Raw genomic sequence first — 144,179 nt, 5'->3', positions numbered from 1 at the left:
GATATATAAAAATCGCTAACTAAATGCGCTACAACATGCTTGTTGTATCAGATTTGCTGCCGCTACGGGTGTAAGCTTCCCCCATTTATTTAAAAAAATAAAAATAAAAATTCAGGTCATTCAGGTAACTGCATTTTGAGGAAAAATGGCATTCAGATTTTCGCACTCAGTTTGTGTTGGGGGATATCAGCATATGGTTTGTTTTGGGGGTTTATTGCTGCTCTCCCTGCTCTTATCCATGCTAGGCTGCATGGATGCGCAGGGAGTTATTGCCCAGAACAGAACCATACCGCCAATACAAACTCTATGCATTATCTATCATATTTGACGATAGTGGTCCTGACCGAAATCTAGCGTAGCGTCAGTTCTGGCAGGTCATGTCAGTCAAGCTTGCATCAGCTGACTCCCAGGTGACTTGCGTCTACCTATAGGAATACGACGCCTATTACGGCATCTATATATAAGCTCCTCCGTATTATCAGCAGCTATTGCATTTCTCAGGAGCAAATTACCCTCCTCCATCCCCAGCTCCTCCTCTCTTCAGTCAGGATTGGCCTTATTATTTCCCCTGAATCAGACTAATTCTCGAAAAATGTGTATGTTAAATCATGACATTTAATGATATCTGCATGTTGGTCCTGTTCTGTTTACCCTGGGGGGTTTATTGCTGCTCTCCCTGCTCTTATCCATGCTAGGCTGCATGGATGTGCAGGGAGTTCTTGCCCAGAACAGAACCATACCGCCAATACAAACTCTATGCATTATCTATCATATTTGACGATAGTGGTCCTGACCGAATTGGTGTTTCCCGAAATCATAGTTCAAATGAACATTCGCAAACTTGTGTGGTTGGAACGACAGCTCTCGTGGCCATATGTGTTATAGTTGTCAGAGTATTTTAAAACCAACCAATCTTGGTCTCCCCTGTGTGTTTGTACAGTATTGCTCCACGAGAAGAGATCTGTGAAGGTTATGTTGAGTTTTGCATTCATAGAATATTTAAAATCTTTTCTGCGCAGCTGTTTTTAGTTCTCTGAAACCAGAAGATTCAATTACCTCAAGACCTGGTAACTGGGGCAGCATCATATTTTAAATTTACATGCAAAGACATGCACAGAAGACATACTGGAATGCAGCATACAGGGTCTCTTTGAATCAGATGCTTGGAGCAATGCCAAGGACAGCAAACACTTCAGTACATCGCTTATGTAAAGATCTCTCCTTGGTATGTCCATGTTATGTACATATATTTACACCAACTGCTATTAATACTTTTACTCTGGGATGTTTACCACACTCTTATATGGGCTCAAAGCCTCTATAAAGAAACCTCATACAATACATTCTAAACTCTAAAGCGTCTCAATCAATATTTTAACATGACAATGTCATATTCATCTTCTTAAATGCCTACATGCATTACAATATTCATGAGTCTGAATTAAGTGTCCATACTGTATACATTTTGAACCCACTGTAGATGGAAAGCTTCATTAGATAACACAAAATTAAGTATGCTAAAAAAAAAACATCATGCCATATTTATCTATGACAGACAGAGAAAATTGAGTTAAAAGGAATTAATGTGTTCTAGGTGATTTTATAGGTAAAGTTGCCAAAACAGTCCATATGGCATATGAGCACTTTTTATTATATTTTATCAAATAATAATAATAATAAAAAATGTATATTATATACAGATAATGTTTTATTATTATATATTATATTATAATATATAAGAATTCTGTGCTGTGAAATTACCCAGCGAGCTAAGCTGTAGCCAATTATTGCCATAAAGCGCACCTAATGAACAAGAGCTTCCATGCCTGGGGTATGAGGTCCACAGTTCAATACCCTTTGTATACTTACTTGCATTACTGTCCTGGGGCAGAGTTAGCTAGGGAGATCGCCGTTTTCTCTGCATCCTTCCACAACTCCCAAAAATGGAGTGGACCCTTGGCCCTTGGCCATTAGCTATAAGGGGCAACCTAACCAAAGCGAGCATAAAAAAATTCTAGCATCTTACCCTTGTGAACTGCTGGGTAAATGAATTAACATAGTTCCATCACTATGCCCCCACTATCACCTCCAGGGCTATGCTGGAGGGGGAACAGAAAAGGGAATGAGATGCCAGCGGCAGTCAAGCCCAATTTCCTCTTCTGTATAGCCCAATCATATGCAATCACATGGGGAAGCACACTAATGAAACCTCTGTATCATGCCAGATGGGGCAACAGATAGAAGAGTAGGACGCTACTACCGTCCTAGTCTGTAAGCAACCCCTTTTCCACATAAGGGAGTGCACTAATGTTGTTTCTATACTTTCCATGAATCCAGAGAAGGCAACACATAAGGAAGTGGGACTTGAGCGGAAGTTTTGCCCACTCTACTCCTCTGCACCATTCATATACTTCTACAGAGGGAGCACATTGCTACCACCTTTGGACTGCCAGTACTGGAGGGGGCGACTGATAAGGAAATGGGACCTGAGTGGTGGTCTTGCCCACTCTCCTTTTCAATATTAGCCTATTACAGAGGGAACGCATCACTAACACCTATGAACTGCCAGTACTGGAAGAGGTGACAGATGAAGAAATGGAATGGTGGAATGGTGGAGGTCCACTTTCTTGGTCCTCAAATGGAAATACAGAAGGAGCATTGCACTACTACCTCTGCATATTACCTCCAACTACCATTCATATACTTCAACAGAGAGAGCACATCGCTACCACCTCTGGATGGGAGTGGTGGTGGTTTTTACTCTTAACAGAATTGAGTACAGCATAAGTGCATGAAACTAACCCTCAACCGAGCATACTCTCAAGCGCTGGAAGGGCAAAAAAATGGATGTTAGGGAGAGTGCAGGCACTCAACCTCATCCAACACTATCCCAGTTCATGCACTACTCTTACATATACTGCAGGAACATATTCCTGTCCTGCACAGGAGCGCAGATGGAAGAAAACAAAACTAGACGTTTTTCACATTTCGTGAAAAGAGAGAATGATTGAGTACAGAAAGGCCTTAAAAACTGCTATATCTGCCTATTTTTCAAATCTTTTAGAAGAAAATTTGGTACAGTGGCTAAATTAACAAGAAATAAAGCTTCCACTTCTGATGTTTCCAAACAGCACAGCCGTAATGACTTTATGAACTTCTTTACTTGCAAGATTGACAATATTAGTGAGAAATTATAACCATGTATCCGTCTACTACAGTATCACGTCAGATAGTGCATTGTAGTGTCCCTGAGGGAAAAAAAATCCATTCATTTACTGCTTTAGGAGAGGAAGAATTGTCTAAACTTGTTAAATCATCAAAATCAACAACATGTATGTTAGACCCTATACCGACTAAGCTATTGAAAGAGATGCTTCCAGAGTCAAGTCAAGTCAAGTCAAATTTATTTATATAGCAATTGGTAATTGTTTCAAAGCAGCTTTACATATTAGAAGCACAGAAAAAAGGGAAGTGGTTAAAAATGAGCTGTACAAACAAGCGTGGTAATATGTAACATATACAAGATGGTGCTACATTAAGCCAATGTCGGCTGACTCCCAGGGGTGGAAAAAAACCCCTAGGAGAAAAACCCAGCGTGCTAACACTGGGAAAAAAGTCCTAGGAGGGAAAAAACCCCTTGGAAGATATATATAATATATGTAAATGGATATGGAGATCAAAATCTGAATTATACATTTTTATTATAGAGATTAAAAATAGATTATATATAAATATATGTAAGCGGATACGGGGATTAAAAATCTGAATTATAGATGCAGCCAGAACTGGATCTGTAGGCCCATTGTCTCCTGGGCTACGTTGTAGTCAGGTCCAGACACAGGTTCTCCATCTGATCTGGATACGGCCTGGATCCAGCACCCGGAAAACCTCAGGATAAGCAGAGAGACAGATATTAGCGTAGATGCCATTCTTATTCTGATGTACAGGTATATCTAGTGTTATAGGAAATGTTCTCGGTTCCGGCCGACCTAATTATTGCAGCGTAACAATCCTTTAACGGATTTGAAAAATGTAAATGTATTGATAATGTGTTATGTGTATGCAAGAGCAAAGAGATGTGTTTTTAGTCTAGATTTAAACTGACAGAGTGTGTCTGCTTCCCGAACAATGCTAGGAAGATTGTTCCAGAGTTTAGGTGCTAAACAGGAAAAGGATCTGCCGCCTTCAGTTGATTTTGATATTCTGGGTATTATCAACTGGCCTGAATTCTGAGATCGCAATAGACGTGAAGGACTATAATGCATTAAGAGCTCACTTAGGTACTGGGGAGCTAAACCATTTAGAGCTTTATAAGTAAGTAGCAAGATTTTAAAATCTATACGATGTTTAATAGGGAGCCAATGTAATGTTGACAGAACTGGGCTAATATGGTCATACTTTCTGGTTCTAGTAAGAACTCTAGCTGCCGCATTTTGGACCAACTGTAGTCTGTTTAAAAGCCGAGCAGAACAACCACCCAGTAGAGCGTTACAATAATCTAGTCTTGAGGTCATGAATGCATGAACCAACTGTTCCGCATTTGTCATTGAGAGCATATGTCGTAATTTAGATATATTTTTTAGATGGAAGGCGGCGGTTTTACAGATACTAGAAACATGACTTTCAAAAGAAAGACTGGTATCGAAGAGCACACCCAGGTTCCTAACTGAGGACGAAGATTTAATGGAGCACCCGTCAAGTGTTAGAGAGTATTCAAGGTTTTTTCGTGAGGAAGTTTTTGGTCCAAAGATTAGGATATCAGTTTTTTCTGAATTTAATAATAAGAAATTTCTTGTCATCCAGTTTTTAATGTCAGCTATGCATTCTGTTAGTTTTGTGAATTTGTAGGTTTCGTCAGGGCGCGAGGAAATATAGAGCTGAGTATCGTCAGCGTAGCAGTGAAAACTAACACCATGCTTCCTAATTATCTCTCCTAAGGGCAGCATGTACAGAGTGAAAAGCAACGGTCCTAGTACTGAGCCTTGTGGTACTCCATATTGAACCTGTGATCGATACGACATCTCTTCATTAACTACTACAGACTGATAACGGTCAGATAAGTACGATTTGAACCATGCCAAAGCAATTCCACTAATGCCAATATAGTTTTCAAGTCTTTTTAAAAGAATGTTGTGATCGATAGTGTCAAAAGCAGCACTGAGATCTAATAACACTAATAGAGAAATACAGCCACGATCGGATGATAGGAGTAGATCGTTTGTAACTCTAACGAGAGCAGTCTCAGTACTATGGTATGGTCTAAATCCTGACTGGAAATCCTCACAGATTCCATTTCTTTCTAAAAAGGAGCACAGTTGTGTTGAAACTGCCTTTTCTAGTATCTTTGACAGAAAAGGTAGATTCGAGATTGGCCTGTAATTTACTAAATCTCTCGGATCTAGTTGAGGTTTTTTAATAAGAGGTTTAATAATAGCCTGCTTAAAGGTTTTTGGCACGTATCCTAGTGTTAAAGATGAATTAATTATATCAAGAAGTGGACCTACGACCTCTGGAAGCATTTCTTTCAGTAGTTTAGTCGGCATTGGGTCTAACATACATGTTGATTTTGATGATTTGTTAAGTTTAGATAATTCTTCCTCTCCTATAGCGGCGAATGATTCTAGTTTTACCTCAGGGACACTACAGTGCACTGTCTGAAGCGAAACTGTAGACGGTTGCATGTTTTTAATTTTCTCTCTAATATTATCAATCTTGCAAGTAAAGAAGTTCATAAAGTCATTACTGCTGTGCTCTATGGAAACGTCAGCAGTTGAATCTCTGTTTCTAGTTAATTTAGCCACTGTGTCAAATAAATACCTAGGATTATGTTTGTTTTCTATTAAGAGATTTGAAAAATAAGTAGATCTAGCATTTCTTATAGCCGTTCTGTACTCAATCATTTTTTCTTTCCACGAAAGGCAAAAAACTTCTAGTTTTGTTTTCTTCCAACTACGTTCAGCTTTTCTCACAGCTCGTTTTAGAGCCCGAGTGTGCTCATCATACCACGGCGTTGGATTAGTTTCCTTAATCTTCTTTAGACGTAAAGGAGCGACTGCATCTAATGTGCTGGAAAAGAGAGAGCCAATAGTTTCTGTTGCAGCATCGAGTTCTTCTAAGTTGTCAGGTATACTAAGGCGATGAAACTGCTCGGGGAGATTATTTATAAAGCAATCTTTAGTGGTAGACGTGATGGTTCTACAATATTTATGGCTGGGTGGTGGTTTTGTAGCCTTGGCTAATTGTATTATACACGAGACTAAATAATGATCTGATATATCATCGCTCTGCTGTAGAATTTCAACAGCATCAATATCAATTCCATGCGACAGTATTAGATCTAGGGTATGATTACGACAATGAGTGGGTCCTGACACGTGTTGTCTAACTCCAATAGAGTTTAAAATGTCTGCAAATGCCAATCCAAATGCGTCTTTATTATTATCTACATGGATATTAAAATCACCAACAACAAGGACTTTATCCGCAGCCAGTACTAACTCTGATATAAAATCAGCAAATTCTTTGATAAAGTCATTATGGTGCCCTGGTGGCCTGTATACAGTAGCCAGCACAAATGTCAACTTACATAATGTTACATAAAGCACCATCACTTCAAAGGAATTATATTTGAAATTCTTTTGAATGATTCTGAATATATTACTATAAATTACAGCAACACCTCCCCCTTTGCCTTTCTGTCGAGGATTGTGTCGATAATCATAACCTTGTTCTGTCAAACACAGCAAGTCTAGTTTATTGTCTGTGATAATTTCATTTACAATAAGTGCTTTTGAAGAAATAGATCTTATATTCAGTAACCCAAGCTTTATCATTTGTTTATCTGATTTATCTGTGATTTTCATTTTTTGAACATCAATTAAATTTTTACCCTTAAAAGGTTTCGGAAGTTTTTTGTATTTACTAGTTCGAGGTACAGACACAGTCTCTATGTGATAATATCTAGGTTAGTGTTTCTCAACGGGGGCGGTACCGCCCCCCAGGGGGCGTTCAGAGAACAACGGGGGGCGTTGGAAGCAAGATTTTTAAAAGGGGGGCGTTCAGGTGTTCTTGGGGGGCGTTCACGAGTTTACACCAAAGATCCAGGCAAGACAAGATTAAACGTGTAATTACTTGCAAAAGAATTGCCTACAACATTCTAAAATATGCCAGTTTAACGCAACATGTAAGCTAGGCTATGTATCGTTTCTTTTGCAACGATTATTTTTCCAGTCATAGACCAGCGCTCAAGCGCTGACATGAATTCACGTGCACAAAAATGTCGACAACAATCCGGTGGTGGCTTGAATCCAGCGCTGACTAGAACCACGCAGCGGAGGAATGGAAAGTTGACAAGCCATTAAAAAAGTACTGACTTAAGAACCACTTATATTTTCAAATATTTTCAATAAATCATGTTCCCATTCACTCCGGTGACGAATTTTAAAATGAATGAAACTAAATTCTATTTGTAAGGTAAAACTTTTACATTTTTAATGCCTAATGCCAAAATGTTTTCTTTGTTCACAAAGTAATTTACTGGGCATTATTGTTAACTCGCAAGACTGTAAGGAGAAAATGACAATTTGATGGATAATTAATTTAAATATATTCTGTAATCACATTTAGGTAATTTCGCCATCACATCTGAGCGCAAAACGCTACTGTTACAATCCTGTCAGTTCCCGGACTACATTTCCCATCATCCTCCCCTGTCAATCACATGCACTCACTCCACCAATCACCTGTTGCCACATACAGCCATGCACACTCCACACTAATCACCACACCCAGCTGATACGCATTACCTGGACTATAAAGGACTCACACACACACCACCTCTCCGCGAAGTCTTGATTCCTTGTGACAATTCTGAGCGTTTCCTTGTATCCTGTCTGCCTGTGATTGACCCTGCCTGTTCCTGTTTATTGACCCTGCCTGTTCCTGTTTATTGACCCTGCCTGTTCCTGTTTATTGACCCATTGCTGCCTGTCCTGACCCTTGCCTTGTATACTGTTCTGTGAATGATATCCGCCTGCCTCGATCTACCGCCTGTACCCTGACTACGATTCTGCCTAGCCCTTGCTGTTCCTGTTTGCCCCTGATCGACCCAGCTTGTACTACTATGCTCACTGTAAATAAAAGCTTGCATTTGGATCTTACCATGAGTCCCGCCTCGTTACAGAAGACTTCGCCGCCACCGCGATCCAGCAGCTTTCCCGGAGGACATTTGTACGGTATGGACATTGATCAATTGTTGTTGTGGAGTACGCAGGGCACACGATCACTGGAGGATTACATCGCAGAATACCTGAACATTGCGTATTATTCAGATCTGCCTGACTGCGCACTCATTGACTTTTTTTGTGATGGAGTTAACCAGCCACTCAAAGAACAATTGGTTCACAATGGACCCCGTTCCACCCTCAGTCATTTTTTGGATTATGCTTTGTTGACTGTTGGCTCTCTGTTTACTGTGGGTGTTGCGGAGGAACGCGATTCCTCGTCTGGTTGTGTAATGGCCGCCGCGCCAGATGACACTCACAAAATGGTGGTCACCACAATAACAACACCAAGTCAAGTCAGCACTGATTACCTTGGACCACGTCACGCCTTCGCTGATCGCCCAGAGCATCGTCCCGTCTCCGCTGATCGCCCAGAGCCACGTCATGTCTCTGCTGATCGCCCAGAGCAACATCACGTCTCTGGATCAGTCAGAAAGCAGCTAGGATTGCGTTCCAGTGTGGCTGATCCACCGCTGATTTCAGCGCGAGCGGCTGGTATTCCCAAGCATCAGCCGGCCGTTTCGCACTCAAGCCCAGCGGCCGCTTCGCTCTCAAGCCAGCCGGCCGCTTCGCTCTCAAGCCCGGTGGCCGCTTCGCACTCAAATCAGCCGCCCGCTTCGCTCTCAAACCCGGCGGTCGCTTCGCACTCAAGCCCGGCGGCCGCTTCGCTTTCAAGCCAGCCGGCCGCTTCGCTCTCAAGCCCGGTGGCCGCTTCGCACTCAAGTCAGCCGGCCGCTTCGCTCTCAAGCCCGGTGGCCGCTTCGCACTCAAATCAGCCGGCCGCTTCGCTCTCAAACCCGGCGGTCGCTTCGCACTCAAGCCCGGCGGCCGCTTCGCTTTCAAGCCAGCCGGCCGCTTCGCTCTCAAGCCCGGTGGCCGCTTCGCACTCAAGTCAGCCGGCCGCTTCGCTCTCAAGTTCGTCTGTTTTAACGCTCTCAAGTTTGTCTGTTTCAACGCTCTCAAGTTCGTCTGTTTCAACGCTCTCAAGTTTGTCTGTTTCAACGCTCTCAAGTTCGTCTATTGCAACGCTCTCAAGTTCATCTATTGCTACGCTCTCATGTTCGCCGATTGCAACAAACTCCTGTTTGCCGGGTGCAACGCAGTCAAGTTCACCGGTTGCAACGTACTCAAACGCCCTGGACGCGATGGACAAAAGGGCTGCTTTGCCAGTGCCCACGGGCAAGATGGCCACCCCTGCGGTGCATAAGGATGCAGGGGGCGTTCTGCCGGCGCCTACTGTGCTCCTCGCCGTGCCGGCGCCACTCAAGCGTCTTGACCTGCCGGCGCCGCCCAAACCCCTTGCCCTGCCGGCGCCGCCCAAACCCCTTGCCCTGCCGGAGCCACCCGAACTCCTTGCCCTTCAACCCGCTACGTACTCCGTTGATTTCCCCAAGAACTTTTTTTGGGGGGGCAGTATACCTAGGGGTGGGGAGCTTGTGGGTGGGGACCCGGTCCGGCCTGGTCCGGCCCGGCCACTGCCGGCGCCGCCCAAACCCCTTGCCCTGCCGGCGCCACCCAAACCCCTTGCCCTGCCGGAGCCACCCGAACTCCTTGCCCTTCAACCCACTACGTACTCCGTTGATTTCCCCAAGAACTTTTTTTGGGGGGGCAGTATACCTAGGGGTGGGGAGCTTGTGCCACTGCCGTCATCGGCCTTGGTTCTGTCATGGCCGCCCATGGACTGTAGCTCACTATGGCCATTAACGAACTCTGACCCGCCGTGGTCATACACGGACTCTGTCTCGCCGTGGCTGCCTGAGCCATCAGACCCGCCGTGGCCACCAGTGACTCCTGACCCGCCATGGTTACCGGTGGCACCTGACCCACCGTGGCTGCCTGAATTCCTGGGGCTGCATTGGAGACCCTGTTCCCGTCTGCCTACATCTCCAATGCACCCACCCCCCCTCCCCGTTTGTACCATCTACGGCGCGAGGACGCGCCTTCCGGGAGGGGGACATTCTGTTACAATCCTGTCAGTTCCCGGACTACATTTCCCATCATCCTCCCCTGTCAATCACATGCACTCACTCCACCAATCACCTGTTGCCACATACAGCCATGCACACTCCACACTAATCACCACACCCAGCTGATACGCATTACCTGGACTATAAAGGACTCACACACACACCACCTCACCGCGAAGTCTTGATTCCTTGTGACAATTCTGAGCGTTTCCTTGTATCCTGTCTGCCTGTGATTGACCCTGCCTGTTCCTGTTTATTGACCCTGCCTGTTCCTGTTTATTGACCCTGCCTGTTCCTGTTTATTGACCCATTGCTGCCTGTCCTGACCCTTGCCTTGTATACTGTTCTGTGAATGATATCCGCCTGCCTCGATCTACCGCCTGTACCCTGACTACGATTCTGCCTAGCCCTTGCTGTTCCTGTTTGCCCCTGATCGACCCAGCTTGTACTACTATGCTCACTGTAAATAAAAGCTTGCATTTGGATCTTACCATGAGTCCCGCCTCGTTACAGCTACTTGGATAATTTCAAGATAGGCTAGTTAAAAATAATTAATAATACATTAATAATTTAATAATTGTTCATATGTGTTTATTCTTGTTAGAAGATTTATTTTTTATTTTTTTTATTTTACTTATTATGGACACAAATTAATCATGACAAACCAAATAAATTTGAATTGAATTAATTATACCATTGATGATAACATTAAGCTGATACCAAGGTATTTAAGCCTATAATTATAACATAATTTGTTATGAAAAATCATGATTGCATTTATTTATTTTTTTCCAAAGTAAGATTAATGTAAGCAGCTTCTTGCAATACTCTCCTAAATGCATAATAAATCCTAAGTGCACACATTAGTGCTGAAATGACCGTATAGCAGCCTATGGTCGTTTTTACTGTCCAGAATTATCAAAGAAATTCAATAGGCAGACGCAGATTATCTTGAGTTTTGCGTTAGTTCAAATGCGCGTTAAGGTGATGGAAACCATTAGCATACTCATGGTGTGTAGTGACCATTTGTGCGTAAAACACCATGGCATTATGTATTAGGCCCAACAAAGTCTGACAAACAGCCCTCGACATAGAAATCAGATGTTTAAACTCATAGTTATTTTGTGCGCGAGCACGTTCATGTGGAGACCAGTGTATGGGCATACGCGTTTAACCAGTAGGCCTATTTCATCAGTTCTTCTGCGTCTCCTCACAGCATTTCAATAAAACGATATCCAACAACACAAATAGCTCTCTCTGTAGTCACAAGTTCCCTTCATAATGCAAAACATGCGACTTGCACGCTTAAGTTTCAGAAAACATCGTCATCGAAGTTTATATGTCTATAATTTATGTAATTATATAATTTATATGTATTCTTTATATCACAGGTTTTCAAACCCTGTGTCATGAGACTTAAAAAATGGGTTGGCATTTTCATAAAAGCATAGTCTAAAATGAATAAATAAACAAAATAGGCTATATTTGACTTAATTGATTAACAAAGCGAAAGAAAAAACTGTGGCCAATAGTAGCCTATATACTGCTGAGTTTGATTCATTTTTGTGAGGCGCGGCGCTCCACAAACAAGTTCAAGGAAAGGAAACCGAGATGGCAAAAAGCGCATCCTGTTTTCTTTATTTTGCAAAAGGACAATGTTCTGTTTTTAGTGTGAGTGTATAAAAATAAACTTCGCAGTATAGAATGATGTCTTACTCATATCTGTAAATTACGGAGTATTTAAGTTGTTTCTGCTGGTATAAGGAAACAGTTGAAGTGATCGTGCCGGCGCCTCGCGTGCGCACTCAACATATTCATTGCAAACTTGACATCGCAGCCTGTTCATTATCAAAATAAAATACCGTCAGCCAAACATATAAAAAATTACACTGCTCATTTTACATACTCCGTAATATCCTATCTGTGCCGTTCAGCGTGACCACCGCTGAAACTGGTTCTGCCAAATACATTTTTGCTCATGTGAAGAGGATGATTTTTTTCGTTGATATTGAAATGGGAGTGAAGTACAAATCCTATTTGACACAATAAATAAAAGTTCAGCATCCAAATACATTGCTAATATGGAAACATTTGAATTCGTGCCGAACGAGAGGCTGCTTGAGAACACCGGATTTTACTTTCAGTTTCGCTTCAAATTAATTCGTTTGGGCTTGTTTATAGCTACTTACAAGTTTTTATTCTTGTTCTGTATATGTATATTATATATTTTAGTATTCTTATGCTTGACTTGACTTGGTCGCGTCAATTAAAAAAAAAAAAAAAAAAAAAGGTTGTTCTTTAAAAAAAAGTTTGACAGCCACTGCTTTATATGTTGCTTATGTGTTGGAAAACACAAAACCCGGCATGGACCACTTTTGGTGTTATATGAGAGGGGGATCCCCCAAATGAGGTGCCGGATCAGATTTCGGAGGTTCCGGTTCCAGCTTGTCCAGGCTGCCTGCCACTGTTCAGTTAAATCAAATCTGTTATTTGGCTTTCAGTGACATGCTTTTTAATTATGAAAGCTGCAGTCCGTAACTTTTGGAGCTCTAGTGGTAAATAATCAAAATTGCAGGCGTCTTGTACCACAGCGGTGCTGACTCGAACCAGTCTAATAGTCCCAATATAAATATAAAATATAAACTCTTATTATAGGTGTGTCATAGTGATTCAGGATAAGACAAAAACATGGTTTGGAAAATGGATTCATGATGTAGGCTAATGGTGTTTGGGGGGCGGTAAAGGACCTGGATAATGGACAGGGGGGCATTGGCCCAAAAAAGGTTGAGAACCACTGATCTAGGTGAAAGAGTTTCTATGTGCTGTGAATTATTTGAGTTCTGTGACGTGAGGCGGCTAGCAGACGGTCGGTTTAGCCAGTTTGTCTGCGTCCTGATCTGGGCCCTGGTTTGTCATGTTTCAGCTCTAAGACTATTTGCCAAATTTCTAGATAGAAGAGCAGCACCATCCCGGGAGGGATGAATACCATCTCTTTTCAAGTGTTCACTTAGACAGCCAGCCATTGAGTGATGATAACCTGCTAACTATCTCATCACTTCGACGAACAGGAAGAGGGCCAGAACAAATTACTTCTGCTGACATTGAATTTGCGAGTTCACACACCTCTTTAATGTTAATTTTAGTGATCTCCGACTGGCGAAGTCGAACATCATTTGTGCCGACGTGGATAATGATTTTAGAATATTTACGTTTAGCATTAGCCAGCACTTTTAAATTTGCTTTGATGTCAGGTGCTCTGGCCCCCGGCAAACATGTGACTATGGTGGCTGGTGTCTCTATTTTCACGTTCCGTATAATAGAATCGCCAATAACTAGGGCACTTTCAACAGGATTCTCAGTGGGTGCGTCACTGAGTGGGGAGAACCTGTTTGATGTTCTAATCGGAACGGAAGAGTGGTGTTTGTTCTTGCCATTATGCCGCCTCACAGTCACCCAGTTAGCCTGCTGCGTGGCTTCTACAACCGGAACCGAATGTGCAGTGTTTACTAGGCTAGTCGCATCCAAAGCAGTATCTAAGGCCCTTTCATTCTCACTATCCTCAATTAAAGTTTGGATGCGTGTCTCTAATTCTGAGATTCTCTCTGTCAGCCTGACAATATCCCTGCATTTATCACATGTGTAAGGCTCACTGCTGGCAGAAAGAGCTAAGCTGTACATGTTGCATTTAATACACATGATAATCGTCGGACATGACTGACCGTGTGTTTGATGAACGCCGTCCGAAAAACTGCAACGCACACGGGACTCGCTGGCTGGATGTCTCGGTCGCTTGCCGGTGCCTGGGGCAAGGGTGATGTGCGGGACGCTGTACCTCGCGGTGGATCGATGAATGCCGGGCAGCAACGTCTCCACAGCTTCCCGATCTGGTGAGGACAGATCAGAATAACATACATCTGATAAATCCGCCATTAAATTGACAAGGAAGGTTGGTTTAGAGGAAAAAAGAAAGTAGACGGTAGCTAGCAGGCTATGGCTAACACTAGGTGATTACGCTGGTGGATTGCTAGTAATAAATCGTTCCGTTTAGTAATACTATGCAATAGGTTAAGTAATCTAGTGAAAAATAAGAAAGTTATATTATGTGAATAGGAATAAAGAGAAGGATTTAGGATAAACTCCACGAAGCTCCGAGCGTAGGTCAGACAGCAGGCAGGCAGCAGCGTTGAGCAGCGTTGAGAGGTCAAAGATTCTTTTATTAATACCGTTACTTCGTCTTTATCACTAGGATACGTACCAAAAAAATTTAAGCTGGCTATTATTAAACCTCTTATTAAAAAAACACAACTTGATCCTAGAGAATTAGTCAATTACAGGCCGATCTCAAATCTCACTTTTCTGTCAAAAATACTAGAAAAGGCAGTATCATCACAACTATGTTCCTTTTTAGAAAGAAATAGTATCTGTGAGGATTTCCAATCAGGATTTAGACCATACCATAGTACTGAGACTGCTCTCATTAGAGTTACTAATAATTTGCTCTTATCATAAGATCGTGGTTGTATCTCTCTATTAGTGTTATTGGATCTTAGTGCTGCATTTGACACCATCGATCACAAAATTCTTTTAAACAGACTCAAAAACTAGGTTGGCATTAGTGGAATTGCATTGTCATGGTTCAAATCATACTTATCTGACCGTTATCAGTTTGTAGTAGTAAACGATGAGATGTCATATCGACCACAAGTTCAATATGGAGTACCGCAAGGCTCAGTACTAGGACCGTTGCTTTTCACTCTGTACATGCTACCCTTGGGAGATATCATTAGGAAACATGGCGTTAGTTTTCACTGTTACGCAGATACACTGTTCTACTACTAAATAAACAAAGATTCTAATTTTTGGACCAAATACTACTTCACGTAATAACCTAGAATACTGTCTAACACTTGATGGCTGCTCTGTTAAGTCTTTGTCGTCAGTTAGGAACCTGGGTGTGCTCTTTGATACCAATCTTTCATTTGAAGGCCATGTTTCTAGCATCTGTAAAACCGCATTCTTCCATCTTAAAAATATATCTAAACTATGACATATGCTCTCAATGAAAAATGCAGAACAGTTAGTTCATGCGTTCATGACCTCAAGGCTAGATTACTGTACCACTCTACTGGGTGGTTGTTCCACTCACTTGATAAATAAACTACAGCTCATACAAAATGCAGCAGCTAAAGTTCTTAATAGAACTAGGAAGTATGACCATATTAGCCCAGTTCTGTCAACACTGCATTGGCTTCCTGTTAAATATCGTATAGATTTTAAAATCTTGCCAATTACTTACAAAGCTTTAAATGGTTTATCTCCCCAGTACCTAAACGCGCTCTTAACACATTATAGTCTTTCACGTCTATTGCGATCTCAGAATTCAGGCCAGCTTATAATACCTAGAATATCAAAATCAACCGCAGGCGGTAGATCCTTCTCCTATTTGGAGCTAGATCTAGATCATCCACTGTGAAGGCCTCATCGACATGACAGCCAGTGGCACAGTTCCTCAACAAATCGTCCATACCGGCGTGATGAATACGATCCTCAACTGGATGGAACTGGAATAAATACTTTGAATGTTGCGATCTCATCGGACTAATGATAGCTACCTGAATCGTAACAAAGCACTGTTCCCCAGAGGAGAACTGGCCCCCTGACTAAGCCTGGTTTCTCCCAAGGTTTTTTTCTCCATTTTTAACACCTGTTTGCCACCTGTTTGACACCTGATGTGACCTGTTGGAGCTTGGGTTCCTTGCCGCTGTCGCCTTTGGCTTGCTTAGTTGGGGACATTTGATATTCAACAGTGCTTTGATCTGCCTGCACTGACATCATTTTCTTTAAGAGCTGCTGTGCAGCCAAAATTATATACCAGTTATCACTGTAAAGCTGCTTTGACACAATCTGCATTGTAAAAAGCGCTATATAAATAAAAGTGACTTGACTTGACTCCTGCACTGAGCTCTTCACATCCAAAGCCTAATGCAGACCCAAGACTGCATCTAGAGACACCCCCTGATTTAGAACTGAGTCCTTCAATAAGTTGGCTTGGTATACTTGCAACACCACCATGGTGTGCAACGTGCCATCAGCCACAATGTAATCTGGCATTCATTGCCTTCAGTGAGGATGCCATACCAGATTCCTCTTTTTCCGCCGACCAGTCTAATTTAAGTCTGGTCATGTCGAGGGTCAAAACTTCAACCAGCTACTCATACAGAGGGGTGAGGGAGGAGACGGGCACACTCACATCTGCCTCAACTTCCCACATCCAGCTCCTCAGAACTACACCAGGCCAATAACATGCTCACCGCCAGGTCTGAAGAAGCCAGTGAACAAGCTTCCTGATTCGCCCTGACAGCAGCAGAGCTAGCGCATGAAGCCTGAGAAAGATAAACCCGATTCAAGCCCCTCAGCTAGCTCCACTTGTGAGCCTCACAAACGCAGTCACATTGGCCTGCCAGAGGGACCCAATCCATGGGATGCAGATGCCTGGCTCTCATCCCCTTAAAGAGAGTGGAGATTCTTCAATTCTTCACAGCCAGCTGCCCCCAGGGGGCTGCCCGCCAGACAGGTAATGAAACGGGGACATGGCGTTACACATCTCCTAAACACACTTCCTCTATCCATATTGTTCTCTTGAGATACACAGACAGATTAGCGTTCATAATTTCAAAGACACATCAAACAAACAGATTCCTGAAGACAAAGAAGCTGATTATGTTCTCTCTAGGCTCCTTATCATACTCTGTTGGCATGCCTGTGACTGCGGTAGCCAATCAAAATTGTTGTCTATCACACGTGCTTCAGACACTGGTTCACTGCTTCCCATAGCATCAGCTCAAGGACGCAGCATTGAGTTCCACTTCGAAAGGGAAATAAGTTAAGAGATGATTTTAACAGATAGATGAGTCATGCCAACTTTTCCTAGTCTGTAAGCAGCCCCTTCAGGGAAGTGGACTAATGTTGTTTCTATATTTTCCATGCATCCATTTTTATGTGATTCCATAGAAAGTGTATTTTCCTAGTACTCCGACTACCAGAGACGGCAACAGATAAGGAAGTGGGAATCGAGCAGCAGTATTGCCCACTCTTCTCACCTGCACCATTACCTCTACAGAGGGAGCACATCGCTACCACCTCTGGACTGCCAGTACTCGAGGGGTGGCGACTCACATGTGCATCAAACAAACGGCTTCCTGAAGACAATGAAGTTGATTATGTTCTCTCTAGGCTCCCTTTATACCCTGTCAGCATGCCTGAAATGTCACCCCACTGTGGTATCCAATCAAAATTGGTGTGTAAAACACGTGCTTCAGACAACAGCTCACGCGAAACATTCCCATAGCATCAATGCAAGGATGCAGCGTGCTGCCAGTTCACTCCAGTACCCACGTGGTACTGGAGTGAACTGGCAGGGTCTGGAACTTCAAATTAGATCAAAGAGTTTTGATTTACTCAGTACTCACTTGTGTGATGGAGGGACTTTCATTGCATTGCCAAGGCTTTTCTGTTATATGTTGGTCCAGAGGAAACATTGTTTCTTTTTCATAGCTCAGAAAGATTCACTGGGGATTTCAGTTATGATTTAAGCAACTTTGTCTGGAATGTTTCACTTAAAATATCCATATGAGCAATAAAAATAGAAATAGATGAGGCAATTGTTACCACACAGTAATAGTATAGACTTCGTACAACGCAGATCATTTGGTCATGCAAGAATGATGCTCTTCATGTCATTGATATTTGAAACAAAAATCGATTTATAGATTTACCATCTTCAGACATATGGCAGGGGATTTCTGGAGAAACCATTACTGCTATTTTTGCCTCTCTTGCAGAACCAGTCCCAGGTCAGAGAAGAGTTGAAGTAGCATGGGAGGAGAGTGACCGGTGTGGGGTGAGAGAGAAAAATAAAAAGTATTTAAAAGTATGCGAGTTTATTAGGAAAACAGATGTTGAACCCCATTTTGGACACTAAAAAGAAAACTACAGCTTTCCAGAAAATTGTGCTGCACACACATCATTTATGAAATTGTATATAATTTCATAGAATTTGTAGCACAGATAATATTGGTTTAACATACAGAACAGAAACCTAACTCTTACTATTTCTGCAGCATATATTATGTGTACTACACAGTTTACAAATTTTGTGTATGCATGCTCATGACCATGCCCATGACTTACTATATTTAATACTATTTTTGTTATTAAATACGCAGGATACAAAAAAAAGTATGCTGAAAGAAACTGTAACGCAAGCTCGACTTTTCCAGTGTGATGAATGAACTGGAAATTCTACACAAAATTACATTAAAATACAAACTAACTGTATTTATTTTAAATAAATCGCACGCAATGTCATGTGATCATAGTGTGGCATGCTACTTTAAACATTTGTAGTTAAAGGGTTATTTCCCCTAAAACTGAAAATTCTGTCATTAATTACTCACCCTCATGTTGTCCCACACCCATAAGACCTTTGTTCATCTTTGGAACACAAATATAAGATATTTTTGATGAAATCCGAGAGGTATATGACTCGTCCATAGACAGCAATATAATCAACACTTTCAAGATCCAGAAAGGTACTAAAGATATCATTAAACTGTCGATGTAACAGCAGTGGTTCAACCTTACTTTTATGAAGCGATGAGAATACTTTTTGTGAGCAAAAACTAAACAAAAATAACGACTTTTTTCGACAATATCTTCTCTTCCCTGTCATTATACTTATAAGGTGATGCAGTAAGCACAGTGAAGGCTTCCATGTTTATGTCCGAATGCCGGCTCAGTATAGGCCAAAACTGCACATGTGAGCTGCACGACGCATGCGTGTGTTTCTGATGCAGGAGTTGGCCAATAATGAGTCAGTGTTCTGACGTAGAACCTGGAAGTGCTGGACGTAAACAACGTATGAGAATGACACAGAAGAGAAGATATTGTTGAATAAAGTCATTATTTTTGTTTTGTTTTTTGCTCACAAAAATTTTTGTCGTCGCTTCATAAAATTAAGGTTGAACCACTGCAGTCACATCGGCGGTTTAACAATGTCTTTAATACCTTTCTGGACCTTTAAAGTGTATACCTCTTGAGTTTCATGAAAGGCAAAAAAAAAAAATAAAAAAAAAATTATATATATATATATATATATATATTTATATTTATATATATATATATATATATATATATATATATATATATATATATATATTTATATTTATATATATATATATATATATATATATATATATATATATATATATATATATATATATATATATATATATATATATGCATGCATTTTTTTTAAAAAGATATCCCAAACAAGTTGACAGAAACCAAATGACTTTTGAAATGCATAACTAAAACAAGCTAAAATGAAGCATGCAACGTGCAATAAGAACACAGTGCTTTAATAATTATTAGTCAACAATATTTGATTATGTGTGTGTGTGTGTGTGTGTGTGTGTGTGTGTGTGTGTGTGTGTGTGTGTGTGTGTGTGTGTATGTGTATATATATATATATATATATATATATATATATATATATATATATATATATATATATATATATATATATATGTATCCTCCAAAAAATAGTGGATAATTATTAATACTTTGTACGGATGACCTTTTGTACTTTTTCATAAACATGTCATAACATAAGATGGGCCAAAACACTATACAAGTTGTGAATGCTACAGTACTGTATATGCTGTCAAGCACGATGCACATCAGATGTTCACGAATGCATTTGATCTCAGTCTTTCCCAATTTCTCTGCTTCTGCACAGAAGAGACCTTCATGACAGACAGTTTTTGTATGATGACTCAACACGCTCTATTACCACTAGTTGACAAGAACATGAAGCGTACCAAATGTTCCCAAGCGACCTTGTTTTGCTTTTCAAAAGCCCGCCCACACACGCTCTGTGCTAGCAATCTGAAGCCTTCTATCTCCAACCATAACACACAGGGCTCCGCTCCAACCTGATGGGCTACTTAGTATGCATAGGGCTCTGTAACAGATGTAATGTGCAGACAGTCAAAAACAAGCAGTCTTGGAGAGTCAGAAGAACAGTTGGTTGAAGTTGCACAGTATTCGATACCTTTCATGGGTGTGAGGATGTGGATGTAGTCAGTGGAAAAAAATAATAAAATGAAATAAAATTTGATAAAACTTGAAATACCATGCAAATACTACATTGTCACGCTGAAATTAATACAATAATGACACTTTGTATTCACATTTATTTCAATTAAAAGTAAAAACATTTTTACTTAGACTTAGCAGATTTCATAGTTCTGATATCTGTTCTTGCATTATCACTTGATGTGCTCTACTGCTTTAAACTGTAAGACAGCAGACTGGTTGATTTGCAAGCTCTTTTTCCAGTTAGAGTAAAACCCATTTGCTGGATCCGGTTTTGAGTGCTTTTTTTATCGGCCTTTGGAGTATATTCATAAATATTTATTAGTGTCAGAAATCTGTGCTAGCAGATGTTATTTACTTCAGGGTGAAGAGGAAGCCAATGTGAGATGAACATACAAACACTCAATCACTGTTAAAAAAAATTTAGTTGATGGGTAAATGGAGTGTGTGACATTACATAAATGTCAACAGCATTCACAATCAAAAGGAATGAATACTTATGGCAACAGTCATGTCAGTGCCACCTGTTGATGTTTGTATGTTTGTTTGTTTACTTCCTGAAGACTTTTTAGAACATTTCTCCAAAGGTAGTGCACTCTAAAAATGCCTTTTAGTATGAATTTAAGAATGTTCTTGACTCATTATTTGATTGTACTGCCAAGAGTTTTTTCAGACATTTTTACACAACAGTAGTAGGGTATTAAAAATGCAAGATGATATTTGAAAAGTTTGCTCCGGTTACATAAACAAAGCCCTTTATGTAAGACTCTGCCTCTGTAACTTTAATAATGGAGTAACTGAGGATATGTCTCAGAGAGTTATTCAACCTCACATGCACACATCACCAAGTCACAATATAAACAAACCACTTTCCCAATGTACTCTCTTCTTAGGTCTTTAAATAACACCAGATATTGAGGTAAAAGTATCAGTCAGTTCTGAGAACATGAAATAAAGAGACATTTGATAAGACTGTTGTTTGTGTTTGAGTGATTGGATGTATTTTTTCTCTGTTCTGTTCCCGTGGCTCTGTGAATGTGCCCTTTGTGCCCAGTGTTAGCAGGTCATAGCTCATTCAGAACTGGAGGAATACAGAAGAGTGGGTGTGTCTCGAACAGCCAATCAGGAAGCTCTTCATGAGAAGCCATAAAATGCATATTTTTTAAAATTGTAATTCTATTTTACAGTGTCCTCATAATTTACATCATAATCTGCAATAGCCCAAAAATGTATTTGGACACAAGTCACACTTAAAAATAATAATAATAATAATAATACAAAAGCCTTATAAATGACAATCAGACATTTTTAATTGTGACATATAGTGTTCAAATACTTTTTGAGCTAGATATTATAGATAATTATAGGTATCTAGATATACTAGATATTAGATATCATTATTCATCATTAGATATTATTTAAAGTGTCATCTGCAAATCAATACTTGAACTTCTCTCGGAACTAATTTCATTTTTCTGAGCCAATTTTTGACATTTAATCATTAATGGGTTTTTTTATTGAATGTATGACTCATCTGTCCAGCAGAGTAACCATAGGTGTAGTTCATTACATTGATTTTGAACATGATCCACTAACATGCCAAACAGAAGCATCCAAAACAATCTTCTTTTTGTGAAATGTAGGCTTTTTGTGAAATGTAGGCTAGGAACACACCAAGCCGATGGTCAACCGTCGGTCAGTTTTTGTTCATCGGCCGACTATGTTTTCTCAGTGTGTTCCACACCGTCGGCTGAAGTTGGTCCTCGTCTGTTTTTTTTTGGGGCGTCAGAGCTTGTCGGACCGTCGGGTCATCTGATCATTCTGATTGGCTGTTCAGCTACTGCCACCTGCTGGTACGGAAAGGCATCTTACACAGGCGCAGAACGGACGTACTACTTGGCCGTCGGCTGTCGAGCGTCAGTTTGGTGTGTCAGGGCAACTTTGGACCCAGACGCTTCCGACGTGAGCCAACCCTGCAGTCTGCTTTCATTGCCACTAGTTCGTCTGCGTCGGCTTTGTGTGTTCCTGCTGACGCTCAACACCTGACAGCCAAGTAGCACGTCCGTTCTGCACCTGCGTAAAGAAGAAATGCATTTCCGTACCAGCAGGTGGCAGTAGCTGAACAGCCAATCAGAATGATCGGATGGCCCGACTGACCGACGAGCTCCGATGCCGATTCAACATGTCAAATTGGCCGAAAAAAAGCAGACGAGGACCAACTTCAGCAGAGGGTGCAGAACACTGAGAAAACTTAGTCAGCCGATGAACAAAAAGTGCCAGTAACACTTTATTTTACAGTACCGTAGTTACACGTTACTACATGTACTTACTATTAACAGTAAATTATGCATAATTACAAGTAACTAACCCTAAACCAAACCCTAACCCTAAATGTAACTCTATAGTAAGTACATGTAGTTAATTAATAGTACTCAGTACTTCTTTGAGTAATTACAATGTAACTAAAATAAAGTGTAACCAAACTGTCCGACAGCCGACCGTTGGCTTGGTGTATTCCGGGCTTTAAGGCCCCGATATACTATATTCTTTTTCATTCAAATGAATTTCGAAATACGAACACAAAACGAATTTCATTTTGGCCATTTCAGTTCTTTCTTCGATTTCGTTTGAAGTATATCGGGGCCTTTAAGCTACAGTATATGTAAGTTGCTTTGTATAGTATTATTATTATGATATCTTTTTTTTTTTTTTTTTTGCAAAAGTCTAAGAAATTTGACAAAATAGTTTTCTCTCCTGTGATAGTGTATTCCCAATTTAAACTATAAGTTGGGATGTTTATTTACAAATAAACTAGCATAGATAGTCTCAAAACTAACAGAAGTAGACTAATAGCCAGAAAACTTAAAATCAAACTATTTTGATTTATTGAGTCTAATTTTTTTCTTTTCTTTTTTTCTTTTCTTTTTCTTTTTTTTTTTTTTTTTTTGGCAAGCATTAATGTTAGGCCTATGAAAACTCTATGCCCCCACTAAAACTTCTGTGCTCCCTTTCCTATTCTATTGAAATGCTTAAATGTCTAAAAAATGCTTTAAAGTTTCAAATAGGGATTGCTTTAAAGTTATTTATACTGGATGGTTTTCTTGGAAGAAAATAAAAAAGAGCACGGATGCTTAAATATTTTATGAGAGGGATGAATCACACACCACAGCCGTTGGAGTTTGACCGCCTCTGCTTGTGTAGCACGCGATAATGACCACAGCTAGTCAGTTCACTGGTGTCTGCACTCTGTGCTTCCGTCTTTCTGTTGCCAGTTTTCATCTTTCATGGGGCCAGATGGCCATTTTTACATTTCTCTCTTAAAATGTGTCATCTTAAATTTTTATTTCAATTATATTACTCCCCCCAAATGCTGTGTACATTCAGCTTTTAGCTTTCTCATGAAAGTAGGAGAGGTAAAAGGGCCAGCAGGCACCAGTGTTGCCTGTTCAGGCTGCTCCTCCCTCTGAGAAATGCATAAGGTCTGCCAGGCACCACAGCCTTTCCTAAGAAACAGTTACAGTGGTTTACAGCAGCATGCATGTGTACACCATGTTCAGATGGAATACTAGTGTACTACTTACTGCGTATTGCTTGTTTTTTCTTTTCTTTTTAGAATAATATATCAAAAATTTTCATACAGAAAAAAATATTTTATTCTATTTTTCCTGTCAAAATATCTTTTGTGATATTTATATATTGATAAATATATGTTGTAAATAGCGTGCCTTGATGAAATATATTTTTTAATTAAATATATAGATTTAAAGCAACTTTTTTGGGTTAAAAATTATCCTAAATCAATTTTTCAGCATGTACAGTGCTCAGCATAAATGAGTACACCCCTTATTAAAAGTAACATTTTAAACAATATCTCAATGAACAAAAAAACAATTTCCAAAATGTTGACAAGACTAAGTTTAATATAACATCTGTTTAACTTATAACATGAAAGTAAGGTGAATAATGTTGTTATGGTACAGTGGGGTCGGACACAGATGTACAAATGGTAAGTCGTCTTTATTGATAACCAGTGAGCAGATATGGAAAGCAGAGAGAAGCAGGTGAGCAATGGTAAAGTCTGGTGATAGTTACTGTCCTTTTGTGGTTGCAGATGATGGAGACTTGGAACTGGATGGAGCAGGAGAACGCAGGAGACGGAGGAGCACTCACACACAGACGAGGAACACACTGAGAGATCAGGTAGCACAGGAGACAGGTAAGTAGCGATCGAGGGAGTCCATGAGGTAAGCATACAGGTAAGTATAGCTCAACGAGACCGGACAGTGAGTGCAGGGTGTGAGTGCTCTATATACTGATGGTGATGATGGGGATAATGACGTGCAGGTGACGGTGATTAGTATTCCGGTGATTGGGAGCGTTGTGATTGGTGCATGGTGGAGCCTGACGTGTCTGTGACAAATGTAACTAAGATTACACATTTTTCAGTTTTACTCAAATTAGGGTGATGCAAAAATGAGTACACCCCACAACAAAAACTACTACATCTAGTACTTTGTATGGCCTCCATGATTTTTAATGACAGCACCAAGTCTTCTAGGCATGGAATGAACAAGTTGGTGACATTTTGCAACATCTATCTTTTTCCATTCTTCAAGAATGACCTCTTTTAGAGACTGGATGCTGAATGGAGAGTGATGCTCAACTTGTCTCTTCAGAATTCCCCATAGGTGTTCGATCGGGTTCAGATCAGAAGCCACTGAATCACTTTCACCCTGTTCTTCTTCAGAAATCCAACAGTCCAATGTGTGTTTAAGATCATTGTCATGTTGGAAAAGTGCATGACGACCAAGGACACGGAGTGATGGTATCATCTTCTCTTTCAGTATAGCAGTACATCCGTGAATTCATGATGCCATTAATGAAATGCAGCTCCCCGACACCAGCAGCACTCATGCAGCCCCACATAAGGACACTGTCACCACCATGTTTCACTGTAGGCACCGTGCATTTGTCTTTGTATTCCTCACCTTTGCGACACCTACAGTTTTGAAGCCATCAGTTCCAAAAACATTTATCTTGGTCTCATCACTCCAGAGTATAGAGTCTCAGTAGTCTTCATCTTTGTCAGCATGGGCCCTGGCAAACTCTAGGCGGGCTTTTTTTTGTGTCCGAGCTTTAGGAGAGGCTTCTTTCGTGGACAGCACCCATGCATGACATTCCTCTGCAAACGCCGTATTGTGTCACGGGAAATAGTTACCCCAGTTTGGCTTTCTACTTTAGATAACTGCAGTGAACTTGCATGCCGATTTTCTTCAACCCTTCTCATCAGAAGACGCTCCTGTCGAGGAGTTAACTTCCGTGGATGACCTGGACGTCTCTGTGAGATGGTTGCAGTTCCATCTTTTTTAAAGGATTAGTTCACTTTTAAATAAACTTTTGCTGATAATTTACTCACCCCCATGTCATCCAAGATGTCCATGTCTTTCTTTCTTCAGTTGAAAAGAAATTAAGGTTTTTGATGAAAACATTCGAGGATTTTTCTCCATATAGTGGACTTCAGTGGGCACCAAACGGTTCAATGTCCAAATGACAGTTACAGTGCAGCTTCAAAGGGCTTCAAACGATACCAGACGATGAATAAGGGTCTTATCTAGCGAAACGATCGGTCATTTAAAAAAAAAAAAAAAGTTTAAGTTTTATAAGCACAAATGCTCGCCTTGCTCTGTTCCGCGATGCGCGTTCATGACGTCACGTAATACGCAATTACATTGAAAAGATCACGCTTGATGTAGGCGGAAGTACCAAGTGTTTACAAGTCAAACGCCGTTTACAAAAAAAGGTAAAACAACTAATGGTTCTTCCATCCTGTGTTGTCAGTGCCATCAGACTGTCATACCCTTCTCCATCAGAACAAAAACACCTCTAAAGAGGGTTGCACACCGGACGCAAAACTCAGCGCCACGCAGCGTCGTGTCTCTGACAACTCACAGGTATCGCAAACCGGGCGCACACACAGGGATGGGTAAAAATACATCAAAATGTATTTTAAAATAAAATACCAAATACCTTAATTTTAAAAGTATCAAAATAAACTACAAAATACAGCAGTCACACCATGTATCAAAATAAAATACTGTATTTTTGTATTTTGAAAATACTACAAAATACTTTTACAAGGGAGCATGAAATTTCTTTGCAAACCTTCCATCAGTTGGTCCATTTGATCAATCCCTCCAACATTACACTGACTTGATTAAGTAAACAATGTTTGATAGCAACAGCTTTTCTTTGCCCAATAAATCTGACATATTCAACCAGTTAAAGGCACAAATATGTAGGATTTTTGGTAACGCTTTAGATTACAGCCCGGAAAGTACTGCATAATTACAACGAATTTACAGCGTAACTATCGATAATTATAGTGTACCTATACAGTAAGTACATGTAAGTATAGGGGAACAATATGTAAAGTATTGGGAATAAAGGGGTAACAGCCACGAAACTATCAAATTATTTATACTGTAAGTATTTTAGAACTAAGGGGTACTTACACTGTTATGATAGACAACAATCTTATGTTTGGGAGCAATTTAGCGAGAAAGTGCACTGATTAAGTTGTTTCAAGTAGAAAGAACTATTACAATCGTTTTTAATACATGGGGAAATATACTTTTGTTTCATGTAGTTACAGGGTAAGTATGACATTACGGGCCGTAAATTAAAGTGGAGCTTGTTACCCTCCTATTTCATGTAGTTACAGGGTAAATATGACATTACGGGCTGTAAATTAAAGTGGACAAAATGTGTTAGTTTATGTCAGGACTTTAGAATTTGAAATGGAAAGTTGATTTTAAAAAATGAATAATAAGTGTTGTAGACCTGTTTTTAATAAAGTTGTTTTTCAAATAAAGGTTTCGGAGTCAGTGATATCAGATTGTTTGCATTTTTTTAATTACTTACCCTGTAACTACATGAAACAAGAGGGTAACAAGCTGCACTTTAATTTACGGCCCGTAATGTCATACTTACCCTGTAACTACATGAAATAAGAGGGTAACAAGCTCCACTTTAATTTACGGCCCGCAATGTCATACTTACCCTGTAACTACATGAAACAAAAGTAGCTATATTTGCACATGTATTAAAAAAGATTGCAATAGTTCTTTCTACTTGCCTTGAAACAACTTAATCATTGCACTTTCTCGCTAAATTGCTCCCAAACATAAGATTGTTGTCTATCATAACAGTGTAAGTACCCCTTAGTTCTAAAATACTTACAGTATAAATAATTTGATAGTTTCCTGGTTGTTACCCCTTTATTCCCAATACTTTACATATTGTTCCCCTATACTTACACATACTTACTTTATAGGTACACTATAATTACCGATAGTTACGCTGTAAATTCGTTGTAATTACGCAGTACTTTCCGGGCTGTAATCTAAAGCGTTACCGGATTTTTAGATTAAAATATTCAAAAACCACTAAAATAATGTTATATTTTTTTGTTGACTTGTGTAAATGTTTCCAAGAAATTCTAAATCCAGAGAAATCCCGTTTTATTTTGTCAAAAAACCATGGAAACATCAAAGACACTTTAGTACTGTATATTATGAGTTTTATTAGATAGGGAATCAACTGTTTGGATACATTCATCGGCAGAAAACTCATCACGTTATATCGCTTAACACATTAAGGGCCAGATTTACTAAAGGGGCAAATTAGCGATAGTGTTGATGGCAGTGACAAGTTTTGCACGTGATCTGCTGACATGCAAATTAAAGAACACAGACACGGTCAGATAATTTACATAATGACTAACGCAATATACCAAGAGCAGTGCAAATTAGAGTTGGGTCGCAAATAAACAGAGCTTAATCCTGATGCTGATGTTCTCATCAGGTGCGGGTCGACACAGGCGCAACTTAACATGTAATCTGACAAACACATACACATATACTGTATAATATATTTTGCCAAGCTATGTTGGCCTATAGATATAGATATAGGCAAATGATATGTTCGGATAAGGTCTTACTCTGGCATTTCAAAGAAATTAATAATCCTTCTACCAAGCACTCTCTGTTCTCTGCGGTGTCACCTCCTAACAGTAACAATTGCAGCCATGTCACAAAATGGGTTCAGACATGCTTTTTTAGGGTGTTAAATAATGGTGTAAATACCAGTAAATTGATGAGCACAAACATTAGTAAATCACATTTTTTGATTCATTTAAATACTCTCCTCCCAATTAATTTTGCATCTGAAAGGGAAACTCCTAAAAATGCATATGCAATAAGGTCAGCTGCAAACCCAACTCGGTCCACGCGTTTTCAGCGCTACTTTTATACTGCGTGTCTTTAGTAAATCCCGACAGAAGTTTTTTAATGCCAAAAGAGGGTTTGCGCTGGCACAAGCTGTTAGTATATCTGGCCCTAAGTCTTTTTGTTTGAATCTCGTTTTCTTGATTTATCACAAGTACCATGTTTTACCATGACTAATATTGATCTACCTTACTGCAGTGTGCAACAAGAGTCTCAAAGCAGCCGCCGAGCGAACGCACAGAGTAGCACTATACCAACTTTCAACACATAAATGTATCTAATATGATAAGCAGCGCTGCTTTACCCTAGGTGCACATGACTGAAAGAAGCGGAAGCGCTTCTGTTGAGCTGTGTGTCGCACTCGTCTCTCATTAGTAATCGCTCCAGTGGGCTCGTTACTGCTCTCACAGCATTCGGTCCTGCTCTGCTTCATGCTACAGTAACGTTAATAATCTCTCCATGAACATGATTTCTGCCTGAGTCCTGTCCCGATTCTTTTCCACCAGCTGTAGACATGAAGACAATACATCCCATGATTCTGTGAAATCAAGGTGTCATCGAGCTTCGCCTTTGTTTTAAATTAGCGATCTTTAGAGGCGAAAATTTACATATTGTGGCTTTAACAGAACAAATATTCACATATCCCTGTGATCTCCCAGATAATGGTTAGTTTTAAAGTAACCAACAGTATAATGTTTGCAAATGACTCCTAATTTATGTATCCTAATTTATGTATCCTAATTTAATGTATCCTAATTTAGTTACTTGGTGTTTGGTAATGAAGGGTCTAGTTTGCATCAGCAACACTGACTCAGTGGCAACAACTCATTTATAAGAAGACAACTCATGGCACCTGTATTCATAGCAACTATTTATTAACCAATTAATCATTTGATTGTTAATCATAAATATAGGGGGCTGCTGCTCGGTATAATTGTTTTCAAGAACATTATGTAAATTGGTAAAATATTTAGCCTAGGCTACCAAAATGAACACCAAAACTTAACATGAACTGATAAAAATTATAGCAATTCATGCTAAAAATTGATGGAAAGCTGGCAGCCTGCACGTTTTTTGACCTCCTTCTTCCATATGGATCAATTTTCTGTTCTGATCGCAACAAGTCTCTGCAAACTATTGAGTAGGCACCAATCAGAGGCCGCAATTTTATGATGTCATCATGTAGACTTCTTACAAAGTATTTTACAGTATTTTAAAAATACAAAACACTAAAGTATTTTGATACAAAATACAAAGCCATTTTCATCAACCCTATCAAATACAAATTACAAAGTACTATTTTGTATTTGAAATACGTATTTGAAATACATGTATCATAAATACTGCCCATCCCTGCGCGCACATTATATATGCGCAAGCTCAATTTTGACTCGACTCCTGATAGAAGAACTGCACAATGGGAGTGTTTTACGTCAACAGGGAAACGTTACATATGCCTATGCTATAATATTTCGCACTGAGGTTAGTGTACATTGAAAAATGGCACAACAAAGCAAAAGGAAAGAAAAGGCTATGTTTATTATACATTTTTAGACTTTATTCAAGCTGTTAAACTAAAAGTGTAAAACTAATGTATCTTGCAGCACAGGGTGAAGTCAGTATGTACATTAATGACGATTTGAGAGAAATATAATATACATTTAATGTAAAACAATGTACATGGCACTCTGAGGCGCGGCAGGATTTTGAGTCGTAGCTGGGCGCCGCGGACAGGTACCGAATGTCGCCGCCGGTGTGCGTACACTCATAGAAAACAATGCGTTTGAATTTTAAAGACGTGGCACGGTGCTGAGCTTCGCGTCCGGTGTGCGACCCCCTTAAAAACGTTGTTGCTCAGTAACGGTGGAAATCCATTTTGTCCGGTAATGCAGTGAAATGGAAACAGGGACTCACCGACTGATTCAAATGGCGGGATTGAAATGGTCCAGTCGTGGCAGCATTAAGATTCTTCCTCTGTTGGCAATGGTTGGCATTTGCCACATGTGCACCACCATGTCTGGTTAGATCTTAGATCTCTTCCTCTGTGTATTCCGGTTCAAAAAGGTAGGGCAGGGCGAAAAACTCATCTTCTCCTCGAAGATCAAAATCATCCGACATTGTTGTTTTACCTTTTTTTGTAAACGGCATTTGACTTGAAAACACTCGGTACTTCCGCCTACGTCAAGCGTGACCTTTTCAACGTACCTGCGTATTACGTGACGTCACGAACACGCATCGCAGAACAGAGCAAGGCGAGCATTTGTACTTTTTTATTTATTTTTTTTTTTAAATGACCGATCGTTTCGCTAGATAAGTCCCTTATTCATCGTCTGATATCGTCTGGTATCATTTAAAGCCCTTTGAAGCTGTACTGAAACTGTCATTTGGACCTTGAACCGTTTGGTGCCCACTGAAGTCCATTATATGGAGAAAAATCCTGGAATGTTTTCAGCAGAAACCTTAATTTCTTTTCGACTGAAGAAAGAAAGACATGGACATCTTGGATGACATGGGGGTGAGTAAATTATCAGCAAAAGTTTATTTAAAAGTGAACTAATCCTTTAACTTTTTGTACTATTTTTGCTACAGTATTCTGACTGATAAGTAAAGCTTTGCTGATCTTCTTGTAGCCTTCACCTTTCTGGTGTAAATAAATTATTTTCTTTCTCAGGTAACAGGTGACATTTCTCTTCCATGTGGTGCCATTGCTGACAGCATGAAATGGGAAGGGGTTTTAACACCCTTTTATAGTCAACTGTCTGCTGGACACCTGCGTAATGAATAATTAGACTCACATGTTGTTGAGTTCTTGTTAAATTAGACATTTGTAGTCTAAAATGTAGCTATGCTCCAGAGACTTTCAGTGGGGCGTCATTGCATCACGTCTGTAAACGAGTCCCAGCTAGTAGGCTATATCGCATGTGAGACAGATCATTTATAGCCTTTTCTCACAGCAGCTGCAATAATTAAACTTATCATTTTGATGGTGGATTGTATGGTATGACAAATTAATGTTAGAGATTAGATCTATAGGTAATGCTAATACACACTAATTACACATAGTCACGCAATGCTGTTGTTGTTAACATTAACAGTTTGAGAACAAAGTATAACAATAATTTGCACAGTTTGACGTGATCCAAGCTAAGCTATTGTTAGATTTAATCACCTTTGGCAGCGCGATTTACTGTAATGCCTTTTTCCCTCAGTCAGATGATACAGCAGCACCACCTCAGCCATCTTCAGCAGTCCATCGCTCTTCTCCTGTCTCAGCAGCTATACTCACAAATTTAGCTGCCGTTCACAACAATACAGTTTCTGTTCACTCTTATATTTTTTCTTCAGTCCAGATACCTCATCCAGTACCCAAGGGATTCTACCACATGCGGGCCAATCTGGACTCCTTCAACCTCCATTTGCATTGTCTACGGGTCTATCCTTAATGTCCTTAACAGTATCATCCCAGATTCTCCACGCAATATGCTAACATCAACCATGGCGTCAAACTTATTCACCCAGCAGTCCACGGAGCTCGGCTCACCAACGCAGATATCACCAGCACTTTCAAAGTCTCTGTTATCCACCCAGAGAGTCCTCTGGAAGAGCACATTACTTGCTGTACGCCTCACCTTCAATTGCAGAAGCAGCCCTAAGATCTTCGACTCCCTTTCAGAAGCACTATGTTGTATTCCTATCATGAATCACTCCCTTATGTCCTCCACCTTTCCGACTTTCTAACTGTCACACCTCCATCCTCCATAAGTATTGCGTCACTGCAGCTCCCCTTAAGCCGAGTTCAGACTGCACAATTTTAGCCCCGATTTTGGCTCGCCGACAGGTTGAGAAATCGCAGACAAATGCCCAAAATCACAGGCAAATCGGTGCTCGTTCGCGTGAGTGACAATCACGCAGTGTGAATGAGCAAAGACCAAGCAAAAGAGCAAGGCGATCTGAGAGAATCGCCGACGAGTCGCCGACGCCGGTGAGATTTTTGGCATGCTAAATATCTGGACCTGTCGGCGATTCAAAATCCTGCTGTGTGAAAAGTGTTCTGACTGAAAACTACATCGGCGATGATTGACAGCCAATGAGAGAGCAAGATACAGAGCAGCGGGGAGTTCGGGCAGGAGTTATAGACCACTCTCGTTGCAGAACACACATTCCTTGTTCCTTGCGTCTCCCCAACCATTTCTTCCTCCATATTCTTCTTTTCTTGTTTTCGCAGCAAATCAGCGCACAGGAAATTCGTATTGCAAGCTTCTTGCGGGCTACCATTTTTAATAATAATCCCAGTCTCACGTGAGAACTCCGGTCTTGCATGCGTGATATCACGTTGTTTCCTTGTCACATCTCGCGTGTGTTTGGTTGTGAAAAGTAGTTTGCGTGCCAGACAGTTGACGGCGATTCTTCCTATTGTAAAGTCATGCAGTGTGAAACCTTCTGTCGCCGATCCATCGTGCAGTGTGAACACAGCAGTGACTGAATGCTGGCCAAGATAGTCATGCAGTGTGAAAAGAACAGTGACCCGACTACTTTGAAAATCGTGCAGTCTGAACTCGGCATTAGAAGCTCCGATTCCTATAGAAACAGTCAGACGTGCGCTTCCTATAGAGATGCGCACTTAGGACTGTGCATGAGCATTAGCTTGATCCAGCTTGGAAAAAATAAAATCAAATCAAATTTAATCAAAAGCTTGGCAAACAGCTTTGGAGAATTTGATGTTTCTCCATTCAAAGAGATAGGAGCTACTCTTGCATGCCCAAAAGGCGTATCAAAGATGGCCACTGAGTGAAATGACTTGTCTTAAAAGGGACTTGTACAGCACTCTCTAGAGGCTTCAGCGGTTATTAAGATGACTGCCGGTTTGCCTCAGAACGGCCCCGGAGTCCAGTTCTCTCATGGTCAGGCGTGTTCTCTTCAGCATTTAACGAAGCAAACTGCATAATCATACTCACCATCTTTTGGGGGCTTGAATGGTCTAGGAAATCAATACTCTACCACTCAGACAACATAGCAGTAGCAGAAATCATAAACAAAGGCAGATCACGTTCTGCAGTTAACCAAGCAATTCTTGTGCAGGCTCACTCTAATTTCCGCTCAACACTAGTTTCTCCTCTGAGCTGCTCACATAACTCACCTCACACACCTCAATCTAACCCAGCAGATCAGAAATCTCAACGGTTCTCAAGAAGCCTACCTTAATTGCCTTGCCCCAAGCTCTCTTTCGGCTTACTTAATTGGCTTAAAAGTTATCATGCCACCACAAATGCCTTCTACTAAGCACCAAACTATTTAGCCTCTGAATCCTTTCCATACACTCAAGCTATTTAGAATTAAAGTTATCGCTTGCCTTTTTTCAGCTTCCTACGATGTTCAGAATTTGGCCTACCTCATCCACATTCAATCAGTCTATCCATCTCTGCATCTCTGACATTTCTATCCACTTTCAAGACACTCTCATATTCACTCTTCGGAGAAGCAAACAGAACAATTACGAGCATCATACCCTATTTATGTCTTCCATTTAATCTTCTTTCTCAGCCCATTCTAACCTTATTCTGAATATGTTTACTCCCAGCATGTTGCTTGAGCATCTCCCAGAGATCTGCTCTTTCTTACTGAAACTGGAAAACTGAAGAAGATTCTGGTTTAGCAAGCACTTCTATTAAATCCTCCGTATCACCGGAATATCTCCAGAATGCCACTCAGTACATTACTTCCACACTGGAGCAGCCACCTCAGCAGCAAGACGAGGTATCTCAGATGAGACAATCCGAATCTTCACAAGCTTATCGCTCTTACATCTGTAACAATATCAATGACCCTGTCAAGCCAAGCCTACCTTAGCTCTTCCCAATCTTTGGGGGTCCTAATCACTCGGCCTACATCTAACTGAGATGATGTCAGAAGCGATAACAAACTTGCATGGTTAGTTTGAATCTTAGTGGGGAAAAAAGTATTTTTCTCTTTCATAGATGAGCACATGGCTGGGTCACAGGCCTTGCAGGCCCACAGGCCTTGGCCTGAAGAGGCCTGCAGCAAAGGGGGGATCTTCAGTCGTCCAAAGAAGCAAGAGAGAGAGGGGGTTGCATTGTGCACTGGCTTTTAACCTCTGGTCAAAGTCACACCTCTTAGGGTTGACCTGACCAATGAGAAAGTTAAATTTCCAGGCAACAACATCCCTCCTGTCGGGGCTTTTACAGCCGAGCACGATTTAACTGGCTGAGTTGTTGAAGGAGAGCTATTAAAGATTCTTGTAATACTGATGTGTTGCACAGGTATCGACATATCGTATACACAAGCATTAAATCTTCTCGATACGAACCCATAGACACTAAACATGGTATAATTGAAGTTACATTACATGTATCATAAAACGTGAATACAATACTGAGTACAATACAACAAACAGTAATAATGGATGCCATTTCCTATGGATATGCATGTTCATTTATAGAACAGCCTGTCTTTTAATGAATGCTAAAAAGTCTGTTTTGAGGGTTTTCTATGTGTCTCTTTGTCTCTGCAAGTTTTAAACAATTATTTGTTAAATATAACAAATAACTGTGTCTGATTTGTCTCAGTCGTTACACAGTTATGTTCCTGGTTTTGTCATGTAAAGGTGCATTCACGCCATATCGTAATTACTCTAACTACAAGATTTTGGCTCGTAAAAAGAGTTCACGTCCTCGTAGAGCTCGTAATTACAGTTTGTAAGCTGGGAGTTTTCTGAAAGATCCCACGTGTACCACTGGGCTGCAGTAGATTAATTCAGGCATTGATAGTGGTGCTATAGAAATGCATAATTCCCAGTCAGAAAATGTGAACAGCTCCGAATACACTCCAAATACGTGTTGTCATCTCAAGATTCCAGTAAAAGCGAGGTGGCGTGAATGCAGCATAATTCCCTGATCCTGTCATGTGACCCTTTTGCTCTATGTGTCTTGTTTTCATTGGTTCCTTTGTTTCATGTGTAATGTTCATTGGTTCATTACGTTGATTACGTTCAGGTGTGTCTTGTTATTGCATTAGACCTTTTTGTGTATATAGCCCTCAGGTTTCTGTTTTATCTTGTCTAGCTTTGTTAAATGCAACCTGCTGTTGCTGAGTTTCTTTGTTTCATGGTTTATGGTCAAGTCGTTTTCTGGTTCTGTTTAATTGCATCACGTTTATTTAAATAAACTGCACATGGGTTCAGCTCTGCTCGCCTTTAGTGAACTAAACGTTACAAGACTAAAGGTCCCTTTTAATCATCAACAAAGCTGTATAAACTGCCATACTCTTTCAATATTCGATTTGATTATAATTGGAGCAATCTCATTTTGTTGCAGATGTGATGTAAGTAGCTAAACAAGCTTCAAGAGAGCTTTGTCTTTGAATAATTTCAGTTTCAGCCTGTCGTTTCAGTTTAAGTTCCTCTATCTGCACTTCCGCTGGAGTCAGAATGTATGAATGGTGTTCAGCCATGTGTTTGATTTCATCTGTGCTGCAGGTCAGGAAGACTGTGAACTCTCACATTACAAGCCAACAGAGGAATGAGATTAGTTTCAGTTGAATGAATAGTGATCATTTTTACTACACACATGCACGATACACATGCTTACCTTTGTCACTGAGAATGTCACAAAAACTTATAAGAAAGACATGTAATCCCACTGAAAGTCTGAAATCAGATCTTTAAATATGGTCTGTATTTTTTATCAAATTGTTCCAAGACTGACTGATTTGAGGTAAACAATTTACATTAACTCATGTTCCACAGAAGAAAGAAAGCCATACTAGTTTGGAATGACATGATGGTGAGTAAATGACAGAATTTTAATTTTTGGGTGAATTATTCCTTTTATTCTACTAAGCTCTGAAAGCTCAACCTCTGTAATAAATAACTATCTTTGAATTTTTTCTTCATAATTTTCTTCTAAATGTGAACATTATTACTTGCTAACTTCTTTTAACAGATGTACACAGTCTGCATTGTTCCCAACAGAACACAAGCCTCCACAGTAATGCAATTTGGACTGAATAGAGCCATCCCACTGCTTTTATCCAGCACTCAGTGATCCATAATGCCACAGGGCACTTATCACAGGGGTACTATCCATTTAGACCAAGCTGTGGTGTTGTTTAACTTTTAGCACTCAACTTAAAATGCAAGTGGAATAGAATGAAGCGTGTACTTAACAAAGAATTTTATGACATCCCCTATTGAACTACAAAGACTTTTAGCCTTAGATATGTTACAGGAATATGACACAGACTGTGTAATAATACCTCAGAATTACCACATTTTGTCAGAAGTTTCAATCATTCTACATATTGTGACCAGATTCTGTGTGGTTTCTTTGGTTTAACCCTATAGTGGAAAGATGGGCCCATCATAGTGGTGAAAAAAATGCATATGTAAAATAATTTCCTCTTTTAAGTGAGACAAAATGAGAAACTGTGGAGCCATTTGTGCGGTTGTTGCAGAAGATGCTTAGAGTTGCACCAAATATTCAATCCATTAAAACCTAAAACAAACTGTACACATAAGCATAGGCATGAATCCTTGGTCTTGCGTTAGTGTGGCGGTAAGAAAACAAACCTCAATACATTTTTGTGTGCATTTAAAGGGTTAGTTCACCCATAAAGGAAAATACTGTCATTAATTCCTCACCCTTATGCCGTTCCACACCTATTAGACCTTTGTTCTGTACTCACATTAACTGATTTAAATATGTTTTTAGAGAGGAAATGTCATTGCTGGCTATGCAGGCCTCACTGAGCCATAGGATTTCAACAAAAAATATCTTAATTTGCATTTCGAAGATTAACGAAGGTCTTATGGGTGTGGAACGGCATGAGGGTGAGTAATAAATTACATTATTTTCATTTTTGGGTAAACTAAACCCTTTAAGCAGATGCATTTATCCAATGTGTGCGGTGTTTATTAGAAAGCTACTCCATACTAATGAGTTTCCTTTAAATACCACTGAAGCCAACACAACCTCATTAGATAACATAACTATTTTACGAGGTGGCAATTTCATATGACTCATACAATTTGATGTAATGGCAATGCTGAGAATGGATTGCATACTTGTGTAACAATGTTTTGACACATTTTGGCAGTCTAGAGTATCTACCAAAACATTTTCATGCTTGTGTAGAGTATGTTTTGGACCTTCAACTAAAGTATTTGCCATTGACAGATTGTCCCATTTAGGGATGTTTATATTAATAAGAATAACATTGCATGTTTTACCTGAATTTGTCTTCTGGATTTGTGCAGCATTCCATTCAACTCAGAAGGTTGGAATTTCCAACTTCTTACTTGGGAAAAGTCCAATAGAATGGCACCTGATGCAAGTCCTCCAATCTGGAAACTCATGCAGGCATTTACAACTCTGACACCTCAGAGATACAGATGTATGATGTAACACGAATGTGGCGGCATCTTACCTGGGTACACAATTAATGATAAACATTAATTTCTAAATATATAAAGTGCAGCAATGAATAAACAATCCTTTATTATATAATAAAATATGTTTAGCTTACATTAGCACATGCATGTGTGTACAAGTGATCCACTCTGTTGGTAATCAAACAGAACGAATAGGCATTGAATAAGCTAGCATCACTTATCCTCCACAAATTGGTTGCAGAGTGCCAGGAGGCAGTTGAGTTACATTATTTGACTAAAGTCTGACTCAAGTCACAAATTTTAGGACTTGTGACTTGACTTTGACTTGAGAACCATTGTTGAGACTCAACAATAGCTATGTTTCTATAACCCTGTGTTTATGCGCATTTTGAAGTAATGAGTAATGGAAATGCCACATTTAGAAAAAAAACGTTTTTACGCTCACTTGAGGTGGTTTTTGACTTGTGCGAAAAAGAGTTAATGGGAATAATAGGAGATGGAAACCCATCTAATCGGCTGTTTCCGCTGATGATTTATATTATGAACAATTTGCAAAGCCAGGATATCAGACACGGTCATCACAACCTCCGACTTCATTCTCCAGGTCAAAAAGGAAAGGTATCCTATGTAATGTTTGAGCTGTCTTAACTGAAAGCAACTTGCACTGACATATCTTAAAATACGTCAGTGTCATTGTTTTGTCTCAAGATGCACATATATATATATATATATATATATATATATATATATATATATATATATATATATATATATATATATATATATATATATATATATTTTTTTTTTTAAGGCATGTTTATAAAAGCTACTTAAATGTCCTCTTTTAACTATGGCCTACTCCTGGCTTAACCACAGCCTTGTCTGTGAAACCGGGCCTTGATTTTAGGAACTTGGGACTTATTTGTGACATGAACATGTGTGACTTGCTCCCAACCCTGCCAGAAGGCTTAGAGGAACACTTGCAAACTAAAAAGTGCCATTACCATTTTGCTTTTTAATTTGGGTCATCTTTCAAGTGTCAGGCAATGGTGCACTTTTATATATTTTATATCCAAAATAGCACCTAATTCCAAATAACCATACTGGCATTAGCTATAATTTAATAAATTTATTTCAAAGCTGTTGGCTCCATTGTAGATGAGTGATTGGTTAAAATCTGCTCTTGACCTTTGGGGTGATATCTTTTTACACTTCAATGCAGCCATATAATTTATGTAAATTACCTTATTCTATTGGAAGGGGTTTAAATAAAGAATGGATTTATCTGTCTATTTTATGCAATTAAACTGAATGATGGGCCTTTACTCCTCACACAAAGGATGTGCTGATTGCCTCATAAACCAGCACCTCTGATTCCAGATTCCATCCCATAAAGGTGGAAAATCAACAATATGTAAATAAGGCAGATAAATTACTGATGAAAGAAGCTAATGGGTTTGTTGTTGCAGGATGACATCTTCCTTTGTTCGTGTGTCTGAATGTTGTGCTGTGCCCTGGCAAGACTTTCTATCTCATAATATCCACGTCAGCATTTAAAGGGACAGGTCAACACAACATGTTATCATTAACAAGATTTTTTGAAAAAAAAAAAAAAATCTCAGCTGCTCTTTTTCATACAATGAAAGCATTCATTACCAGTCAAAAGTTTGGAATAATTCACTTTTTATAAAGTTTTAGAAAGAAGTCTCTTATACTCACCAAAACTGCATTTATTTGATCAAAAATATGGCAAAAATAGTAATACTGCAAAATATTATTAGATTAAAAGTAACATTTAAAAACTTTCCAGTTTTAATATATTCTAAAATCAAATTTATTCCTGTGATGAAAAAGCAGAATTTTCAGCAGCCATTATTCCAGTCTTTAGTAATGTTTTTTTTTTTGTTTGTTTGTTTGTTTTGTTTGTTTGTTTGTTTCGGATTCACAGGAATAAATTACATTTTATTATACAAAATATATTAAAGTGAAACACAGTTCTTTAAATTTATAATAATATTTCAATATTGCTGTTTTGCTGTATTTTTGATCAAATAAAGGCAGCCTTGGTGAGCATAAAAGACTTCTTTCAAAAACATTTAAAAAAAATCATTTTCTAGTTTAAGAACTGGCAGAAGAAAGAGAAAAAGACACCATAAAGGTAGTCCATATGACTTGTGTGGAATGGAGCTTGTTCCTTTTTTTGAGCATGACAGTCCATGGTCCGTGAACTATTGTTTTGTGAATATCAGTCAGATCTCTCTGACTGTGTAATATAGAGTATTTACTTTGGTATTGTTTCAGTATGAACATGCGTTTTGAGTTGGCTTTGAATTCTTGTAATTCCACCACCAGAAAGTGTGAAGAACCAAAAAAATACCATTTGCATCTTCCTCTCTCTCTCTCTCTCTCTCTCACACACACACACACACACACACACACACACACACACACACACACACACACACACAGAGACACACAGACACAGACACAATGGTGCTCCACACACTATATACTATTCTTTGTACATATTTGGCTTATGTATTTCATCATGACATGGAGGTCATTTGATTTATTTAGTTCAGGGGAAAGGGAAAAGCACTGAGAAATGTTCCGTACAGTTAAGTGAAAGTATGTAATTTTATTTCCTATAAAAAGGCCCAAGACTAATAAGAATCATGTGTTTGGTTGCGGTGAAGTTTATGATGAGTTAAAGTGACAGTAATCATATAATGAAATGTGAGCAGTACTGCGAGGAGAACATTTGTTGTAATTATTTAATTATTTCTGTGAACATCAATTTCTTCACTTTAAAAGGTACATCATAATATTTAACATCATTATTAGAGGGATAATTAACCCCCCCAAAAATAAAATTCTTTCATTAAAACAGAAGTTAAACATGTCAGCTTTAAGACTTTAAAATATGTCTGGAGCTTGTTGTGCTAACAATGTTTGACCTTATACACAGGATGCAGTGTCGTCCACTAGGATAATGACGTTGTTGAGGATGAGGTGAAAAATACCTTGGCTGTTTCTCCAGCTCTGGGTTTAGCAGATCAGTGTGGTATGTGCCTTGTCTCTTTAAACCCTGCAGCCTGAGGCTTTTCTGTGTCTTGTATTCTATCAGCACTCACAGTAAAGTACTTGTTGACTTTCTTGGCCACAAGCATGCAGCATACACTGCATCAGAAGAAGAGTGTGGGCCAGATGAGTGGCTTAACCAGCGAGAATGACGTTGGAACCATCTGAGAGAACAGTTATATTTGCTGTGTGCCACCTGCCAAAGTGTTTTAGTAGATTCTTTATCAATTGTAACAACAGATTTTAGGAAATCTTTTTAATTGCTTAAAATAATAGGATGCTCATGTTGAAAAGTTTGAAGACCATCAAACTTTATCTATGAAGGAAGCCACTGACAGGTTAAGGAATATTAACCTGTGTGCAATGCATTAAAAAAAATACATAAATAAAAATTATTAATGTTGCTGTCAAATACAATTCAAAATACAATCCTGATTAACTTGACTTTTGATGGATTGTTGACTTTTTTGAACGTTAACTATTTTTTAATGAAAATGTAACAGATTACCAGAGACAGATCTTAATGCCAGGTGTAAACAGGGCACTAGACAGATAAAGGCATAGCTCACAAAAAAAAATTGAAATGATTATTTACTCATATCCATGTAGTTTGAGTGAACTACCCCTTAAAGGGGGACTCAGTAATATTCCAGATACACTGTTTGGAAGTTATTCGGACTGAGACCAACAACAAACGTCTAACCAATCAGCATTAGGGGGCGTATGATGGTCGATGAGAGAGAATGAGCAAGAGGGAGATTTGAAAATAAGATAAAAAAAAAAAAAATTCTGCAGAACGAGAGATGGGACACAATACAAAAGCTCAAAAGAATATCACTGGAATGAAGGATTATGACTGGGCAAGTGCTTTAGGACCGTGTTTATATTAGAAAAGTTTTCCAGCGCTGGAGAGAGCTAAGTGGGAAGGCCTGTAAACAGACGAGGAGGCTGTTTGATTACGCTTCATATGCGAGTAACACTGGTTTGATTGTCTGGAGCTGCTGTGCTGTTTTTGACTAACAACGAATACTTTGTATTTACTCTTGTGTACTGTATGTTAATTTTTTTTTTTTTTGCTTCCTTGTCGTTCGTTCATCATCTGCACTTTATTTTTCGTGAAGCATTTTGTTGTGCATCAGCTGTGATAAACAGACATCCACTCGCATTGCGTGTGTAACAGTGGCCAGATAGTGAGAGTTGTACAGGTAAACTACTGCACACTGACGACTGCAAGAGAATGGGGTGTTTAGCATCATTGGTAGTGCATTTGCCTCACATGGTAGTGTAATTGCCTTGCATCCTAGCAGCGATCGGGCTAGGGTTCGAGACCGACTCGGAGCAGGGTGGTTAGGATTGGAGTGTGAGTTTTGGAGGCGGAGCAATGAAGAGAGGGGTGGGTTTGTTTGGGTTGATTTCAAATTTCAACAATGTCCAACAGTGTAGTTCAAATACTACTTAGAGCACCTTTAAAATAACATAAGGATAGAGTTTTAGTGTAGAATTAGAACTACAACATGATAATAATGCTGTACATTCACAAAAAAAAAAAAAAGCGCAAACTGAAGAGGGATGGTGATGAGTATTATAATGAAATGGAGAGGGACATTATTATAAGCCTTGAATCACGAAGTGTGTGAATGGGAGTCTTTTTCATGTGCTATGAAGCTTTTATCCAAGCTCTGCAGAGTAGTAAGTAACTCATGGAGAGAATTCAGTCGTGATGACGCACTCATGATACAAGAGTTCCAATAAACAGGAGGAACTATATTTACCACCTCCCATCAGAAACCATTTGATTCCTCGTTACCTTGGTGACACAACGAACACAGTGGATAGCTCTCAGTTGCCTATAATTACAAAGTGATTTATCATGCTGACTTTAATCCGGGTAAGTTAGATCTGTCAAGTTTTTGGTTGCCTAAAGCAACCATCACTATTAGCATTTTAAAAAAAACTTGTACATCTCAATTCATGCAGTTTGATAATGAGAGAGTGCTATTACTTTTTAAAGCAATGATGGACTTCATAGCAGGTTATGTTATCACCTGCGGACTTGAGGGACTTGGGCCAGTAAGTAATCATCTAGCAGTAATCCTCCATAACCTCCCAAAACATAACACTTGAAGCATTCTTTGGAAATTATACAGTACAACTTTAAACTAGCATTTTTTTCTTATTGTTTTAAGGATGAATAGTTTTACTGGAAAACGTCAAGGAAAAAATACTGATCAAGAAAAGTATTTTTGTGTAGAAAATCCACATGGAACAGACAGTATTTTTAGGGACTTTTTATTTTATTTTTTATTTTTTTATTAATATTGAGAAGGGGGTTATTATTTCAAAGCACAGTTAGTTCAGCATTTGCATGTCTAAAGATTGAAACAGTGGAGCTTGTCAGTTCATGTGGATCATGATTAGGTACAGCTTATAATCTGTTAAGCCACAGTAGTACACTGAATGTGCGCCATTAAGAGCAATAACCTGAATAACATAATGGTTATTACAAGCCTAATCACTCAAATTCGCATAAATATTGCATTGGCTTCTGTCTTGACCATTTCCATGAAATACAATTGATAATGTTACTGGAAAAAGGAGGTATTTGGAGGTCACTCACAAGGTTTTATGTCAGCAGTGTTTTAGCCATTAAATCTGGAATTATTACCTTCACATGAGAGTTTTAACAAGTCACACCAAACATGCAAAGGCATCTCAGTTTAAAAGTACTTTTATGCAATTGAGAATATTATGGAAAATTACATTCTAGTGAGTTAACAGTTAATATATTTCAGCATTGTACTTTAAAATAATGAAATGTGTGGACTGGCAGTATGGTAATCTCATACTTCACAAATCAGCTCATTAAAGAGAAGTGCTTTTGGACAAAAGGGAGAGAAAAATTGTCATGATTGATTACAGGAAGCAAATGCAAGTAACGCCGTTTATTGAACAACAAGCAGTAACAGAAACACAGTCAATGAGAACGTGCAGGCTACAGGTAGGCGCAGGGACTGAGATGGTCGGCTGGTGACGTGGCGTGGTGACTGAAGAGTGGCGGTGAGATAAATCCAGGATCCAGACAAAAGACAAGGCACGAAGACAGTAATCCACAGAAGACGACGAACAACTGGGACTCCGGTCAGGAACAGACGAGACAACCACGAACAGGACACCAAACAACGATCTGACAATGGAGACAGGAATGAGGTGAGTATTTAAGGACTGAGGGAATGAGCAGCAGGTGGGGAGAGTGATGGGTGGCAGCTGGGTCCAATAATCACCCACGTGGCCTGGGCACACCCACAAACACACTCGCACACAAACACAAACACACCCACTGCTGTCATAACACAGAGCACGCGACAAGAAGGAAACAATGCATCTGCGAACCGTGACAGTACCCCTCCTCCTAGGAATGCCTCCTGGCATTCCCCGACTCCCTTACCTGTCGATTGTAATCATCGATAAGGGTGTGATCCAGAATGTCCCTGGCAGGAACCCAACTCCTCTCCTCCGGACCGTAACCTTCCCAGTCCACCAAGTACTGAAATCCGCGTCCCCTCCGCCTAGAGTCCAGAATGCGATTTACCGAATAAGATGGTTCCCCATCTATGAGACGCGGCGGTGGGGGAACCGGGGCTGGCGGATTAATCTCAGAATGAAAAACAGGTTTAATTTTGGAGACATGGAAGACGGAATGAATCCTCCTGTACACTGGAGGAAGTTTGAGGCGGACTGCCACCGGACTAATGATCTTGGTGACAGTGAACGGGCCAATGAATTTTGGAGCAAGCTTCTTAGAAACGGGTCGGAGAGGAATATCCTTTGTAGAAAGCCACACTTTTTGACCGACGACGTAAACCGGAGGCCTTGACCGGTGGCGATCGGCCTTGGCCTTGGTGCGTTCCCTCACTTGGAGGAGAGTCTCTCGGGCTCTCGTCCAAGTTCGGTGGCACCTCTGGACAAAGGCGTGGGCAGAGGGGACCGCGACCTCGGATTCCAGACTGGGAAAAATAGGTGGCTGGTAACCTACACTGCATTCAAACGGAGATAGGCCCGTGGACGACACTGGTAAAGTATTGTGTGCGTACTCCACCATTGAGAGTTGTTGACTCCAGGAGGAAGGATTCTTGGAGACCATACATCGCAACGCTCGCTCCAAATCCTGATTGGCTCTCTCAGTCTGACCATTGCTCTGGGGGTGAAACCCCGACGACAGACTAACAGTCGCCCCCAGCAATCTACAGAATTCCTGCCAAAATTTGGAAACGAATTGGGGACCCCTGTCAGAGACCACGTCTACCGGGAGGCCATGAATCCGAAAGACGTGGTCAATGATCGTAACCGCTGTCTCCTTGGCTGAGGGTAATTTGGGCAAGGGAATAAAATGAGCCGCCTTCGAGAACCGGTCCACTACGGTTAAAACAACCGTGTTCCCTTGGGAGGGTGGGAGGGCGGTCACAAAATCTAGCGAGATATGGGACCAGGGTCTCGAAGGGACTGACAGCGGTTGAAGTAACCCATCTGGGGCACGATTGGAAGTCTTACCAACAGCGCAGACTGAGCAAGCCAAGACAAAATCGCGAACGTCACGAGCCATGAGAGGCCACCAGAATCGTTGCTTAACCAAAAACTTAGTTCGACTGACTCCTGGATGACATGCCACGTTGGAACAATGACCCCACTGAATGACCCTGGACCGTAATCCCTCCGGCACAAATAATCGGTTTGGTGGGCACTCGGGCGGAGGCGTTACCCCTTCTAGAGCCGACTTGACTCTCGATTCGACCTCCCATGTGAGTGTGGAGATAACTAATCTCTCGGGAAAAATACACTCGGGAGTAGACGGGCGTTCGGAACGGTCAAAAATACGAGACAAAGAGTCGGGTTTGATGTTTTTGGAACCCGGGCGGTACGAGAGAGTAAAATCAAAACGTCCGAAAAAAAGTGCCCACCGAGCCTGCCTGGAGTTCAATCTCTTGGCAGTTCTGATGTATTCTAGGTTCTTATGATCGGTCCAGACGATAAAGGGTACCCCAGAGCCCTCTAACCAGTGGCGCCATTCCTCCAACGCTAACTTGACTGCCAGCAACTCTCGATTACCAATGTCGTAGTTACTTTCGGCGGGAGATAAACGATGAGAAAAAAACGCGCACGGATGCATCTTATCGTCCGCGGAAGCACGCTGGGACAACACTGCACCTACCCCACCTCTGATGCGTCAACCTCCACCACAAACTGCCGTGATGGATCAGGGGCAACGAGAATGGGGGCCGAAACAAAGCGAGCCTTCAGTTTGGCAAACGCAGCCTCAGCTGCGTCTGACCACCTGAACGTAGTTCTGGGGGAGGTCAAGGCGATCAGAGGTGAGGCTAGTTGGCTGAAGTTGCGAATGAAACGCCGGTAAAAATTGGCGAACCCCAGAAACCTCTGTAGGGCCTTACGGGAATCTGGATTTGGCCAATCCACCACAGCCTTAACCTTCTCAGGGTCCATGCGTACTCCCTCAGTCGACACGATGTACCCTAGGAAAGGAACAGACTGTGCATGAAAAACGCATTTCTCCGCCTTGACAAAAAGCCCATTCACTAACAACCTCTGAAGCACTCGTCGAACGTGCTGTACGTGTTCCTGGAGAGATGAGGAAAAAATCAATATGTCGTCCAGGTAGACATATAAGAACTGATCGACCATATCTCTCAGCACGTCATTAACGAGTGCCTGGAAGACCGCTGGGGAGTTGGAAAGCCCGAACGGCATGACCAAGTATTCAAACCTAGGGGTGTTAAAGGCGGTCTTATTCCCTCCCTGATGCGGACCAAATGATAAGCATTCCTTAAATCCAATTTTGTGAAGACGGATGCTCCCTGCAACCTCTCAAAGGCTGAAGACATTAACGGCAAAGGATAGGTATTCTTTACCGTAATGTTGTTCAACCCCCGATAATCAATACAAGGTCGCAGGGAACCATCCTTCTTCCCCACAAAAAAGAACCCCGCCCCCGCTGGAGAAGAGGAATGGCGAATGAACCCGGCTGCTAGTGAATCAGAAATATATTTCTCCATAGCCTCTCTTTCGGGGACCGAAAGTGAATATAACTTGCCTTTAGGCGGAGACTTCCCTGATACTAGATCTATGGCACAGTCGTAGGGACGATGCGGAGGAAGAGAAGCAGCCCTGGACTTACTGAACACCTCCTTCAGGTCCTGGTACTCAATGGGCACGGTAGACAGATCCACTGCTTCCTCCTGTAAAACAGAACCAGAAACAGACGAACAAGCAGAGACAAGACAAGACTTATGACACTCCTCACTCCAGGCCACAATGGAATTCTGGACCCAGTCTACCCGGGGGTTGTGTTTGGTGAACCAAGGATGACCAAGGACGACGGGGTGTGAGGGGAATCAAAAATAAAAAACTTAATCCGTTCCGAATGGTTGCCAGCGGTGATGAGGGTGAGATCTTCAGTTTCGTGAGAAATGGTGGGAAGGCTCTGTCCGTTGAGTGCGTGAACAGCGATTCTGTCGGTGAGTGGTTTGAAAGGAATGTGGAACTTGGTGGCGAAAGATTGGTCCATGAAGTTACCTTCTGCCCCAGAATCCAGAAGTGCGTTGCAGTTGTGAAAGTGATGCGACCATCCCAATCTCACCGGGAGGAGGGTGGATGTGGTTGAGGACTTTCCAGCGGAGATCCCACCCGACAGTAGCCTCAAACTTACTGCCGGGCTTGCCCTTTTAACGGGCAGTTGTAAGCGAAATGGCCCGCCTTGCCACAATATAAACAAAGTCCTTGGGACCTCCGCCTCTCCCGCTCCTCCCGGGAAAGCCGAGCTCGACCCACCTGCATGGGCTCATGATCTTGAAGGGGACTGACCGTGTCCCCGCCGCTGGACCTCAGGACTTCCTCACTCCTGTGGGCTGGACTTCTCCGCTCGGCCCTGGTCAGCCGAGCATCCACCCTGAGCGCCAGGTCGACAAGACCATTAAACGTGGTGGGGAGGTCCAGCGTGTAGATCTCCCTTTGGACACGGTCAGCCAACCCATGCAGGAACATGTCCCACTGCGCCTCCTCGTTCCAGTGACACTCTGCCGCCAATGTACGAAATTCGATGGAATAGTCAGACACCGACTTCTCTCCTTGGCGTAGTTCCGCCAACTGTCTGGCGGCTTCTCTCCCCGCGACTGAGCGGTCGAACACTCTCTTCATCTCTGCGGAGAGTGACTGGAACGAGGTACAGCAGGGGTCTTGGTTCTCCCACACCGCCGTTCCCCAGAGCGACGCCTTCCCCGTCAAAAGCGTCAGTACGAAAGCCACTCTGCTTTGTTCGGTGCTGTAGGTGCGGGGCTGCAGAGCAAAGTGCATGGTACAATGAGTCAGAAAAGCTCTGCAAAATCCTGGTTCACCTGAATAAGCTTCGGGTACAGGGAGACGAGGCTCCGAAGCGGCGACGCTCGCTGGTGTGGGTGGGGAAACGGCCGGTGTGGGCGGCGCAGCGGGGACACGAAGCAGCTGGACTTGCTGGGTGAGCTCGGACACCTGCGCCACGAGAGCCTGCACGGCTCTTCCCGTCTCGTTGAGGTTTCTCTCCTGCGACTCCATTCGACGAATGCTGCTGTTGACGAAATCCTCCAGCGAAGACTGCTGAGTGCTTGCTGCTTCCGTAGCGGGGTCAGATCGTTCTGTCATGATTGATTACAGGAAGCAAATGCAAGTAACGCCGTTTATTGAACAACAAGCAGTAACAGAAACACAGTCAATGAGAACGTGCAGGCTACAGGTAGGCGCAGGGACTGAGATGGTCGGCTGGTGACGTGGCGTGGTGACTGAAGAGTGGCGGTGAGATAAATCCAGGATCCAGACAAAAGACAAGGCACGAAGACAGTAATCCACAGAAGACGACGAACAACTGGGACTCCGGTCAGGAACAGACGAGACAACCACGAACAGGACACCAAACAACGATCTGACAATGGAGACAGGAATGAGGTGAGTATTTAAGGACTGAGGGAATGAGCAGCAGGTGGGGAGAGTGATGGGTGGCAGCTGGGTCCAATAATCACCCACGTGGCCTGGGCACACCCACAAACACACTCGCACACAAACACAAACACACCCACTGCTGTCATAACACAGAGCACGCGACAAGAAGGAAACAATGCATCTGCGAACCGTGACAAAAATCTCATAGACTTTAATTAAAAAGAGGTCCCACATATCCAGGGTACAGAATATCTTTTTTGACTTGGGTCAGTAAGCAACCATGGAGCAACATGCTGGCAACTGCATAGCAACATATCAACAACTACTCAGAACCTTTTTACAGTCTATGCTCAGAACACCTATACCAACTACTCATAACACCCTTTATTCTTCTAATAACCACCAAGCAACCACTTAGATCACCTTATAGCAAATTTCCCAGAACTGTCCATAGTGACCAGCTAAAACAATGCCCAGTCAGGGTGCATTTCCAGTACAACGACGTAACTCGCTGCTTCACTGCCATAGTACGATGCATCGTTGAAAAAAATCAACTACAAATCAACAACTGTTTCCCGAAACCGTATTGTCGCAAACTAAAATATGTAAATGACATTTGTATATATTCAAATTAAAAGTATACATTGTACTTATTGTCAGCTTGCTTATTTTGCTCAAGATAAGGATTTATTAAGTCCATGTGTCATAAAAACAAGAAACTATGCTTCTAACCACAGCTCGAGAGCTGTCGTTCCAACCACACAAATTTGCGATGCAGTTTGCGAATATTCATTTGAACTATGGTTTCAGGAAACACCAAACTGTGAAACACCCTGAACTATGTTAGTAACGACGGAAATTGCGATGTTAGTTGGCTAACGATGCTTTTGGGAAATGCACCCCTTATGCTTAGCATCATCACAGCAGTTTTAGAATTGGTAAGCACCACTTACATTGTATACGGAAATTGTTTTATATCCACCTTGTGCCACAGAATTTCATGACAAAACTTAACTTGTTATTGAAGACCACATTTTGCAGCGAAACATTAAAAAGTATTTGCGAGATGGATTTTTTTCCCCATCCTTTGTTTGTCTTTCTAGGTTTTCACACAACATACAATGTACATATGACCTCACAGTAATCCGAACTGCCATGTCCATGAAGTCCTTCCATATGACCAGAGCATTTTATGTTACTTCAGCTCCCTTTTTAAGGCATTACTGTTGGAACTGAGAAGAATGCCTAGAGCATAGCTGCCATGTCTGCTAGAGAATTCACTAGTCTGTGCCCATCACCCATAACCATGCAGAGCAAAACTAGGTCAACCCTTCCTTTCACGGATCAACCAGATCACTTCAGTGTGCTTTTGAAACTGCTGCTCTATTCTCCAGGGTCTTACTCAGCCCCCAACCCCTTCACTTCTCCCTTTGTCCTTCCCTTCCCTATACATATCTGTATCCTTTCCCTGCACAAAATCTTTGTGTGTGTGTGTGTGAGAGAGAGAGAGAGAGAGAGAGAGAGAGAGAGAGAGAGAGAGAGAGAGAGAGAGAGAGAGAGAGAGAGAGAGAGAGAGAGAGAGAGAGAGAGAGAGAGAGAGAGAGAGAGAGAGAGAGAGCATACCTCACTTCATTTTTTTTCTTTTTCTTTTTGCATTTTTTTGCACTGTGCCTGCAAAGTGAGAGGCCAGAAGGGTTGTGATTAGTGTGACGTTAAAGAGCAAAGAGGGAGAAATTGGCAGTGAACAGAACATGGACTTTAGATTCAAATGAGACAAGCAGCTGCAGTTGCTGTTGTCTATATTTACATTAGTCATGTACGATTTGAGGCATTATTTGAAGTTAGCTAGATTCTTTTGTTGTGACATGGTTAATTCCAACCAGAATATGTGCCCAAAATTCACTACACTCTAAGAAAAGTCAATAAAAATAGGGCCCAATGTAAACCAATATGAAGATATTTTCTGAATGTATTTTTCACAAGTAATTTATATTTTGAATTATGCATTGCATTGTATTATGTTTTAGGCTAGAAGAAAATGTCTGTTAATTTATCAGAAAAGGTATACTGGTAATTTTCTGCCAGGTCATTAAACGTTAAAAATATTTTTACTACCACATTTGGAAGTATGCAAAGTATGTAGTGGAAATTTTTGTTAAACAAATCAAAACATCTTATATTTGAGTTTCTTTGCTAGTTTTGTAAAGAAATTCATACTGTATATATGCACAAAGTTTTGTTGACAAAACTAATATAAAGTGTCATAAGAATGTAAAATGTAATGTAAAATTCCTCTAAAGGACGTTCCATAAACTTTTGCACAACAATACAGTTGTCATAACCCTCATCAAGTATTTTTTCTTCCTTCTGTGAAACAAAAATGAGACATTTTACAGAAAGTCCAAACTTCTGTTTTCTGTACAATGAAAGTGGAAGAGGACCAGGACTACCAAGTTTTTAAAAAAAAAGTAAATTTAAAGTGATACAATAGTAATCTAAGTAACTAAGTAATTGTTGGAACCATGTGTTTTCCCTCTGTGTCTTTTCCAGATTTCAGAAGCTAATAGGTTCCAGTGTTTGGCCCAAATATTTTAAAAGAACAACACAGGTTCATAAATCATGTTTATGGTCTTTCTTCTGTAAATGCTTATGTATTTCTTTCATTCTGCCAAACTGTGTGTGTGTAACATAATTTAAAGAGAAAGCTCAACACTGGTCAAGATACAAAGTTCCAAAATGCTTTCATGTTTTTCTACTGAAACCAAACAAAACTGTCATGAGTAGTTTTGATAAGCCAAAGATGAGAACAGTACTGGAAAAGTATTCAAGAACTTTTATTTATTTATTTATTTAGGTCCTTGCATTTTTTATTTTTTTATTTTTTTTTTTTATGTACCAATATTAGAAAGTAAACAGTACATTTCTTAGGCAAGGTAGCTTCAGGCGGTTTTGATTTGATTAAGTGCACATACTCTCATTTGTACAAATGCAGGTTTATATAAGCCAGATCCGCTTGGTACACTGTAAGGTACATTATGTACCCACTCATTCAGAAAGACTTGAATTTCATTACAGGATGAACAGGTATTTCAACTGAGGTTTGAAAATATTTTGTGGCTACCTTATGGAAACAATATTTCATGTCTTTGATGGAAAGACTTTATAATCTCTTGTATTGCAACATTTCTCTTTTGTCATGATTAATTTGGTTATTATCAAGTCTCATGAGCCAATGCACAATGTATCTTTTTTTTTAAATTATTAACAATTTTGAAAGCCAAAAAGGTGTTAATGTAAAATGTTTTGCCAAAAATAACAAAATATATGAATTTCTCACATTTATTATACCAATAGTTTATTGTAGTGAAGCTGATGACATAATGGTCTAACAGTATCAACTCAAATTTTGACCTCACAGTCCTTTATAATACATGAATAATGGTCTTATGAGAGTGAATAAGATAAACGTTCTTGCATTCTGTTCTTGGACCAATATCTGTGACATCCAAGGATTTTTATGTCCAGGCCTAGAAATAGGCCTGTTTATCTGAATAGCTGGACTGTCATTACCAAGACCAGAATTAAGTGAAAAGTTATATAAACAAAACAAAAACACAATAGGCATTTGTCATTGTACTGTTTCATTGTGTTTTGCTTTCATTTTCCCTCATTCCATTTGCCTATGTTCATTGTTAGACTTTACGGTTCCTGATTAAGTTACATACCTACTTCTGTGTATATAAGCCCTTAGTTTCCTTTCATTGTTCGGTGTCATTTATGTTGATGTGGTTGTGTCCTGGCGTTATTCCTGTAATGTCCTACGTGTTCTGAGATTTCTTCTGTTACTTCGTTGTGTGATTACTACAGCCACAGTTCATGACAGAACACCAAACTGAAACAAAGAATATGGACATACTGGCTCTTCGCATGCTCTGTTTAGAGCAGGAACATCGCACCCTCGAGGACCACTCCACCTCAGCCCGTCAACCAGTCAGCTCCACCTTGGCTCCTCGCCTCTTTTGCTCCCCCCTTATCCTTGCGACTTCACCGTGCACCCTCGTCCCTCCGGCTGCACCTTGGTCAGTCATCGCTCTGCCTACACCATGGACTTCTGGGCTTTCAGCTATGCCTCGTCCCTCCACCACTGGTGCTCTGTTGGGCTCTGCCTTCCTTCTGGCTCCGCCTTGGTCCTCAGTCTCACTGGCTCCGCATCAGTCCTCAAGCACCCTGGCTCCACCTTGGCTGCTCATCACTGCAGTTTTACCTTGGCCTCCAAGACCAGCGTGTCGCCAGTCTCATCTTCTCCTCGGCTGCACCTGGGTCTCCAAATCTCCTAGCTCCACCACTGGTGGTCGGAATGCTGACTCCATCGAGGCTCCACCCACCATCTGTTCTGGCTTGGGCCTTCATTCTGGTTGTGCTCTGGGTTCCCACTTGGCTCCTCCTACCTTCATTGCTTCCCTGGCTCCTCCCTCTGTCAGCTCCATGGTGTCTATATCTGCCGACTCCTCACAGTTTCTGCCTGTCTCCAGCTCATCATCCTTCCCCAGATCCCCCAACCTCCCTCCCCACCTGGACTATGTTGTTATGCCACGAGGATGTGCCTTCCAGGAGGGGGGTGTAATGTCAGGGTTATGTTTAGTTCTGTTTAGTTTCATTGTGTTTTGGTTTTGTTTTCCCTGATCCTGTTTGCATGTGTTCTTGTTCATTGTTAGTCTCCATGGTTCCTGATTAAGTTACACACCTGTTTCTAGTTTTTTAGTTATCTAGTTCTGTGTAAATAAGCCCTTAGTTTCCTCTGTTCATTGTTTGGTGTAATTTATGCTGATGTGTTTGACTTGTGTCCTTGCATTATTCCTGTAATCTCCTCTTAATTATTTTGTAAGTAAAGAATTCTTCTGTTACTTCATCATGCAATTACTACAGCTACAGTACATGACAGCATTTGTTTAAAGTATTAATATTATAAAAAGGCTATTTTAAATGCATGGCAAAGTGTTCCTTAATTTAATTACATTTGTTGAATATTTTATATTCTTAATTTCTCATATACTATGAATTTGTTTTTCCTTATTGAGATAATGTTCCATTTTATGTCAAGAGCAATGCATCCATTTGTTTCATTTGATCTGTGCATGAGGTAAAATCCTCTTTTTGACATTACAGTTGGGGTCCAAGGTCAAATGAAGTGTGATTAAAAGAGAAAAAAAAGAGAAAGGTGAAACAGAGGACAGCATAAATCATGGCTTAAGAAAATTCTATAGGGGTTTAGTTTTAGCCTTTTAGCTTTTAGTTTAATTTTTCCCCCTCTTCCCTAACATGAATACTGTCCAATGTAGAATTTTATTGTTTAGAGGTTGCTCTTTAATACCTTTAATACCTCTCTTCTAATTCCTGAAGAGAAATATAGAACAAATTGATGATATAAAATAAGAGAACAGAGCTATAAAACTAATTTGGAAAGTATGATAAACTAATCATTTGGTCTTAGATGATTTTGATGAGAAATATTGTAGTACATACTGAAGTCTTTGACCTTTTATTTCAAACTTTAGTATCTTTGGAAATCTGAATCTTTGCTAAAAGTGCAGTCTTTTTTTCCCAGGAGAAAAATCAATCAAATCAACAATTGCTTTCTCATTGTTGCTAGGACAAACAAGTTTCAAGGAGATCTGTTTTTGTATGAGCTGTTGTACATTCAATTTGTATCATACATTGTAAAATTCATATTAAGAGCTAAAGCTTAAGAAACAAACTGAAAATGTTTGTGCCTCCTCTTTCCATCGCTTCCCCACACAGGAAGGAGTAGTTTAGGACCTTCAGTTATTTAAATCATGGCAGCAATGGCTAATCTGCATCAATCAAGGATGCAAATTCTCCTCCTCCCTCCTCAGTTGTCAAAAAAAAAAAAAAAAAATATATATATATATATATATATATATATATATATATATATATATATATATATATATATATATAATGTCTGAAGTAGTCAATCCACCAGAAACTGATTCACAATCACGACTGGAGTAGGACGTTTCTCTATGGTAAGTGTCACCTTAGTTTGCATTATTTATAAGACGTAATAGCAACGTCACTGTTATACATTTTATGTAGGTGCACCTGTGGGAACTGTATCAGAATGCCAAGTGAAGCTGAAAACCTCTAAACATAAGATAAATATTTAGGCCAGATGTCTACAGACTTTTTCGCCATAACTATTAACAAAGTAAAAAATGGCTATATCATTGTGTGACAATACAATGGGTGTTTACAGTTTATAGAGAGAATACTTAAACTAGCTAGTCCAGACTAACATCTTAACATCCTATTACAATAGAGCTCCATACTACTGTAATAAAAACGTAGAGGAAAAACTGTTTGTTTTGTATGTTGTAAACTCCCACGTTAGCCGAGCACAAACATGAATAGTTGATAATGCATTACACTTTGTAAACAAAAGTTGTGCTCCATATTTGATCATTACTCCAAGTAATAAGACAGACAAGCTGCATTAATCAACAAATTTTTTAACAATATTGGACCCACATCTGAAAAGCAGAACTACAGAAATGTGAGTTAGCCGGTTAGCAGGAGACAGAGCGGTTGTATGTAGGGTGTATGTTACACAACATAACATAAAAAACTATGAATTTTGAACAATTGCTAGAAAATATAAACATCAATTATTAATCATACTTACAGGTTGAGATTCAGAGGAGCAAGCTGGTCCGAATAAACTGGGCATTGATCCATATTTTAAGACGTTTTGTGAATCCTGCATTAAACTACTCGAGGTTTGAGAAGCAGTTCTCGGTAAAATGACAGGTTACACACTACATGAAAGGTAATTTTCAAAAATCCATAATAGGGGCACTTTAAGGTCAAATATTATTTTGAAATGGTTTAAAGGTGCCCTAGAATCAAAAATTGAATTTACCTTGGCAACAAGGTAACAACAGCAAGAGTTCAGTACATGGAAAAGACATACATTGAGTTTCAAACTCCATTGCTTCCTCCTTCTTATGTAAATCTCATTTGTTTAAAAGACCTCCGGAAAACAGGCGAATCTCAACATAACACTAACTGTTACGTAACAGTCGGGATCATTGTACGCCCCCGGTATTTGCATATGCCAGCCCATGTTCAAGGCATTACACAAGCCAGCATTAACGTCTGGATCTGTGCACAGCTGAATCAACAGACTAGGTAAGAGAGCAAGGACAACAGTGAAAAATGGCAGATGGAGCAATAATAACTGACATGATCCATGATTACATGATATTTTTAGTGATATTTGTAAATTGTCTTTCTTAATGTTTCGTTAGCATGTTGCTAATGTACTGTTAAATGTGGTTAAAGTTACCATTGTTTATTACTGTATTGACGGAGACAAGAGAGCCGTCGATATTTTCATTTTTAAACACTTTCAGTCTGTATAATTCATAAACACAACTTCATTCTTTATAAATCTCTCTAAACAGTGTGTAATGTTAGCTTTAGCCACGGAGCACAGCCTCAAACTCATTCAGAATCAAATGTAAACATCCAAACAAATCAGAGAGTCAGAGGGCGCGGGATTTAAAGGGGCCACAGCCTGAATTGGTGCATAGTTAATGATGCCGCAAAATAGGCAGTTAAAAAAATTAATTTAAAAAAATCTATGCGGTATTTTGAGCTGAAACTTCACAGACAGATTCAGGGGACACCTTAGACTTATATTATATCTTGCGAAAGAACGTTCTAGGGCACCTTTAAGTTTATTTCACTCTTTGTTTACATTATCCTGGTCTTTAATTAATATGATGGGGTTTCATATAGTTAAAGATTGAAAGTCTGGGTTTGGAAAAAAGGTAAAATATTTTTTTTTTCTTTGAATGGCTTATATATATATATATAAAAGGCTTTTGTAAAGTAACAAAAATAAACAATGAAAATGGTGAAAGGTTCAATTAACATTTAAATCAAAAGAATAAAAATGAACCCCTTAGACATAAAAGTGTCTGGAGCTGTAGAAACACAGCCTACAAAGGTTTTATGGCAATAAACATTCTCTGTACTGTGCTGTGAACTTAGCTGCTTGTAAAGTTATGAGATAAGTTTGGTGTCTTCAATGCCCTGTTTCACAAGAAAGAAAGAAAGAAAGAAAGAAAGAAAGAAAGAAAGAAAGAAAGATGCATAGCAAAAAAGAAGGCTCTTTTCCAGTTTTGTTTAAATAAAGAGTTGGTGGGTGATGCATTTCACAGGTTCCTCTTATGTCACTGGGTATTATGGGATAGGCTGTGTGAGAATTCTCAGCTTGCTCACAAAAGTGGGAGAATCAGTGAATGGGAGGCAAAATGAAAGAACAGAGTCAAAGGAGCTGTTGCTGCAGCAGTGGAATAAGCAGTAAATGGGCCCTATTAATGGTTTAGGGTGCCCAGTTTGTGAAACGAGAATTTTATTAAAAGGTAGAGAGACCTTCTGTTGCCTACCTGCAGCATTCATTCAAACCTAGAGAAAAAATGTGCTTGAGGGCAGAACAATGAATCCAGAAGAAGCAAGCTATACTTGTGTCATAAAATAACACATGTACTTATTGTATAGCTGAAATTTTATTCATGTTGCATGCAGTGGCTGCTCAATTTCAGTTCAGGTTGTTCAAGTCATGGCATAAACAGCCAATTCTACCATGTCTTTGAAAAGTAGGACATTCTTCACTTCTTTAAACTAGTATCACTGCTTTCTTCACGCTGTGTGTGTGCCCCACTTCCCATCTACATCTTTGAGTGGCAGTTGGTGGTCTGTGAGGACCTGTGTGCTTTGATATCCAGATTTGATTAGCATAAGAATAGCCATCGCTGCATCGCTGGCCCCCCAGTTTTATGAGATGGTCACAAACAGTTTTGGAGCCTCAGCATAACTAATCTACAGCAAGAACAAAAGACCAGTGGACAGTTCCAGTTAAAATTGGTTAGGCTTTGGAACAGTTCACTCACTTCTCTCCAAAATCCTGTCAAAAGTATATTTTGTATATTATTTAAGTGTCAAACATGCATACACTGAATGTTATGATACACCCCTCTGTGGTCATGTACAGACATTATTATAACACATTTTGATACTCGCAAGAGCCAAGAGCAATAGTCTGCGGACAGGACTGATTTGCTTTCAGCCTATGAGAAAAAGATGAGTGAACTGGAGAAGGTGTTTTTAGTCTGAAAAGCATGAGAAGTTTGAAGTTTCTTCTGTACTTTATTAATAAGATTTACTTCCTTTCAAAACAGTAATGATACATCGTAAAACTGCATTTGGTGTAAATGTCTATGCAGATGGTAAACATAAAGGTCAAAATAGAGAGAAAGAGGCACTGCAGCTAGCAAAATGATGAGGGTTTTCTTTTTTAGACATGTCTGAACTTGATTTAAAACACCACGGCACATTTCAGTGGAGAGTCTAATGTGTTCTCATTTACAATGCAGGATACAAAAGTGTTTCAAGGCCACTCCTAAAAGTAGATTTTTCAATTAGGCCTAGAAATGCATTAAAGGTCCCGTTCTTCGTGGTTTTTTGAAGCTTTGATTGTGTTTATAGTGTGCAATATAACATGTGTTCATGTTTCGCGTGTAAAAAAACACAGTATTTTTCACATAATTTACTTATCTGTATACCGCTGTTTCCACTGTCATAAAAACGGGCTGATGACTTCCTTGTTCTATGAAGTCCCTCCTTCAGAAATACGTAACGAGTTCTGATTGTGCCAGCGGTTCCTGTATTGTGATTCGACAGCAGCTTAGCGCTCCTTGCCCGGAAAGGTCACGCCTCTTACCATAACGGGGAGATGCATGCGCTCAGTGTTATTGTAAACATGTCTTTAATTTTACCCTATCAATTTGAGCCGGAATCAGACCCGGAGAACATAGATGAAGAGGATCGAGTAGAACCTGTGCAAACACGTCTTTTACAGGATGTGTCACAATGGTAAGCTGTTTATTTACAGTAGGTAACATTACATAGGCCTAAACATAGAACAATGATTCGCGTGGCTGCAGCTAAACCAGCATGTGGTTAAACAGTAAACAACAGATATAATCAACAAATAATTTAAACTGATCATAACAAACACCAACAATCGATGGTGTCCGGTTGAATTACTACACTTTTTAAAAGTTTTGGTCGGATAAGTTTCAATTGCCATCTAGTTAACAAAGCTAAACAGCGTTGCCCTTTGTGTGATAAGTTACAGAAACTGTTAAACGCACCAACGTAAATAATAAAATGCACTTACCGGTTGTGGTCCACAAACAACGCCTTCTCCAGACAAAGAGGGAACTGCTCCATCTTTCAAAAATAATCTTTGTGCGAATCCGGCATTAAACTGACTGAGATTGAGGAAGCTGTCCTCAGTAAAATGTGCTGCACATAGTTTAACATGTGGATTATAATTTTCGGGAACCGAGTTAAACATAAATTGTAACCACTGATTTCTAAGTACAGCGTCCCTGGGAAGGCCAAACAAAGGTGACTGGACTGCGGGATGAAAATAACAGCGTTTCGACGACATGGCGACAAACACACTTTACAAACGCAACTCTTGCTCTTCTCCGTGGGAGCGCAACAAGACCACGCCCCCTTTTTTGTGTATTCCTGTGGGCGGAGGTTAGTCAAAACACAGTTTTAGTGACGTCATTAAAGAAGGAAGTAGAGGGATGTAGTCCAAACAGGCCGTTCATTGTAGGCTATTTCTGTTAAATAAAATATCTCGCTTGGCATTGAACTTTGAAATTTAAAATTTTACAGATTTTATTTATACTCTAACAACAACATTACACACTAACTAAAGTTGGAAACATGGGATCACGAAGAATGGGACCTTTAAAGGTATAGTTCACCACAAAATGAAAATTTAATATAATTGTCCTTCTGTGAAACAGGCAGAATATCTGAAGTGCTCTTTTCACAAAACTATTATATGGCTTCAGAAGACTCGGAAAATAGTTTAATGATTAGTCTTTGTTTGGGTTTCATTGTCACAGACTTTTACTTTGTATTCTTAGTTTTTCATTTGTTTTCATGTGCTTCCTTTCCACTAGTGTTCACTCACTAGTTTTTTATGATGTTGTGCACCTTTTTCTTGTTAAGTTACTCATTATCTTGTGTATTTAAGCCCTCAGTTTGTTTCATTCATGGTTCAGTGTTGTCTTTACATTGTGAAAAGTTGTTGCATTCCTTTTCACTAGTGACAAACAACACATGGGTGAGGTGGACCAAATGCAGCTGCTTATTTTTATAAAACAGTACCAATTTCTATATAATTTTTTATATAATTTGCAGTGATGTGTTTTATAGCTACAACCAGCAATAAAACATAAAGCACTGTGAAAAACAATGTCTTTTTTTGTGTACTGGAACATTCATATAAAACAGATCTCCATAGTCCAATAATGGTAAAAAGTTTGCAGAGACCAAATATTTCCTTGCACTGAAAGAAAATAAAGTTCTATTTCTGAAATAAAACCTTAAATTAATCTAAAGTTTAGAAATTAATTTATCAACATGAAGATTAAAGAGATAATTATCTATCAAATAGAATACCCAAGTACTACTTACTAGTAACACATCCCATTTTTGTTCCCTGGGAGTAGATATAATATCAGGAAGATGCATTTGGTAGAGCTTTGGAATTTGAAAATATCATTAATTTAGTTTTATCTGTATTTAAAACCAGTTTAAGTTGACATAGACGCTAAACGCTAATTGCAAGTATTGAAGAGCTATAGTAAAGCTGATGATGCACAACAATAAATAGTGGTATCAGCTGCATAAAGATGATACCTTGCGTTAGGAATATTATTTATATACAACAGATGTTATTTATATACAAGGAAAATAACATCTGTGATAACATTCATAATGCTAGGTATCATCTTCATACAGATGATATTGCTATTTGTTGTTGTGCATATAAAAGCAAATGGGGGTAATTTTGTGACAAAAACTGTGTGTGTTTTTTTTTTAAAGTACCTTGGAGGACCATGAAAAACCACATGATTATCATTCAGTGAAATGGTATCGACCATATATATCATAACTGATACCAAAATACCACCACAATACGTTTTTGCAAAGGACATTTTTTGTAAGGACATAAATCATAAAAAAGTGAGTTGGAAGTACAACTGCTAATAAACAGAAAGAATTCAAATCATTAGGTTACACCCCTGAAGCTTAGAGCAGTGGATGGGATCATAGCGATGTAATTACCTGAAATTGCATATTGCCTGTAGGTCTGTCTGCTCAGCTCACAAGTGCAGGCACTGCGAGTGAATGTTGTTGCTCATTTTCTGTGAACTACAGTAAACTCCTGCTATCTAACATTGCGTAATTCATCTATAGAGTGCTATAGGTGAAAATGCAAAACAAAGCAACAGCATTTTGGGACAAAGTGTACCACAACTTCCACAAGTCATAAACAACCTCTATGTGTGGCAAAATGTTTTTGGTTTCTGACTCAAGGTCTGGATTTGCAATGTTGAATTAAAAGCCTGCAGCTGATTGGCTGGAACACTGCCATCTTCAGCTCTCTTCAGTTGGCCGTACTCTTTTTGTCTGCTTCCGCAGAATACTTATTTGTCACAATGAGTTCGGCTAATTTATGATCATGCAATATGAGTGGAGTGTCTTCTCTAGCTGTGCACTACATTTGAAAAGCATTGTCTGCAAATCCAACCTAAAGATACCCTTGTGGGGCGAAAAGTGTGCTTAATAAGTGTACTGAATGTGCACTTGCATTGTACTTCACATCTTAAAAGTATATTTTTGAAAAACTGTACAGATAATATAGTAATTAAATAAAGGCCACTTAGGTGTACTTAGAGTACACATTCATGACTGTTTCTTAACACTCTTTTAAAAAAGTCAACTTTGTAATCAAATTAAATTTTTTACTGTCATTGGTCGCTTGATGAAGGAGATTGTGGTAATGGAGAGGCATCTGTGGCTAAACCTGGCAGACATCAGGGAAGAGGTGAAAAATTTCCTTCTCAATGCCCCGGTTTTGCCCTCTGGGCTTTTTGGCACCTCGTCATGGACTGTCTTCGGCCAATGGTTACACATGTTTCAGACACCGGTCATGCTGATGCCGTTCCCCATAACCGGGTTGCAAATGTTTATTTTGCACAGCCATTTGTCAGAAAGAATTTTGTTATCTATACTGCTACTGCTCTTTCTCAGGGTTAGGGATTGTTTAGGAAAGTATATCGTATACTGTAAACTTTTGCGCATAACTTGTCTCAAATTTGATCTGAAGTGGAATGCATATGCTTATGCTTTATAACATACAATATGCTTATATTGTGTGTATCATTCACTTATCCAAAATAAGTGTTTTCAATAAATCCCTGGTCAGGTGGAATATGTACAAATGAGGAACATTCAAAACCATTGCTAATCTTCTCATACATTTATCTAATTACAGTGAAAAACTCAAAAAGAATAAGCAGATTAATAGATTCTGATTGCATTTCTCATGCTGGCTAAGGTTAGTGTTCATGAATTCAACATTCAGAAAACACTGAAAGGTGGTGTGTATGGGAGCATACCAAGGAGGAAACCACAGCTATCCAAACAGAACACTACTGAATGTCTAAGGTTTGCCAAACTTGACATAGATGATCCAGATGCTCCTGGAGGAATGTGATATGATGAGACAGAAAAGGATCTTTTTCTCAATATGAGAAATGTTTGGAAAACAATAATAATAAAATAAACACTGCATTCCCCCCAAAAAGAAAGTGATAGGGGTATGATGGTGGGATACATTGGATTACAACAAAAACATTTCCGATATGCAGTAGCAATTTTGCTTTGTACATGTTGTCAGGTTTAAAACAATTACATTGAAGTGACTACACAGAAAAAAAAACATAACTTACTGCATCTTTTACATTTATGGTATGATTTATGGGGGTAACAGAAGTTAGAAATAGAAGAGCTTTCTTTCACACATCAGTATATTATGTGATCAATCCATTGCTTTACATTTTAATATCCTTTCACAGTAAAACTTTGACAAAATCATTCTCTAGCATAGAACTGTGTGAGCTCTCTCTGTATCCTTTGGAAGGTAGGCTACTAACACAAGGGGATTTCTGCAAGTTAACCTCCCCCATGATCAGGCCACCCACATTCATAGTCATGTGCCTGGGATTGGCCATTCTAAATGAGTCCAGTGTACTCCATATTGAATCCTGACTGACAAGGAATAATGGAACACAGGAAATGGCCCCTGCTTGGAATATGACCACTAAAACTTATCTTGGAGCTATATACATTTTGTGGATGTTGAACAAAACCCACCCAAGTCAGCTTGAAAAGACTGAAGGAAACCTCATTTATTTTCAGAGAAAGAAAATTAAACATCAAAGTGGTCATAGATGTGCGAGATGGTATTTTGTTCTTTATGAAAATATTTTATAAAGAAATGTATTTAAAAAATAATAATAATAATGGTAACACTTTACAATAAGGTTTTATTTGTTAACTACATTAGTTAACATGAGCTAACAATGAACAAAACTTCTACAGCATTTATTAAACTTATCAAACTCCACATTTACTAATACATTTATTAAATCAAAAGTTGTATCTGTTAACGTTAGTTAATGCACTGTAAAGTAACATTAGGATGAATATTTATATTCACTAATATTAACAAAGGTTAACTAATGCTATAAAAATATATTGCCCATTGTTAGTTCATATAATGCATTAACTAATGATAACAGACATTATTGTAAAGTGTTACCAAAATAAAAAATAAAAAATATATAAATTAATGAATGATAAATAGAAAAAAATATTATTAGTTAATAATTAGTTAATTACTAATTGTGATTTATTTTTCTGAAAGTTTATGTGAAGAAAGAAAGAAAGAAAGAAAGAAAGAAAGAAAGAAAGAAAGAAACATTTTCTTAGTTGAAATCAGGTGATAAGATCACATTGCTTCTATCCTCTTTCAGACACAGCATGGTATATTAAATTTTATTTAACTGAGTTTCTTGTCTTTTCCTTGAAATCCATTACTGTGTATTTTATGAGGAGAATGTGACAAAATTAAGATGGATGTACCCGTTTTTTTTTTTTTTTTTTTTTGCAATATCACTGCTTCACAGTGTCCTCCTTCCTGCACCTTCTGCTCTATTCTGAGAAGGCTAAGTGTTCCAGTACTGAGAAACAGGGTGACTGCAGAAATTCAGCTTGATTTGATTAGGCAAACGGAACAGGCAGTAACAGAGAAAACATTGCATGACTCTACTGCTTAAAATCTTGCACATAATGCAGCAAATATGTTAACAAAACAATCAGAAAATAAACTATTTAAAAATGTGAATTATTTGGAATGTTGGGTTTGTTTGTTTTTTTTTTTTTTTGTTTTTTTTGATAATACACATACAAATGTGCCAAAGTTATGGCACTTTGATGTATACCATGGTAATGAATGATTATGAACTGCATTATTCATAGAACATAAAATACCATACTATATCATTTCGCACTTATAGCCTACATTGGTACAATGTCCAATAACCGAGTGATCCTCATTTTCAACCCAGATTTTACATTGGATATTAAAGGTGCTCTAAGTGATCCTGGGTGGAGTAACTTCCTGTTGACGCTCGAAGTGTTGTCAAACAAAACAGAGGCTAGCTAGACCCTCCCTCCTCCTCCTCCTCCCCCTCCCCTCCGTGCTTCCTGAAACAGTCATGAATGCGCATTTAAAATCATTCTTGTCGGTTATTGGCTGGAGCATGTTTATTATGTTTTGTGGTCCAGGCTACACCAGTTTGTTTTTATTGCCGTTTCCGGAGCTTGTGGCGACTACAGTGACCGCGTTTTTTTTACAGTGTGTTCAGGGGACAGGCAGCTAGTGGATAGTGAGGAGATGTTTGCTGTATGTGACAAAAAATGTTTTGGCCTAAAAATGCGTGACATCACTTAGAGCACCTTTAAGTGCAATCCAAAACAGTAGGCTACCAAAATATGCCATCATTTTCAACCACTAGAAGAGACTTAGGGCCTACAAAAAAGCACCGTGGTCTAACAGTATCATGGGTAATTTATTTCGACATACTTTTGTGGCATTCAGTACATGACATATCATGATACATCACTGTATCACATTTTAGTAAACTAGTAACTACTTTTTACTCTTTTTTTTTTAAAGATCCACAGTAGCCACATTATGATTGCCGCTTTAAAACACTCCAAGCATTACAGTAACAGCTATCATTTAATTTCTTAAAGGTCCCGTTCTTCGTGATCCCATGTTTCAAACTTTAGTTAGTGTGTAATGTTGTTGTTAGAGTATAAATAAAATCTGTAAAATTTTAAAGCTCAAAGTTCAATGCCAAGCGAGATATTTTATTTAACAGAAGTCGCCTACATCGAACGGCCAGTTTGGACTATATCCCTCTACTTCCTTCTTTAATAACGTCACTAAAACAGTTTTTTGACTAACCTCCGCCCACAGGAATACACAAGAGTTGCATTTGTAGAGTGTGTTTGTCGCCATGTCGTCGAAACGCTGTTATTTTCATCCCGCAGTCCAATCACCGGGTCTGATTCCGGCTCAAATTGATAGGGTAAAATTAAAGACATGTTTACAATAACACTGAGCGCGTGCATCTCCACGTTATGGTAAGAGGCATGACCTTTCCGGGCAAGGTGTGCTCAGAGCCATAGAGCTATGGCTCTGGGTGTGCTAAGCTGCTGTCGAATCACAACACAGGAACCGCTGGCACAATCAGAACTCGTTACGTATTTCTGAAGGAGGGACTTCATAGAACAAGGAAATCATCAGCCCGTTTTTATGACAGTGGAAACAGCGGTATACAGATAAGTAAATTATGTGAAAAATACTGTGTTTTTTTACACGCGAAACATGAACACATGTTATATTGCACACTATAAACACAATCAAATCTTTAAAAAAAAACACGAAAAACGGGACCTTTAAGGTTATCACGACTAAAATCGAGCTCTCAAAACACCCCCCATGTGGAAATTATGTAACTTCACACCGTATCCACATTTTTCCTGAGCTGTCCTGTTCTGGTCTCCATCTGAACCCATTGTTAAAAAGGGGCAAAAAGATCGACTGAATTAATTAAACAGGAACTTTTTGAACATGATAAAAAAAAAAAAAAAAATCAGCGCAGGGTTAAGCTGTGCTGTTTTTGGCTGCCACAACAACAGCAATAAACTTAATAAATTCCTGGAAAGTACGTTTTGAGCACCAGCAAATCTAAAAAGAATATCCGTATACGTGACCATATGGCATTTGCCTTGTATTTTATGCCAAAGTCTGACAAGAGAAAACGAACATGCCTTTCAGCAGTTAGAATAATCCAAGGTATCATTTTGAGGACAAAACTCCCCGAACTTCACCTGATCGGGAGCTGCAGTATGTATAAATGAGCGCCCATCTGTTTTCAATGCTAACTTCAGGCAACTTCATGACATCTATGCACTCATTGTGGTCATTGCGACACTGTGAAGTGATGGCACTATGGAGCCATGTGCTTTTTTTAAACAACCATTTTCATATGTTTAACGTTAGATTACCAGCTCGGAAAATTTCGCTATGAATCGGCCGAGACAGGAAAAAGGTGGATAATGTATGGGTGTGAAGGAGGACTGGCGCTGAGGCGCTGACGCAACCTAGAAGGCGTGGTTTGCGTTCTGCTGTTTCTGCCATTGAGGGGATTCAGTGTGTGGTGACTCGGGCGGAGTCGGCTTTACTGTCGGGAAACGAGCTCAAACATTAAGTTAAAGAATTAAAAAAAAAAAAACACACAACTCATTTAGCGGGTTGAAATTAACCCCACTGCTGGATGTTACTTCTCCGAAGAAGCGTCGTATGAGGAGTGTTTTATAGCGTTTGTGGTGGGTGGATTTGTTGGAGAGCGGTGTAAACTGGAGTTACGGGAAGCGAAGGAGATTTTCTCGGCCCTGGTTTTCATGAACGGGCCCCTTACAACTTACTAAAGTTCGCAGATATACTTCAGTTTCTCTCTGTTTCAACCATTGTTCGGTAGGTATGCTTGCTTTATGAAATGTGCAATGTATTTAGGTTGGGTGTGTATTGTAACGTTGAGATTACGGGAGGTTTGGCAGGATAGCTTTACTGTGTCGATTGTTCCAGTACAGCGTGTCCCATCTGAATCCTATTACAGAGTCTCCGCTTCACTAACTTACTTGTCAATGGCGAATTATTTTCTACCGCAACTGTACATTTAGCTTCGTAAATTAAGTTGTAATCTTTCTAATGTTATTTTACGTATACAATGATATTGTTCACTAATAATAATCTGTCATGTTGTTTAAGGCTAACATTAGCTAATATGCTAACCCCGACCATGAAGAATTAATATAAACCTATACATTTAAGCGTTTTATATCAGCTCCTCATGTATTGAGTCGTCATGCGGTAAGGCAGTAAGGTCGATTTTAATAGATCTGCTGTGTGTGATTTTTATCTGATTTGACTGTGGTTTTTGTATTAATATTGCATTTTAATTCTATAAACTTGCACTTTAATTGCCTTTTGAATGTATTCGGTTTATGTTTGGCAAAGTTAATCATGTTCGATGTTAATGTTGCGCCGATTAATAATCGTAATCTGTCACATGAAACTCAAAGAAGAGTTTTGCTCGGTCAGCATTTTGACTCTTTGGAGTTTCTTTTGCGCCATTTGTTCTTTAATTCACACTTTTTCAAAAAGTGTTTATCTACACTTCTGTGTGCATTTCCTTTTGACGCTTTCTTAGTTTATTAAGCTGCTGCACATTTATAACATATAACCTAAGCGTTTTGAGTAACGTTACCCAAAAAAGCGCTATATATATGTAACGTATTATTATTATTATTAATCTATTTTTGTTTGTACTGTTATGCTACTATAAAAAAAAAAAAAAGAACTCGTGCATTGTGGTATTAAAATATTTGTTTTTATTTGATCAAATAATTTGTAACAAGGGTATATTTACTAGTGTTTTCACCATGGAAGTTGAGTTGAAGTGCTTTTTGTGTGGCATGTGTAAAATGGCTTCTCTTCTGTGTTGCAGGTTCGAGTTACTCTGTAAGATCCACACGAACAGGCCTCACACAGATGGGAAGAGTCTGTATGAAGCACCTTGAAGGTGCACCCAATCATTGGACTATTAGTTTCACATAATCCACTTTTCCAGAGAGACTATCCAGTGTGGATGATAATGATAACAAAGGCTTAAAGTCTTTGGATAAAACCTTTTTTTTCTTTGATTCTTGCTCTCATACAATTATTGGTTCAAAGAACCTTTCTGAGCTGTCATTATCATTTTTCTGATACCAAAACTTTACCATCAAAATGAGCGCAGAAGGATATCAGTACAGAGCTCTTTATGACTATAAGAAAGAAAGGGAGGAGGATATTGATCTGCATGTAGGGGACATTCTTACAGTCAATAAGGGTGCACTACTGTCAGTTGGTTACGTAGAGGGCATGGAGGAGAGACCAGATGAAATCGGATGGCTTCCTGGCTTTAATGAAACCACTCAAGAAAAGGGGGACTTTCCTGGTACGTATGTGGAGTTCATCGGCAAGAAAAAGATTTCTCCACCAACTCCCAAACCAAGGCCCCCAAGGCCTCTACCTGTGGCTCCTGGGCCCGCAAGGCCAGACTCGGACTCTGAGCAAAGTGAGTGATCTTAAATTTTTTTCCCTAAATGTTATTTTCAGCCTTTTTGCCACATCCCGGGGTCTGGAAATGTTGCTAACTGGACTCAAACATGCCTTGCATATGATGGAAATGATTCAAAGTATTTATGTCTTAAACCCTCTATCTTTCTTAATTTGGTCACCAGAGTTGACCTTAACCAGTGGTCACAAAGCAGATCTTCATTTATTGACAGTATAAAAATTGTCATTTTAGCTTGGTTGGTGCATAATTTTAACGTACCCTTTTTTTACTTAACTAGATCCATTCATGCTGATGCCAAACCCACATACCTCTCTTAAAATACCCACTCACCACTTATTCCATTTTCGTAACTAGTGACCAGATTTTACACCACCATTTCATCAAGAGATTGGATTTATAGCTGCAGCTCACAAATGTCGCCTGAATATTTAAGGCTGTTTAAGGTTTGCACTGGGCTATGGTTCGTAATTGCAAACATGGCAGGAAGCCCAGATTTGGATGGAGGCTTGCACACAGTAGTTTGTAATTGTCTGGCATTGCTGCATCTTTCGCACAGCCACAGTATGTGTGCTTAGAGCCCCCTATGACTCCTTTAAAATCACCCAGCTCTCTTGATCTGTAGTTTCGATCCAACAATACAGATTCTAAGGGCACTTTCACAGTGTAGCTTTTGAGGCTTGTTTGCTTTAGGTTCTTAATAAGAACCAGAAAGACACGCTCAGTTGCCATGGTGACAACTAAACTAGAGATGAGTTTTTCAGATTAATGGAACATAGATCATAAGTGAGATAAGTCACTCAAAATCAACTTGTGTGCTACTTCCTTGTCCTTTGTGGTTTGATGCATAAGAACATGAGTACATAACTTTTTTTTAATCTTTGGTGAGAGCTTTTTTTTTGTTTGAAGCCCAGCTAACTTTTTCCAGGTGGTCAAGATTGCTTAAGCTGCATAACTGGCTAAAGTGATACTATGGCCTCTTTTTCTTTTTTCTTTTTTTCCTGAATGACTGTTCCATGTCCATGTTAAGGGAAGGGAGAGGAAGCTTACGCTGGACAGGGGCTGAGACTTGGAGAATGGAGTTTTGAGGAATGTAAACCAGAAGCAGATATGGAAGACGGCCAGAGCTCATGGCATTATGCTGCTCACACACTAGAACCAGGAGGACTCAAACCCAATCCTCCACTTCATCACTAAAACCACATAAAATTCCAGATAAAATTCCAGCTCTCAAACCCAAGCACTTTTGACTTGGCAGTAATTATTTTTGTAATCTACAATGGGACATTAACATTGAAATCTGATGCTGTTTTACACTGTACACTTTTAGGAAGATCATTTCAGCCTTGCTAGAAAATCTTTGGTTTCTCTTCCTCAATTGAAATGACTACCTTATGTTTTTGTTTTTTTTCTCTTCTTTTGAATGCCCTCAATCTATTTGCGTAATTGTTGCGTAAAGAATCAGTGCAGAGAGAAGTGAAATGTCAGAAAATGCCCCTCATTCTCGATATTGATGCTTGAGGTATTATGTGACACTGTGTGGTAATGTGTCATTATTTGACATAAATGTTATTCCTTGGTGAATCTCTAGAGCTAGCTGAGCTCATTTAGAAAAGTATTTTCTCCTGCCACTCTTTTCATTAAAATGAAAAAGAAGAATTTAAAGTGAGTGCTGTCCAGTGCTTAAAGCTGCAGTCCATAACTTTTGGCGCTCTAGCGGTTGATAAACAGAACTGCATACATCTTGTGGAGGAACACTCTAGCCGGAGCCACTTCTCTCTGTTTGTCTATGACGAATTATGCAGGTACTGTTCTACTCCGCAGCAATGCCGACCAACCCAGTCTAAAATAGTCAGAATATAAACGCCTATTATAGGTGTACTGTAGTGGTTCAGGATAAAGCAAAAACACGGTTCATAAAATGGATTCATGATGTACATGCTCATTATATATTTTTTAGAGAGATTTAAAGGGGCCGCGCGCTGAATCGGTGCATAGTTAATGATGCCCCAAAATAGGCAGTTAAAAAAATGTATTAAAAAAAATCTATGGGGTATTTTGAGCTGAAACTTCACAGACACATTCAGGAGACACCTTAGACTTATATTACATCTTGTGAAAGAATGTTCTACGGCACCTTTAAGATATTTTGATAGAATGCTGTCAGATTTCCTTCCATAGACTGCTTTTGCAACTTACCACTTTGACATTTCAAAAACTTCATAAAGAGATTGGAAAATGAATCCATATGAATCGAGTGGTTTAGTCCAAATTTTCTGAAGAGATTCGATCGCTTGTTATGATGAACAGATTTAATTTTGGCTTTTACTCGCATGTAAACATTGGTCAGCAAACATAAGCACAAGCTCAACCAAACCTCTTCCAGTTTGTGCTGCGTAAACAATGAGGTTAATTCTTTTGTGTTACGCAGCATGTGTCTTAATTTGTTTCCGAAGAAGAATGAAAGTCTTACGGGTGTGGAACGCCATGAGAGTGAGTAGTTAATGACAGAATTTTCATTTTGGGGTGAACTAACCCTTTAAGGCACCACACAGAAATAGAACTGACTATGTACAGGAAAATGTCACAGAGACTCACAGCATAAGAAATTATGTAATGTCTAAAAGACACATCTCACAAATTTTAACTAATTCAGCAGTTTGTTTTTCCTCCTAAGTGTTTATTATAATATTCTACCAGCACAGGAGAATTCCGGGCCGAGAAAAGTTTGTAATTGTGCCTTGCCGAACCAAGCTCAACTGGAAATATATCTTTAACCAAATAACTTAGAACCATTCGACCCGATGGTAGAAAAGTGACATAGGGTCACATGACGCCACCCACAATGCTGTGTTTAGATGAACATGTAAATATATGCTGTGCGCTTTCCTCTCAATAATAAAAACGTACAACAAAAATGACAGCGATGAGAAAACGGCTGTTAAGAAAGCATCGGCGACGTGGATATGTTTGCAAAAGCTCTGTAATTCGTCACTTCAGTCAAGCTACGTACACGTTTATTTATATAATGCAATAGAAAGCAGCTTTATAGTATTAAATGTAAAAAAAAATCAGAGTCTACAATAAAGCAGCTCATTTGAAATGATGGCGCATCAGTTCACTTTAAATAGTGGTATGGTTTATGGCTGTGAGATTTCAGTCTTAATCACATTTTAAATATTTCCTTACACACAAACTTGTCTATATAATTTTTTTGGAAGCCAGCATTATTGACGATATTTGCGGGAACCATATCTTTGCATAAATTGTAAGTGATGCCGTTGGATATTTCTTTATGCTTTTTTTGAGCTCTTTTCATATGCAGTTCGCAAATGCCTGTATTATTGAATTTTGTTCACCTGGTTTGGAATGTTTCATTGTTTTCCATGTAAACATGCACTAGACAGACATCTTTAACCATTACTCTTGCATCTTTTGTAGCATCTTGCGCATGACACTGTTATACGTGGCGCTCAAGGTAAAAGAAGTTAAACTTTTAAAAACGTGTCTCTAGATCTGCGTCTCGTGTTTAACCTCAAAAATGTGTTTGTGTAAATGGCCCTAAATACTCTGTTTTGCCGCAATGATAGTTTGATAGGTCTTGCAAATTGCCTGGTTTTGATACATCATCTCTTGTATCCAAATTATTCCCAAACCACGGATGATGATTTTTTTTTTCTTTTTTTTTTTCTTCTTTCTTCTCCCCCAAGTCCTTTTCCTGCCCTGAATTCACCTTCCCCGTTTCTATGCTTTTTTCCATGTTGTATTGGTAAACCCACTCTGATCTGTCCTCTCACTATTTAGGTGCGTTGCATTCAGATTGCACACTGAGGGGGCAGGCAGAAAAATCGTGCTTTCTGCGGTTTAGCAATTGTGTATGCTCAGATAGCACCCTATTATGATGTTGGATGTTAGAGTCATGGAGTTGACTCTGCACTCTGTACAAACTACTTGAGAAATTAAAATAAATGCGTTACCGTGAAAGTGTTTTGTTTTTGTGCATATATATATATATATAATATATATATATATATTTTTTTTTTATTTTTATTTTTTTTTTTTTATTTATTTATTTATTTATTTATTTATTTTTTCTTAGCCCTCTCATTTCTCCATCTTCCTCTTTGAATTTTTAGATTATTCTTCTTGGGTCAGACCTGATTGAGGGGGAGTGTTTTAGCATGGGACCTCTGTCTTTCTCTCTTTCTCAGCAGCTGAGACTCACTTAAGAGAACAGCAGATGTGGAATTTCTGTCCGTTTTGGCTCCCAGGCTTTTTTAAAACACTAACATACTCCTTTCTGTGGGCCTCTAGAGTGAGAGGATCCGTATGTGCCAAGCCCAGCTTTGTGCGCAATTCTTGTTTTATTGTTAACCCATTCTTGTTAAAGCTTTCAACTACATTCTGGGTCCACAAATTGTATTGCTCAGTTTTTCCTTCACTTCGGTTCCAACTTTTTCTGTGCGTGACTCCAAACAAGGAATGAGATCTTTTATGGCTTTAACTTCTGTACTATGGAAATTAGAGTTCCTCTTTATCCACCACTGTTCTGTTTTATTGCATGGAGTATGACAGTTTTGAGCTGGTAAACATACACTGTTTATGAATTCTTTCCAACATGCTTTATAGCAGTTGATTTTTTTTTTTTTTTTTTTCAATGACCAATATAATATAATACAACAACAAATAATATGGACACAAAACAGCGGAATAAATTAAGGACACAATGGTTATGCCTGTCATCTAATCATCCAACAACCGACCAGTGATAAATTATTCTAATATTTTTCTTTTAGATATATTTTCAGCAGTGGTACTATAGTTTGCGTGCTGTTCTTTAGCAATTAAGTGGTTTACATTTTTAAATCCTTCAATTTTTAAACCGTTCTGAATGTTTGGCAAGTGTTTTCTTTGAGTGTCCCATCTCAAGTGTTGTTTAAGACACATCGTTAAAAAAAAACTTTTTAAAACGTCCATTTGCTGGCTGTTTTTAAATATACGACCAAGTGTGTTATGTAAACTCTTAGAAAACATGTCCTTTTAGCATCAGGTGAGCCACTCCTAGTCTTTTATGAAAATATGTGGTTTTGAACATCCATAATATAAAAGTTAAATTTACTAAAAAATTTGGGGGAAAAATTATACATCACTTAGATTTAGGGAGCTTTTAGACAGAAAAAAAACAAGGAATATGTTCAAAATGGTGGGCTAATGATGCAGTATTTGTGTGATTTTTAGATATAAAACATTCAGTAAAGCCGCTAAATGTTCTTCGTTCTGGTATTATGGAGTTCAGGATTCTGCGTTTCCATGGCTAATTTAAATAGATGATGGGATCAAACCTTGTGTGTGGTTGGATCAAAACTGGTTAGTAATACATACAAGTCCAAGCAAGGCCTGCATTCCTGTACTCCGTGAGATATGGCAGTCTTTTAGCATGCCATTTGCAAGGGTGATTCAGTCTGGGCATTCAATTTATACAAACTATACATGCTTATTATCTGTTCTTTTATCTTTATCTCTTGTGGTTGTTGCAAGGTCCATGTAATGTGGTGAGCATTTATATCAAGAATGCAGTGCTGGGCGGTATGGTCAAAAATCTATCACTGTATTTTTTAAGATTCTGGTGGTTTCACGGTATATCACAGTATTTATTTATTTAATGACTGGACCTTTTTATATAAGTTTATTGTGGCTTAATTAAAAAAAAAAACACTAATTTTAAATACAAAGTTACTTAAAAAAATGGAGGTAATCAAATTAATTTATAACACAGTTTGGTTAATCTTTTTAAAATGTAATCGAATGAAAATGTAATAATTCCTTTTATTTTTGGCAAATTTACTGTTCATATTAAAACATGAATGAGAACTTGTTATATTCTTTAAAAATCTTTTAATTTATTATTATTATTATTATTATTATTATTATTACAAGTACACTACTGTGCAATGGTAATATATTTTTGTAATAATTTAAACCAAACTTATTATGATGAGTTGTCGTGAAGACTTTGAGTTTCTGCGTGTATGCATGGCGTTAGCTTTTCTTGAATTAAATAATAAAATGTTTATGTGAGCTCTCAGGGCAGCTCTGGAGATGAAGTTCATGTGGAGTGTCCTCATAATGAGAGATCAGATGCTGAAAACCCCACAAGCATCACTTGTGCTTCAGTATATGTGTGTAGTAGACAAAACTGCAGCACTCATTCACAGACACACAGAACATGTAGATTTCAAAAACATTTATGGTGCGTCAGTGCCTCTTTTGCCTTTTGTGGAGCTTAACCGTATCAAGCATGAGTACACACCGTATCGGATTTGGATCAGTCCTGTCTGAACAATAACCGATCCTGCAAAAAAAAAAAAAAAAAACAACAACAAAAAAAAGATTGAATATATGCAGGAATTATTTCACCTACGCCCTAGTATGGCAGTATTTGAAAAATACGTATTGTATACAAAATTGAAACGAGCACTAAATGCAGGGCATCACAAGTGAATTAACCATAAAAATGTTTCAAACAACAAAAAAATTATCCAGGAGAGTGAAAACTGTCAGCCGTGGCAGTTAACTGAAAGTGTGACCTAGTTGGGGGAAGGCATAGCTGGTGTTTGAGATAATGTGCTTTTCTCCTTTTCGAGGGGCCTCTTCAGCACTCGATGCAACATTGAGCTTCTACTTAAATCAGCATATTTGTGATATTTGTCCTCTTAAATGGATTTTTTTTTACCCATATAATCCCCCCCCCCAGACTTCCTGCAGAGAAAACAAAAGCTACATCTAAAGTTTTGATGTATTTACCCAGCTATTTAATGAAGCACAGAGGTTATAATACATAATATATACATGATTGTTTTTCCAATCTTCTATTGTGTAATTTTGGTAAGCCCATGTAAATTGAAGCCTCAGTTTCCTGTTCTTAGCTGCCAGGAGTGGCACCTGGTGTGGTCTTATGCTGCTGTAGCCCATTTGCTTCAAGGTTCAACATTTTGTGCATTCAGAGATGCTCTTCTGCACACTAGGTTGTAAAGAGTGGTTATTTGAATAACTGTTGCCTTTTTAACAGCTCAAGTCAGTCAGGCCATTCTCCTCTGACCTCTGGAATCAACAAGGCATTTGCTCACTGGATATTTTCTCATTTTCTTACCATTCTCTGCAATCCCTAGAGATGGTTGTGCATGAAAATACCAGTAGATCAGCAGTTTCTGAAATACACCAGCCCGTCTGGCACCAATACACATGCCACGTTCTAAGTCACTTAAATCACCTTTCTTCCCCATTCTGATGCTCAGTTGGAACTGCAGCAGATCATCATGACCATGTCTACATGACTGATTAGATATTTGCATTTAACAAGCAGTTGAACATGTGTACCTAATAAAGTGGCCAGTGAGATATTTATACACTCGCATTATATTCTCCATCGGTGGACAACAAATGATAGACAAAGCCCAGCCAGGTTTATTGCCCTGTTAAAGACTTCATTCCCATGCAGGGTAAAGGCCCTCATTAGATCATGGTGGTTATAACCGGGGCAGGACTGGTTTGTGGCTGTGCATGTAATGGTGCACGTTCCTGTGGCTTAGCTTGAACAGCTTGTTCCTGGTCGCTGTATTTAGCATCATGACGAATCAGTACAATCGTCTTTTAAGTATTGGTGCAGTAGGCGGCGGAAAAGCTCTAGTGAAAAGAATGCTGATCCAGTTGACAATGTTTGCCAGGGTATGGAGCAGCCATTAAACATCCACTATGTTTTAAATTGATTCTCTGAGCCCAGATGAAGTAAGACTCTTTCTGTAGGATAAAGTGGTGCATTGCATAAGTCACAAGAGATCATATCTGTTGAAGCCTCTAGGTCAAAAGTGCATTGAAATTGTGGTGGAGCAAAAACTGGGGAAAAAAAATCTTGTCAAACTGCGAGGACTGGACTTCAGTAGAGTTGACGTCATATGGAGGTGGTACCATGGTGAAAGCTGGTGTTTATTGGGATGTGCGTGAGTGTGTACATGTGGTTTTTGTTAATGGTTGCCTCTAGAGACACAGGGCTGAATTGGCAAATCTTCTTACTGAAGGACAAGCATGTCTGCTGGGTGGATTAGCAACACATTGCAAGAGGTGGAGCAAGAGTAGCAGGAAAAAAGCAGAACTGAAATGCGCACAAAGGGATAACTGAGTTTTGGTACTGCCCCCATCCCCCATTTGTTGTTGGTGTGCATGTTGGTTATGTGAGGGGACATGGAAGTGTTTGTGTAAGATACAAACTAAACACGTGGTGGGAAAGAACATAGCAGATGTAAAGCCTTTTCAGTTTCTTTGGATTGTTTGTTCAAATAGGGGGGTGGGGGGGTCATTTAAATCATTGCTAAGATTTTCCGAGAAGTCCATACTTGGCATTTTCTTTTCTTTTTCAAATGGCTAAATATTTGGTTTTTCGCGGATAGTTGACGTAGCATGTCCATATCATCGTATATAAAAATCAAGATCTTAGGTTAAAATGTACATCTTGTGACTGGTTAATTGAGACTTTCAAAGATTTATTTTCTTTTTTTGAAGAAAAATGTGCGTTGATTATAATTCTGACATTACACACCGTATACTTTTACTCACAAGCAAAGATTAAAAATTTTTAAAGTTTGATTTGTTTATGAATTGGACATCAGTGTTTCACAGAAATGATCCAAATTGTATCAAAATGATACAACTATTATGGAACATATCACTGTGTCTACACCAGATGCAAGCGGCATGACAAAAACAAATAGAAGCCATTATGAATGAATGAATGAATGAATGAATGAATGAGGCATTTATATAGCACTTATGTACTACTGTACACCCAAAGCGCTTTACAATCATATCGGGGGGTCTCTTCTCAACTACCACCAGTGTACAGCATCCACTTGGATGATGCGATGGCAGCCACGGAAAAACGGTGCAGTGCGCTCACAACACACACCACATAGGTGGAGTGTGTAAAAGAGTGATGGAGACAATTCAGTGGATGGGGATTATTAGAAGGCCATGATTGGTAAGGGCCAATGGAGGCCAGGACACCGGGGTTACATCCCTACTCTTTTATGAGAAGTGCTATGGGATTTTTAATGACCATAGAGAGAGTCACAACCTCAGTTTAACGCCTTATCTGAAGGACAGTTCTTGTTACAGTATAGTGATTAAAAACGTACCTGCCTGTAGCTTTCTAGTAATCCTGAAGGCATTGATTTAGCTTGTTTGTTTGTAATCAGTGTCTTCAGGATTACTATAAAGCTACAGGCAGGTGAGTTTTTATCAGGGTTGGAGCTAAACTCTGCAGGACAGTGGCCCTCCATGACCAAAGATGCCCATCCTTTTCTAGAGTCTAGACCGGTTGCGTACCATGTAGACACTAAGATCTGATCTTACGGCCATTTCACACTGCAGTCTTGAGCTTTTTTTGTCAAGTCATATTTTGTCCATCAAAAGTGTGCTGTCATTTTAATTGAGCGTGAGCAGCTCAGCCAAAATAGACTCAGCAGCACCAAAACTTTTGCTTTACTACCGCTCATGCAACGCTTCCTGCTTGATGCTCACACATTGCTCCTGCTGTGAACACATTGTTAACAACAAAAAGCTTGTGCTGTGAAACGCCCATTAGACCTGAAGTTGATTTCATTATTCCCAGCAGGAGTGTGTTGTGTTGATGATATAATATTGATTTGCCATCAGTGAACAAGCACTGAACAGGTAAACCCTGCATGCAAACTAAACAATAAACACTCATTAAAAGAAATAAAAGGATTTTCATTTCTGGAGTTTGAGATTGTTACAAGATTTAAGCTCTTAAAGCAACTGGAAATCACAATGAATTCATGCTGTTTCAGGGCATGAAGATTGAAAACACAGAAATAACCCATCTGTGTCACGGCAATATTTCTCCATGTAACCCTGGATTAGTAGCCTCAGATATGTTGTGTGCTGTAATTGTTTGTTGTGTGCTATCTGAGGTCAAGCATTTTCACACACTGCCCCGGGAGAGACGCTGTCCCTCTGTTTTTACATTGAATGTTTCATCACTGTAAAATCTCAAATTGCCATTACAGTAGATGTTTCAAACCATCACTAAAGCAGCGCCTTTTTGTCTTCTGTTGATTTGAGGTTTTATACTTTTTAACCAATAGGGGGTGACTCTGAATTTTCCTCATTTAGGCAATTTAATAACAATTTTGGTAGTCTCTGTCTTTCACTGCATATTTGAAGATTTAATGTATACAACTGATTTACATAAACATGATTTATAGGAGACATGAACTTGTTTAATAATGCTCCAAAGTGTCTGAATTTCCATTTAAGATTCAAAGTTTGTGTTAATAGCAACTCCTTTTTAGTTTTAAAGGGATAGTTCACCAAAATGAAACAGATGTCAGTTGATATTTGTTTTTGTTTTTTGTTTTTTATTGAAACGCCAACATTTTAACAATGTTAACAGAAGTGTTAACAGAAACTTCACACAGCTTTTTCTTTTTCTCAAGTTTGAAGTGACCGCTTCTGTCAAGCTACCAAGAGGAAAAAATGTTGAGTTAGAGTAAATGTAACATACACAGTACAAATATTCACAGCAACCAGAGCAGCTGACTCTAATGGAAACACTGCTTTCTGCTACATCTTGATGATTGATAGCAGTTAAACTGGTCCTCAAATGCAGGTTTAACCACTTAAAAACTTTGATTCATGGGGAAAATGTGATCACTTAGTGGTTTGCTAGAATGATATTTCAAAGAACAACTAGTCAGTGATGGAAATGCTAGATACATGAGTAGACCCCTAAAATTAACTGCTGAGGAAACTATCTATAGCACTATATGCAACTCCTCTGATCTTACTCTGTGCTTCAGACATACTGAGATTGTTCCACAAAACCCAGACGGCTGCTTTCCCCTCCTTAACCTGTGGTCCCGTTCCTTGCATCCTATGGCATTGGAAAAAGAAAAAAAAAAGGACCGACACATTCAGGCCCTACACATGTTCAGACTTCCTCTTCCTCTTCCAAGTGTTGCTACAGTAACCAGAATTTGCAGTCCCTGATTGGCTGTCTCAATCTGAGCTGGGCCACTTTCTGCATGTTTCTGTTTCTTGTAGAGAACTAGGGGCATTTTAAGCTTTTTTTTTTTTCTTCTTCTTCTTCTTTTTTTCACACACCAATATAGCTAATGTTTACCCTTTACCCATAAAGTCTTACTGCACTTGGACTTGACCATGAATACATCTTTAATTGTTTCCATTGCCTGGTTGATTGCGTGATCTCAACTGCACAGCTTGGATAAATTAAGCCTAGTAGTTTGAAACAGAAGGTGTTTTAAGGTGGATCTTTCAGAGCATTGTTCACAATAATGCTCATTAAGTTACCACTATTGCTACTCGCCATGGGTCGATGTGCTTGGCGTGAGTGTAATATTGCGTGAGATCACGACACTATCACTGAACTGCCCAGTTCTTAGTAGGGGTGGGAATCTTTAGGCACCTCACGATCCGATCCGATTCCGAAATGATTCTTAAACCACTTTTTTTCTAATTAATTAATTAGTTTCGTAAACGTATTTTTTTTTTAATGTATATAATACATAGTCTATGTAATTATAAGTACTTTTTAAATAATGGACTACTTGCACAGCTACTTCCGCTTTCTACTTATTACGGCTCGAGCGTTTCCGGTCAGCGTTCAGCGCACTTATATACAGAGAGCTTCTTGTGAAAACGCAGATTATTACTACATTTTAGGGCTGCGAAATGTTTTTTAAACAATTAATCATATTCTCTGCATTAACATTAATTATCTTCAACCTGCTGAAATATTTATTAAATGAATTTGACTGATAAACACAGGAAGTGCATTGTTTTACTATGGTAAGTGTAGTAACGATGGGTGACAACGCATTATCACGATGGCAAGACAAACAAAAAAAAAGTTAAAACTGCTCTTTTATTCCAGTGTTTGAAATAGTTGAATGAATGTGATAACTGCTTTAACGGTGTTATTAATTAATCTTAAACAATAACGCAATGACAGCGCAACTACCTTGACTATTAGGATTTTTGGCATAAATGTGTGAATTACATAAATAGTTGTCAGAAAAAATGGCACAGAATAGAGACTAAAATATTATGTTCATTCTGATCTTATTTATCACGTCTCACACTGCAGCGTCGCAATCACTATTAGAGCGCTGACACCCTGTGGTGAAAGAATCACAGTTTATGTTGGATTAAAACTTAAAGTTCCGTTGAGTTTGGAAAGGTCTGTACACGGTAATCATCAGAATCTCTTCTCTTGTCTCTGAATATGTCTGGAATTTAAAATCATCCCGAGGACTCTCGTTTTAAGAGGGGTTTAGTTATCTATGTGATAACGGCGCATTGAAAAATATATATAATCGGAAACAACTGAGCCGTAATATTTCAAACCGGATATGCGTCACGAGGCTCAGTGCAAGTAGTCCATTACTAGTTTGAAAAAAAAAATTACTATTTTTAAATATAGGCTATAGACAGCTTCAAAACATAAAAGCAAGTAGTCTAATAAATAATAATAAAGAGGAACAACTATTTACGTTAATTTCGCGTCATAAAAGCATTTTGAGAATCAAGTAGGCTACGTTACACTTAAATGGAGTCGCACACAGCTTTTTTTTTTTTTTTTTTTTTTTTTTTTTCCTTCTTCTCTTCCACCCCTAGTTCTTAGTGTTGCTTGCTTATACTTAACGTCACGCAGCTTGTTGAGGAGAGTGTTTAGACAGCCTGACTTACACTGAAGAACAGACTCTGGGTGAAACTGGATAGGCTCTTAACTTGGACCTGTACACAACCTCCCATTGCAGTGTATCTTGCATGGTCGAACACCTAGGAACTTGGGTAACTAAAGAACTAGACTAAAGATCCTAGAGATGGTGTCTCAGGGACATAGTGGAACCTTGAACCAAAACATTTGGACTATTCTATCATCAATCCTAAATGTCATTCAATCTACCCCCATGGAAGGCCAGTGGTATCAAGTCACCCTGAGTTACTTAGAAGCAACTCAATCCCCCCTCCCCTTTCAGCCCTGCATCCACTGTGGAAATGCCCATCCAATGCATGTAAATAAATACAAGGCTCTTGGAATATACAGATCTACGATGAAATTGGGTGTGCATTATGACTCAATTTATTTACTTTTGTAATTACAAACCACTATAGTGTGACTTAAACTGAGCCAGTTATAACTTCATAGGACATCATAGTGACTTAAGCTAATTCACCAAACTTGTGGGAAATGCTAAGAATCTGTTAAATTCAAGAACCATATTTGTCACTTTTGGCCGGAACATTTCGAGCTAAGGTATAATTAGCCCAGCGCTTTGAATCTGGATTCTAAGAAGTAGCAGGCTGGATAAGGTGTCTGTCTGGGCACAAGGTTACCCCTCAGCGCGGCGTACCAAAGTGGCACTACTCTCCAAATTTCTATATGAGGAATCTGTCATTCGCTCCCCCTGCCTCGAGTTCAACAGTTCTCAGAAAATGAATAACTCCTTATGCTCGATTTTGCTTTGCCAGTAATGGACTCCAGATGGCTGTTGCCTTTCAAAGTGGAGTTCAAGAGAAGGGGTGTGATATGAGCAATACTACTTTCTTTGCTTATCTCCCAGGCTGGCAAAAAAAGTCCCAGAGCCTTGGGACTAAACAAGACTATTATTTCTAATTGCTTCAAAACCCATTTCCTTATGTGTGGTTAGTTTTTCCATTTAGACAGCTTCCAAACTTTTAGTTTGAGTCATTCCTTCTAAGAAACTCTGCAAACTGTAAATATCTTCTTGATACCTCTATAAAAAAAAACTCTGTAAAGGGAATCCATTCATAATATGCTGTTTGGATCTGTGGCCTCGGACGCTGCTAACAGTCAAGTCTTTTAGAAATCCAAGCCTTTTAAAATGCTGTGCACCGAATCCAAATAAAGCACAAGCCAGTCCCGCAGCCCTTTCATGCCCGCACCTGGACTTGTAGATCTCAGTAACCCTCCACCCAGCACCAGAGGCTGCATATTATGGTCTGTTTATTTTATCCTTTTCGTCCACCTCCACTGCACACTTAATCATATCCTACCAGTCAGCACCAGCCTTAAACACACTTAGATGTGCTGTCCAAATGTGCTCCTTGCTGCACCACATAAATACATGAAGACGTCTATTGATCTAAGCGTCCTATGACTGTGGAGTGGGTCATGGTGTAAAGTTCTTGTTTTTTTTTGTTTTTTTTTAGAGGCTTTGAAATGATGGTGTTTGGTGCTTAATGAAAAGCTAGTAGTGTTGCTCAAAGGTACCTGGTGGCTTTTTTTATGATTGTTTAACTTTCTTTCCTTAAGGCTTAAGCACTCTGTTAGACCTGACAGAGCAGTTCGCTCCACCAGAGATGGCACCGCCCATGCTGCTCAAGCTCCTTGAGGCCATCGAGAGGAAAGGTGAATCCATCACGCATATTTCTTTGTCATGTGTAAACGCAAGTCATAATTATTGCATTTTCTACCTCTATTAACTCGCATATAAACTCTGTACAGGTCTAGACAACCCTACTCTCTATAGAAACTTCACTGCTGGAGGAGGGCTGGATGTCAGACAATGCTTTGATAGTGGTAAGTGACACATTCCATTTGCTGTTGGCACCGTTAACCGTTGTAAACTGGTGCAATATGACAAATCCAGACCCCCAGAACAACCTAGCATTGTAATATTGAGCACCAATCATATTTTAATTGTGATGCTAGAAATAGAAACTGAACGGCTGTCATGTGAATCTGGTTAGAAAATAAATTTGAAAAGATTTATTGCTTGTCTCTTTTTGCCTGGTTAGTATACAGTGCTAGTTTCATTCCTTCCTGTCTCACTGATGTTTGTGTTCTTTGAATTAGACCCTGCCTCAGTGGATCTTGAGCAGATGGACCTTCAGATGTTGTGTGATGGTCTGAGGAGGTATCTTCAAGATCTACCTCAGCCTGTCATCCCTTCTATGGTCTACACTGAGATGATGCGCATCGCTCAAGGTGAGTGTCCATAGGATTACTGCATTAGGTCAACAGCCCTAAAACTCTCATGGGATTTCTATGATATAGTATTAATCCATATTAATACTGCCATGTGAATCATTGGATTTACACAGGGATGAGTTTCCATTTCTCAGTTTGCTCCTAAGCTAATGTTTATATTGCCATGAAATGCTGTTGCTTAATTTTTTTTTTTTTTTTTTTTTTTTTCTTAAATAAATCTGTTCAATCAGCGTTCATCTTAGATAGGGCTTTTCAAACTTTTTGGAAGCAGGGATCACTTACAGGGATGAACATTTCCAAGGACCCCCTCATAATTATAACAGTGGCTAAAGTTAATGTGGTTGAGAGTAATGAACATAATATGCTTGTTTTATTGGTGCAAACGGAATTTATATATGCACTTTTTAATAATACAGCACAATTTTATTATTTGCCATATTTTCTGGAAAATAAGTCACACCAGGTCAAACTTATGTTGTTGAAAGAGAAAAAAACAGATAAGTTGCATTGGTGTGTAAGTCGCATTTCATGATTACACTCAGAAATACCCGTAAAATACTGGTAAATAAAATGAAACGTTAACATGCTTTACTTCCCCTCATTCCAAATCCTATAACTTTAATGGTAGCCTATTCAGAACAGAACAAATATTAAAAATATATGTAGAAAATAAATAAATTATAGTGCCATTTATTACAAACATTTATTTCAAATGCAAATCTATAACAAACTTATTTAAAGCGTAAAATTAAACTAAATCCTGCGATAGGCTCACGTACCTCTCATTCATCATGAAGAGTTTCCATGAATAATTCGTTAGTAAACTATTATTACTATTACTGTTAACTAAACTATTATTTATTATGTAAAGAAGGCTTTGTACTTCTCTTGTGTCCCAATATCCATTAAAACAGCATTCATATACACGAAAAATGTTTGGAATAACACCGCAGCAGAGCGATTCTCATGCTGACCAGCACAGCCTACCCAGCAGACAAATTAAACTGAACCATATAACTTAGTTAACAATGCTAGAACTGATATGTTGTGTGTGTGTGCGCACATGAGGCGCTACCGTGATCACTTGGATTATATCAGCGGAAACAATTCTAAACATTCCATTTCTATTTGTGTTCATTCAAAATAACAGAAAAACATTGTACTTTTGTAAAATAAAGAAAACAAACACGCTGTGCTTGCCGTCTTTGTCTCTATGAACTTCTTCCTGAAGCACGTCAAAAAATAAACCAAAACTCTGCGAATACTGCCTACTTGTCAGACATGAGAAATGTATCAATAGAAATCTTGAATGCCGCCTTTTTAAGTGGCTACATTTTGTTTAATTTACGTGAAATACATTCTATAAGTCACTTTGGAATATGTAGTCTGGAAAAACAGCAAATTATTTTCCGTACCCTATAGGTCACGGACCCCCACTTTGAAAACCCCTGATGCTAGTAACGTCCCTAGGCTATGTTCTAGCTATGCAAGTACAGCTTCTGTGTTGCAGGATTAGATTTTGGTAACATAAAATCTCACTATAACAATATCATGAAGTTTGCTGCTTTAGCTCAAATCAAACTAAAATGTGTATTTAAAGCATGTTAATCAGGCTGGTTCAGATAATGCACATTTTAGAATAAGGACTGTTGAATATTTCAGTTAAAATGTGACTTCCTTTTATGTTATGTTCAGAGTTACGATATCTCCAGTTCATTGTTTTTTTGTTTTGTTTTTTTTGAGTGATCAGGCTCAATCTACGGTTTCTGGTGTAGCACACAACTCCTATGGTCCTTTAAAACAAACTTAAGGGCCTTAAAACCAAATGATGCTTGGAATAATCAGACCATTTTTCATTGATCTAATTTCATTATAAGAGCCACAGGGTGGTGCTATTGTTCTCAAGATGTGTGTTAGCCAGATGATGAGCCTGTTACAATTGTAGTAAAGTAAAAAGGAGTCACAGTCCCATGACCTTCTAAAAGCAGCAGTGCAGACTGATCTATCACGATTGTGTGGTTGTATCTTCACAGCCCATACTTTTATGAGTACACATGTTCCAACACTTATCTGATTTTTGTCTACTAACCCCAGCCAATTCAACTGCGAAAAGTATTCCAGGTGTTGTATTGGCCATTGATTTTATCTGCCCTTGCTGTGTGACTGAACATTCTGTACATGTGCAGAACAAATTTTTGGCAGTGTAAACTAGCATGTACCCAATTTGAGAGAGAACAGTGGTGTGTGTTTTTTTTTTTTTTTTTTTCGCACTTCTCTTTTGGGTAGTGTAGTCACGTGGCTGGAAACAGGATATCTGTGGTTAATAGGCCTAAAGCAAACCTGAAAACTTATCTGCGACATCAGTGCTGTCAACCAATCACCTCTCAGTGTACCTTACACACTCTGTCATTGTCTCGCTTAAGATCTTGTGCGGTTAAGTGCGCACTGAGTGCAATTTTCCACTTTTTTTTTCTTTTTCTTTTTTTGCATATGTCCTCACTGATTATTGGTATGTTTAGCTCACTTTAAATATGGATCACATGACACCACTTTACGTGCATGTAGGTGGGTATTAGAAAGCCCTTGTTTTACACTCCTCTGTCTGTCTCTTCAGAAGTGCAGGGTACAGACGAATGTGCACATCACCTGCGGCTGGTGGCCAGCTCCTCTGCACTTCCTCCACAGTACTGGCTGACCCTGCAGAGCTTGCTGCGCCACTTCTCCCGTGTTTGCCAGGCCTCAGCGGCTAACCTGCTCAGTGCTCGTGCCCTCGCTGAGATCTTCAGTCCAACATTCTTCAGACATCAGCCCACCAGGTACATCCTGACACATATGCTAATGAATCACGTTGTTGCCAGCTAGCCTGCTAGCAAAAACTGATCTTTCTATTTCCCTTCCAGCTGTGAGCCCAGCCCAGAGGCACACATCAGGATAGTTGAAGTCTTGGTGACCAGCGAATGGAGTGACAGTCAGGCAGCTCCAGGTAAATACACTATAACAAAAAAAAAACACTCTAAAGCAGTGCTTTTCAAAGAGTTCTTAACCAACCCAACCAAATTATTTAAATTTAGTTATCTTAAAAATCTTAATTGTTGCTGTAGAGAAAAAAAAGTAAAACATTAAACAATGTCATATTTGAATATTGTATTGAACATTGTTCTAAGGCTTTGCATACAGTGTAAGCAATATGATAGTGATCCAGCAAATTGGATTCAAACCAATGTTGTCCAAATAAGCACCATGGTCACACATGTACAATTAATGATGCAGTGGAGTAGATGAATGGGCAGGCATCAATGTGGAGAAGATAGGGAAAGGTAATTGGAGTTGAAATTTGTGTAATGGGCTTGCGCCTGGGTTTGCCACATGTGACACCTTGGCTTAATAAGTGCTAGCCATTAGGCCACAGCTCCAACGGACGTTCACACTTTTACAACAGATCAAAAAGCACACACTACTCCAAAGAATGGCTAAAATGTATTGAAAAGGGATCTGATGCGTTCTATGCAGAAAAGGGAAGACCGCATTGATATTCATAATCTCTAATATGAAGTAGCCTTTTCACTTCAGCAGTATGCAGTCTTAGCAGCAATATGCTCTGATATGAATGTTTAATGACAGGGAGTGCTCTGTCGAAAAATCTGTATTCCACTCCCTTGCTTTTGTTGGTCAGGTTCATTTAGAGATGGGACAGACACTTCTGCTGTGTGTATTTGTGTGTGAATGCTGCCCTGAACATAGACCAGTTGTCTAGTTGGGCTTTTATAGCACTAGTAAAGTCTCTCTCCCTGTCTTTATCCGTCTTTCTCTCTCCCAAGTCTGGCTGTGTGACCGTTTAAATGTTTTATTACCTGTTAGGGCCTATTTATACCTTGCCCTGGCATGGAGCAAGCTCAGCTGTCAGTAATTTGCACCTGCAGGAGGCTGGGTTGGGCGAGACGAGTCCAGACTCAAAAGCACACTTGCCTCCTTACTGCTCGGGCAGCCCAGTTTCTTCCTGTACCTCCTGTACAAGCTTTTACACAAACATGGGTCACACAAGTGCCACCTTTTACTTCTACTTTTTGCCTTACCAACCTGCCCATACATGATGTGTGTTAATTTGAGCCTGTGGATTTGTGTGTGCATATGTTCCTAGTTACTAGATGGCTAATTTAAGCAGGTAGCAAAAGGCCCACTTGGATTGGGTTGGCTTGAAGTGTGGTCTGCTCCACAGAGCTCTCTTGTTAGCTTGCAGTGGTGGCTGTTCTGTCTTGCATGCATTCTAACACACACTCGCAACGATCACTTCCGAAGACTTTACTCCACCCCCCAGCCCCCTCCTGCCTGTGCCACATTCCCCTCCCAAAACATAAGGGTGCACAGCTCAGCAAATATTTGAACCTGAGCGAGTTAATCATGAGACTGAACCCTTGGAGCCAGAGAGAGTGAATGAGCAGAGAGAGAGAGAGTGTCGGCTAGCAGCAGCACGACCCCAGCAATCATTTACTCAGCCGTCCCGGAGCAGGCGTCATTCTCCACCCCTCTCAGACCTGCTTTAGTTCTTCGGACTCAACCTGTCGCACCAACTTTTCTTTCTCAACTTGGATTTTGCTGGATTTTTTCAGACTGCCGCTGTGATTTTTAGACTCCTACACCAGTCAAGTGTGAACATTTTTCAAGACTACTGGAGGACTGTCTTTTGGATTTACCGGAATCAGAAGAAATGCTTACCGTACAGACTTGCTGAACAAAAGGCTGCTTGACTTTTGCTGAACATGCACAACTTGCAATGTAAGTGTGTGGTTTTGGTGTCTCAGGAAGTTTGGTGTAATGATTGGGTTACTTTTGTCAAAAGCAGTTAGGTGGACAGAAAATGTATCAAAGTAAAGCAGCATGTCATCACTTTGGGGAGTTACCTGGTTTTTCATAGCACATGATAGTGGTTCTTTTCAGAGGTCCTATTTTTTTTGTCTTGTTCTAGCTCTTCCACTAAAGCTCTGACAGGCTTGTATATCAGTGCTACTCTCCTGTACGAGTGTGTACTTGATACTCGTGTGTATCAAGACTAGCACTCCAAGTGCGACCTGCTACAAAAAGTGGGTTAACCTGTTTGACTGACACCGGCATGTCTGAGCATGCGAGGTGTGTGTTGCATTATTCATCGGCTCCAATAAAAGTTAGGGTATAGAATATCTTTCAAAGGCAAAGAGTCCACTTAAATTTAAAACTGAAGTTTTAAATTTTTTTTTATTTTTTATTTTACACACTTCCTTATCTATTGATGTCCCAGTGGTGGTCAGTTACACTTGACTTGCTACATAACTGTTAAGCACCCCAGCTGAAGAGCCTTTTGACCTGTCATTAGAGTGCCAAGCATGACAATAGCCCACGTTCCTGTGACCGTTTTAACCCTACTGAGAATTGCGGCTATTTCAGGTACCCTCTCAAGCACAAATAGCTGATCTCTACCCCCCTACAGTCTTCTGTGAGTCGCATGTGGGATTATAAGAAGTATTTGCAAGCCGTGTCTGCCTCCTGACCTGGCCTTGTCTTTGACGTAGGGACTGCCTACGTGCCGCTGCAGCAGCGATTTTGTCTGCCTACCAGGAGACAGGCCGTGCTGATTGCTAATGCTCAGAGTGAGGCGGGGCTTAGCAAAGCTGCATCACAGATACAGGAAGGGAGGGGGTGACAGAGAAAGAGTAAAGCTTCAGTTCCTTTCCTCATTCGAAAGATGCTGTGCTGCAGTGCACCTTGTCTGTGATTTACCTCCCTCCATTTGGCAGCATTAAAACGGCTTGGAGAACGCTCCACACGGATAAAGGATATTGTTGGATCACATACGTTGGAGTAGATACATCTTGTTTTTAATGCACTTTTCATTGTCGACTTTTGAACGGACAAAGCACTGTTGCAATGACATCATTGCACTCAGTACTTGGAAGAAATAGAGGCAGGTGATGAGGCAGGAGTGGCCAGCAACAGTCCTGCAGCACCATTGGCTGGGGTAAGTGATGTAATGGCTTTCACTGACCCCACTCTCCAAGGCTTTTCAAAAATTGTTCTCAAACCGATGAGCGAGAAGAACCTGGATTCATAGTATCCGTTCAGAGGAGGTTTGCAAAGAAACTGCATGCGTATCCTTCCAGATATGCAATACACCACTAGGCATGGCGGATTTAGAGAGTCCAAGACTTGACTCTGGATCAGACCTGCTGTTTTATATAGAAATAGACCCGCCAGGTAACTGTTGAAGTTGGTGCGTTTATAAACGTGTCATTCTTTATTTGATGGGTGACCGCTCTGTCCGAGGTCTTGGATGCATTTGTTGGTTTAAAAATAGGTTTAACATTTTGCCATTGATGTATTCTTATGGTGACAGATACGTTAGTCGTTGTGGAATATTGTGTATGTGCTAGAGGACGCATATGCTTTAGGCACTACAAAGCATGGGATGATTTGTTGGTTAGCTTCTTGTGTCTGGTTTCATATCTGTGTGAGTTTTATATTCTGTGATTTCACTAGGCAGAAAATGCTTAGCGACGATAGTGACTGAAGTGAACAAAAGAAGAGACAGTGAGTGTGCATGAGGAGGTGGTGGTGGTGGGGAGGGGGGGTTGGTTGGAAGATAAAAATAGCCCACCGCTTCAGCTCTGCCTCATGCTCCACGGAGACTGCACTGCCCCCGCTGCTTCCCGTCACACGGCCCAGCAGCCAATCAGATGCAACCTCTGCCTCTATCCAGCGAAGCAACATGTTCTTAATGGTTAGGGATTCTTGCATGAATGTGCATATTGCATTGCTTTGAAAATCCCATTAGTGGGTATATGTCTGCGGTCCAATGTCATTGCTTCTAGAAACAGTGCTAATTCTGTTCTTAAGCACTTGTTGTAAAAGTCAAAGGATGCATCAAATAACTAATTAAATCCAAAATTAAAGCCCATTTTGTATCTCCATGGCTCATCTGTGTGATTGGTGCATCTCACAAATAGCTTATGCAGTATAATGCTGGCCAGATCAGGAAACGGTGATTGAAATTAGGTTTTTTTTGGAAGGGGCAATGAAATGCGTTCTCCCTGAGTCAAGAATCCGACTCCCTGCTGAGTGCTCAAGAGGCATGTGCTCAGCTGCATTTAATGAAATGGAAAAGACTGGGAGGGGAGGAGGCAAGGAGGCAAGAGATCTGGAAAACTGCAGTAGCCGTTGCATGATTTTAAAACGTGACTGTCGCATTGAAAGGAAACCTCCATCGCTAACTTGACAGATAAAAGGATGTTTTGGGGGTTTTCCTTTCTCTGCATAGATTTGCATTCTTAGGTTGTACAGTTATTTCATATTGAAACCACCAATATGTCAGGACGCATAGGTTTGGGCATGCCTGCACATGTATGTAAATGACCTTGAGTGCTGCTAGTTCATAAGCAGTTTTGTTCTCAACCAGTCTCTCTTTTCTCTTCACAGCACTACCTCCCAAGCCACCCAAACCAACGTCTGTCACTAACAACGGTATGAACAACAACATGGCTCTGCAAGACGCTGAATGGTACTGGGGGGACATCTCCAGGCAAGTACTCACCTAGTATTTGGCAAGATAATGCTTTTTTTATTATTGTTCTTATTAATTTTGCTTCATGTAAAAGTTTGAAACTCTTTCTGTTGCAGGGAGGAGGTCAACGAAAAGCTTAGGGACACTGCTGATGGTACGTTTTTGGTCCGAGATGCCTCCACTAAAATGCATGGGGATTACACGCTCACGCTGAGGTATGTTCTCCTTTGTAAACCCAAGTGTGCGTCTGAATTATTATTTTTTTTTTTTTTTTTTTTTTTTTTAATATAGGGTGCTTGCGTTGACTCTGACTTCCAACTTTAAGGATTGCTCTAAATTCTTCTTTTTTTGGCCATACAGGAAGGGAGGTAACAACAAGCTAATCAAAATCTTCCACCGTGATGGGAAGTATGGCTTCTCAGACCCCCTGACTTTCAACTCTGTGGTTGAGTTGATCAACCACTATCGGCACGAGTCTCTCGCCCAATACAACCCCAAACTAGATGTGAAACTACTGTATCCTGTGTCTAAGCACCAACAGGTAATGGGATATGGAGTGTCCTCCTGCAGAACTTTAATTTGATCATCTCGTTTATAATGGAATAATTTTATTGTTTTTTTGTATTTATAGGATCAAGTGGTAAAGGAGGACAACATTGAAGCTGTTGGGAAAAAGTTGCACGAATACCACCAGCAGTTCCAAGAAAAGAACAGAGAGTATGATCGACTCTACGAGGAATACACTAGAACATCACAGGTTTGCTCTCCCTAAATATATTTATAGTAAATGATGACTGACTATATGTATTTCAGTAAAGCAATCACAGAGCTCGATTAAAGTGCTTACATTCTGATGTTTTTGTCTGCTCACTAGGAAATACAAATGAAAAGGACTGCTATTGAAGCTTTTAATGAGACCATAAAAATATTTGAAGAGCAGTGCCAGACGCAAGAACGATACAGCAAAGAATATATTGAGAAGTTCAGAAGAGAAGGCAATGAGAAGGAAATCCAAAGGTGAGTCCTGAAGCTAAAAACCTCCCAAATAGTCTTTGAGAACATTTCAGAAGATAATTCAACATCTCTGCAATGATTCATTGCAGGATCATGGTCAACTATGAGAAGTTAAAATCGCGCATCAGTGAAATTGTGGACAGCAAACGACGTCTCGAGGAAGATCTGAAGAAGCAGGCGGCGGACTACAGAGAGATCGACAAGCGGATGAACAGCATTAAGCCTGACCTCATCCAGCTCAGAAAGACCAGGGATCAGTACCTCATGTAAGTAGCTCATCCATAGGTTCTGCGCTTCAAATTTAACACACAGGACACAATCTTGCATTTAGAAATGACTACATGGAGTAAACAATGATTTCTGTTGCTGCACAGGTGGTTGACACAGAAAGGGGTCAGACAGAAGAAACTCAACGAATGGTTGGGAATCAAAAATGAAAACCAGGACGAGTGAGTATTTCTTATCACATTATAGCTGCCTGATTTTTAAAGTCTTCCTGCTTTCAAAATTGAAAACTTCACTTCTTTGCTACAGTCAGTACTCAATGGTGGAAGACGATGAGGATTTGCCACACCATGACGAACGCTCCTGGAAGCTGGGTAACATTAACCGCAACCAGGCCGAGGCCCTTCTGCGGGGCAAGAGAGATGGAACATTCCTGGTCAGGGACAGCAGCAAAGCTGGATGTTACGCCTGCAGTGTTGTGTATGTATCACTTTCTTTTTTTTTGTGCTCGTTTGATGTTGATGGCCTTTTTTTTTTTTTTTTTTTTTTTTTTTTTTTTTACTTAATTATTGTTCCTGTGTTGGTCGCGGACATCTTTTGACAGTCTTTGCAATTCATTGACTACTAAGACTAGACTCTGAGAGTGTGTGTTGAAATGGGAAATTATAAAAGGCAATGATGATTAAAACCATCTCTTTGTCTTCTCGCAGTGTGGATGGTGAGGTCAAGCACTGCGTCATCAACAAGACACCCACAGGATATGGCTTTGCTGAACCCTACAACCTTTACAGCTCTCTCAAAGAACTGGTCTTGCACTACCAGCACACATCCCTGGTTCAGCACAATGACTCTTTGAATGTCACGTTAGCATACCCAGTCTACGCACACCAGAGGCGGTGAGGACTCATGAACACACTCTTGGGACTCGTTACAAACACGGGAGTTGAGGAAGGGCCTCCCCTTCAAATGGAGATGCCTCCAGTAAGGCTGCTACCGAGGGCTGCTTTTTGCCTTGAAACGACCATGTCAGAAAGACAAGAAAGCAAAACCCAAAACGAACATTTCAGCCACTGAGACTTTTTTTGCCAGTCTGAATGTAGTTTTCTTTATTGAGCAGAAACTGCTAAAGTTAAACTCACTCTCCCAAAATGGAGGACTTTGGAGGCCTTTTCCAAATGGTGCTTGTTCATTTCAAAGCTTTACCCGCTGCTGGAATGTGGAACATTGATTGAACCTCTAGAGTGATCTTTTTTTTTACCTCTTCTACCCCCTTACCTGCTCAGTTCAGGTCCCCTTTTGCGTGTATGTGTGTGTTTGCGTGTGTACGAGAGAATGTGATGTGACCAAAACTCACAGTATCTGAAAGCTATCGGGATGTTCAACATGTTGGTGTTAAACTTTCACGAACAGACCATGGAATCAGCTGATCAAATGTAGCAAGATGGCACTTTCGAGTATCTACTAGTTTTCCTGTAAGAGACTCCTACATAAACTTTGATATGACACGTCTCGCCTGAGAGTAACAGCGCGACGAGAAGCGAATGAGATGCTTGGCATTTCCTTGGCAAGCATTATAGTGACAGACTCTAAATCCATTTCTGCTTTTATGGACTGGCAAGAAAGGAACTGAAACGGACTTCATGCTGTACATACAGATAGCATCAAAAGCTACGTGACGACACCATATTGTACCAAAAAACGCAGTTCCTTCTCAGTTGTATTCTAATCTGCTATGCAAATTCTGTATTTTCCGTCTTCTCTGCAGAGTTGTGATTTTATTTTACATGTTGCTACCCATAATATAAACTTGTTTTTATTGCTTAAAGTCTTTTTGTATGTAACTAAGATGATATTTTAAGTGTCAAAATGCCAAGAAAGGTGGCTTCAGTTTTACAGAAGAAGTGAGGAAAAAGTACTTTATTACATATTTCTTTATCAGCCGCTGGTAAAATTAAAGAGAGAGTATTTTATTAGTCTTTTTCACTTGGAGCTGATTTTCTCTTGGGCAGAGCCTGGAGGACATTAGTGCTGCTTCTGTCTACATTAATGGTGATATATATCTGAACTTGAGCAAACATTAATGAATAAACCATGACGTTTGAAATAACTGCAACTGATTGGTCAATGTCACAACAACACAATACTGCAGGTTCCCAATCAAATATAGAGGTTTATTTTGTGATATTTTTCCCATAATCGAAAGCATATTGATTTGATCCTCTGGAATGATGGGGAAAAAAAGACATAACTCCCTCTCATTCCTTGTCAACAGTATTTTTTTTTTCTGTATCAGAAAATCCTTAATAGTGTTTACATAGATGGATCAACTCAGTTCGACTAGTACCCAACGTTATAGTTTGTGCCACATTCTCTGAAACACCATCTTGCAACAAAGTCAGGGGAGCCGACCAGCTTGACATTCACAGCTAGCAACAGTATTTCCGGCTTTATTATCAGTGACGTCAGTATTGCTTTTGTCTTCTGCTCTCTTCTCACTTGGCAAATGCATTTGATGTTTTGCATAAATAAACATCAATGTGACATCAGTAATTGTTTTTTGTTTTTGTTTTTTTGTTTTTTGTCAAATTTTCATTCATTTATTTTGAACTCGTTTCACTCCTTGTTTTAACTAGGCCTGATTGCCTTAAAATTAGTCAGTTATGTGTTTAAGCAGACAGTACTGATAACTTCACCATTTTGAGTTTCTTGAATAGAAATAAGTTTGAAGGTCTTTAATGTAAGGTTTTCAGGGAGAATGGTAATGCTTTTTTTTTCTGCCACGTCTATACGCACAATTGTCCTACACCATGATTTCCCCAACGACTTGGCACATAGTTCTCAAATGATAAGGTTATTACACCAAGTAACTAGATTGTGATTTGAGGTGAATATTTAAACTTCACATGCCAATTCTTTTCAAACTTTTACTGCTTGTGATTTTTAAAATCTAACAATAGAGAATCGAAGTCTATGAATTTGCAAATATCCCTCTAAACCTATACACTCAATTTTGATGAAAAAAAAAAAAAAAAAGCTCTTTTAAGGTAACTTATCTGGGGCTTTTTTCATTTTGTCTCCCATTTTTCTATGTTCTATGTTTTATGCTTTTTTTTAACCTCTAGCTAAAGGCCACAAACTTCCGTGTTTCACATTACCATGATAGTCCTCTGTCTGCAGTCCCTGTTCTCAGAATTTTTTTTCATTTTGTGAATCCAGTTTTTTCTTTTCTTTTTGAAATTGTATAGTATTGATTTACAGTCATTGTTACCACAATGTTGAAATTGAGATTAACCAGTGTGTTCCAGTTCGAAAAAAAGCTTGATCTGTATTGGCCTTTTTTTTTTTTCTTCTTTTTTTTTTTTTTTAAAGATAAATAAAATTGTTTTAGAAAAAATCTAAGTCTTTGTCTTTGGTGTTTTTATCATATAATTTCTAGTCTGTTCTATAGATGTCTAGCATTTGACAGTTGACTCCATTTACTGTTTCAGAGACTTTTGAGGTTATGCAAATGTTGTGGTGTGATATGATGCACGACATTGATGTCACCAGTCACTAAACGGGCTGAAGGTTATAGAACATTTTGTTCTCACCGTTGCCTTTTACTTTTTTCAGTTCTTTCCTGACTAACAAATCGTGAAGTTATTTAACTAAACAAGTGCCTAACTGGTTTTGCTTCAGGGCCTATATTTTCAAAGGTGAAAATCCAACACAGTAACCACATTGTTTTATTTTAGAAACATTTAAGTGTTGATATTGCCATGACCTGCACTGGCCCAATAATATGCAAAATGATTAACATTACAAGCTAAATAGGAAAATTAACAATGTGACTAGCTTCAAACATCTAGTTTGATTGGATGCACAGCCTCAACAAAAAGTTGTCTATTTATTTTGCTATCCTGTATTATAAAGTTGGTGGCATTGGTTGCAAATTATATAATGGATCTTTAACTACTTTAATGTACAGTACCATTCAAAAGTTTGGAGTAATTATTTATTTTGTGAATTTTTATATATATATATATATATATATATATATATATATATATATATATATATATATATATATATATATATATATATATATATATATATATATATAAAACTTTCTATGGAAAATCCTGAAAGAAACATGTTTGTACATACAGTGGGTACGGAAAGTATTCAGACCCCCTTAAATTTTTCACTCTTTATTATATTGCAGCCATTTGCTGAAAATCATTTAAGTTCATTTATTTTCCTCATTAATGTACACACAGCACCCCATATTGACAGAAAAACACAGAATTGTTGACATTTTTGCAGATTTAATAAAAAAGAAAAACTGAAATATCACATGGTCCCAAGTATTCAAACCCTTTGCTCAGTATTTAGTAGAAGCACCCTTTTGATCTAATACAGCCATGAGTCTTTTTGGGAAAGATGCAACAAGTTTTTCACACCTGGATTTGGGGATCCTCTGCCATTCCTCCTTGCAGATCCTCTCCAGTTCTGTCAGGTTGGATGGTAAACGTTGGTGGACAGCCATTTTTAGGTCTCTCCAGAGATGCTCAATTGGGTTTAAGTCAGGGCTCTGGCTGGGCCATTCAAGAACAGTCACGGAGTTGTTGTGAAGCCACTCCTTCGTTATTTTAGCTGTGTACTTAGGGTCATTGTCTTGTTGGAAGGTAAACCTTCGGCCCAGTCTGAGGTCCTGAGCACTCTGGAGAAGGTTTTCATCCAGGATATCCCTGTACTTGGCCGCATTCATCTTTCCCTCGATTGCAACCAGTCGTCCTGTCCCTGCAGCTGAAAAACACCCCCACAGCATGATGCTGCCACCACCATGCTTCACTGTTGAGACTGTATTGGACAGGTGATGAGCAGTGCCTGGTTTTCTTCACACATACTGCTTAGAATTAAGGCCAAAATGTTCTATCTTGGTCTCATCAGACCAGAGAATCTTATTTCTCACCATCTTGGCAAACTCCATGCGGGCTTTCATGTGTCTTGCACTGAGGAGAGGCTTCCGTTGGGCCACTCTGCCATAAAGCCCCGACTGGGCTGCAGTGATGGTTGACTTTCTACAACGTTCTCCCATCTCCTGACTGCATCTCTGGAGCTCAGCCACAGTGATCTTTGGGTTCTTCTTTACCTCTCTCACCAAGGCTCTTCTCCCCCGATAGCTCAGTTTGGCCGGACGGCCAGCTCTAGGAAGACGTCCCAAACGTCTTCCATATAAGGATTATGGAGGCCACTGTGCTCTTAGGAACCTTAAGTGCAGCAGAAATTTTTTTGTAAACTTGGCCAGATCTGTGCCTTGCTACAATTCTGTCTCTGAGCTCTTCAGGCAGTTCCTTTGACCTCATGATTCTCATTTGCTCTGACATGCACTGTGAGCTGTAAGGTCTTATATAGACAGGTGTTTGGCTTTCCTAATCAAGTCCAATCAGTATAATCAAACACAGCTGGACTCAAATGAAGGTGTAGAACCATCTCAAGGATGATCAGAAGAAATGGACAGCACCTGAGTTAAATATATGAGTGTCACAGCAAAGGGTCTGAAAACTTAGGACCATGTGATATTTCAGTTTTTCTTTTTTAATAAATCTGCAAAAATGTCAACAATTCTGTGTTTTTCTGTCAATATGGGGTGCTATGTGTACATTAATGAGGAAAAAAATGAACTTAAATGATTTTAGCAAATGGCTGCAATATAACAAAGAGTGAAAAATTTAAGGGGGTCTGAATACTTTCCGTACCCACTGTATATTTTTACATTTAACTTGCATGTATACATTACAATAAGTAGTTAAAGACACTTGATATAAAACTAAATTGACTTTAGGGATGCATCGATATATAAATTCTGGCCGGTTAAGTGTATAATTTTTTTCATGTTATAACCAACATTAAAATAATATTTCATCAATGTAAATAAAAAAACACAATACTAAAATCAAACTAAAAATTTTAATATTTTAATATTTGCAACAACAAAAAAGTATATTATTTTTAATTATTAACTTTAGGTGCATGTTAGAGGATGGCAAAAGTAATCTAAACATAAAAGTAGGAGACATGAGCATGCATAATTAAAATATCCAATATTGACTAATAACGAAACATTAAAATATGTATAATATTGGCAGATAACCAATATATTGAGCAAACTTAATTTTATTATTTATATTTAGCATCATTTTTTCCCCCCTTCACTGGGCTGAAGTATTTTCAGTCAAACTTTATTTTAGTTTAACTTTATATATCTGGTTGCACTTTATTTTACAATATATGCACTTTTAGTATACTGACCTAAGAAAGTACTGGTGTGAGGGAAAGGTCAACAGAATAATTTTAGAGGTTATTAAAGAAATTAATAACAGCTGTAATTACATGCAGGCATTATATATATATATAAACGTCCCGCAACTTCTCGTGTAACCGAAATACTTGGAAGTCAGGAGTCTGATGAGGAGTCATACTGATGAACTGCTGATTATTTTGAGAAAGAGATTCATATAGCACATACTGCACTCACGTCCCCTCTTACAATAGCGTGTACCTTCTTAAAACCGGATGTCAGATGTTTTCAAATGTGATTGACATCTCAACAGCAACATGTAATGCAGCTCTTACCCTTTGAGTTGCTCAAGAAAAGAATGATACTGATATTACAATAATTGAGAAGTGGCTTTGAAAGTTGTGACCCATTTTCTGTTGTACTATCTGGTTGACCATGCAGTTCTTTACAAAGCCACTCTGTAGCAAGAGTATGTGAGACGGAAACAGTAAACCACAGACATCAAAAGCACTGTTCTCAGGAAAAGAGAAGAGTGTTAATTCGTACTCTCACATCATTAAAACTTAACTTCTGATATAAATGCATGCCACGCATTTGCCACCATGGCATGTACATTGCAACACAGGTTCGGAATGGCATGCAGAAAAGATATCTGGAGTATGACTGGCAGACTGTGAGATTTCAACACACAGTGGCTGTCTTGACTAGTGTTCGTCAATATAGTGGGCGTTCCTTTTTATCTTTTTGCAACCTTTGCAACATCATTCTTAACATATATGCCTACAAAATGGACAAAAGTATGTGGACTCCTGAATACTGAGTTTGTCTAGGAGTCTTAATTCCATTGCTACAGCATACAATGACATTCTAGAGAACTGTGTGCTCCTAAAAGGGCCCTTTTTTCCAGCACAAACAAAATGCCCATATGCACAAAATTAGATCCATACAGAAATTGTTTATTCAGTCTGTTGTGGAAGCCTAAACAAAAGCGAGTCAAGCCCAATGCCAATGACTGACCTCCGTGAAGCTCTTCTGTCTGAATGGGAACAAATGGCTGCAGCCATGTTCCTTCCAAAATCTAGAGGAAAGACTCACTATTAATTCAATTAACAAACACATCTCATATGTGTGGTGTTCAGGTGCCAACATATACTTTTATTCACATAGCGTGTAGATTGTACATGGGATTACAGATGACAACAGCTTGCACATTTCAGATTAATGTTTTTAATCACATCAAGTGATTTATAACTGAGATTTATGGAATAGGGAGCTTTATGACACGCAGACACTATCTGATGATTAGTATTATAGTGTAAATAGACTTTCTACAACATCTGTAATATTTGAAAAAAGACAGACAGACAGATATACAAACTAGTGATGTTCGATTCTTGAACAAATCGTTCTTTTGAGCCGGTTCTCATGAAGTAATCGGTCGAGCCGGTTCACTAATCGAACTGAATCGAACTTTAGTTCTGGGTTGATGACGCAAGATGCACAGTCGAATAGAGTACCTCAGGGATGACGCGTTTTTGTAGGCCAACCCGGAAGTTAGCGGTGCACGGGTTCCCTGGATTGAAAGCCTATGCATTTTTCCCATAGACTTTTGGAAAATCGCAGAAAATAAGCTCTGTTTTTAACAAAGGGTTGTGACACTTACACATTTTGTCTATCAAGATAATCTTTACAGGTTAACACAACATTTATACATTTTGAAGCTTAAATAAAGTTGTCAGATATAAAAAGCTAACAGTAGGCTATAAACGGACTACAGCACACCATGGTCACGGATCAACGTCACCACCACCAAGCTTCCTCAAACTTTATTTAGAAAACAACTTTATTTAAAAACATGCTCACTGATCTGCTCTGTGTATGAATACTTATACACTTTTTCATGAGAAATGCTGTCCAGATGTCCTGTTTGTCATGATGACATCTAAAGTCCCCGCCAAAGGAAGTAGTCCCTTTTAGCAACTTGTTAGCAACTGCTGTTTTTAAGACACAGTAAAGGTTTAAAAAATCCCAAGCCGGTTATAACTGGTGTGTTTTATGTCATAGATCAAAACGTGAAAATATTTAGAGGCTTTGTTAACCACAGACCTTATTCCAGGCGATTTAGCAAAAACCCATTCAAAAAACCCATAGACTTTACGGTGTTGGAACCGGAAGTCCTAAAATGCTAACTCGCTTCCGGGTTTTGCCTACGCAAGTGCGTCATCCCTGAGGTACTCTATTAGCACGTCTGACTCAAAAAGAACCGAATGAGCCGGTTCAACCAACTGTCATTGCAGCTTCAAAGCGTTCTACACTATCCCAGATGAGAAATAAGGATCTTTTCTAGAGAAACCATCACTCATTTTCTAAATAAATGCTCATCTTGAACTAGCTCTCTTCTTCTTCTCAGCAGAGTAGACACTGCTAAGTGTATTACTGCCCTCCACAGGTCAAAGTTAAACTAAAAAAAAACTAAATTGTTATATACTTGCACTAGCATATTGTATATGACAATTTAGTTCAAACTTTGACCTGAGGAGGGCAGTAATACACTTAGCAGTGTCTACACTGCCGAAAATCTAATAGAGAAGAAGAAGAGAGCTAGTTCAAGATGAGCATTTATGGTTAAAATGTATCAAATTTTACTTTTTTTTTTTAGAAAATGAGTGATAGTTTCTCTAGATAAGACCCTTATTTCTCGTCTGGGATTGTGTAGAACGCTTTGAAGCTGCAAAGAAACTGTAATTTTGACCTTCAACCATTTGGAGGCCATTGAAGTCTACTATATGGAGAAAAATCCTGGAATGTTTTCATCAAAAACCTTAATTTCTTTTCGACTGAAGAAAGAAAGACATGAACATCTTGGATGACATGGGGGGTGAGAAATTTATCAGGAAATTTTAATTTGAAAGTGAACTAATCCTTTAAATTAGAGGTCTCAATATTTGGAGCTCATTCTACATCTCATTTGCATGGTTGGGTTGGTGTAATGTATCTTATACTAAGCTGCTGATCTGTTAGTAAGGCTGAGAGGCTCAGATCTACGTGAGCGTGGTGAACGTCAGTGAGTCGAGCTGTAATCTCTCACTGTTAAATATTCATTAGAGACTTTGCACTTCCTGGTAGCTCTCAACCTACTTTCAGAAGGCAGGCTCTCCACTTATAACTTGAGAAGACCTGATCAATCCAAAGCATATTAAAGCTTTTAACACCAACTCAACTGTTTAATTCAGCAGCACATCATACATTTACACATAAATATTTAATGTCAACATAAAATCAAAATGTCTATATATATATATATATATATATATATATATATATATATATATATATATATATATATATATATATATATATATATATATATATATATATATATAGCTCTACCTCTGACATAAATTTCTTCTTCAGCTTATGTGACCAAGGACTTTTTTTGTTTCATCTCATGGATATCAGCGAACCAAGCACTGTCTTTTTGCATGTGTTGTTTCTTTCATAAATATTTCACATTTCATGTCAGCTTTTAAAGGAAAACATTAAACTGCTACAGTAACACTTGGTTGTTCCGACTGTATGTGTACACTAGAGCCAATTTCCAATTCCTTCTCATCGGCAGGCAGACTTGCACAGGGGACTATGGGAGTAACAGTAGAGAACTCGTCAAAAAGAAGAATTCATTCATTGTAGAGCACAGCTATGACTTTGTTCACAACATAGCACAGCCTCAAGTGCTATACAACATCCACAGTTATCAGTAATGTGTGATGTGCTGTAAATATACACAGTTGTTGGTGATCAGGTGTCATAGTTGTCTTAGCTGTTGTATATTTTAGCACAGTTAAAATCGGTTGTGTAGCATCTGGGTATGCAGGGTATGCATGTGCATATGGGCCTGGGCATATTGGGGGCCCACAGCTTGCCCCATTATTTAAAATAATATTTTTTTGGTGTATGGGCGCAGGGGGCTGACTTGCTACGCCACTGGTTAAAATGCTCTACTGATCGATCAGCAGGACTGGAACAATGCATTTTGTAATTTTGATTTTTGTTACTGGCATTCTGCTATAAGAGCATTGATGTTCGCAGGGCCAGCCTATGGGTTTGCAGAGCCATAGGAAAGATCATGAAAATGCTGATACTGAGACTGATACTTCTACAGTATATAACCAATACAAACATGTCAGATGTACTGAAAAAGAAATCACTAAAAATAAGCACACTGTGCATAGGTTGTTGACAAATAGCATGTCCATTTCACCATTAAATAAGGAACAGTGTATATTTCAGGTCAGATTTGAGAAACCCTGTTTTAGGTGATATGACTGTGCCATAAATTAAATGTTTCACTATTTTTAATTAACTTTCAGTTTATATCAGTAGTGGTGCCACAAATAATTATTGAAATCATGTAGAGTCATGGGAGGTCATAGAAACTGCTTGTATACAAATTTTATTGTAGAGTTGATGGTTCAATTTGGAATTTGACACTTGAGCTCTTAACATTTCATATATATATAACTGATATATAAACATTTAGTGTAGCACAAAAAATTTACAGAAGTTAAAACATGTATGAAAAAAATTAATAAATAAAATTAAATAATCACATTACACACACACACACACTGGCAAAAATGTATTTATTTATTATAATTAATATGCTCCAGCATCCCTGCAACCCTTGAACAAGCTGTTTTGAGAATTGATAAATGGATATATAATAAACTAATAAAAACTGTCTGCAAGTAATGACTATACACATACTGGGTCTATTTACTGTTGTGATATTGTCACTTGGTGATTGAAGTTATTTGTCATTTGGTGATTGAAAGCTTATCTTTTACTAAGCATTGTTTTTTGGTTGCCAGACACTGGTTTATGTGATAAAGAATGAGGTCCATGCGTGTCTTTTATGTATGTGTTATGATGTCTGGCCTTTGTCCCAATCTTATTTTGTTAATAAAGAACAAAGAATATTTACTCAGCAGTTACTATATTAAAATGGGTTCACAAATAATAAGCTCAACTAAAAAGATTTTGACTTTGTTAAAATACAAATCTGATTAAATTGTGAACAGATTTTATAACAATCTTTCCATTTAAAAAAACAATTCGCAGTTTGAAATTCATGCTTTTCTTGCCTAAAGGTCTGACAATGTTTGAGAGATACTTCTGGAACGACTTGTCAATTAGCATAATTCAGTAAAAAAGTCTCTAGGTCCACCACCCCCCAACCCACCCCATTTTAATATTGACTTTTGCTGGCATTGAATGGATTGGGTGCTTTCGACTCGACTGAGGGTCCCGAGGTTCCTATGTGTGGTATGAAGATAAGATAAAGGTTCAAAGTGCACACTTGAAACAGCTCAGACCATTAGTTTACTCTTATGCAATAAGCTGTTAATGGTTTGCCAGGCATATCTATGATATTTGAGTGCTGCTCCTGTATCTGTAAGAAGAAGTATCTACTAAAAAGCCCTTATGGAAAGGATGAAGCACTGAACTTGTGAGTCTAGGTGTTAATACGCATAGACACAGTAAAGGAATTTTAACCAAAATATAGCCTACTCACACTCAATGTAATTCCAAAACAATATGAAAAAGATATTTAAAGGCCCTGTTTACACTAGTGCGTTTGCATTTTAAAACACATACGTTTTGCTACGGTTACACCTGTCATTTACACTACGCTGGCGTTTTCGAACCTTGAAAATGGAAACTTTAGAAAATGCTGCAGACCCCTTTTTAGTTTGAAAACGTCAGGGTTGCGCTTCAGTAAACGGACCAAAATGGAGACTTCCGAAAACGATGGCGTGGCTGCCCATGTTCGCTCTGCGTATCCTTGGCGACCGTGTAAACAATAACAACTGAACTGCAATCTTTGCTGGCTTTGTTGTCATTTTTAACAGCCAACTGTGCATGTTTTAATACTGTAGCTACCTACATGCACAAGAGACAACTGTTAACACTTGTACACGCAACGGTCAGGTGTTTTCGGTCGTGTAGTATAGACGGAGATCGTTTCTGAAACGCTGTGGAAATGCCAGTGTAGACGAGGATTGTTTTAATTTTAAAACGCCATTTTAAAACGAAAACGCACTAGTGTAAATGGGGCCTAAACAGTGGCAGAAAAAGTATTTTAAAATGAAAACGATCCCCGTCTACACTCACGTTTCCACAGAGTTTCAGAAACGATCTGCGTTACTACGTAGGACTCTTGCGTAGGATCTTACGATACTACACGACCAAAAATGCATCATATGACCGTTGATGCACACTGGGTAACTTTGGTCCGTTTATACTGAAATGCAACCCCGGCGTTTTCAAACTAAAACGGAGTCTGCAGCATTTTCGAAAGTCTCAGTTTTCGACGTTCGAAAACGCCGGCGTAGTGTAAACGACAAGCGTAACCATAGTAAAACTTATGCGTTTTCGAAAGTCTCTGTTTTTGAGGGTCGAAAACGCCAGAGCAATGTAAACGAAATGCATAACTGTAGCAAAAGTTATGCATTTTTAAATGAAAACGCACTAGGGTAATTGGGGTCTCAAGGTCATGATGCACATGGCAACTTTTTGAGCAATGTTGCCGGGCAATTTTGCCAAGTGATGTTGCTTGGGGACTTTCCCATTGAGAATGGGCAACAAATTTCAATCTGGATACTTTAGATAGAAATTTGTTGCCCATTCTCAATGGGAAAGTGCATTGCAACATCCAAGCAACATCGCAACATCGCTCGGCAAAATTGCCCCGCAACATTGCTCAAAAAGTTGCCCTGTGTATCATCAACTTCAGGGTGCTTTTTTTGTCATTTTAGAACTCGTAGACAAAATCCCCATTTACTTTCATTGTATGTAATAAAACAGTCAGTACATTCTACACCTAGTGTGTGTAACGAAAAAAGCCAATTTGTGTGAATTAACCCAAAGTCTTCATTACAGTAAACACATGAATTAATAACAAACTGTCTGAATGTGTCAAAGCCATATGGTCTTTCAGTAAATGAAAACTTGACACATATGTGGCATATAAAATGTTGCATAGAAACTGTCCTACATTTGATCTTATGATCATTTATCAAAAAAGCACTTTTCCACTTCAAAGACCATTTTTATAAATATGAATGTTGGTGTGGATATTAGCGTACAAACACTTAACCTAATACTTAACACCTAAGTGTATGCACGTTTATCCTCTTATTCTGTTTCTAACAGATCGTCAGTTCTGTGCAGGTTACGCATGCTATAAGCTCATGCCAAGAATTTCCAGCAGCTCATATAATAAGCAGTGATTATCATCCCATGGCCTTTTCTATGAGTGTCATTAGCGTACGTCAGGTCAACAGCTGAAGCTAGCTTCTTGGAAAAGGATAAGCTTTGTGCTGTTTTCTGCTGGAGCAAGAAGACACTAATCTTGCTTAGCCTGTGAGGTTATGCACTTCCAAATTTAATACAGGTGCAAAAACTTCAGTGCTATTACCAAGAACTATGAGCAGAAAAAGAAAGTGCTCAAAAAGGATTCTCTTTCTCTTTTCTTTTCTATCAGTCATGCCCTTCAGTTACCCTGCTGCTATCTGTCATGGTAATTCCCTCCAAGATTAATGATTCATCTTGTCTTTAGCAATGTGCCTTGGCTGTATGTGGTATGATAAGACACAAACTTCGTTTAAAGCAATGCTGTTACGAATACATATTTCATTAATTAACAGTTTGTAATGTGCATTCATGATGACACAATTTTTATCCAGCACACTAAGTGATTTGTGACTCTGTGTAAATGCATACTAGTTGCTTGTCGGTTACTTGACAACTGTGTACAGTCTTAAGAGGTTTGTCTAATATTTATGTTGATTTTTACTCTTTATTGAACATTAATGTTTTTGCATTACACACCTTACGTGTGGTAGAATCACTGAAATGGAATATAAAATAATACTTTTGTTGTTACAGAATATTTTCAAAGAGTATGGCTTGTCTCGAATTTTTGCTGTAATTGAAATTCTATATAATGATTAGTGAGTTTCATTAAAAAATCGGTGTGGCAATATGCTCAAAAGGCCAAATCAGGTTATTCATTTATAGAGCTCAGTGTATGTTTATTACATGGTTAAGCAGACTCAGAAAATGTACATCGAGTTTAATGCTCTCCTGAGATTATGAGATTAATATCCATGGAGATGAAGTTGTAGGGCTCAATTCACTTTAACAGAAAAAAACATACTAAGCTATTGTTCCTAATTGAAAATGCTCAGCCTATCAGAGATCACTATAATCTATGAATAATTGAGAGGATGCTGTAACAAGGACACATCTGTGTCATCTGAATATGGAGTTTGAAGGTTCAAGGAAATAAGACCTGATTTGTTTTCTTTTATCTTTGAATATTGCCTAGTTCTTTTCACATTTTAATCAAATAAAATATAGAGAGCACCAGATATGATGGAAAAGTGATTAAAAAATGTCGCAGGCCATATTCAAATTTGTGTAGTCTGCAAAAGCATCACAGATCAACATTTGAGCGCACACTTTAACCACCAAAGCCCCATCACATATCACCAACTGGAATATGCTTTTTACAGCAACATTTCCACTGCCTCACCAAACCAGTGTAATTTTTTAAACAAGAATACATGTAAATGTAAACTTTTCTATTATAAGTGACTATAGTAATCTTAGTATGAACTGTTTACATTATTGTTGCACCAAACTTTTAAGTATGCCCTAAAAAGGGGTCTTTGACACAGGAGGGGTCTCTTTCACATCAATTAAGATATTTATCATCAAATCAAAATAGTCATCAAAATATAGTGCGTTCGATCGCTATGGGGATGATCGTCTTCAAGGTCACCTGATCCCCTTTGTTTCCGCAAGTGATGCATAAATGCTAAATTTAAATTCACTTTACTGGGAACATTGTTTATGTATTCCAAATTCAGTTTGTGTATTCTAGTTAATGAGATGTAACTTGAAGATCAACTTTTACAGTCATCGCCTATTAGCTTATTTTTAGTTACCTTCTTCTCTCCATCAAACATCTAAAGCATTTCAGTCAGCAGGACACTCTGTTCTTAAAGGGGTCATGAATTGAGAAATCAAATTTTCCTTGATCTTTTGACACAATATATAAGATATAAGATGTCATTGTACTATAAAAATATCCCGTAACTTCCTCATTAGTCCAAAAACAGCTTTTATTAAAACCAAGCTCAGAAAATTACTCCTTTGGGATTTTGTTGGATTATTATGTCATAGTGCAGCAAAAGACCGCTTCTGCAGAAGAAGCTCAACGCCTACTTCTATATCATTGCCTCTTTTGCCCCGCCCACCGATTTGTGCATGTCATGTGGTAGTAAGTACAAGACAGTGGCAAACACAGGATTACTACAACAAAAAAAAAACAAAAAAAAAGAGAGAGAGAAAGAGAGAGATGCCTCTGAATATTACAAGACATTTTGAAGTTGCTTCGTTTTACTACGGATTTGTTTTTTAATAAGACAGTTCGACACAGGCTTTTCAGAGAGACTGAAAATAAAAGATGATGTAGTGAAAACTACATCAGATCTGACAGTAATGTTGCATTTTTAACATTTGTCACTATCGTTTGATATGTATTTGATTATGTAGCATCACATTTCTGGTGCTCTCTGTATTTTATTTCATCTGATGTGACTTGGGCAGAAATCGTGTTCATGGAAGAGCTAATGTATTAAAGTTTTATTAAACTTTACCGTGGTATGAAGCAGGGCGGAGCCGAGAGCCTGGGACATTTTATGTTGCTGTTTTTATGCTTATATCCCAAAGTCGGATGCTGTCGCTCCTTTCGTTTTGTTTATGTTTGATTTATTTTTCGATTAAAGGTGCGATTAAAGGTATGTCCGCCTCCTTCTTCCCTGAACTTTAACTTTGTTACAGTTATATTTGATCACTTAAATGAACATTATTTTTTTTTTCATTAATGAAATAGCCGCGAGTGCTGAATTACTACTCATACAGGTCACTTTATCTGACAAATTAAAATTGTGGGGTAACGCCGCACTGTTTTACTTGGTCAAAACAATCATACTAAAACACATTTGAGTGTGTTGAAAGTTATGTTAACGTTACTCTGTGCGTTCACTCAGAGGCTGGTATGAGACTTATTGCACACTGCAGTAAGATAGATCAATATTAGAATATCATATTAATAAAAGCTTTATGACTTGTTGCTATATGACATGCGATTCATTTTCAAATATATTATATGATGGAGAAAATACTGTATTACTTTTTAATGTGGCTATGTTAGCCACTTGACAAAATAGCATTGTCTCTGAGGCATGGTACAAATGCTATACTCACAGTAAATCAAGAAAACAAGAGATTCAAACAATAAGACTATCCGTGTTGAGCTATTTAACACTGACTAACAGTTAACAGTTGCTCACCTGTCTAATAAAATGAATAATATATTAAAGAACCTTTGGTGTTTCCGTGGTTTTGGTGTTTCCATAGTTCCAAGGTTACCTCCGGAAATCGAGGGTTATGCGGATATGATGTCATTGACAGGTGATGCAATGACATAGGCCATTACACTGGTTAAAATAGCTGATTTCTCTGGATTTAAACATTGTTGGAAACATTTGGGATAATGCAAGTACACAATATATTCAACAAAATATATAACATTGTTCTAGTGTTTTTTGGATATTTTAATCCAAAAATCATACATATTGTACATTTAATACGCATAAATGTTTCACATTGTTGGCAAATGTTTCAACCATGTATTGAGATGTTTTTTCAACATCGGAACTTTTCAAAACAATTCCACACGTGTAATAGCGAGAATGCTGAAAATTATTTTAATATGCAAAACTGTTACCCAGTTATAACAGTGGGAGTTTATTTCCAAGTCTTAAATGGGGCACGCCCATCAAAATGAAGTGTTCGAAAGAAAGGGTCAAAAACTGGATAGAAAATAGCTTATTTCTTCTAAATTAGTATGGTTTTATGCAAAAATATAAGTGGACCTCAGAGAAAATTATAAATGTAAAAAAAAAAAAAAAAAAATCCGTTCATGACCCCTTTAAAGATTTCCATTCAGCATGCCAGGATAGCTGTCGAGCACACCTAAAACAGTAAATCTTCTCATCAGATAGGATGTCAAATCTATGTTTAGCAGAAGACTACCATTCCCAGATGGAGATTTGAGAATATGAGCACAGCAGCAGGCTTTTGAGGACCTCAGTACTAAGAGTTCTGGTGGATTAATTGCACTCTAATCCCTTTTTTATCCATTGGTAGTCCCAAAATAAACTCAATGCAATAGTGTTTTAATCCCACTGCCCTATTACCCAGACTGGCCCACTGGATGATGTCACAGCGCTTGTCAGATGAGCTAAGAGTAGAGCTGAAATTCCCATTTTATTGGTTAACCATTCAGCAGTGACATAATGGTTTAATACATCCAGTGTGTTATATATAGATTTTACATTTTCTGAAGAAAAGGTCACTGATGCTTACCAAGGTATTGCTAAGGTGTTGTTGGTGGTTGCCATGGTATGCGGTTTCTAAGACATTCAGAGTGTTTTTAGCACATTTGTTCTGAGTGGTTGTTACAGCTTTGCTTTGCAGTTGTTTTGGCTGGTTTTTAGTTGGCTGTAGAACACTGCTTGGTGCTTGGATGTTGCTAAAAGAGACCCAACCCCAATTATCACATATACTGAAATATTCAAAATAAAAAAAGTATAAACCATTAATGTCTATATAGTGTGTTTTGATCTTTACATTGTAATGAACTGCAGCTCACTGGCCTCTTGTGCACCAAACAAGGGCATATGTCTGAAACCACAAGCCTTATATCATTTGCTTTGAAAGCCTGGGTGAGAAAAGCCTAAATGCAAATTATTCAAGCTCTGTGCACTCTAGTTGCCCTTTGACAACATGCATGACTTTAAATGTCATGAAGTTATTCATCTAGAGGTTTCTAACCTTAATCAATCCTTTTAACATTCGGTGTGCAAATTGCTTTTTGGTGTGAGAAACAATAGAAGTAGGATAGAATCCATAAATCTGACGAGTGCAATTACCTAAATGAACAGCACCATAACTCTGCAGTGATTGCATGAAAGCAATTAAGGGGGATAATTCAAAATGTTTATGAGTAATGACACCATAACATGGAAAAAAAAACATCTACAAGATCATTGATATGTTATACGTGAACTTCATACATTTCATGTAATCTAATAGCAACACTAAATGGAAGTGTTTCAAGTGCTGTGTGTTTTATTGCTCATTTTTACTAATTAGAGCTAAAGTCTTAAATCCTGGCACATAGATATGTATTTTCTATTTAGAATTTAATTATGTAATGTGTTAGCATACACATGGATGTTACATATTTTAGAGCTGTAATGATATGTTTTTGATCTTCATTTGGACACAGATCTTGCTGCTGCTAAGGTTGAGATTAGAATTTAGAATGCTAAATTTAGCATGAACATGTTCCAAAAACCAGACTGACCACTTTTGACTATACAAGCTAGTATGGGCTAGTATGATTTTTGCTTTTGTCCTAGATTAATTGGCTACTTCTTTCCTAATCTCCTGGACCAGGCTAATCTAGATATCTTGATGGTTCATCAGCTGGAATACTTAACTGAAAGGCTGAGTTGACCTGGTAGACCTTGGCCAAGCTGGTTACAGCTGGTAGACAAAGCTGGATAAGGATCATACCAAATACCACATTCCTAAAACCAGCTTGGCTACCTATGATCAAGCAAGTATGTTCTGGTATAATCTTAACCTTTGACCAACAAACACTGGCCACATCTTATCTTTACTTTTTAAATTTTCACTGTCACGTATAGTTTTTTTTTTTCTTTTTTTTTCTGAATTTGGCCGATCGTTTCACTAGATAAGACCCTTATTTTTTTGTCTGGTATCGTTTAAAGCCCTTTGAAGCTGCAGTGAAAATGTAATTTTGACCTTTAACCTGTTTGGAGGCCATTGAAGTCCACTATAGGAGAATATTCCTGGAATGTTTTCATCAAAAACCTTACTTTCTTTTCGACTGAAGAATGAAAGACATGAACATCTTGGGCAACCAGGCCATAGAGGACTATGTCTGGGAGTTCTGTGAGTTGATGTTGTGGATGTTGCCCTCAAAAGCATTTTCCATAATGGACTCAGTGACTTTCTGAGTTATCTGATGCCTGAGAGCACAGTGTATGGACTGTTGCTCAGTACATAGATTATCCTACGCTGCTGAGTGGCTCATCCTTTACTGTGGGAATTGCTGACAAGGGGCTCCACAATTCCACAGTACCCACCACACCAGAGTATCCACGGCTCGACCATCATGTCTGGAGTTATCCATGCCACGCCTGCCCAGCCAGAAACTGTTCATGTTATGCCAGCCAGGTCAGTGCCTGTTCACGTCATGTCTTCTATTGGTTCTATTCATTGGGATATTGTGATTTAGTCCTTGTGTATTAAAGCCCTCATGTTTGCCCTGTCCCTTGTCATGCATTGTCCCTGTATCACTGTGGGTGAGCTTCATGTTTCTTGTTCTGATTTTCCAAGACATGTAATGTCTTAGTTTTATGTTTGATTCTGTTGGAACTTAATAAACTGCAACTTGCCTTCAGTGGACTGTTACAATCACCATGTCAGCTGCAAGGTTGGCATTCCTTAAGCTTTTATGCTCAAATGCGTCATCAACTGTATCCTCCCCCAGTATTAAAAGCTTAGTTCACTTTAGAATGAAAAATTAACACAAGGTTTACTCACCCACAAGCCATCCTAAGTGTATATGACTTTCTTCTTTCAGATGAACACAATCATAGTTATTAATAGTATCCTGACACATCAAAGCTTTATAATGGCAGTGATCGGGACCAACGAGTATAAATCTCAAGAAAGTGCATCTGTTCAAAATAAAATGCACATGGCTCTGGGGTTGTAAAGGCCTTCTGAAGCAAAGCGATACAGTTGTGTAAAAAAAAAAAATCCATATTTAACAAGTTACAAAGTAAAATATCTAGCTTCCACCAGACCGCCTTCCGTATTCAGCTTACGCTCAAAAAAATAACTTGTTGGTCTAACTTAATTTAATTATGACACCTATTTCCACACAGTTGAACTGATTTATTTGAAATTCATCGTAATTGAATGAGATCACACCAGTTTCATTTGACGTATTCTGTGAATGTTTCCTGAACATAATTCATTCTTGTTGATCCAACCAGTGCTTTTTTTTTTTTTTTTTTTTTGTTACCATCGTGGTGAAGATGTGCGCTTGTGCTTAGGTTTTGAGTAGCTGTTGTACACAGACATACATGTTTCATGACCATTGAGAGGGGGAAAGCTGATGACCATATGTAGACTGTGTAAATTATGTGCTGGCCCTCAAACTAATTTATTTATATTTCTATAAAAACTAAACTAAAATAACACTTTTTCATATGCTAAGTAACATTTAATAGTATGCAAGTAATGATTAGATAAAGAACTTCTCATCAATGGCTTTAACACAGTTAAAGCTCGTTAAGAACAATATAAATTTATTTTACGTAGCCACCTAGAGCCTAACCACAAGGTCTACACTTCAGCATAATGGTAACCTCAAAAAATCGACATAACATAAACTCTTTTAAATGTCAAATATAACTGAACATCAAACTTTAAAAGGTATTTCCCTTTACTAAAAAACACATTAAACAGCACTTAAGTTCAACATTTACTGTCCCAATCTTTCCCTACGCAAAGCATGCTGGGAACTAGAAATCCACTGCCCAGGTTCAATCAATGCAACATAAATGATTCATGTAGTCCCAACACAAATGGTTTAGGTTGACCTAACATTTTGCAAATTTAATTTCATTTAACATAATACAATTGAGTGCAAATGCCAATGAAGTAAAAAACTAAAGATTTGTGTTGGTTCAGCTTATTTTATTTAAATAAACTGAACAAGCAGCTAGAATCATTTTTTTGAGTGTAGGAAGAAAGCATAACTGACATCACGTACGGAAGGCGTAGGACGTAGCGTAAGCGGTTTGTACTGTGAGAGTTTTACACTTTCTTCAGTTGAATACAGAAGGCGGTCTGACAGAAGCTAGATATTTTACTATATAACTTGTTAAAGGGTTAGTTCACCCAAAAATGAAAATTATGTAATTTATTACTCACCCTCATGTCGTTCTACACCCATAAGACCTTTGTTCATCTTCGGAACACAAATTAAGAAATAAACACAAATAACGACTTTTCAACAATATTTAGTGATGGCCGATTTCAAAACACTGCTTCAAAGCTTTACGAATCTTTTGAATCAGTTGTTCGGAGAGTCACGTGATTTCAGCAGTTTGGCAGTTTGATACACAATCCGAATCACTGATTTGAAACAAAAGATCCGTGAACCTTCGAAGCAGTGTTTTGAAATTGGCCACCACTAGTTATTGTTGAAAAGTTGTTATTATGTTTGGTGCACAAAAAGTATTCTCGTCGCTTTATAATATTAAGGTGTTCACTGTATTCACATGAACTGTTTTAAATATGTTTTGAGTACCTTTCTAGATCTTGAGAGGTTTTGTGACACTGCTGGCAATAGAGGCCTCACAGAGCCGTTGGGTTTCATCAAAAATATCTTAATTTGTGTTCCGAAGATGAAAGAAGGTCTTACGGGTGTAGAACGAGTAATAAATGACATTATTTTCAATTTTGGGTGAACTAACCCTTTAAATACATTTTTCTTACAGTACATTTGGAGTACATTTGCTTTGGATGGATGCACTTTCTTTTATTTTCACTGCCATTATAAAGCTTAGATGCGTCAGGATATTTATTAATATAACTCCGACTGTGTTCATTTGAAAGAAGAAAGTCTTATACAGCTAGGATGACTTGAAGGTGAGTAAAGCTTGGGGTAATTTTCATTTTAAAGTAAACTAATCCTTTAAGTTCTACAGTGCATGCAATGCACAAGGAGTAAGACTATAGGTCAAGATACAAGTTTCTCATGTGACAAAGTTTTGTCAGTGATTAAAAACTGATACTATATAGATAAAATTTGGTCCCACTTTATGCTGTCTTTAACTATTATGTTCTTACATCCAAATTAATAAATAAATATATGTAAGGTACAATACTTATTGTGTATATGTTGTATTGCAAATCAGTTCCTGCTACTGAGGTGGGATACGGTTAACAAATTGGGACAGATTTTGTGATATGGTTTGGTTTAAGGGTGGTTTAAGTGTAGGGTCAACAGTGTTATGTAATTACACATGTAATAACATGCTGGTATTTTTTAAATATAAGTACAACATAAAACATTTAAATGTTAATACATACTAGTTAGTATGTATTTTAACGTGGGTCCAATGATTAACACAGAAATACGTCCATACTTCGTTTAACCCACCACGACTGAGGGCAAATACACTAGAAAAGAAAAGTCATCTGAACTTATCAACAGTTAAATAAACAATGCCAACAATTCAGTTTGGTTCTTACTTAATTTTAATTCACAAAATAAAACAATAAACTGTTAGTTTATCAGTAACTCATGGAAATACAAGCTTTGAGCCTAAATAGTATCACCAAGACTTAAGGCCTGTTCATACCACGGATAAAAAATGTGAATTTTCAATGAATTCTTTCTAATTCCACGGATGAATTCTTGCTGTGAATGGGCCTTTAGGTGGAGATTTTTTTTTACATTAATTCTGACAATCCAATGGCAGAATGCCATTAGTTATCAGTGAAAAGTAACTTCACAACCTTTGTACATGTGTACATTTGTGTGGTGAAATAGTTTGATCCAGTTCTTATTACATCCTATTTGGAAATGTAGGTTACATCATCAGAAAACCTTGACATATGAAAAAAATTTTTTTGCTCTTTATTTCTCATTTGTCAATGCAAATGTCAACATGACTGGTAAGCAAACAATTTTCAGTCTTCTCAGTCCCACAGGCAAGACTGATTCTGGTCTTTAGCCACTTAAGAGCATAACTCTTCATGGTGACCACGGCGGTGTTAACATTACAGGAGGACAAATTGTCGAAAGTGGATGAAACTCAATGAGCAAATAATTACACAACATTTGACAGCAAACACTGGCAGCTGTAGCCTCGTATGCTGTTGGTTCCATGAATCCTCTGCTAATCTGGACAAACGGTGGATACGTGGAGCTTATCAATTTATTTAGTGGTGCATGCTAAGGCAAGCATATCGGTTATCATTGATCTTATATTTAAAGTTAGGGGTTTCTTCTGAACCCTATGACTTCTGAGAAAAAAATTGATCATAACTGTCCACTGAGAAGACAGCAAGTCTCTGAAAAAGCTGACGGAATAAGATATCTGGGTCAATGATTTTTTTTTTTTTTTGGCCTGGATCAGTTCTTTTTTTCTTTTCTTTTTTTTCACATGCAATTTAGCAAAAATGCAATTTGTACATACTGTGATTTGAATACACCTCTTCTATGATGAGTATGTTTTTAGTTTCCAAATTAAGATTCATGAAGTAACAAAAATTGTGATATAACGATCCTGGTATTATAATGAAGAAAAAAGCATTAAAATAATAATAATGCCATTCTTGCAAATCAAACCTTGAAAAGGAAACCCTGCCTCAATATTTATTACAGGGTTAGTTCAGCAAAAAATTAAAAATTCTGTCATCAATTACTCACCCTCATGTCGTTCCAAACCCATAAGAGTTTCATTCATCACAAATTAAGATATTTTTAATGAAATCTGAGAGCTTTCTGTCCCTCCATAGACAGCCATGCAACTACCAAGTTCATAAAGAGATCGTAAAACTGATCCATATATGAATTGAGCAGTTTAGTCCATATTTTCGGAAGAGTCAAAGACATCTGGTGCGACCAACAAATTCATGTAATATAATCAACAAGTAATAATAAATAAAAATAAATAAACCTGGAATTGATATAATTTCCTCAAAACCTGTAAAATAAACTTAAAATAATTATTAATATGTTTTAAGATTATAAGAAAACTATTAAGTGAATTCTGTTCTGTCATGTCTTTTATTTTGAAGTTCTGTTCCATTTCCTTCAGTTCCTGTTTCCCTATTTAGTTTCCTTGGTTACTGTTTATGTCATTGTTTGTTTCTGTTATGTTATGTATTAGTTTCACATGTGTCTAGTTGTTCTACCACTGTATTTATAGCCATGTGTTTTCTTTGTTCGTTGTCAGTTCTCATTTACATATTATGTGGTTTATGTTTCCCATACGTGTCTTCCTGTGATCTCCTGAGTACTTTGGATTGTGCAGTTTTAACTCCTTCCTCTTCATGTGTGCTGACTACACATAGCAGTGTAAGGAATGGGCCTATACTGTATGTTACTACTTTTTACTTGACGGTTATACACCAACATAACAAACTCTTTTAAAAACCAACAAAACAGAACATTAAACATTAACAAGTCTTCCCATTTTCTCATCTTGTTAAAAAATGCATAAAATAACTCTTTATTTTAACATTTACACTTCCTATCCTGACCCATGCAAAGCATGATGGGGAGTAAAATCCCTTTCCCAGTTTCTATAATGCTACTTTAACATAAATCAAAGCATTCTTGTAGTCTCAACTCAAATGGATTAAGTGAACTGGATGAACAATTAATTTGTTGGATTAATTACAAATTGAACAAGTAGTAGTGCTCTTTTTGAAGGAGCTACTTGATGTAATTTCAAAATGAAAACACTGACTGAAGCAATCATGTCTGAACAAGAACTCTGATACAATGGTGTCAAATGAAATTAACTGATTAAATAAAGAGAACAGCGTCTTTTCTTTATTTCTTTCTTTCTTTATTTATTTTTTTAATGTAGTTTTTCATTGCCCCATCTAACAGCCTGTAACTGAATAATGCTTTGTACGTTCACTTTAATCATGACTTGCCCTACTGTAGTCCTAAAATGCAGAATTTCTGAAGGGGGTCATCAAGACTGTTAAAAACAAGTGGAAACATGCAAGTAGCATGCGCCTTGCATGCAAAGCAACCAAAACAACAAATAACAGATGTGTTTGTGGCTACTTCTTTTTATAGCGTGGAGTTGGAAATCACCTTCTCAGGCAGTATATTGTGTGGTAGTAAGTAACCAAAGCTTTACAGTGCTAAGACCTCATATTCACAACACACACAGATGTAATCAAAGCTTTGATTCATGTTTTTAAAATAAAATATTGGTAAAGTTCAACTGCCATTGTAAAAACTAGTTATAAAGATCCTTACTAACACTAATCCTAAATCTGTTGAGACTGTCAACAAGATATTACTGGTTTCAGTTATTCAAACACTTAATCCAAATATTATAAAAATATACCTATTTTAAATTAAAATTATTGTTTACAAAATGACATTGGATAGCCCAACCTTACCACCATTCCAGAAAAACATTTAATTAGTGGTATTTGCTAAGGCAAGCATCGCTATGACTGTTATTCATACTTAGGGCTAGGCATTCGAACAAGCCTTATGCTACATTGTTTGTGGTAGAGACATGAATGATACCTGAAATCTTGCGGCTGGTTGAGAAAAGGGATGCTGTTGTGATCTACTCACACTTTTCACCTGGTGAAAAAAAAAAAAAAAAAAAAAAAAAAAAGTTAAAGGAAGGACCTGAGCCATATCTGAGGACAAGCAGTGGTCTGTTTTCACTTTTGTGAGTAAGTAATCTCACAGAACACCTACGTGCTAAGTGTCTAGCTAGGTTAAGCTAGCTAAGGAAAATGTAAAAATATATTTTTAGGATTATTATTGTTTTCTAAATCCTGAAATCCTGACATCATTGCGTGCCTTGGTGGACTAAGGAGTGTGCTGGTTGTTACTTAACTGATGATGAGTAAATAATCATTACTTTATTATAATCATTACTTTAACAGCATGACTGGAGTGCTGACACTTGGCACACAGATTTTTTACATTTTTTTATTTTTTATTTTTTACTTGACTTTGCCCCCAACACTTGATGATCCCAATGATTTTTGAAAAAGTGAACTTTGACACATTTGTCATTTGTCACATTTTAAGCTTCTGACAATATCTTCCAGTATTCTAAAGCCATTAAAAAAATCATTAATTAGATATTTTTATTATTATTACTATGGTAACACTTTATTTTAGGGTTCAATTCTCACTTTTAACAAGTTTCTTATTAGCTTGCATATACATATTGGTTGTTTATTAGTACTTATAAACCACATATTAATGACTTACTCTGCATGACCTTGTTCTACATCCTACCCAATACCTAAATTTAAATGCTACAAAAACTAACTTACTAACTATTAATAAGCAGTAAATTAATTGAGACAAAAGTTGCAGTTAATAGTGAATAATTGTTCCCTATACTGAAGTGTTACCATTACTATTATTATTGTCTTTTTTCTCCAACAGCACAATAAGTTTCCTGCTACTCAGATTTTTTTGGCCTGAGAAAAAGTGCTTTGTGAACCTGCATGCGTTTCTCAGAAGAGATCTTGTCTCACACTGCTCAGATTCATGAGATAGTAAAGTCTGCAATCACGGATTTGAATATGAACACATTTTCAACACAACATGAAAATTTGTAACTATTTTATATTTGGCGAATTGGTGGTGAGTTCATGATCATAATTTGACCTCATTAAGTTTTAGGAGTTGGGGCAGACCTTCATGTTTAGTTTTTTATCATACATTTTCCTATGAATCAAATTGTATGAATTTATACAAAATTGTCAACTCAATAAATAATTTTTGATGCCCTGAGATACACTATCTTATATTTTTCAGTCTCTTCAATTATGAAAAACTAAACTTTCAGAAAATGAATGAGCTCTTTGTCTTTATTTATTCGGATTCTTTTCTTATTCATAAATTTTTCTCTGGTACTTCACCTTTGAAACCAAACTTCTGTGAGAAATTGTCTCACACTAGATCTTTAAGTGATCTGTCTATTTCTACAGAGTTCACTAAAGACCAGTAAAAGCAGGATCCAGATTAAGACCATATTTATCTTCATCCACCATCTTGGATTTGTTGCACATTAGCCTACAGTTGCTAGGGCATTGCTAGTGTACTATGAGTGGTCGCCTGGGTATTTGTATGCATTTTTTTTTTTTTTTTATGCTGCGACTTGGATGTTTTGGGTGGTTGTTAGATTGTTGTTGATGGTTTCCTGGGCATTGCTAAGGTGTTCTGAGTGGTTTTAGTGCAAGTTCCAATTAATCACACGTCTAATGACTTACAAAAGTAATACCACAACGCTATTTAAGAAGACAATCTGAAGCCGTGGTTTTTAGTGTGTTGTTATGTGGTTGTTAGGGCATTGCTAGTGTGCTATGAGTTTTTGTCTGGGTATTCTTATGTAGTTTTTCATTGCTATGCAGCTACTAGAGTGATTTGGGTGGTTGCTATGGTGTTGTTAATGGTTGCTTAGGCATTGCTACAGTGTTCAAAGTGGTTTTGTTGCATGTTGATATGTGGAAATTAATCATACATCCAATGAAGGAAATAGCACAACCCTCCTCAACAAGACAATTTGTGGCCATGGTTTTGCACTGTGTTGTTATGTGGTTGCTAGGGCGTTGCTAGTGTGCTATACGTTTTTTTTTTTTTTTTTTTTTTTTTTTTTTTTCTCCTGGGTATTCTTATGCATTGTTTCATTGCTATGCAGCTATTTCAGTGTTTTGAGTGGTTGCTAGGGTGTTGTTGATGGTTGCCTGGGTGTTGCTAAGGTGTTTGAAGTGGTTTAGTTGCATGTTGCTATGCAGTAATTAATCATAAATACAATGACTTAGCACAATAACACAATAGCAAGTAATAGCACAACTCTACTCAATGAGGCAATTTGTGTTTTTAAGTCCTTAAGACAAATGGTGTGGCAGTTAGGTGCCAAAGTTTATTTTGAAAAATTGAGTATGAGAACTAGTAATATGGCATGTACCTTCTTTTGAAAACAGCATGTTTTGTTTTTTTAACAGTTATCTGGTTTGATCTCTGTAAGACTGGTACACTGCAAAATGTTTACCTAGCCAGAGAAAGCAAATATAGTTGACTGTCATGTGTTCCGTGTTGTTCTAACCAGGAGAAATGTGTTGATACAGTTGCTCTGTCTAGCAGCCTCCAGCCTTCAAAGGCCTTGCCTGTTCCTTGAACAGTTTGTTCCAAGTGGCCAAAAGTCATTCAAGAAGCAGAGCAGAGCAGTGGGAAAAAGGGGTAAAGGAGGAAGAAAAACTTAATTACTACACCCTTGCCTGCTTCTTTTCCCCTCTTTTCCTCCTTTCTGTTTCCATCTTGGCACTGAAAGCCACAGCTCTTGCCAAATACTGCTAATGTGTGTGAAGCATGAATGGTCACACACTGTGCAGAGTCTTGCAGTGCACTTAATATAGCAGTTTTCTCCAAAAGCAACTCATTTCCTCTGACAAACTCTAGTGTGCTTTGCTTTCTGTTCCCTCTAAATGCATGCTGAACGCTGGTTGACTCGGTGATGTCATTGCTACTCCACCCAGTGTCCCTTTGCTTGCATTTCTGGCAGGAGAAACCGGTTTTACTGCAATCTTATATAATTCTGTGGTCACATCATTCAAGAATGCACAAAAAGAGCTGACCGGAGACATGAACTCTAATGTTGGCATAGTATTCAACAGCCTCTGAATACATCTTGCATTTACTAGCAAAGATTTAGTCAGACCTTTCAGTCTGAAGAATAAAAGCTGCAGCATGTTTGAAAAAAAAAAAAGAATTGAAAAGAATTTTTGAGCAAGCATTGCAGTCTCTGCGTACATGAAAGTGTAACATGATGTATGAATTTATCTAAGCAATTCTTTGTATTATAATCTATAGAATACACTTTAAGATTGTGCCTCATGGTGGCCTCATGTACTTTATAGATCGACACGTGGCTCTCTTGAGAGGGGTTTGAAACCATGTTTTGCAACATACTGCCATCTAGAGGTGGTATTTTGAAAATTATTATATAAGCCCATTTTGAGGAGACAGGTGAATAATTAATGATAATAACGATAAATAATAAATTATACACTGAAATATAAAAGTAAAATAAATAATAATATAATATAAAATATTCTTTGATAACTCAGAGACTACAGATTTACCTGCCATTTTTGGTATTAGAAAATGAAAGACCTATATGCACCAATAGCAATACTAGCATTAAGATACTGAAAGAAATGGAAAGAAAACAAACTGTTCTAATCACCCCTGATACAAATCATTTTATTACACTGTATCTCAAAAGCACACTGTGTAACTACAACCTTAACTCTTTTTCAGTGTACAAAGTGCAGTTACACTGCATCTCTTAAAGTAATTTAAAATATAAAGAAAATAACACATTTGTGCAGCAGACTCTTTACAAAGACCTCAAGCGATACACTAAAAAGCCACTGCTCATGGCAATAGAATAAGGTGACAATTGCAGACATTTAAAGGTATACTGTCTATTCAATTGAGCTTTACTGCCGAGCACATTATCGAGATATATGAGAGGGACAGCAGCAATGTGAAGGTCATGGAACTTTACACACTATCTCTCTGACGTCATGACCTCCATCTGTAGCCTGTTCTAAATCAATAACCTACATGATTTACCTTGTTGGAATAAAAATAAACATGTTTAGGATACACTATGTAACTTTTTTTGTTCAAAATGTACTGCATTTTATAACAAGCGAGTACATCATGAATCCATCTTCCAAACCGCATTTTTGCCTTATCCTGAATCACAATGGTACGCCTATAAAAGTGTTTATTTTCCGAATATTTTAGACCAAGTTGTACGTCAACCGCTGCACAGTAGCCCAGTATCTGTGTGACTCATCATATACATAAACAGAGAGAATTAGCTCCGGCTACAATGTTCTTCCATTTCTGTTTATTAACCACTAGAGGGCCAAAAGTTAGAGATGGTCCTCACTGCAGAACACAAGATCCAGGGGGTGGGGTTGGATCTAGATCCAACTCCTCCCACTTTACATATCCCTAAACCTACCTGTCTCCGCCCCCCAGATCTAAACCTACCCATCTCCACCCCCTGTATCTGGATCCAACTCCTCCCACTTTACATATCCCTTAACCTACCCGACTCCGCCTCCTGGATCTCGAGTGTTCCGCAGTGAGGGGCTACTGAAAAGTTACATAGGCTGCATCCGAAATCGCTCCCTATAGGCTACCCTCATTCACTATTCCCTACATTACTCCACTGAGGCTACGTTCACACTGCAGGTAAATGTGGCCCAAATCTGTTTTTTTTTTTCCATTTGTGACTCATATCTGTTTTCACCATGACAGTGTGAACAGTACAAACTACATGGAATCTGATCTTTTCAATTCCTATTTGGCCACATTTAAAACAACACAGCTATACAAAAAAAAAAAAAATCAGATCTGAGCAAAAATCAGAATTGAGCATTAAGGCTCGCACTGTAAATATAGCCCAACAGCCCACTTGAGGGAGTGAATGAAAACGAGTGTGTGGATTCAGAGTACACTGGAAGGGCTGCCACTTAATTACAACGTATTTGAATCTAAGCAAACTGGCAGCTCCAGTAGTAATGCAAAGATTTATCTTGAACATTGTCATGGAAACGATGTATAAACATAATTAAGCTATTTAATAATCAATTGAAAAGGAATTTATAGAGTGCCTCAGGGATGACGCATTTTTGTAAACCCGGAAGCGAGTTAGCATTTTAGGGCTTCCGGTTCCAACACCGTAAAGTCTGTGGGTTTTTTGAATGGGTTTTTGCTAAATCGCCTGAAATAAGGTCGGTGGTTAACAAAGCCTCTAAATATTTTCACGTTTTGATCTATGACATAAAACACACCAGTTATAACCCAGTTATAATATGATTTTTTAAACCTTTACAGTGTCTTAAAAACGGCGGTTGCTAACAAATTGCTAAAAGGGACTACTTTCTTTGGAGGGGACTTTAGACGTCATCATGACAAACAGGACATTTGGACAGCATTTCTCATGAAAAAGTGTATTCATACACAGCACAGATCATAATCAGTAAGCATGTTTTTAAATAACGTTGTTTTTTAAATACAGTTTGAGGATGCTTGGTGGTCACGACGTTGATCCGCGACCATGGTGTGCTGTAGTCCGTTTATAGCCTACTGTTAGCTTTTTATATCTGACGACTTTATTTAGGCTTCAAAATGTATTTATGTTGTTTTAACTTGTAAAGATTATCTTGATAGACAAAACATGTAAGTGTCATAACCCTTTGTTAAACACAGAGCTTATTTTCTGCGATTTTCCAAAAGTCTATGGGAAAAATGCATAGGCTTTCAACCGAGGGAACCCGTGCGCCGCTAACTTCCGGGTTGGCCTACAAAAACGCGTCATCCCTGAGGCACTCTATTCCTGTATGATATTACGCTGTAGCCACATTGGACCAGCGGTTTGGAAAATGGATGGATGCATGATTTAGCTGCAGGTGCCATCTTCTTCTGTTTAGACGCAGGAATTCATTCGGCGTGCGACTCTCACAGTGCATTATGGGTATTCTCTAGCCACTGAGCGTACATCGGTTGTACACTTGTTATTACGGTGCATTGTCGGATTAGATGAGTTCACTCGATAACATCCACTATGGTTTCATGCACCATTACAAATTACTGTCCCCTCTAATAGTGCCCTAGTTAAGGATATAGGAGGATTTCAGAAACAGAATGCACAACATTTATGCACTGGATGATTTGGCATCCCCCACCCCCCATATATGACTTATAATGCATATTGTAAGTCATTGTCGCCACCTACTAAAAGTATAACCTACAGAAGTAACTCCTGAAATACAATAACAAAATCATAATGCATGTCATAATTACCATAATTACTTACGAGATTATGATTTGAAAAATGCGTTCAGATGGGTACACTGTAAAAAAAATCCCGTTGTTTCTACGGAAAAATACCGGCAGCTGTGGTTACCAGAATAATACTGTAAAAATGACATCAAACCGTAAACATACTTACGGAGTTACATGTGAATTTTACATTTTAAATATGTATATTTAACATTGGATTTCAGTACACTGTAAAAAAAATCCCAGTAAAATTTACGGTAAAATAACGTATTTCATTAACTGATATAATGTTAATTTACCAACCTAATGAAGTACTAATATCTGTTTTGTACCTTTATAATACACTGACAGTCACCAAACACAGTGGTGATGAGAGTCACATGATGAATCAAAGTTCATCACAAGCAGCTTTTCCACAAGCTGAGAAGGACAATACTAATATATAGAAGGAGCACACAGTGTCATTCACATACACACTAAACACCATCATGGTAACATGCATGAAATTTTAAAAATGCAATAAACATTAATTTAACAACATTAGATGTAACATAAAACCCTAATGTACATAACTGATTAGAAAAAAATGAGAAAAACTAAGAAGAAACAGTTATTTCAACGAAAATATATAAAATGTGAAGTGTCACGCAGGGAATTGTGGGCATGTCAATTTACGGTTTTTCACTGTAAATTTTACAATGAATTGTTATTTTTCACTTTCAAAAACTGTGAATTTAACGGTATTTTACCGTAAAATTACATTAAATGTACCGTTAGATCTATTACAGTTATTCACCGTATATAGTATGGAAACTTTCTGTAAACCAATTAACAGTTTTTCACCGCAGCATTTTTACAGTCTTTTACTGTTAAAATCACGGTAATTTTTTACAGTGTAGGTTTAGGGATCAGGGAGTGGAGACGGGTAGGTTTGGGGATATGTAAAGTTGGAGGAGTTGGACCTGGATCCAACCTCGCCCCCTGGATCTCGTGTTCTGCAGTGAGGACCATGGCTGTGTTCGAAATGGCATACTATCATCCTACTCTTACTATTTCTGCAGTAACTAGTCTGTATGTGCGTAGTATGCAAATTTTCTGTATGGAATACCTGGATGACCTACTATATTTGCCAGAATCTGCTAAATACAACTCAAGTACACTGAAATCAGTATGGAAGCTGTGTTTGGAATGGCACACTAAGATGCAACTCCTACTATACTGCAGTGTGCAATGTGTATAATGTATATATGTGTGTGTGTGTGTATATATATATATATATATATATATTTTTATGCTGACAAAATATAGCCTGTTTACCTAATGGCATAATCTACCATAAATCTTAAGATAATTATTTGTGATGTTTTGGAAAACCCAACTATAATGAGTTATTTTTACCTATATAATCAATTTGTTACCTGAACCATTAAAATTAGCTAACCTAGTGAATTTGATTCAAACTAGGCAAATTAGGCTAATTATATTTTTAACTTGAGTCAAACCAGTTAATTTACGTTACCACATAAGGCACATTTTTTTGTCAACATTTTTTCAGTGTACATTATTTACAGTGTAAAAAAAAATCTAATCAACTGCTTTTACGTGAAAAATTTAACCAAATCAACTGGACTTTACACCAACAAACAGAATTTTTATGGGTTAAATCAAGACCATTGGTAAGGAAGGACAGTCGAAAGGTAGTACATTTTCACTCAGGTTTCCACATAAAAAATAATGGTTAGCATTTTTATGTATTTGTAAAGCAACAACCTGCACAGCTGTGTTGAAATAATGTTCAATGTTTGTCATGACATCACTGTAGCATACTAAAACATTATTCGTTACATATTGTATACTATTTCACACAATATTCTTAGAAAAATAGTAGGCACTACGCACTGTATACTGGTCAGTAATCATTAAGTAGTAAGTTACTGTGCGATTTCGAACACAGCCCATCTCTGAAACGCAGCTTTTACACATGGATCATGACGTTACAAGCGGATTTCAAAGCTCTTGAAAAGACAACGTAAGATGTTTAAATAAATAAAAAATATATCATTTTCTGTTCATGGTTCATTTAACATATATTACAATTAGCAATAAAATTATAATTTCTGTATTCAGAAATGATATATTTTGTATATTTCATGTGAATTGTCTCGGCGATACATGACTTTTATTTTGAAAGGCTTCATAGATGGTAGCCATATGTGAGGAAATGTTCACGTCACTTCAACTACCACCTCAGTTCATAATGTAGCTGCTAGCTAGTGAAAATAGTGAAAATAGATATATAATTCAGAATGTATTTCTATAATCAACGGTTTTTTATTTCAGGGTTCACCGCTGTGGATTACCAGTACATGAGCGTGTTCAGCACCGAAGAGCCCTGAGTTGTGCTGCTAATTATGGTTTCAGCTGTCTAAACAAGCTAACGCAGTTAGGTAACGTTAGATAACAGCTTTTGTTTCTCAAAGATGAGCTCTTAGATAAACAGTGAAAAGTCTAAGAAATAAACACACAGCAGCCGAAGTATGGATGAAAAATACAGCAGTAATGTTATCTCCAGTGGGAAGCTGGGGCGAGTTGAGGCTCCAGATGCCAGGTAAGAGAAAATTGCACTAAATTCTCTTACACAATTAGCACTATGTATATGGCAGTACGATGTAACACTGATATTATGGGGTGGTGACGCTGCTTTTACCACGGTACCATGGTAAGAAAACATACTTTTTGTAATTGCTAATGTCTTTTAGTGGACCATCTATTGAATGACTACCTCAGTATTCTTGAAATACCAGTAAATACTATTGTCCATTGTATGTTTTTGTACCATACATAACATTACTATGTGATGCATCCTGACACTGTACCTATCACTATAGTACTTTTCAATGTGTCTGCATGGTCTTTCTTGTTTACCACATTCAGAGAATGCTTTGGTATTACCATAATGGTAGTGTTCCAAACCTATGGCATTGCTCTGTTTTCCATGGTATTTTATGGTACTTGTAGGTTTTGTTTTTTGATATATTTTTTTATAAGAATAGCTCAGCTTTATTTGTCTAATTTTCTACTTTAACTCAATGTTGTTGTTGTTTTCTTTCTTTCTTTCTTTCTTTCTTTCTTTCTTTCTTTCCAGACTGACCCGGTACATAGTATTACTCTACTTTACCAAGCTGTTGAAGGCTTTTGGGATATTTGAGTCCTATGATCTCCTCAAAGTTGTGCATATTGTACAGTTTCTCTTTATTTTGAAAATGGGGTAAGGAGTGACATCACACATGTATAAATACAAGTGTCATGATTGTTTACTTACGGCATTTCTGATCATATAAATACGTCCTGTTTTCTGCATAGGTGTGCAATGATACTGGTTTTCTTTCAAAAGCCATTCTCATCTGGAAAAATGATCCCCAAGAGACAGGTAAAGTTCTTCTAATTCTACTTCAACTTTTAAATTCATCAATTTTAAAACACATTCATTTAGATTATGAAAAACTTATGATTATGTCATCATTTACTCACTCTCATGTCATGCCAAACCCCTTTCGTTCATCTTCAAAATGCATGAAATATTTTTAATATTCTCTCATCCTTTTCGTCCATCCTTTGAAATTCCATGCAACCATAACATTCCACACATTAAAAACATTCATAAAGATAGTGTTAAAGTGATCCATATGAATTAGTGGTTTAAATCAAATCTTCTGAAGAGACATGATTGCTTTATAACTGTGATGAACAGATTCAATTGAAGCTTTTATTCACATAAACATTAATCAACACGCATATATAGTACAAAATCAACCGCTAGCCAGTAGCCAAATTTAATACTGGCTAATGTTGATGCATTAAAAGTTACAGCTATAATAGCGTGTAATGCTCATTCTGGTTGTGTTATGGAAGTAAAATGGATTGCAAATGCCATTTCATGTCGACCTGTTTTGCATAGCAGCCTGACTTCATTTGTTTAACTTCTGATTTCAGTGGATCAAAATCTTCAAGCATGCTGTCATGAGCTGCGTCATTTCCCTGTTGGGTTTCTTTGGGTTGACACTCTGTGGGCCACTAAGGTATGTCTTTGTGCTGAATATAAAATAAATACATTCCTTATTATTCTGTTATTTAGCATTTCAAGCATTTGGCCTAAACTGATGGTATTTATTTCAGGACACTTTTGCTGTTTGAGCACAGTGATGTGGTGGTGATTTCTCTCCTCAGCGTTCTCTTCACCAGCTCTGGAGGGGGACCTTCTAAGGTCAGAACTCTAGAGAAATCATAACCGTATCTCAGAATTAACTGTATAAACCAGCTGACACATTTCCATGTGTTTTTTTTTTTTATAGACGAGGGGTGCTGCTTTATTCATAATTGCTGTGATCTGCCTTTTGCTCTTTGATAATGATGATCTCATGGCAAAGATGGCAGAGCACCGTATCCTTACCACTCTACCAGAAATGTATACACTGTTATTATATCAAGGTGAAGTGTGTCAATTCCTCCCCTTTAATGACACCTTGCAGGCAAAATGGCAAAAATGATAACTGTTTTCCAACAAAAAGGAAAGATGGTGGAGCAAGTTATTACATTTTGATAAAGATTTTATTCTTTGGAATGACATTTACAGATAAATCATTCACAATATCATCATGAATGTGCATTTGGAAATGTTTACTTTTTAGTTTTATCTACAACTGTATACTCCTTAACTCTATTTATTTAAGCTGAGGGGCACCATGACAGTGCTCTTACCCATGCGCTGTACACAGGGATTGCATTTTTAGGTGTGGCGGACCACAAGGTGTTTTTTTGATCACTTTTTTGAAATCTTTAAGAGTGTTGTTATTGTTTACTAGAGTACAGACTCAGATGAAGGATCAGTGAGATCATGATGATTAACTCTCATTTTCTGAGCAGGGTGGAGTGGTTCTGCTGGTTTTAGCTCTGTGCCTGAAGGTGGCTTTCAACACGGCATCTAGAAAATTATCAGTGGAGATTGGGGGCGCAAAACGCCTATATGCTTTATCTAACCTTGTGTCCGCTGTGGTTCTGCTGCCCTGGGTCATAGTGCTGTCTGCAACCACTGAGGTAACAACCAGCAGATGCTTTGTTTACTGTAGTGGATCTTAACCAGGTGTCCAAGCCCACTAGAGGGGCTCAGCAAACCTCCAAGGGGGCCTCAATTGTTTTATACTAAATGATATACTATAATACAATAAAGTTTTATACTAAAAGTATTTAAAATAACCTAAAACAACCAAAAATAGATATTTCTTTTTTTAATTTTCCCATTCAAGAACTGTTTGTTTCCTTTGAAGAAGCAGGGTTCCTTGGAAAACCTGGATATATGAGTTAGCCTAACTTTAAAAGTGTGATTTCTAGATTTGGAAAAGTCATGTAAATGAATTCAATCTTAAAACGTTATGGGCATTTTTATAATAAATAATATTTATAGTTATGTTACTGTATATTTCTATTTATATCAGTATCTTAAATATTTTAAATGGGGGGATGGTGGTTGGCCTTTGAGTCAAGAAAGTTTGAGAACCTCTGGTTTATTGGCATCATTTATATTTAAAGACCACATGAAGTAGTTTTACGCACCCATTTACTTTCCTGTGTTTACTTATTTTCTATTGAAACAGGAAATTGTGGTAGGAACATATTCTAGAAAGAATTGTCATTTATTTTATGATAAATAGCCAATTGATTTTAATTTCAATTTGCTAATTATTTACTATTTATTTATTACTAGTTGATGGCAGGTGGTATTTATAATTTATATGTCCCTCCCAACATCCTTATTCTACAGAGCTTATTATTAGGTAAATTTGTGCTAATTATTTATTTTTTATAGATTATAGTTTATTTTGTCAACTTTTAGGAGTCAAAAATTAACAGACATGGACTAAATGCCACAAAACTCCAAATCTTATTTCATTGGGAATAAGTTAGCACTTGAGAGTGCAAGTCAGTGTAAAATGGTTAAATCAAAAACAGTGCACCATCTTTAGATGCATTAGCCTTATTATAAATGCTTAAAACAATACAGATACTCTTGTAAGTTCTTGACCTTTTTACAAAATGGAAATCTGCAGAGTAAGGTGGAATCCTGGTCCGGCCTCATCTTGCCTTTTGCCATGATCATCTTCTCTGTGATGATACTGGACTTTTACGTGGAGTCCATCTGCACGGCAAAGCTGGAAACCTCACGCTGTGCTCGATATGGCTCCATCTTCCTGTTCCTCAGTGGCCTGCTGCTGGCAAACTTCTGGACCCACCCGCTAACTGACCAGCTCAGAGTGATAAGTAAGCCAGGTCAGCAGAGTAGCACTGAGCATGTGCTGTCTGGTGGAGTGCTGGTCAGCGCCTGCTTCTTCATCATGGGTAAGTTAATATCTATGATAGAAGATTTAATGCAAGGAATGTATTTGAAAGATTTATATTTCCCCATCACAGAGGGAAAGATGTAAGGAGTTTGTGCTAAATAAAAAAAATTAAAAAAAGTGGAAGAAGTAAATATTACCATCATAGTGTTGAAACAGGTTATTTAACAACAACAATAAAAGGGTTGTTTAATCACATCAATAAAAAGGTGAATTGAAAGCAGCACATTTTACTTTGTCCTAATTGAATGTACCATTTGATGTTTTCAGCCGATAGCATACTGTCAGCCCCTTCTTCAAAAGGTCAGAAGGGAACACTGGTGGGTTATTCCCCCGAAGGAACTCCTCTTTATAACTTCATGGGCGATGCACTTCAGCACACGTCCCAGTCTCTGCCTCGCTTCATCAAAGACTCACTCAAACAGATCCTGGAGGAATATGACTCACGGCAGATTTTTTACTTTCTCTGTCTCAACCTGGTACGTTTGCTTCTGTAGGATGGCCTCTTCAACTCGTGTGTTTATTAGATTTTGGTCATGAAGTGTAGAAGATGCTCAGTTTAAATGCTTTAATTTTAATTGCTTAGAATGTTTCTTTCTTGTCATAATGACAGAAAATGAATTTTATGATTCAAATGTTTATAAGATTTAGAGCATGGGAGCAATGAAATATAATTGAATCCCCTCACTTCATTGAAATTGTAACCCCCATGACCTAATATAACTGCCTGTCTGATATAACTTGCCAACAGTATATTGATAACAGTTTTGTTGTTCTTTGTTGCAGGCCTTCACGTTTGTGGAGCTCTTCTATGGTGTGTGGACCAACAGTCTGGGGCTGATCTCTGATGGCTTTCACATGCTGTTTGACTGCTCTGCTTTGGTTCTGGGGTTGTTTGCTGCCCTCATGACCAGATGGAAAGCAACAAGGATATATTCCTATGGGTAAAGTAGTGCTGCTTGCTAATTTTAGGATAACATATTTGTGAAATGAATGCACATTATACATTTGTATGCATGCAGACTTATTTGGATTGTGGACGATAAAATGCTCACAAAAAAGAGCATACACAGGTGCTGCCTGATTTACCATTGCAGCAAAATCTTGAGATTGAAATCCAGTCATTCCAATAGGAATTGGTGCAATCTGGAGTTTTGCAAAAAAAAAAAAAAAAAAAAAAAGACAGATTTTGCTCATTTTCAAGTTGGTCAAGTGAATTTGTTGCGCGGACTGACAGACAGCTGCTTGTTTTAAAAGTGACTTGTGTCAGCTGTGTGTAGTACATTGCTATGCTATTGACAATAGACAGTTTTATGGCTGGCAAAAGTTTGCTGAAATATCGCTAATGTGTGCCTAACCTTAAGGCTAGAATACACTACATGACTTTTTAAAATACTAGGCATCATACACTTGCTGAATTTGTAAATTGTTACAAGGAAAAATGAAACCACTGAGGATGGCTCTACCAGACTTTCAAGCTGTTCCAAACACAAACCATGTCACGCAGAAACATGCGCCTTGTTGCTAGGAGGCACATTACAAATATAAACAATATATTTTTTTAAATTGGCTAAAAATATCACGCATGTTTGATATCCTTCAATGGGATGGAATCATAGTCTGAAGCTAAATAAATCTGTGTCCAAGTCTGTGCTCATCATACACTACAAGATTTTTGGTAAAATATGTTACCCCTGTGTAAAATCTGCAGACTCGCTATGACTCTCGTCAACTACTGTAAAATCATGTAATTTATTCCAGCATTGTGTAGTGTATTCTAGCTTTTAAGACTGGGAAACACCAAGCCGACATCATTGAACTAGCGGTGACGAAAGCTGACTGTGTTTGTCGCCTCTCATCAGCTGCGTTTCAAACAAAAGGCCTAATGACGACCGTCAACTAGCATGTGCATTCTGTGTCTGCGTGTAAGGAAATAACGGTCTATATCAGCAGTTATGAATTCAGTAGTCTATATTCGTCATTCAAAAAGGAGAAACCAAAACTAGGACTGCAGATATGCACAATATAAATATAATACAAATATATATTTGTTCATATCGCACAGATATAAAAAGCAACACTTGCTTACCATTTTGAATATTCATCACGCTGATCACTTTCTTCATTCCAGTCAGTTCATGTTATTATGAAAATATTTGTGCATTTTTAAAGTCGTAAGATGACTTGAAATTAGAACTCTCTATACCTTCTTGACTTCTTTGCTCGCTTTAATCACTTTTGCTTTTATTCTCGTGCACTGATTTGTTTGCTAAGCTGAACAGCCAATCAGAATTCTTTCTCTCACTGAAGGCGCCAACGCAGATTCAACATGCTGAATTGGCCCCCAAAAAAATGATGCCGTCCGACTAGAGCCAACGATGCAGAACACACACACAAAAAAAAAAAAAAAACTAAGTTAACTGATGCTTTAAAAAGGCCAGACTGCCGACTGTGGTCTTGGTGTGGCCCGGGCTTTACAGTGAACGAGGAACCTATTCAGACACATCCAGTGAACTAATTGTCATAAAAACTTGGAAGTGGACTCAGTAAGCAACCACCAAGAATACATTAGTAACCACACAATAAGGCAACGGCAACCAACAACAATCCTCATTGTGGCGGAGGGTTTTGGATCACTCGCATTTTCTTTAGAATTTTTCTTTAAAAATTTGGTTTGCTTGTGTTATGTTTTGGTTTTTGTTTAAATTACCTATTTCCCCTAGAAAGTTTGGTCCTACATCATAAATTGTGTTTCTATGATCACTTCTGAAAATGTAATTTATGTTATGGAGTTATGGCTGTGTTTAATCTGTAAACCAGTAAGTAGTTGTTTTGATTATGTTCTTTACAATGAATTCAAACTGGTTCACAAAACATGTTGAAATGATTCATTAGCAAATAATTCTGAATCAAAAGTTATTTTTAAAAATGATCCAGGAATCATAATTGATGGAGAAGTCATGGAAAGTCATTGGTGTGGGAACCCTGATTACTGGACAAAACGGAATTGTGTTGTCATTTTTAGTGCTGTTAACAGTGTGTCTCATTTCAGGTACGGTCGTGTGGAGATTCTCTCTGGGTTTATCAATGGCCTGTTTCTCATGGTCATAGCTTTTTTTGTGTTTGTGGAGTCAGTCACCAGAGTCATCGATCCACCAAACATCAACACAGATATGCTAACGGTATGCACAGCTAACATTCAAGACATTGTTGTCAGGATTGACAAAGCTATTGCCAAGTTGGTGTCTTAAATTGGTTTTGCTAGTTGAACAAACAAAAGTGACGTAAAGTTTCACACATGAATCCTGTCACCTCATGCTCATGCTTGTCTTCAATCCATTTGTTCCTTAAAGCCAGTGTCGGTTGGTGGACTCCTCGTTAATCTGGTGGGCATCTGTGCCTTCAGTCATGCACACTCCCATGGGGCATCCAAAGGTAGCTGCTCTGGGCATGACCACGGCCACTCGCACCATGGGCATGGGCATGGCAGTGCAGAACACAGCCATGGAGGACATGGACATAGTCATGGAGGACATGGTCACTCTCATGGCCACGGGCATTCCCACGGAGGGGGAGGGGGAATGAATGCTAATATGCGAGGTGGGTCTGTCATGAGTATGATTTGTGTTTAATATAGACATGACAAGGTTATTTATTAATCCAGAAATGAGAAGTCAATTATCATTTATCAATTCTGATGCTTTTCTGAGTTTTGAAGATGACATGTCCTTATTCTGTTTGCAGGAGTGTTTCTACATGTGCTTGCTGACACACTGGGTAGTGTTGGTGTGATTATATCCACTCTTCTCATCAAACAGTTTGGATGGTTGATCGCAGATCCCATTTGTTCACTCTTTATTGCCACGCTGATTTTTCTCAGTGTCATTCCTTTGTTAAAAGACGCATGTGAGGTTCTTCTACTGAGAACGCCACCTGAAAATGACAAGGAGCTTAACTTTGCACTTGAAAAGGTATGAATAGAAAAAAATATACACTACTGGTCAAATGTTTGGAATAATTAAGATGATTTCTAAAGAATCGTGTGACACAGAAGACTGGAGTAATGGCTGCTGAAAATTAAGTTTTGCCATCACAGGAATAAAGTACATTTTACAATATATTAAATAGAAAACCATTCTTTTATATTTGTAATATTTCTCTATTTTACTGTTTTTACTGTTTTTTTTGTTTTTTTGTTTTCTCTTATGATCACCAAGGCAACCTTGGTGAGCATAAGAGACTTCTTTCCAAAGCATATTTTAAAAATTGCAATTCCAAACTTTTGGCTGGTTAATGTAGCTTAATTTTTTGGATTACCAAATTGAATGCTTTACATTGTATATTATTTAATGCTGCTTTGTTTGTCTAAGATTCAGAAAATAGAAGGTGTTTTATCCTATCGTGATCCACACTTCTGGAGACATTCTGCCAGTGTCATTGCTGGAACCATCCATCTCCAGCTCATGTCTGATGTAGTGGAACAGCGAGTTATTCAACAGGTATGAATGCTACTTCTTAAAGATGGCTTGTTTACAAATTTACAACCGTTTGTTTGGCCTCTCCAATGTTGGTTTTACCATTTTACCAAAGGATTAGACATTTAAGCTGTCCCGATTCAGAGGATGAATCCTTCAAAAGACGTGGACTTCAAAGGCCATGCATTCGAAGTCCATGAAGGTCAGACCAAACGTGGTTAAATGGGATGGTCTAGGATATTAAGTAAAGAACATGTTCCATGAAGATATTTTGTAAATTTCCTACCATAAATATATAAAAAATTTATTTTGATATATTGACCTTTATGACTGGTTTTGTGGTCTAGGGTCACATATATTTAAAAATTACAAATACGGTGAAAATACAGGTATTGGCGAGTACCAGAAATGAAGGTATCGGTATAGGCCTCATTGTGGGGAAAAAGTGTGATCAGTGCATCCCTAAATAGAACAGCTATAAAGTTTTCGTTGTTGTTGTTGTTTATTTTTTAATTTTTATTTTATTTTTTTTTTTTTTTTTACATTTGAATCATTAGATATTTGAGTAAGTTGAAACCCAATATTTTTAAATATAAGTGTAATCCGGCAATTTCTCTAAAAAAAAAAATATTATCCAGGAAATGAAGGACGCATTTTCAGGCCACATTTGAAGGAGCTTTCGAATTGAGACTTCCTGTGTCATACCACTGTGATGCAATGTGGCCTTTGAACGATGCAGCCTCTGAACTGGGTTGCAGCTTTAGTTAGATGTAATTTTCCTCTTCATTTTTATTTATTTATTACTTAAACTCCATTCTGATCTCAGATCGTATAATAACCTACAATTTTTGGTTGTTTCATGTATTGGTTTTATTGTTTTGGCCAAAAATGAAGTAAATTACTGACCAGTTTGTATTGTTTACACTAAAATTTTTCTCAGGTGTCTGCTGTGTTGAAGGATGCTGGTGTTAATAACCTGACTATACAGTTGGAAAAAGAGGCTTACTTCCAGCACATGTCTGGCCTAAGCACTGGATTCCATGAGGTTCTAACCATGACACAACAGATGGAGTCCATGAAATATTATAAAGACGGCACATGTATCATGTAAACTGTTGTTTTAACACATTTAAATATTAAGAAATAAAGGGATAAAAGGTGTAATTTTAATCTCCTCATTTTTTAATTAAAAAAATGTTTTAATAAAAATGTATTTTATGATGTCTACCACAGACTCTGTCTGGTTTCTAACAGTTAGAAATAATACTTTTTTTTATATTGCATTCTTGTCACTTTACAATAATTTCCACTGACACAATCACTTGTTTTTCCACCATATACAATATAAAAAATTATTCACTGTAATACAGTGACAAAAATTACATATCAGAAATAAGTGAACAAATGAAAGCCATAATTTAAAAATATATATTTACAGGCAAGATCTTTGTAAGACCTGATTATTAGTCCTGATTTGTGGGTTGGCAGGGCATATGAAATCCTATGACACAATGATTTAGTTTTTCTAATAACATGAAATAAGAAATCAAGTAATGAATACATGTCTCAAAACACTTAGTAAATAATAGTAAATAATAAAAAATTAATAGGTTGCACAAATAAGTACACATTAAAATTATAAACTTTCTGTTGTACAGTAGCAACAGCAGTACCTATGTTCATCGGTTAAAGAAAATGTTACATGGTAGTACAGATAATATAAGCCTATGCATTTAGTTGGTATGTATAAGCCTATAAAAACATTAGTGTGGCATTTGCAATTGTTTAGGTATGTGCAAATTATATGATTATATTGAATTAGTAGCAGTAGTAGTAAATAGTATTATCATTTACTATTTTTACATTAATAATTATACTCTTAATATAATTTTTAAGAGTAAGTAGTAAGTGTCAGCTTGTTACAAACATAACAGGAACATAAATTGGGTATTCTCAATGTGAGCAATGTTGTTGATATTTCCACAAGAACAAAGTTTCTGGAAAAGTGCAGCTCCCCAGCAAAAGGTGGCAGTGAAAAGCACACAAACTCTAGTACACTACAAAAGGAACACGTTCTACTTGAATCCCCGCCCCTGGGCGTCACGTGGTTATTAGTTGTCCTGGTAACGCATTGAAATCAGATGCGCCTGAGCCAATCAGAACTCAATGATTTTCGAACCCAGCGAATCACGTTCGAAAGAGCGACAATTTAAACCACATAGGAAATTCAATGTTACATCGAGCTCGCTTGAGTACAATCAACTAGTTTGTTCATCGAGTCACAGCAAAAAGCTTCCTGAAATAATGGCTCTCCGTGTCACAAGGGTAAGTTGTTTTTAAATGCCGTTTTTTTTTATCAAAAGTGTATCTTATCATATTAAAGGTCAAGTTATTTGTCTTTAAGTTGATACTTAAAGCTCTGAAATACTTCCTTCTTGCACGTTATTATGTTAGTGTGTTGTTTTACTCGGTTTTTCTTTAGTTCAGTATATCTTTTTGTAGAAGAGCTTGGCAAGTTCTGTGTAATACTTGGTTTAAAATGCATGCATTTTAAAGACTTTACACTTCAGTTCGCATTAGTGCTGTTAATTGGCTAGCATGCTTTCGAACCTCGCGTGACCTTCTCAAAAAACGCTTCCTAGAATGCAAACCTGATCTTGCTACATCTTAAAGATTAGCATTTGTGTCGCTCAACCAATTGTCATATTCTTTATGCATAAATCGATCTGTGATCCTCTTGTTTTGAGTAGAACACCCGCCTGGCCAGCAGCGAGAATCAGAACGCTCTGCCCGGAAAAGCAGCTGTAGCGAACAAGCCCGGACTCAGACCCCGGGCCGCGCTGGGGGAGATTGGCAACAATCCGCAGACACGGCAGGCTTTGAGGAAGAAGGTAAGTGCAGTTTCTTCTTCAGGCTTTTTTTTTTTTTTTTTCCTTCTTCCTCTCCTCTCAACCGTATTTAACCGTTTAAAACAGGAGGTGAAGGCTGCACCCAACGCGGAGGTTGTGGCTGAGAAAGCGCCTGTGGTTCAACAGCCCAAGAAGGAGTCTCCTAAAGTTAAGCATGACGTTCAGGTGAGAAGTAAATGCGCGGCGTTTAAAGGGTCAGTTCACCAGAATATGAAGTCCGTAGTATAGAAGCCACTGTGCCATGACTAAGTCAAGAAAAGGGCAGCTTGCCTTGTAAGTTTCTAAATGGACTAATCTATTTCCACGTTTCCTGGCATTGGGTGGGGTTAATGCACTTTTGGTTTTAACTTGTAGACTTAAACTTTTGTTACTTGCAACTTTTTTTTTTTTTTTTTTTAACTTGACAGGCCAAAATGTGCTCTGCATCCTAAAAATGTAACTAGCGGACTCCTGGGAACTTCCAATGTAGACTAAGCAAATATGTAGTTGTAGTTTTTAACCAGAGGTTAATGCCCCTTGAAGTGTTCACTGTTCAGATGTATTGCTACAGTTCTAAATTCTTGAATTATCAATCTGCCTTGCTGCAAAAAATTCACTTCAGTTTTCCATTGCAGATTTTGTCCGAGCCTTCCTCTCCTGTTCCCATGGAGACCTCTGGCTGTGCTTCGGATGATCTGTGTCAGGCGTTCTCTGATGTTCTGCTTAATATCAAGGATGTGGATGCAGATGACTATGATAATCCTATGCTTTGCAGTGAATATGTCAAGGACATCTATTTGTATCTCCGTCAGCTTGAGGTTTGCAGAAAATATGCACTGTTATAATGCTTGTGTGTTCAGCAAGGTGAGCTTTTCTGCTTCTCTTGTAGACTGAGCAAGCTGTTAGGCCAAAATATCTGGAAGGAAAGGAAGTCACAGGAAACATGCGTGCCATTCTTATTGACTGGCTTGTGCAAGTCCAAATTAAGTTCAGGCTACTTCAGGAGACCATGTACATGACTGTTGCGATCATTGACCGCTTCCTTCAGGTGAGTCCTCTTTCCAGTTTTCACACCACTGCATCGTGTTGTCTTTTAGCTTTGGTTTTAATTGCCTTCACTTGTCCCTCAATCAGGATCATCCAGTTCCAAAGAAGCAGCTCCAGCTTGTTGGTGTAACGGCCATGTTTATTGCCTCCAAGTATGAAGAGATGTACCCACCAGAGATTGCAGACTTTGCCTTTGTGACAGACCGTGCCTATACCACTGGTCAGATCCGAGAGATGGAGATGAAGATCCTGAGAGTCCTTGACTTTGGCTTTGGAAGACCCCTGCCACTACAGTTCCTCAGGAGAGCCTCCAAAATTGGAGATGTAAGCTGGTTCATCTGTCTCTTTCCAAAAGTGCTTCTGAGCTGTTGCATGTTCATTGTTAATGCTAATATGGTTTGTCTTGCAGGTTACTGCAGAGCATCACACGTTGGCCAAGTACTTCCTGGAGCTCACCATGGTTGACTATGACATGGTCCACTTTCCTCCCTCCCAGGTGGCCAGTGCAGCTTATGCCCTCACCCTGAAGGTCTTCAGCTGTGGTGACTGGGTAAGATGTGTGGTTTTTTTTTTTTTTTTTTTTTTTCTATATATATATATATATATATATATATATATATATATATATATATATATATATATATATATATATATATAATATAAACTTGCCATCTATTTGTTACTTTTAAATGACATTCCATTTTGGCCCTTTACAGACACCTACTCTTCAGCATTATATGGGCTACACAGAAGATATGCTGGTTCCTGTGATGCAACACATTGCCAAAAATGTTGTGAGGGTCAATGAGGGGCTCTCAAAGCACCTGGTAAGTGGCTTCAGCCTGATTAAGTTGGCCTACTCGCCTTTGGTTCAAGTAGCTGTATAGTGTCTAGATGTATTAATGTGTCCCCACTAAAAAGTGTTTGCTTTCTCCTCCAGGCTGTAAAGAACAAGTATTCCAGTCAGAAACAGATGAGAATTGCTTCAATTTCTCAGCTCAAGTCATCCTTGATCAAGGACCTGGCCAAGCAAATCTCATAGTGTGGGGTTATGTTGAAGAGACTTAAGCACTGTGTGCTGCCTTGTAAAAATTGTAACTTATGCATGCTTTTACTGTTGCAACTTTTATCGCTTAAGATGTTTTTACAGGTGTTTTCATCTGCACTGCCATGTCCTGAGTAAAGGTGACCTTTAAAGTTGGATGATTCAAAACGTTTATGCAACCTTGTACATTTGATTTTCAAATAAACATTTTAACATTTTAAACAAGGTGTTTCATGGTGGCAATTATTTGATGGCTAAACACTCTAGGTTTGAGCTTTCAGAAATTGTCAAGTCCCTGTTGGCCTTTTGCTCCTTTTTTTTTTTTTTTTTTTTTTTTTTTTTTAGCACTTAAACATGTCAATTCCTGCAATTTCACTTGGTTCTTTGACAACCCCTGTGGGGGGGGGGGGGGGGTTTCCATTGGAATTCCATCAAGTTCCAGCATCTCCTTGGTAATGCAGATTTGTGATTCATCACTGAATATTTTAATCCACTCCATGACTGCCTTTCTTTAGACCACTACAAGTTAGTGCTGGTGTTCTACATGTAAGTCCCATTTCACTTAGCCATTTTCCTGCCCTTCTGTCACACAAGCTCCTTTGTGCCCATTGAATTTTCAGTGCTTTGTCTTGATCTGCCCATATCTTATGCAACTTTTCTATTTTGTATAACATTTAGACTGCTGACAGGGAACAACAAACCGCGTTTGCTGCATGTTTGATTTACTATTTGGACTTTTAGTCCATTCCATTCAGTTGACTTTCAAACTCTCTTGTAGGGGCCAACTCAATTGCTCAAGGTTTGTTCAAGCACTAACTGCAGATGATTTTGCATCTTTAAATTTCTGCTGGTTGGCCAGTTCCTTCTAAAGCAATTAAACTATTTGGTCCCACTTTATATTAGACATTTTTAATGACCAAGTACTAAAATTTAAATTGTGATAATGCACTTACTGTGCATACCTTTTACATTTATCTTCATTTAATATGTTATTACATCTGTACTGTTAAGCCTTTCCTTACTTTAATCCACCCTTAAACCTAACCATCCCATATCTCAATTGCAAGGTTTTTTTTTTTTTTTTTTTTTTTTTGCAATGCAATATGAACGTTTGTACATTAACATTATTATACAAATACAATAGTAAAGGACGCCTAATATAAAGTGTGACCAACTATTTTAATTTTAGTTTTTATTGCCAGGGTTTTTGCCTATAGTTTAACTGTTGTTTGCTGCAACTTTTAACGATGTCTATGCCAAAAGATGCAGTTTCTTGCTCAAGCTTTGCATTTTAGTAATTTAGACTTGCAAATGTGGAATGCAACAAAATTCATTCTAAGAAGTACAGTTAATACAAAATGTCAAAGATCGTTTCTACAGTTTTCTTTTACGTTAGTGCAATAAGATTAAATCATTCTTACAGAAAAGCTAAATGATGCTCTACAGTGAAATATAGTGGTGGCCTGTAGGTGGCGGTCTTTAACTATTAATCATGTGAGAAGGCCTTCGAAAAAGTAAACAAAGAGGGGTTTTTTTATTTATTTTTTTATATTTGACTGAGCGTACATGTATATATTTTTATTTTTAATGTACGTTTATTGTCTATGGGTCTTTCTAATGCTTAAGTCTCCTTTTACTGTTTATTGTTTAAAGAGCATTTATTTAATCCCACACATTGTGACAACGTCTGTCGGTCGACCATCCCACTGTTGTAGGTAGGTGGAGTGCTGAATGAGCAATATAAGACACTACCTATATATTCAGTCATCTTCGTCAGCCTGAATGGACAGACTCCAAGGATACATATGCCTATCACTCTTTCCACGATCAAGTCATTCACCGGAACCCTTAAGAAGCTTACCATGCTATAGATTCATTTAATCCAATACCTTAAAATAACATCACATATTATTTATTAATGGCAGATTTAAATGGGGTGACTGTCTCTCTGGGGTAGCTGCATTTCTAACAGCATAACCATCATTTACAGTTTTCCTTAATCATTTTGGCTCAGTTCTAGAATGAGGATAAGCAAATAGCACATGTTTTTGTGTGCAAAACAGTCAGTACAATTGTCCACAATTTGCACATTGAATGCACATGCTTACTGATCAGAACTGATGCTCCTCACAACTTCTTAACATTCTTTAATCAGGTGAGCCATCACATGCAAAATGATCCATTCAATTATCAAAATCTGTCAGACATACTACATTCTATAATTATTAATGTGACTTTGACCTGCTGTAGTAATTTAATAGGAATCAGAATCTTACCAATCAAACCATTTTCTGCTCACTATAACTTTACATGTAAAAATAAATACAAATGTAAAAATTGACACATGAAGGTGAATTTGTTGTTTGCATGTTACATATTGCTACACAAATAAATGTACATAATGTCTGTTATTTTTGTGTATTACAGTATTGACTTTTCCCAGTAAACTTTCACCTGATGTTGAAATCTAAAATATGTGATAAACACATATCAGTCAGCTATATGCAAAACTGACATTATTGAATAGTACATTAAGTGTCAACAAAAAACATCTAAACATTTTGACCATGGCTCACAATGACAAAAATATATATATATTTTCAATTTGGTGGCATGGGCCAATTTACTTAAACAACAACTAGGATTTGAAGCACAAATAAAATGTTTTGTGTGAGTTACTACATTTTGTAGACAGGGAATAGAGTTGATGTCCCAGTTGCATTTACAGTTTAGAAAATGTTGAGCATGTTTTAAAAAATTGCGCCAAAGCAATTGAGAAAAACTGTAAAAGCCTATTTGTCTTTATGTGAAGAATTCACATAAAAAATTATGTGTGAACATTATGTGAAGAGCACTGAATAAATCTTGAGACCACATTGAAAGATAATCAGATCTTAACATGAATAAATTAACATAGCCTATTGGGAGACTGTTGGGAGACTGTTTTACCAATAAAAAAAAAATGACAAAATGCTATTCATTTAACATGTTAACATGCTATTTGGATTGACGCAATATGAACCATTTTAACTAAAACCAAAAAGGAAATATTGTTATTAATAAGTTGATTTAAAGCATTACATTTAAAACAAATGAAAACTTTCTCTGACCTAACATTTATGAAAAATACTCTTGTTCTGTTCAACCTTTCAGTTAAGAGCTGCCGTTTAGTTCAGTTGACTCTTGTATTAATGGACGTTTGGCTCAAAATAGTCACTGGGATATAACCCCTGTGACAACTTCCCTGTATAATGTCAAAATCTGGGATGTGCACACAGCTGCTGCTTCTTATGTTGACTACGAAGTCTTCGTTCTTTAAGAGGGAAGGACTTACCTCCTTTGCTCCACCCTTAGTGGTTGTGCTCCTCAGGGACCGGTGATAATGAGTCTCAGTTTCTCTGGCAGGCTGCGCTGGTAAATGCAGGTCCGGGCTGAAAACTCATACTTGCACGCTGAGGTCATGACTGGCCAGTGAGATCAGTTTACAAGACAGATTCCACGTGAAAAGAA

The 144,179-nt window shown here is 38.3% G+C and overlaps 4 protein-coding genes across 7 annotated transcripts; all 4 read left to right on the top strand.

The window, feature by feature from the left end:
* The first annotated feature begins 42,842 nt into the window (after nt 1–42,842).
* Nucleotides 42,843–54,960, top strand: LOC125267880. Its single transcript, XM_048189913.1, has 2 exons — nt 42,843–43,067; nt 53,027–54,960. Exons 1-2 carry the CDS (start codon nt 43,050–43,052, stop codon nt 53,840–53,842), a joined length of 834 nt encoding a protein of 277 aa, XP_048045870.1. The 5' UTR covers nt 42,843–43,049; the 3' UTR covers nt 53,843–54,960.
* An 11,898-nt stretch (nt 54,961–66,858) lies between these two features.
* Nucleotides 66,859–95,242, top strand: pik3r1 (phosphoinositide-3-kinase, regulatory subunit 1 (alpha)). Of its 4 annotated transcripts, none has more exons than XM_048189910.1 (16): nt 66,859–67,232; nt 68,266–68,877; nt 83,252–83,347; nt 83,444–83,518; nt 83,795–83,926; nt 86,547–86,745; nt 86,830–86,912; nt 91,373–91,475; nt 91,574–91,672; nt 91,818–91,998; nt 92,089–92,214; nt 92,332–92,474; nt 92,561–92,737; nt 92,846–92,920; nt 93,006–93,176; nt 93,407–95,242. In XM_048189910.1, the coding sequence occupies exons 2-16, from the start codon at nt 68,547–68,549 to the stop codon at nt 93,594–93,596; spliced, it is 2,181 nt and encodes a 726-aa protein (XP_048045867.1). In that variant the 5' UTR covers nt 66,859–67,232; nt 68,266–68,546; the 3' UTR covers nt 93,597–95,242. The 4 variants fall into 4 exon arrangements, with proteins under 4 accessions (XP_048045867.1, XP_048045866.1, XP_048045868.1 ...); XM_048189909.1 differs by having other exon boundaries at nt 66,860–67,232; nt 86,544–86,745; XM_048189911.1 differs by lacking the exons at nt 66,859–67,232; nt 68,266–68,877; nt 83,252–83,347; ... (2 more) ...; nt 86,547–86,745; nt 86,830–86,912 and adding an exon at nt 88,328–88,702.
* A 31,773-nt stretch (nt 95,243–127,015) lies between these two features.
* On the top strand, nt 127,016–136,916 carry slc30a5 (solute carrier family 30 member 5). Its single transcript, XM_048189907.1, has 16 exons — nt 127,016–127,430; nt 127,968–128,090; nt 128,186–128,252; nt 128,816–128,901; nt 128,999–129,086; nt 129,175–129,262; nt 129,553–129,629; nt 129,746–129,916; nt 130,927–131,215; nt 131,485–131,693; nt 132,001–132,158; nt 134,267–134,396; nt 134,568–134,814; nt 134,959–135,185; nt 135,585–135,713; nt 136,630–136,916. Exons 1-16 carry the CDS (start codon nt 127,360–127,362, stop codon nt 136,798–136,800), a joined length of 2,331 nt encoding a protein of 776 aa, XP_048045864.1. The 5' UTR covers nt 127,016–127,359; the 3' UTR covers nt 136,801–136,916.
* Nucleotides 136,917–137,856: 940 nt separating this feature from the next.
* ccnb1 (cyclin B1) lies at nt 137,857–140,891 on the top strand. The gene is made up of 9 exons (XM_048189908.1): nt 137,857–138,014; nt 138,440–138,580; nt 138,665–138,763; nt 139,213–139,395; nt 139,467–139,625; nt 139,712–139,948; nt 140,034–140,174; nt 140,341–140,451; nt 140,565–140,891. The coding sequence occupies exons 1-9, from the start codon at nt 137,994–137,996 to the stop codon at nt 140,664–140,666; spliced, it is 1,194 nt and encodes a 397-aa protein (XP_048045865.1). The 5' UTR covers nt 137,857–137,993; the 3' UTR covers nt 140,667–140,891.
* Nucleotides 140,892–144,179: the final 3,288 nt, after the last annotated feature.

This window comes from Megalobrama amblycephala, linkage group LG4, assembly GCF_018812025.1.
Source record: "Megalobrama amblycephala isolate DHTTF-2021 linkage group LG4, ASM1881202v1, whole genome shotgun sequence".
NCBI lineage: Eukaryota > Metazoa > Chordata > Actinopteri > Cypriniformes > Xenocyprididae > Megalobrama > Megalobrama amblycephala.
This window is presented reverse-complemented; position numbering and strand designations above follow the sequence as displayed.

Coding starts and splice junctions, on each gene's coding strand:
- pik3r1 (XM_048189909.1), top strand. CDS start 68,547: ATGAGCGCAGAAGGATATCAGTACAGAGCTCTTTATGACTATAAGAAA. Junction 86,913..91,372: donor TGACAGTCAGGCAGCTCCAG/GTAAATACACTA, acceptor TTCTCTTCACAG/CACTACCTCCCAAGCCACCC. Junction 93,177..93,406: donor TGTTACGCCTGCAGTGTTGT/GTATGTATCACT, acceptor GTCTTCTCGCAG/TGTGGATGGTGAGGTCAAGC.
- slc30a5 (XM_048189907.1), top strand. CDS start 127,360: ATGGATGAAAAATACAGCAGTAATGTTATCTCCAGTGGGAAGCTGGGG. Junction 128,091..128,185: donor CTCTTTATTTTGAAAATGGG/GTAAGGAGTGAC, acceptor TTTTCTGCATAG/GTGTGCAATGATACTGGTTT. Junction 129,630..129,745: donor TAGGTGTGGCGGACCACAAG/GTGTTTTTTTGA, acceptor TTTTCTGAGCAG/GGTGGAGTGGTTCTGCTGGT.
- ccnb1 (XM_048189908.1), top strand. CDS start 137,994: ATGGCTCTCCGTGTCACAAGG. Junction 138,581..138,664: donor GGCAGGCTTTGAGGAAGAAG/GTAAGTGCAGTT, acceptor CGTTTAAAACAG/GAGGTGAAGGCTGCACCCAA. Junction 138,764..139,212: donor AAGTTAAGCATGACGTTCAG/GTGAGAAGTAAA, acceptor TTTCCATTGCAG/ATTTTGTCCGAGCCTTCCTC.